This window comes from Microtus pennsylvanicus, chromosome X (genome assembly GCF_037038515.1).
Source record: "Microtus pennsylvanicus isolate mMicPen1 chromosome X, mMicPen1.hap1, whole genome shotgun sequence".
Lineage (NCBI taxonomy): Eukaryota > Metazoa > Chordata > Mammalia > Rodentia > Cricetidae > Microtus > Microtus pennsylvanicus.
In genome coordinates, this window is record NC_134601.1 from 84,117,569 (window position 1) to 84,261,747 (window position 144,179).

At 46.1% G+C, this 144,179-nt stretch overlaps 2 protein-coding genes and 2 pseudogenes across 2 annotated transcripts; 2 read left to right on the forward strand and 2 right to left on the reverse strand.

Moving 5' to 3' along the window:
* Window positions 1–13,411: 13,411 nt before the first annotated feature.
* Window positions 13,412–14,027, reverse strand: LOC142840693 (large ribosomal subunit protein eL18 pseudogene; annotated as a pseudogene).
* Window positions 14,028–59,446: 45,419 nt separating this feature from the next.
* On the forward strand, window positions 59,447–59,755 carry LOC142840392 (diphthamide biosynthesis protein 3-like). Its single transcript, XM_075956933.1, has one exon. It carries the CDS (start codon window positions 59,447–59,449, stop codon window positions 59,753–59,755), a length of 309 nt encoding a protein of 102 aa, XP_075813048.1.
* Window positions 59,756–63,139: 3,384 nt separating this feature from the next.
* Window positions 63,140–82,654, forward strand: LOC142841678 (serine protease 55-like). The gene is made up of 6 exons (XM_075958573.1): window positions 63,140–63,197; window positions 63,876–64,044; window positions 77,832–78,079; window positions 79,155–79,294; window positions 81,985–82,131; window positions 82,610–82,654. The coding sequence occupies exons 1-6, from the start codon at window positions 63,140–63,142 to the stop codon at window positions 82,652–82,654; spliced, it is 807 nt and encodes a 268-aa protein (XP_075814688.1).
* A 7,647-nt stretch (window positions 82,655–90,301) lies between these two features.
* Window positions 90,302–90,883, reverse strand: LOC142840703 (TLE family member 5 pseudogene; annotated as a pseudogene).
* Between the last annotated feature and the right edge of the window lie 53,296 nt (window positions 90,884–144,179).

Sequence of the window (144,179 nt, forward strand, 5' to 3'; positions counted from 1 at the left end):
AACATTCTCTTGAGGTTATTTTTTAGATCATTTTCTTCTGGTTCATCCATATTTGGTTGTTCCGGTCTTGCTGTTGTAGGGCCTTTAGGTTTTACTGGTATTGTGTTGCTCTTTGTAGTGTAGCATATGATCTTACCTTTTCTACTCATCTCTTCCTCTAATAGGTGTGGTTGGGGCTGTCTGAGATTCTGTTGAATCATCTTCTAGATGCCAGTGAATTCAAAGCTCAGATGGTTGTTCCTCATGGTACAATCAGTGTCACAATTCTAGTTACCCCATTGGTTATTCCGTGTTCCTGGAGATAGCTCAGTGTTCCTGTGCTTTGGTCTGCTCTCTTGGAGTTTTCTGTCTCAGCCCTACTTTGGCCTAGGTTGCTGGTTTTGATCTGTTTCTGTAAATCTTGGTTTGGATCCCCTCCTGCAGAAGTCCCTGACTTAGAGTTGGACCTGTTCTGGTAGAGATCACTGGCTCTGGATCTGGTCGCTAGCTCAATCCTGATCCACCAGTGTTTTGGGACTGGGTTGGCTTCCAGGATTGGATTTGCTCCTGGCTTCTGCTCCTGGTGGAGCTTGTTTTCTCAGGTCCTCTCTATCCTAGGTGGCTTGTTCAGTCCCACTCCTGTGACATTTGTTGCCCAAGGTGGAGTTCCTTGCCTCAGGGCAACTTTGGCCTAGGTTACTGGCTTTGACCTGTATCTGTAAATCCTAGTCTGAATTCCCTCCTGCAGAAGACCCTGGTTTGGAGTTGGACCTGGAATGGTTTCTGGTTCAGGTCTATTACCTTGGAGGTCCCAGGCTCAGGTATGCCTGGACCCGCAGAGGACCTGATTATTTCCTCAGAGGTCCCAGACTCATGCTCGGACTGCAAAGGTTCCAGGTTCCTGCCTATTCCCTTTGATGTCCCAGACCAATGCTTGAACCCACAGAGGTCCTGGCTCAGGCCTACTCTCTCTGAGGTCCCAGACTCACACCTGGTCCTGCTGACATCTCTGGTTCCTCCCTATTTCCTCAGACGGTCTTGGTACACTAATGCCCAGACTGGCTGAGGTCCTGGCTCAGGCCTAGTTCCTGGGAGGTCCTAGATTCTTGCCCAGACCCACCAGCATGTTGGCTTAGGTCTACTCCTTTAAAGGTTCTGGATTCATGTCTGGACCCTCAGCAGTCTCTGGCTCTGGCTCACTCACTCAGCGGTTGCTCCTCTGTACCTGTTCCAGTGGAGATAGTTGACTCTGGATCTGGTCGCTGGCGTAATCTTGATCCGCCCATGTCCTGGAACTGGATTTGCTTTTGGCTTCTGCTCCTGGTGGAGCTTGTTCTCTCTGTGTCTTAGGTAGCTGGTTCAGTCCAACTCCAGTTCTGGTGGAGATCACAGACTCTGAGTCAAGTCGTTGGCTCAATCCTGGTCTGCCAGTGTCCCAGGTTTGGCTCCCAGGACTGGATTTGCTCCTGGCTTCTGCTCCCAGTGGAGCTTGTTTCCTTCGGCCCTCTCTGTCCTAGGTGATCCACATGTTTCTTAGGTCCATTTGATTGGTAAATCTCTTCCCAACCCTTTACTCTGAGATAATGTCTGTTTTTGAAGTTGATATATGATATATACAGCAGAAGGATGGGTCCGACTTTCATATCTGTTCTCTTAGCCTATGTCTTTTTTAAAGTGAATTGAGTCCATTGATATTAAGAGATATTAATTCCTGTTACTTTTTCCATGGTAGTGTTTGTATGCTTCTATTCTTGAGGTTTGCTGGTATCAGGTTATCTGTTGTCTGTGTTTTCATGGCTGCAGATAATTTCCTTGGGTTTGAATTTTTCTTCTAGTAGTTTCTATAGGGCTGGATTCATGGATAGGTGTTATTTAAATCTGGTTTTGTTATGGAATATCTTGTTTTCTCCATCTATGGTGATTGAAAGTTTTGCTGGGTATAGTAGTCTGAGCTTGTATCTGTGGTCTCTTCGTGTCTCTAAAACGTCTTTCCAAATGGTCTTGAGCATTTCCATTGAGAATTCGGGCATAATTCTGATAGATCTGCCTTTATATGTTACTCAGTGTTATTTCTTTGCAGCTCTTAATATTTTTCTTTATTCTGCATGGTTAGTATTGTGACTATTATATGGTTAATAGATTTTTTTTTTGGTCCAGTCTATTTGGTGTTCTGTAAGCATCTTGTTCCTTCATGGGGTTATCTTTCTTTAGGTTGGGAAAGTTCTCATCTATGATTTTGTTGAATATATTTTCTTTGCCTTTGAGCTGGAGTTCTTCTCCTTTTATTCCTATTATTCTTAGGTTTGGTCTTTTCATGGTGTCCCAGATTTCCTGGATGTTTTGTGTTAAGAATTAGATTTAACATTTTCTTTGATTGGTGAATCTATTTCCTCTATCACATCTTCGATGCCTGAGATCCTCTCTTCCTTCTCTTGCATTTTGTTGGTTATGCTTGCATTAATAGTTTCTGTTCATTTACCCAAGTTTTCCATTTCCAGAATTCCACCAGTTTGTGTCTTCTTTCTCACCTCTATTTCAGTTTTCAAGTCTTAAACTGTTTGAACTGTTTGCTTCACCTGTTTGATTGTTTTTTTCATTGTTTTTTAGTTTTCTTTAAGGAATTTTTTGATTTATTCCATTTTTTGTTTGTTTTTTCCTCTATTTCTTTTTTCTTTGAATATTTTTTCTGCTGTCAATTCTTTTTTATTTTATTTCATTTTATTACTTTAAAAAATACCAATCCAAATTTTCACTTCTTTTCCTCCTCCCACTTCTCTCCCACTCCCTTCCCCTACTGCCCCCCCCCCACCCCTCTCCACTCTTAAGAGAGGGCCAAGCACCCTGTCCTGTGGGAAGTCCAAGGCCCTCCTTCATACATCCAGGCTTAGGAAGGTATGCCTCCAAAGAGAATAGGATCCCCAAAAGCCAGTACATGCAGTAGAGACCGATCCCAGTGCCATTGTCATTGGCTCCTCAGTCTGTCCCAACTGTCAACCACACTCAGAGGGACCAGTTTGATCCCATGCTTGTTCATTCCCAATCCAGCTGGAATTGGTGAGCTCCCATTAGCTCAGGCACATTGTATCAGTGAATGAACCCCTATCCTCTATTTCTTTAAGGGAGTTTTTCATTTCCTTTTTAAGTGTCTCTATCATCTTCATAAAGCTATGTTTAAGGTTGTTTTCTTCTGCTTCTTCTGGGTTAGGATGTTCAGATTTTCCTGTTGTATGACCCCTGACTTCTGGTGTTGCCATGTGGCTTTTTAGGTTGTTGAATGTATTTCTGCATTGGTGCCTTCCTTTCCTCCATTTGGTGTGGGCAAGGTCATTGCTTCTTGCTCAATTTCTTGCAGTCGGTGTCTGTGTCTCAGGGAACCTCTCTTGGATTGATCATTGCAGTCGCTGTCTGTGTCTTAGGGAGCTTCTCTTGGTCTGCTTTATGTAGTTGCTGTCTGTGTCTCAGGGAGCCACTGAGATCTCCCGGAATGGGTGTGTTTGGAGGTAGAGTGGGACTTGTAGATTACAAGTGTCTGGTGAATGATGGCGTGTTGGAGCAACCTGTCTGCAGGTGGCTTGTCTGCTGGCTGGCTAGTGAAACTGAGGCAGGTGGGGGAGGGGCATGGGGTTTTGCTTTGAGGCATGGGCCCAGATACTGGGCTGTGAAGATGGAAGCTGATTACTCATCTCTTGGTCTGCTCTGTGCAGATGCAGTCTGTGTCTTAGAGAGCTGCTCAGGTCTCTGGGAATGGGTGGGTTTGTGGACAGAGTGGGACTTGTAGGTTACAGGGTCCAGTCGATGGGGGTTGGTTGGAGCAGCCTACCTGCAGGAAGCTAGCCTGATGACTGGCTAGTGAAGCTAAGGCAAGTGGGGGAGGGGCCAGGGTTTATTGCCCTCTCCCCTGGGCCTAGGGCCAAGACACTGGGCTGTCCAGCCAGGGAACTGGCCACTCACCTCCTGGCTCACTCTGTCTGGAATGAGAGTCTTAATGAAGAATCATCTTGATGAGGATCAGTTTGTGGGCATGGCATGGGCATGTCTATGTGGGATTGTCTTAATTGTTAATTTATATAGAAGACCCAGCCCAGTGTGAGCAGCAATGGGTAATGAGTGGCAAAAGGTAGCTGAGAGCAAGTAAGGTTGCATGCATTTTTTCTCTCTGGTCTTGACTGTAGATATGATGTAACCAGTCACTTCCCATTGTGACTTCTCTGCTATGACAGGCTGTAACCTAAAATTGTAAGCTAAAACAAACTGCTTTTTCCCATAAACTGCTTTTTGTTCCAAGTATTTAGTTATAATAACAGAATAAAACTAGAACAATATAGTATTTCTTTCTGTATATGGGTATTTATAGGCAAAAGTTTCTGTCCCTCCCAGTTCCACAGCCATTCAGTCTCAAATACACATACAGGGGCTTATATATTGTTTTAATATTTATTTATTTATTATGTATACAATATTCTGTCTGTGTGTATGTCTGCAGGCCAAAAGAGGGCACCAGACCTCATTACAGATGGTTGTGAGCCTCCATGTGGTTGCTGGGAATTGAACTCAGGTCCTCTAGAAGAACAGTCAATGCTCTTAACCACTGAGCCATCTCTCCAGCCCTTCTTATCTACTTTTAGTCTTGTGGCTTGCTACCTTTTCATCTTGCTTCCTCTGTGTCTGGCTGGTGATTGTGTCTCTGCCTTTCTTCTTCCCAGAATTCTCCTAGTCTGGTTGCCCCACCTATACTTCCTGCCTGGCTACCAGCTAATAAGCATTTTATTAAGCCAATATAAGTGACTAACCTTTGCAGTGTGCAAGAGCATTATCCCACTGCAGGTGATCTCACTTAGCATAATGTCTTTTAGATTTATCCATGACAGATTTCTTTGTTTTAAAATTTATATTATTTATTATTAGTGTGTATGAACGTACTATGGCTTGTGTGTTGAGGTCCGAGGATGACTTTGTGTAGTTTGTTTCTTCTTCCACATTTCCATGAGTTATGAAGACCTAATTTAGGCCATCAAGCTTTCATGGCAAGGACATTTAAACTCTGAGTCATCGTCCCAGCTCCAATTAAAAAAATGTCCCCTTAACTCCTCTTAGATCCATCCTTGCCTCCCTACCTTGCAACTTCATATCCTTTAAAAAAAATAATACATTGACTCCAATTTGTGCAGCCAATATATTCCAGGGTGTAGGGCCCATCCACTGGAGAAAATAGTATGGGGGTTCCTTCAAAAATATAAATAAAACTACTATATAATCCAGATTTTCTACTTCTTCTTATACAGCTAAAGGATGTAAAATCCGTGTTTCCAAACAATGCCCGCATACTCATACATACGTATTAGTATTTAGTCACTATAGTCAGCGTATGGAATAAATTCTACAAGGAGCTGCTCTTTTAGAGAAAACTAACTCTCCTCCCATAAGTCACCAACTGTCCATAGCGTCTCAGGGGTGAAACCTTGTGAAAACCTCCCCTTTATATTCTAGAATGTTGACTGACATGATCTTGAGCAGACAACCATGGCTCCATTAGCTGCTGCCAACTTCAGAAAGAAGCTTCTGTGACCAGAGTTTAGAGCTGCTCTAATTTGTGGAGTGCATTGCTGGCAGAGCTGTGCTGGGCTGAAAGGTAATGTTCTCAGATCACACTGGCTCTAGCAGGCTCCACATGATACTGTGTGCAGGAGAGATGAATGGGAGCCACTCCTCTGTGCAGTGTCTGGTTTTGGCATTTTGGGGCTCAGAAATCTCCTCCAAACCCATTCAGGCTGTTGGAGGAACATAATGCCCATGGATGCAGAACTTCTGAAGGCTACATATCCATATAAAATCCATATACATTTTCATCCACTTACTTAGAAATGGACACTTAGGTTTATTCCATATGTTGACTATAGTGACTAAATACTAACACATATGTACGAGTGTGCAGACATTGTTCGGAAGCATAGATTTCACATCCTTTAGCTGTATAAGAAGTAGAAATCTGGATTATATAGTAGTTTTATTTATATTTTAAAGGAACCCCCATACTGTTTTACACAATGGCTATATTTTCTTGAACATTTGTTTGTGTGTTTTGATTCAAGGTCTTACTATGCAGTCCTGGCTAGTTTGGAACTCACTATGTAGACCAGGCTGGCCTTAAACTCACAGAGCTCCACCTATCTCTGCCTCTGAGTGCTGGGATTAAACACGTGCACCACCACACCCAATTCATAATTGCTATTTTTAAAAAATTAAATTATTTCATAGTTCATAATCTCTTGAGTGAATTTTAGTCATTTTTACCTCGTATTAGCCTTTCTTATGCCCTTTTCTTCTTCCCAACAAGTCTTTCTACTCTCATGTCTTTTCTCTCTGTGTGTGACTGACCCACAGAGCTTAGTTAGGGTTGTATACACACAATGACTGTTTTAACTTATTCTCCCTTCAACAATGGGTAAAGGTTGTCTTTTCTCCAAATCCTCTGCAATACTTATCCTTTATGTTTTTGGTAACAGCCACCCTAACATGTTTCTGAATTTTCACTTGTACTGCTCTTATGTGTGTTAAGAGAAAGATTTATTAGTGTTCTTTATTTACTTTTATAAAAATTATTCAGGGCAGTTATAAGGGCGTTATATCATACAATTATCAATACATGTAAAATGCATTGCATGTAGGTGAAATATAGTAGTATACAAAAAGGCATTTAAATGCTTGTTATTTTATTTCTATAAATCGTTTAGGCAATATAATACTTTGATATGTATATACAATGTGTAGTGATCAAACCATGGTTATTAATGTATTAGTTTCCTCACTATTATTTTTGTTTGTAGTCTGTGAGCTCCTAACATCTAGTTATTCATAAAATGTATAATGTGTTATTGTGTGTTTTTTTTTCTTTTTTTTTGTTTTTTTTTTTTTGTTTTTTGAGACAGGGTTTCTCTGTGGTTTTGGAGCCTGTCCTGGAAGCTCTTGTAGACCAGGCTGGTCTCGAACTCACAGAGATCCACCTGCCTCTGCCTCCCAAGTGCTGGGATTAAAGGCGTGCGCCACCACCGCCCTAAATATTTATTTATTTATTATGTATACAATATTCTATCTGGCATGTACGCCTGCAGGCCAGAAGAGGGCACCAGACCTCATTACAGATGGTTGTGAGCCACCATGTGGCTGCTGGGAATTGAACTCAGAACCTTTGAAAGAGCAGGCAATGCTCTTAACCGCTGAGCCACCTCTCCAGCCCCGTTATTGTGTGTTTTGTAGAGTTCTGGAAGCCTAGAATATATTAAATTTATCTTACTGTCTTTGGGTATCCACTATGCAAGCCCCCATAACCTCACTAGTCTCTCCCTCCTTGGTCTCTAATAGTAACAAGTCCACATTTCAATTAACTCTAAAATGTTTGTACAAGAGACCATGTAGCATGTGTCATTCTGCTTCTGATTTATTTCACTTAATGTAATGTCTTCTGGTTGCATGCACTTAGCCACAAATGATAGAATATCACTTTTATGATTCATTTACGTTCTATTATATAGGTGTGTGCCTCATTTTCTTTATCTGTTCATTTGTTCATGAGCATCTGGGTATTTTTATATCTTATCTTTGTGAATAGTGCTATAACAAATGGGCATGTAAGTGTGTTCTGATATGACAATATTTATTTTGGATGTATTCTTGTCTTAGTTAGGTTTTTATTCCTGTGAAGAGACACTATGACCATGGCAACTCCTAAAAAGAAAACATTTAATTGAGGGGACTTGGGCAGTTCCAGAGTTTCAGTCCATTATCATCATGGTGGGGAACATGACAGCATGCAGGCAGACATGGACTGTGGGAGTTGAGAGTGTTACATCTTGCAGGCAACAGGAAATCAACTTTCACACCGGGTGATATCCAGAGTATATGAAACCTCAAAGCCCGCTCCCACAGTGACACACTTCCTCCAACAAAGTCATACCCACTCCAACAAAGCCACACTTCCTAATAGTGTCATTCTCTATGAGATTATGGGATTATGGGGGCCAATTACATTCAAACTACCACAATACTCAAAATGATATAGCTAGTGTTAGTATTCAGACATCTGTACTGGCCTGCCCTTAGGATTCGGATAGGTTATGTCCTGTGCACATTCGCTATGTTCCCTTTTAAAAGGGCCCTACCAACCTCCCATCTCTCTGTCTCTGTCTCTGTTTCTCTCTCTCTCTCTCTCTCTCTCTCTCTCTCTCTCTCTCTGCCTCACTCTTCTCTTCTGCTGCTCCTGTCCCTAGAGGCCTGTCTCCCCTCCCCTTTTCTCTTTTTACATTCCTTTTCCCTTAATAAAAACCCCTCCACATAAACTCTGTTGCATGGCATCTTTCTCATGCTTGCCATTTTTTCTAAACCACAACAGTTAGGTCATATGATATATCTATTTTAGTTTCTTTAGGAAAATTTAAGATAAAATTTTCTGTACTGGGCATATTAGTTTACATTTCTGTCAGAAATGCATGAAAGTTTTCTTGCTAGCATCTATTGTTTTCATGAAAATATGTTTGATTGTACACCTGTAATCCCAGCAATAGGGAATCTGAGCCAGGAGGATTGTAAATTTGAAGCCAATCTGGGAAATTTTATAAATTCCGTCCAACTTGGGTTATATGACAAGAGCCTGATTTGAAAAACAAATGAATAAACACCTTCCTCTAAACTCCACAAAGAGTAACAGTACAAAGTTGAGGTCAGAGGCATGGATCTATAATTCCAGTACTTGGGAGGTATTGAGGTAGGAGAATTAGAAGCTCTAACTTATCCTTGGTCACATAGCAATTTCAAGACCAACCTGAACTACCTACCTGAGAACCTGTCTCAAAAACAATTTAAGAAAAATTAATAATTGCTATTTTAACTGTGGTAAGATGGAACCTCATTATAGCTTTGGGTCACTTCTACAAATTTTCACGTGTTTATTGGTTACTTGTATCTCTTCTTTTGATGATTTGTCCAATGTAAATTTTATTGCTTGATTTGTTTTAGTCCATCAAAAATAATCTTCATATGCTTTGCATATTAATTCTCTGCCTGTTGTATAGCGTGCATAGACTTTCTCCATTTTGACAGTAGTCTCTTCATAAGATCTTATTTGCAATTTTTTTTTGCTCTGTGTTCTATGCTTTGGAGTCCCATTCAGGAGGCCATTCCATTGCATATGCCAAAGATTTTGACCCTCCATGGTTTCCTCTGGTAGTTTCAGATCTTACATTAAGATATCCTATTCATTTATTTTGATTTCAGTATGGAGAGAAGGGGTCAGGTTTTGGTCTACTGCATGTGGATTGACGCCACGTTGAAACTTTAGCTAAGAATCAGTTGATTATAAATGCAGAGGCTCATTATTCTATTCCATTGACCTGTGCATCTATTTATATACCAATGGTGTGCTTTTTGGCTACTATCATTTTAAAAATACAAACACGATACTTTATCTTTAAGATGACTTTGACAACTCTTCACTAGCTGCAGCACTGGGGAGAGCAGTCTCTGTACCTCACCTGGGCAACACAATAGAGCCAACCCTGTTGGTGGAGGTGTGGGTGAGCCAGTCCCAATATTGTGAACACGGGAGAACTGTGCCCATTACTCTTCTATCTTGTAGTAGCTTGGGTGGGGAAAAGATGCCCTCCCCCAAGAACAGGAGACCCGTCCTGGCCCTCAGGCTCTGCTTCTCTGATCTTCCAGCATTAACCCCTACATCTGACTCTGAGCTTTCATTATTAATACCAATTAGAATTTGTGCTATACGTTCTTTTAGCACTGAGATTAGTAAAGTCCAGAAAAACCAGAACCAACTCTGAAAACAGCACCAAAATCAGTAACAGAATTCTGAAGCTATTACTAGAGTCCACAGGAACAATTTTTTCTCTTCAGAGAAACCTCAAATTTTCCTTTAAGGCTGGCTATACACACACACACACACACACACACACACACACACACACGAAAAGCAATCCCCGAATCTACAAAATAATGTTTAAATCAATCTAAATTACATACATAAGTAAACAGAATAGTAACATGTATCCATGGATCGAAAGAGCTCTTTATGTCAGTACTGGCCCGTGTGCTGTCCTCTGCCTTATAATTGATTGATTTCAGGCTTGGTGGCAGCGCTCTAGTTCCTGTTACTGAGTCCCCTGCTCTCCCCCCGCCCCCTCAGGTGAGGTTGTCAGGGCAACCAATGCGGAGCACTGCGGACAGGCTATAATGTCTGCTTGTCTGCTGGCTGCAGTGCTTGCTGCAGTGCTCACAGCTTTCAACCAGCACCTCTGGGCGAGCCCTGCACATCCATCAACTTCGCTTTCCCCATGAAAACCTGGTAACTATGACGTACGTATGGTAGCAGCTGGAGTGTTGTCTCCTAACAAAGACAGTATACTTCGAAATGTGGCAAGAAACATTTGGCTGAAACATATGAAGTCAACATCTGCTTGTGAAATTCTCAATAGGTGCTGGCGTCTGTGGAGGGCCTGAGGGAGGGAGACAGAGAGGGGCTATGCTTCTGCAGATTATTTAGCTTCGAGAGTCCAGTTTCACATAACCAAAATGAGGCATTCTGTCTTTCTGTAGACGTTTCATTAGGGTTCTCTGCATTTGCCAGTGTGAGCTTCTCTTCTCAAGTTCTCAAGCTTGATTACCAGTCATTGTTTGCTTTAGTCTTCCAAGATGGGGCCTGCAGGTACCAGTTGTGACATACACTGGCTTGCACTTTTTTTTTATTATTAGAAGCTTCAAGGGTACAACACGTGTGTGCAAGAGCCAGCACCTCCACGGTCTCCTGTCAAGCAATCTTCACAAAATGTCAGTGAATGATTGTGGGGAGTTCTCAGAGTCATTACAACTCACAAAGGTGCAGTGCTTTATGAATTCTGGAAAGTGTGGAAAGAATTGCAGGTAGTTTTATCTACATTATTCAGGAAGGCAATGCTTTGTTATGAAAACCTCCATTTTTGGTTGTAGAGACGTGCAGATTACATAGGGAGATATTATAGAGGAAATTAGGGTCCTCTCTTGGGGTTATTAGTCTCCACTTAGAAAAGTATTTGAAGAATAGACTCAAATGGAAGCCCAAGGACTACTTCATTACAGTTTAAAGGGAAAAAAAATCCCCAGGCGATCAAGCTGTAAACCCTCCCCCACAGCTGCTCGAGAAGGAAGATGGAGGAGAAAAGCTGTGTGGATTAAGTAGGTATGGAGGTCAGACACATGCTGGGCAGGGGAGCTTTCGAGAAAGAATGAGGAGGCACAAGGTGTCAGAAAAGGCATACTCATGTTTTTGCCAGCATCTCACCCCCCCCCCAACAAAAAAAAAAAGGAAAAAGAAAAAGAAAAACAGAGATGATTGTACCTAAAGGTTGCAGGACCCAGTGGAATGTCATGGTGGCCCATAGGGGTTATTACTCTGAGGGAATGGGATGGAAATTCTGGGAAGAAAAAGTACAGTATTTCATTAAAAGGAAAATTATTTAGCCTGTTTCTTTAGCATGCCTTAAGGTAAGCCTGTCTTTCTAGGAGTGTCCCCTTGGCTAGGAGGGATTTTACAACTCCACCGAGAGCAGAGGTTTTCTCTTACTGGGCATTTATGACTGTTCTAACAATCTGTCAGCATCATGCCTTAGTGAAGGAGAGAGGCCTCTTCAATGGTATTGCTTTTGTGGATGTTGACACTGAAATGCTCCTGCAGAATTATGGAGCTTCTGTAGATGGATTGTGGAAGTCGCCAGCTTCTGTTTGTTGCTGAAGACAGATGAGGTCTGTCACTTGGACTTAGAAGTTGTTTTCAATAGAATTCACCAAAGAATGGGCCTAATTTGCAATGGGGGAAATGTCTTGTTGAGTTGGGCAGTGGACAGAACTGGAAAGTGACTAGAACAGGAGTAGCTCAGACTGGCTTACCCTCTAGGAGGTCCAGAGCACGTGACTTTTAGGGCTTTTGTCTGCTGACTGGCTGGCAATTCAGAGAGGTTAAAGACCTATGAAGATAAAGATGTATAGGACAGTCTTAATGTCCTAAAAATATATCAGGGTAGTCTCATGACTGTATGAAAAGACTCAGGAGACAGGGACACTTTCATTCCCGGAGTGCTTGCCCCAGGAGCTAAGCAAACTGTGGTAATGGGAGGAACTGTGTGGTAATTCTTATCAGTGTGGAGAAAAAGAAACAAATCTAAGCAGAACTGTTTAAAGATGAGGGCAAGCTTGTTGGCAATCTCTACAGAAATCCAAAGAAAGCCGAGGTTTGGCAGTAGAATGATATGTGGACTTTCAAGAGCCTGCTCGGTGGTAATTTTAGCTGCAGCCTGTGTGGTATTTCGTGATGTTTGCACAAATCCTTCCTAAAAACAACTGATACTGTAGTATAAACATTTTTTGTATATTAGAAGATAGTTTAAAAATAGCAGATTATTTCATAAAAAGAAAAATATCCCCCTAGGTCCTGATCCTAGAAATTGCAATGGCAATTAGCAATTTATCATTATCATTTTTCTGAAAATGGCTTAATTAAAAAATCTGGAATAGTAATCCAGTTTGAATCATTAAAAAAAGATTTATGGGCTGGAGAGATGGCTCGGAAGGGCTGGAGAGATGGCTCAGTGGTTAAGAGTGCTAACTCTTCTTCCAGAGGTCCTGAGTTCAATCCCCAGCAACCACATAGCGGCTCACAGTCATCCTGTAATCCAGTTTGAATCATTAAAAAAAGATTTATGGGCTGGAGAGATGGCTCAGTGGTTAAGAGTGCTAATTCTTCCTGTAATAGGATCTGGTGCCCTCTTCTGGTGTGCTGGCAGAACACTGTATACTTTTTGCTTTATGTGTTTAAGTTTTTTGCCTGCATATATGTATGTGTACAACATATGTGCCTGGTGCCTAAGGAGGTCAGAAGAGGGCATTAATTATCCTGGGACTAGAGTTACAGGAAGCTGTGGACTATGTGCATGCTGGGAACCAAATCCCAGCATTCTGCAAAAGCAACAAGAGCTGACTCTTCAGTATGGTTTGTTTGCATCTTACCTGACTTATCAAATTACTTTTCATAACTTAATTATAAAAATTACAGACCAAGGCCGGGCGGTGGTGGCGCACGCCTTTAATCCCAGCACTCGGGAGGCAGAGGCAGGCGGATCTCTGTGAGTTCGAGACCAGCCTGGTCTACAAGAGCTAGTTCCAGGACAGGCTCCAAAACCACAGAGAAACCCTGCCTCGAAAAACAAAAAACAAAAAACAAAAAAAAAAATTACAGACCAAAAAGAGCTCACAAAATGCCATATGATCACTACCTGAATGCTTGCCATTGACGTCAAAGTTTGGGGTTCTGGAAATAATGTCAGACTATAGATATTTGGATGAAGTGGAACTTGACCTTGAAAAGGAACCAATTATGATCCTCAATTTTGGACTACAGTTTTTTTTCAACATCCAAAGCTTTTTAATAACAGTAAGATCCAGGGTTAGTTTTTGTAGCCGCGGCTGGCCCTTCTGCCTCTGGCACGTTCAAACTTCCGGCCCTTGGAGCGGACATAGGGTTTGGTATGGCTGTGTGGGGTTCCTGGGGCCTTGCCAAAATGCCAGTACACCTCTCGGCCCTTCCGAGGTCCAGACAGGAGCACAGTGCCACGGCCCTTGGGAGGCTCCAAGGCCAGCTGGTCAAAGGTGAGGATCTTACCCCCAGCCTTGAGGATGCGACTTCAGGCCCGGCAGTGCACACACCTTCAATTTGGGCACATCGGGAATCCTCACGTCATCTGTGACCATCCCTACAACCACAGCCGTCTTGTTTTCTCGGCCAGGAAGCTTCATCTTTCGGATCATCCGGGATAGGGACAGAGGTGGCCGGTTGGTGCGACTCATGAATAACCTTTTCAGCACAACCTGATTGAAGGTGGAGTTGGTTCGCCTGGCCAGAAACCTGTACAGCTTGACCAGCAGCCATAGGTAGATGTCCTGGCTCTTGTGCTCCTTGCGCCAAACCTTTTGGTCCTTGTTGTGGCGGATGTCAACACCCATGATGGTGCCTCCTGCACGGCCTGGTCCGGAAAGCTGGACTACGGTTTTTAAAGACTTTAAGTAGGAGAGTACTAGCTGGGTTTTTTTTTCACCATTTAACAAACAAATAGTTGTGAGAATGAACAAAAGTGAACACTTGGTTGGGACTTTATTACCACAGGGAAAGAAGGTTCTGAGTCGTTGACACATGGAAGAAATGAATTCTGCTTTCCTCCTATGTTTACCTAGTAGAATAACTTGAATCACAGCTGGCAATCTTCTGTAGAAGATATGTTCTCAGCTGGGTGGTGATGGTGCATGCCTTTAACCCCAGCATTCTGGAGGTCGAGGAAGAGTGGATCTCTGTGAGTTAGAGTACAGCCTGGTCTACACAGTGAGTTCCAGGACAGCCAGCCCTGTTACACAGAGAAATCCTGTCTTGAAAAAACAAACAAACAAACAAACAAACAAACAAGCAAAAGGCTGGAGTGATGGTTCAGTGGTTAAGAGCACTGGGTGCTCTTCTAGGGGACCTAGGTTCAATTTCCAGCATCCACATGGCAGCTCACAACCATTTATAGCACCAGTTTCTGATGCCTTCATACAGACATACATGCAGGCAAAACACCAATGCACATAAAATAAAAGTGAACAAATTTAAAAAAGAAAAACAAAAAAGATATGCCCACATGTGTGCTCTGTTGTGTTGTGTGGGTGTGTGTGCAAAAACATAAAGCTATAACTGGAGGGAAAGCATGTGTTTATTTTTATGTACTCTAAGAGTCATATATATATATAGTACATCTGAGAAGACAGAAGACAGTGCATGTGTTACACATGTAAAGGACTTGTCTACACAGATAGAATCATGTTAGTAAGCTTTAGAAAGGACTAATCATGTTAGTAAGCTTTAGAAATACCAGCGTCAACAGGGAATTCTATTAACAACTAACCCAGTAAAACTAGGCAGATGTTAACTATGTGCAGATTTTATTAGGCTACCTAGCTTATATTTACTATTTAAATCTTTATATGATGAAATATAATGATGAGTTGTAAGAACAAATACATGAAGGGAGCTGGAGAGAGGGTTATGGGTTTAGGAGCACTTCCTGGTCAATCATGAGGACTGGAGTTTGTGTAACAAGTCTGACATTCTGTAAACACCTACAAAGCCAGGTCCAACGCCCTCTTATAATCTCTGCCCATGCATAGGCATACACACCCGCACACATGTGAGCATACATTCACACGGGCACATCATACCCGTACATAAATGAATCTTTTTTCCAATTAATTATGCATGCACACATCACTCACACAGCACACAGTCAGCACAAACACAGAGACATTCATACACAGACACATTCACACAGTACAGACTTAACCTGGGACTCGAACCAGCAACCTTGGGCTCTGCAGGCAGAGCTCCCATCCTCTCAGCCAGCGCTCCGACCATTCAATAAAATGAATCTTAAGACAAAGATCGGGACTGGAGAGATGACTTAGTGTTTAAGAGCACTGGCTGATGTTGTAGAGGACTTGGAGTTCAATTCCCTGCACCTGCATGTCAGTTCACAAGGCTTTGTAACTCTAGTTTCGTGGGATCTGGTGCCCTCTTCTGGCCTCTACAGGTATCAGACAGATCTATTGCACAAAAATGTACATGTAGGCAAAATACCCAAACACATAAAAGAAAAGAAAATATTAAAGAAAAAGAAATACAAAGACCAGAAGAGCAAAACCTTCATTGTTGCTATTAATATCCAAGCCTAGAAATGGCCTTTTCCCGGCTAAATGTACATCCCCTCTTAATATAAAAGAAAAGTAAAATCCCACTTACTGGGAAGTAGAATCGTTTCAATAAATTTTACCAGTAGCTGTTACCATCACGTTAATAGGCAATCTTCACTTTCCATGGACTAAAACTATAATGACTCTAGTGCATTTTCTGTTTCAATTTCTCTGCCTAGCATCTAAAATCAGAAAAATTTTGAGGCTGGGTCATTAAGACAGGTCTGAAAAAAACGGTTATTTGTGTTGCTCCCTTTCCCCAGAAGAATGCTTTTCTATTTTTAAAGCAAACACACATAATAAAAATTAATTTTACAAGCCGGGCAGTGGTGGTCCATGCCTTTAATCCCAGCATTTGGAAGGCAGAGACAGGAAGATCTATGTAAATTTGAAACCAGCCTGGGCTACAATGTGAGTTCCAGGACAGCTAGGGCTACCCAGAGAAACCCTGTCTAGAAAATAAAAAAAAAGAGAGAAAATTTTGTTATGGCATTATTATACATATGTTATTATACTTTGCTCTTATTTACCCCCCATACCTACCACACCCCCGCCTCTCCTTAGTCTCTAACCTCGCTCTAAATGGTTGCCACATCTGCTTTCATGTCACATATATTCCATTACTCTCTTTTTTGTGTTTCTGCACATAGTTTATTTTGCCTACACAATGATTTGATTCATTTTCCTGATAATGTCATGATTTCATTTTTTCCAATGCTGATTAAATTCCATTTTAAACCACCTTTTTTCATCCATTTATGTTTTGATGGGCATCTAGGTTGATTCCATTTCCTAGCTCCTGCAAATGGAGCAGCAATGAATACTGATGTGTAAATTTCTCTACGGTGGATATAGATTTATTTAAGTATATTCCCGGGAGTATTATAGCTTACTCATGTGATAGTTTTATCTTTAGTTTTTCCTCAGGAAATTCCACACTGTCACAGCAGTCATATCAGTTTATATTTCTTTTTTTTTTAATTTATTTATTTATTAAGGATTTCTGCCTCCTCCCCGCCACCGCCTCCCATTTCCCTCCCCCTCCCCTAATCAAGTCCCTGTCCCTCGTCAGCCCAAAGAGCAATCAGGGTTCCCTGCCCTGTGGGAAGTCCAAGGACCACCCACCTCCATCCAGGTCTAGTAAGGTGAGCATCCAAACTGCCTAGGCTCCCACAAAGCCAGTACGTGCAGTAGGATCAAAAACCCATTGCCATTGTTCTTAAGTTCTCAGTCAGTTTATATTTCTACTGACAGTGTGTAAGGAATCCTTTCCCCCCACGTCTGACATTTTTGTTGTCATTTCTTTTCTTCTTCCTCCTTCTTCACCTTCCTTTTAGGTAGAGAAACTTCCTTATATTAGAAAGCCTTTAGGAATAAAGCAGTTAAGAGTGAAAGACGGGGCTGGAGAGATGGCTCAGAGGTTAAGAGCACTGGCTGCTCTTCCAGAAGTCCTGAGTTCAGTTCCAGCACCGGCATGGTGGCTCACAAGCATCTGTAATGAGATCTGGCGCCCTCTTCTGGTATGCAGGCAGAACACTTTATACATAGTAAATTAATAAATCAAAAGAAAAGAGAGCGGAAGACAAAGGACCAGGTAGGAGAAGCTTCTGTTTTCTTTCTGTCTGTCTGTCTGTCTGCCTGCCTGCCTGCCTGCCTGCCTGCCTGCCTGCCTGCCTGCCTGCCTGCCTGCCTGCCTGCCTGCCTGCCTGCCTGCCTGCCTGCCTATCTATCTATCTATCTATCTATCTATCTATCTATCTATCTATCTATCTTTGCAATACCAAGGATTGTACTGAGGATCTCACACATGCTAGGCAAATCTTTTGCCAGCAGGGCACACCCTCAGGCCATGCCATTTGTTTTCTTGACTGTAGTCTGATGGCATCTCAAAGCAGCTTTAATTTACAATTTCCTGATGACCAAGGATGTTGAACAGTTTTCAAATATTTATTAGCTAATTGTTTTTCTTCTTTTGAGAATTATCTAGCAGCAGGTTCATTTTAAGGTCAAATAAATACATTTTCCCCATTCATACTCACCAACACACATACACGCACACACACACACACACACACACACACACACACACACACACTTCTCCTTGTTTTGTTTATCTGTGTTTCTAACATCTATTTGTCTATCATCTTTGTTTTAATCTTTTATTCCCTTTGTCTTGAAACATAAGAGGTATTGACTAACCGGGCAGTGGTGTAGCACAAACCCAGCTCTCAGGAGGCAGAGACAGGTGAATCTCTGAGTTCGAGTTCAGCCTGGTTTACAAAGAGAACTCCAGGACGACCAGGGTTATACAGAGAAATCTTGTCTTGAGCAACCCCAAAACAGTATTGGCTCTTTATCTTTGAATTTAAGTGTGTTAACATATATTACTTCATTGCGAAGTATGCAGCCGCCCTCCATTGTGGAGCTCTGGCTGGAATTCATCTTTGATTTCAAAGATGTGCAGCGGCTTCCAAGATCACCTGCAGCTTGGGAAGGAAGCAACTTGCTGAATGTGTCAATAGCTCCTTTACCATTACCATAGCATCTTGTTTATACTCAGAGGAAAAAACACTATCCATCCGTACAAAAAGTTAGAATGTTATTCTGAGTATTTTTCCTTCTGTAGCATGGATTGAATTCATCCATTCAGTTGAAGGCTTAAATTGATGGAAAGCCTGGCAAGGAGAAAATTGTTTCTGACAGGTTCAAACTAGAGTATTGATTATTTTTCCAGCATTCGTCAAAGCTTACTGCATGACCTAGGAAATAGTCAAAGTTCTCACTATTTAAGGAAGGCTAGCTAGAGCTTTGTAGTGAATGTTCTTTATCACAAATACATCACCAGGTAGTGATGGCACATGCCCTTAACTCAAGCACTCAGGAGGCACAGGTAGGGGCATCTCTGTGAGTTCAAGGCCAGCCTGGTCTACAGACATAGTGAGTTCCATGGTAGCCAGAGTTGTTTGTTACACAAAGAAACCCTGTCTTGAACCCTCCCCCCCCAAAAAAACCCCAAACAAACAAATAAAAAACCAAAAGAAAACCAAACCAAATATATCTGTAAGGCTGGAGAAATGGCTCAGTGGTTAAGAGCACTTTCTGCTCTTAGAGAGAGTGGACTTGGGTTTGGTTCCTCACCCCCATATTGGGCAGTGGCGACTTTCTGACTTCCTGTAATTCCCTCTCCAGGGATCCAACATCTCCATCGATACCTGCAGTCACACATACATACCCATACACACACATATACATCATTTTCTTTTTTTTTTAATTTTTTTCTTTTTGTTTTTTTCGAGACAGGGTTTCTCTGTGGCTTTGGAGCCTGTCCTGGAACTAGCTCTGTAGACCAGGCTGGCCTCAAACTCACAGAGATCCGCCTGCCTCTGCCTCCCGAGTGCTGGGATTAAAGGCGTGCGCCACCACCGCCTGGCCATACACATCATTTTCAAAAATTAATTCTTAAAAAGAGTGTGTACTGTCCAAGTTAAGTTCCCAGTATCTGTGTTAGAAGGTTTACAACTGTTTTTAACTCCAGCATCCACACTCATGTGGCACATGCTCACACAGACATGCACACAACAACAACAATAACTTTTTTAAAGAAAGGAATGCTCAATAGCATTAGTACTGAGGAAATTTAAATTAAAACTACAATTAGAGAACATGCTGCCCAGTTAAAAGTGTAAGGATGACTCAGGAGTTAAGAGCACTGGTTACTCTTCTAGAGGACCTGGGGTTCAATTCCCAGCCCCCACATGATAGGTAGCTTACAATTGTCCATGACTCCAGTTTCAGGGGATCTGACACCCTAAGACATGTATGCAGGTAAAACACCAATATATATATATATATATCTTGAAAGGAAAAAATTAAAAAGAACGAAGTATAAGCAAAAGTTAAGTAGGGTACCTTTGGCGGACTCCGCCAAGGTGTGCCCCAAGGAGAACATGTGACTTGCAAGAGTTTATGCAAGGGCTTACTGGGGGAGGAGGAGAGTGAAAGAGCTAAGGTCATCTTGGAGTGGGGATATGAGAAAGACAGACAGGAAAACAAGAGGAACAAGAGCAAGTCAGAATTGTGCCGGTGGGGCACTTTTTTTAAAAAATATTTATTTATTTATTTCTTATGTATACATTATTCTGTGTGTATGCCTGCAGGCCAGAAGAGGGCACCAGACCTCATTACAGATGGTTGTGAGCCACCATGTGGTTGCTGGGAATTGAACTCAGGACCTTTGGAAGAGCAGGCAGTGCTCTTAACCTCTGAGCCATCTCTCCAGCCCCTCCAGTGGGGCACTTTTAAGGGTTGCACATGTCGCATAACTGATGGTGGAAAGGCACCTGGTGGCAGGTGAAGATATTACTGCCTCTGCCAAGGTTGGTTGGCTGCTGTGGCAAGAACTAACAATGAAAAACAAAGCAACAAAACACACTGAAGATATAAAAAAAGAATTTATACACTTTTCGTAGGAACACAAATTATAGTTATTATAGAAACTATTACCGAAGTTCCTCTAAAATTCAAAAATATCTATGATGTGATCCAGCTATCCCATCTCTGGATACCTATGCAAAAGCAATGAAATCAGTATGTCAAAATGATAGGTACATTCAAGTTTATTGCAATTCGTAATAGCTAATTCAACTTGTGTGTTCTTCAGTGAATTAATGAATAAAATGTATTATATATATTTATGTGATTATTATTCAGCCATAATCAAAGTTGGAATCCTTGATTTTTTGCAGAAAAATGTTTAGAATAAGTGGCACTTCATCATCTGAAATGTGATTATCATAGACAGACAAGTATCATATGTTTTCTCTCATATGTGAAAGCCAAAATGTCAGCCCAAATGTAGATTAGTGCTCTTCGATGTTGGAAAATATGAAGAGAAGAAGTTGAGGAAAGAATGGCTGGGTTTGATCACAGCAGATTATGTTTCTGTGTTGAAATATCACACTGAAAGTTACAAATATGCAACCTTGATATGTATTGAGTAGTTACATATAAAAGAAAAAATTTTAGGTATACATAGGAATGCAAGTGTTTCTTTAACATACTGATTTTGTGTCCTTTGAATATGGTAGTTTTGTTTTATTTTTTGTGGAAGGAACTTCAATAGTGTTTTCATAATGGTTGCGCTTACATTCACATGAACAGTATGTAAAGGTTCTCTTTTTTCTTCATTCTTGGCTTATTTGTTCTCTTTTGTCTTTTTGATAGTAGGCCTCCTACCAGAAGTGAGGTCATATTTCATTGTGGTTATCACTTTTATCTTCCTCATGAAAAACGATGTAAAGTACTTCTCATATAGTTGTTATTCATTTATGTGTCTTTTTAAAAATGTTTTTCAAGCTAGAGTTTCTCTGATTAGTCCTGGCATGTAGCCCTGGCTGTCCTGGAACTCACGACATAGACCAGGATGGCCTTGAACTTACAGAGCTCTGCCATCCTCTGCTGGGGTTAAAGGCATACTCCACTCTGCCTGGCTTGTGTGTCATTGGTTCTTTTACCACTTACAAAACCACAGTTTTTTCTGTTGAATTGTTTCTGTTCTTTATATAATGACTTTATGCCCAGGCATTCTCTTCATTCTGTTGATTGCTTGTTTTTTATGTACAAATCACACTCTCCCAAATCAATACAAAGCAATACTAATAAACTCCAAGGTTTATTAGCAGCAACCACAGTTTAGCTTTCAAGATGGAGTGATTTTAAGGCATTGCCTAATTCCAAGAGTCTGTGAGATCCTTCCTCAGTTCCGAGAAGATTTGGGACAATATTGAGCTGGGGGGTGTCTTGGAAGATTGAGCCCTCCAGTGCGGGTTTCCCAGAGACAGGACTCAGGTCTGTTGTTTCAGATTTAGGAGAACCTGGCGTTTTAAATTTTTTACTGTCCAGCAGCAGGTCACCTCTATTAAGTACTTCAACTTCATGATCTGCAAAATGGTGTTCTCCATTGCATTTTGCAGGAGTTGATGTAAGAAGACTTGTTGATCATCATGTGGCCCTCCTGGTGGGAGAAGGTACGCTCTCCACTGGGATGTCACTTCATTACCCTGCCCCTCTTATTTCCTCATATAATCAATCTGAAGGTGACACTCTTACCCATGTCCACGAAAGAGATCCAAGAGAGCAGCCCAAGACTAACTGTTTTGAAGGCTGATGCCTTTCTTTCTGTCTAGGAATTTTGAGGTCTAAGAAAAGAGCTTCCTACTTTGTCTAGGGTTTGGAGGTCTTATCTGTCATATTGGAGCAGCAGACCCTTTTAACAATTCACAGGGCTTTGATATGCAGCAGGGTTCCTCCCCAGCCCTCCTTTCTTCAAGGGTTATATTGCAAGGAAAGGTGAGGATTTTCACAGCAAATAAAAGGGTTATCCTAGTCTTTATTGTTTTTAGGGGGGGAACTTTTAGAAGGGAGGTGTTTATGACCCATTGGTTACACTGGAATAAATCTTACCAGTTCCTTTCTCCCATCAAGTTGAGTCTGGCCTCCGGTTATATATAATTGAGGAAGGTCTCATAATCTTTCCAGGAGAAGAGGATTCTCTTTTTATCTGACAAAAACTGAAAGGATGGAGGATGGGTTGCTGGGCTTCTTAGATCAGTGAGAAAAAGAGCTGGGATACAAAACAGCAATGCTGTTATCTGTTGTTGGCCAGACTCCTCACAATTCCCTGGCTGTGCTTTACTGAGGAGAGACTTGAAATTGATCAAGTACGCCTGTGTAAGTGGATTTTAAAATTTTCCCCGAGTAGTTTCCTTGCTTTAAAATGTGTGCAAATAGCATTAAAATTGAGAGAGAACATTAGATTTCAAGCGAAACTTCAGGATTTCTTATTAAAAGCAAAGCAAACCCATAAAGACTATTCACCTCCCAAGATCAAAAAGCTTAGAGAAAAGGAACCAAAGAAGAAATACAATAACCCCAGTGACCATATGCTAGCTAAACAGTTCTAAATGGTAACATAAAACTTCATGCTGCACATTTCTTGCCTTGTTTCGTTAGTAATCAGAGACTCACCTATCAGTTGCTTGCGGTGGGAAGGAGAAGGAAGTGATAGTCTAATGCAGAATTCGGTTTATTTTTTTCCTCACCTTTATTACTTTGAGCATCCTTTTAAAAAGTGTGTATGCGTGTGTAGGTGTGCGTGCGTGTGCGTGCGTGTGCGTGTGTGTATTTAAATTTTATTATGAAAATATTGCAAATAAAAAGCTACACACTGAAATGAGCCAGATCCCAGAACTCCACAAACATCTGTACAGTTAGAGCAACCATTTCAAGCAGAAGTTGTGAAGCTTCATATTGCATTTTATACTTTCACTGTTAAATATATTTTATACACATATTCACCACCAAAACAAAAAAAACCCATGGCGGATTTAGAACTAGCAAAACAATAAGCTCTATGTCCCCTTCATAACTCTTGTCTATTACCTGCATCCCGTCTCTCCTCATTTCATAATATTTAGCCTTTCTTGTTTTTTCTTTATAAGGTACTCATATGCACTTTTGTTATATATATTATTGGATAGATTCTGAATTTGAGGAAGAGCATGAGAGTTTTCTTTTCTGAGATTTTGTGACTTCACTTAACATAAATTCTAAGTTCATTTTTTTCCTACAAATTTTGTGAGCACATCTTTATTTTTAATCACCCACTATCCTTAATTCTACATTAACAACACTGCTCAGTCCTTCATACTTCCCACTAGTACCTCAAGAAAGGTGCAGCCTAAGTATTACCACTGGGATGAAATTAGTTTCCTTACATATAAAACACGGTTGTTGAACCTCAAGGGACATTGGATGAATCTGTGACTCTGAGTTAGGTGTTCTCTAAGTGAAGAAAATGAAAAATCAGGATAAATCAAGTGGAATATGCTAGAAATGCAAATATGACTATTCTTTCAAATATGTAGTTGAGATGAGATACCAAAGGTTATAGCCAGAGAAAGGATGTTTTAAAAACATTGTATTACTAAGCCAACAATTACTTTCTTTGAAATACTTTTTTTGAACTACTTTTGAGAAATAGGGGGATTAAAACATTACTTGCTGTCAGAGAATTAGTGGATGATTAATGCAGGAGATGGGAGTTAATAGCAGCCTTTAAATATGTAGAGATTTATCAAAATAGCATTGGCAAAGATTGAAGTATAGTGCAGAGTCTTTCAAAGAAACATCTAATAAGGACTGGAAAAATATTTTCCCCATTATTTCTTGCTATGTGTGCTATTAAATGCACTTGTTCCTTTTTCAAATACATAAAGAAAGAAGCCTTACTTCGCTGGGTAATTTAGCTTTCGTTTGTTTTCCGGACAGGGTCTATGTAGCTTTGGGTGTCCTGGAACCCACTATGTAGACCAGAGTGGCCTCAAACTCACAGAGATCCACCTGCCTATGTCTCCTGAGTGCTGGAACTAAAGGTGTGCACCACTATTCCCAGCTCAGACTGGGTAATTTATATGTGATGAGAGAGGGGGCACTGATGGGGGTGAATCCAGGGCTTGGCACATAGTTGGTAAATAATCACTTAGCAACATCCTCAACTCCTGTACTACACTGTAGGATAAGTAGGTGCTCCTAAACTCCATAGTACACTGGAGGAATTTTGAAAGCCTACCTTCTGGGGCACTACAGTAGACCCATGAATCAGAATCTCTGGCATTAAAAGACGAAAACTAACAAAACAATCTAGGGCTTGCTATGCTTATGTCCCTGAAGTCTTTCTGTCACATAGGGTATAACCCTCAGATCGGGAAGTTATGTCTCCTATTTCTGTGCTGGTGAAGGTATAGTTTTGGAAATGTTGCTTGTGAAAATCTCACCTTTAACTAGCAATCATATATTTCATCTGAACAAACCTATTTCATCCACAACAATAGCAGGAAAAAAGTTCCCTAAATTATTTACTGCACCAGCAACCCTAGGGACCAATATTCATGGTTTTAACTTCCAGGCATTATGCTGGCCCGCCCCTTATCACCTGGAAAGATGCACCTGTCAGTTCAGGTAAATACCTAGCCAGCCCCAGAATTTTACAGCCACGCATGAGCTTGTGGGTATTTAGGCAAATACTTAGTCAGCCCAAGACCCTACAGCCGTACTTAATATGTAGGGCTCTGTATTGAATGTGCAAAGGGTCCCTTTTAAGCAAGCTCTACCTGACCCTTGCTTTCTCTTCACTACTTCCCCTTTCTTGGTCAACCATCATGACCCCACACCACCACCAATAAAGTTGCACATGGTTTCAGACTTCAGTTTCTGGAAATGCCCCAGAACCACTACTTTCAAGAACAGTATCTAGGGGCTGGAGAGATGGCTCAGAGGTTAAGAGCATTGCCTGCTCTTCCAAAGGTCCTGAGTTCAATTCCCAGCAACCACATGGTGGCTCACAACCATCTGTAATGGGGTCTGGTGCCCTCTTCTGGCCTGCAGGCATACACACAGAAGGAATATTGTATACATAATAAATAAATAAAAAAAGGAAGTCTGTCTTAAAAAAAAAAAAAGAACAGTATCTCATGGTCAAAATTCCAAGACAGGTTCTTAAGAATAAGGTTTCAGCAGGGTGTGGTGGTGCATGCCTTGAGTCCCAGCCCCTGGGAATCAGGGGCAGGAAGATCTCTGTGAGTTCAAGGCCAGCCTGGTCTACAGAGTGAGTTACAGGACAGTCAGGGCTGTTACACAGAGAAACCCTGTCTCAAAAAAAAAGAAAGAAAAGAAGTAAGGAAGGAAAGGAAGAAAGAGAGAAAGAAAGAAAGAAAGAAAGAAAGAAAGAAAGAAAGAAAGAAAAAGTTTTTTTAGGAAAATGTTTGCTAATTATATTCCCCAGGAAAAATATCCAAAAACAGCTGTAATGTTTGCAGTTGCATCCTGAAAGCTAGGCTAGTGACACATTGTATCTGAAATATTTCAGTTGGAAAGAGATGAACATTCTGTGCTCATATTTTTCCAATTTGGTATACCTGAATGCAGACTGAGTACTACATTTTCTTAGAAAGGATGTTTCTAATTTCTTCCTTATCCCCACACCTTCTCTTAGTACATAGAGTTTTAAATCAAGATATAAAATTAAATAAAGTTCATAAATCTTAATTATTTATTTGTGTGTGCACCAAGTATAACAACTATGGCTTCTACACACACTTATTACTTATCCTGGAGATTAATTAAATAATCATAGGTAAAGTTTGCCATTACTGTTATGTTGAGAATGCAATCATGCAGTAAATAAAATTTGAGTATTCTTCATTTTGTTCAGCATAACATCTCTGAGATACATTTGTCTTGTTGAATAATCATTGATTCCTATTTATTGATGTGCTTTATTTCATTATATTAATATACAAAATGAGGTTATTAATTCTCCTTTTGATGAATTTTCTTCAGATTTCAGCTATTAATAACAAAGCTTCTATAAAATTCTTATAAATATTTTGTGGTGGATTTATTTCTTTTGAGACTATATACAGCACTGGAATTGTAGAGTAATTGAGTATTTATGTTGAATATTTCTAGATAGCAAATCAGATCTCCAAAGGCAACCTATTTGTGTTTCTGTCACCAATATTCAAGTTCCATGTACTTGCCAAAATTTATGATTCTCATATTTCTAACTTTAAATAATCATGTGCATGAATATACTGAGGTTTAGTTATGGATTTTTCCATATCTAAAGGTGATTAATGTATTTTGATATGTTTATTGATCACTTGTAGATTCTTCTTCTGAAGGGTCTGTTACAATATTTTTTGCCCATTTTAATTGAGTTACTGTCTCTGTCCTTCTTCACAGGGTGCCCTTCATTCCCCTATTTCTAGTAATAGTCTTTTCAGATGACCTAGGCATAATTGAATATGATATTCTCTTCCCATAGCATCCCTACTTCCATGTTTACAGTAGCAGAATCATTAACATTTGAATTTCAATCAGCGGTGTATTTAAGGCAGTACAGACTTTATTTTTTATTACCCCACCGGTGTGGTTGACAGTGGGGCCAAGCAGTGATCAGGACTTTCATTCTCACTCAGCAACAATAAAGAAGATGGGCAGTGAGGGGCAGGGCCAGCCAGTACATTGCTATCCCTACCGTTTTCAGTGGGAACCAATTAGGAACTGAGTGTATCCCCATGAAACAGCCATGAGATGCAACTAGCCAGTGTCCCAATTTCTCAACATCTGGTGTTAGTAAGGCCCAGTGAAATGTGCAGCTGCCACCTCCTCCTAAGTAACCAGTGATATGAGTTAGAACTCTGCAACTACAGAGATGGTATAAGTGCATTTTGGCAAGAAATTGAACTTACATCTCACCAACAAAAAGAAGATAGCATTAAGTAGTAAGGTGCTGCCCCCACCTGGTTTCAATTGGACACATCAAGAAGCTCCCTTCTGAAACAACCGGTGGAGCAAAGTAGAGCTCAGTAGCACTTCACTTCCCCTTCAATGGGGCAGCAGAGCATATATCCTGGCCCAGTGGTAAAGAAGTGTCAAAGAGGCAACAATGGGGCATAGCAGAAGGGGTAGCATCCCCAATAGAGTTCCCAACTTCTGTCCTCACCTAGCAACAATGTGGTTAAGGAGGTGGTGTTACTTGCTCTTGCACAGACCTAAGGTCAACAAAACCAGGTGGAAGATGAGGTTCACCATAATCACCCCACAAAGAGGCAGCCCAAGACATGCAGAACAGTGTAGGTCAGCTTTCTGGGTCTCTCTCCTGCTCTGATATCAATGGAAACACAAGGATGTTAATCTTGTGTGTTTACATGGACTCATCGAGGCAGAAGGAAGTTTGAGGTGCTGCTATCAGGTACTGTTGTCCACATCTTCCATGCCAGTAATGACAGTAAAGCCAAACAAGAAAATAAACGTCCTCCATCCCCAGCCCAGTAAGCAACAATGGAAGCAAGCAAGCCAGTGAAAAGCAGCGGTGATCTACATTCTGCTTGTGCAAATGGAGTCAGTGTTGTCCATTGGAGGACAAAGCCTTCACTTCCAGGAAAGAGTGCCAGGCAGAGAAATTTTGTTGCCAAGATGCAGGGGTCACACCTGGAACTGGAAATTCCCAGAAATCTATTCAGTCTTAGGTCAACAGATAGCCTGAAGCCCATCATCCCTATTTGTGTTCCAGCTGTAGCCATCACGGAGGATGGCAAAAGTGACAAGTTATGCCAAGCCTTATTTAAATTTAGATAGATAAATTTTTAAAAAGTTTATATCTTGGGCTGGAGAGATGGCTCAGAGGTTGAGAGCACTGACTTTTCCAAAGGTCCTGAGTTCAATTCCCAGCAACCACATGGTGGCTCCCAATCATCTGTAATGAGATCTGGTGCCCTCTTCTGGCCTGCAGGCATACTTGCAGACAGAACACTGTATACTTAATAAATAAATACATAAATAAAAAGCTTATATCTTTTGGGTAACTTTTTGTCTTAAGGTATGGTTTTAGAGTTTTATACTTTATCATTATTCTTCAGTTTTTCTGCGTTTAGAAGCAAACTTTGGTTTTTAAATACCCTCTAGTGCCACATTACATATTTGTAGTTCAACCAATCACAGTTGCTGCATATCATCTCTTTTTTCTTTTAGTTTTGAGATTATAATATACATCCAACATTTCTCCTTTTCTTCCCTTCAAACCCTCCCGCATAAAATTTCATGCTCTCCTTCAAATCCATGGCCCTTTCCCTACTAATTGTTATTGCATGCATACATGTATTGCCTTGTGCTTTTTAATGTTTAAGTAAAGGTTATTTTTGCAATGTGTTTTAGTACATCCTGAGTCAATGGTGTAAATACATCAAGACTTTTTAAGTTTTAAATCTATATATAACCCTTTTCCTTTAGATCTGTTACCAAGAGAGACTGATTAAAATTCAGAATTGTACCCAACTATTGCATTTTTTTTATTACTAGATTTGTGTGAGTCATGATTTCCTAAAGTTAATATGGTGTGCGTGTGTGTGTTCCTGTGCATATATATATGTGTGGAGGCTAGAGGACAACCTCAGGTATCCTAAGGTCTTGTCCATCTCTTTTTGGAGACAGGGTCTCTTACTTGACCAGAACTTGGCAAATAGGCTAGGCTGACTGGCCAGTGAGCCCCAGGGATCTCTACGTCTGCCTTCCAGTGTTGAAATTATATATGTGCATGATCATGCCTGGCTTTTAAAATTTTTTTAATGTGAGGTCTGGTGATTGAATTTCTGTCCTCATGCTTGCAAAACAAGCATTGTGTTGACTGAGAGATTGTCCCAGACTCTGCAATATTTTATTATGGGTGTATTTATGCATATTTGTATTTATTTGCAGTTTTGGGGATTATATGTTCTGCTGCTGTGCTACATGCCTGGCTCTTTATTTTCATTTTCAGATAGCATTTCACTAAGTTGCCCAGTCCGGCCTTGCACCGCTCTGATTTCAAACTTGAGATCTTTTCGCAGTGTCCTGAGCAGCTGCACCGAGACTTATTATGCCTGTTACTAAAGACAAAGTTCAAATATTTGTCTGGAAATCAGTAGCTCCAGTTGATTTTCAGAGACCTCAGTGTCTCTCAGGTGGTGTCTTCTAACAGATGGCATTCACAGGGGCTTCCCTCCTGTCAGTGTCCCTAAGCAGGAGCCCTTCCTGTGGAAGAAAATGTATGTTTTTTGTACAGAGTCCGTGAAGGCTGCTGTGGGTCAGATACATGTATGTTGGAAAAGGGTGTGTGTTTCTATTCTGTTGGCTTGGAAATTGCCTGTGCTTGTTCTATTAAACTCATCCTTAAACAAAGGTTGAAGGATGAATTTAGATCCATAATGAAATAAATCGGAATCCACGTATTTTGTGGCACCTGAATTCTGAGTGGAAGTGAGCTGGGGTGATCCTTGCACTGCACTTGTTCCCAAGCCAGAATCTTCCCCATACCTCCTGCCTAAAGTATGTATCTCTTATCATATACTTCCTCTAACTTCCATATCTTGAAGCCAAAAAGGCTTGGCATTTTCAATTTTGAGTATAACTATTCTATATGACTGATGATGTGACAGTTTTTCAATATTGGTGATAGAAGTCTCCCTTTACTTAAAATATAAAAAAGCAGCTGGATGTTGGTTACACGTCTTTAATCCCAGCACTCAGGAGGCAGAAGCAGGTGGGTCTCTCTTGAGTTCAAGGCCAGCCTGGTCTACTGTATTGAGTTCCAGGGCAGCCAGAGCTACAGGGGCTACACAGAGAAACTCTGTCTCCAAAAACAAACAAACAAAACTCCCAACAATTAGTTATTTGTTCTTTTAGTTTGACTTGCATTAAATCTAGCGAAACATTGTTTTCTTTTACTAATTAGAACCAAGGGTAGACAACAGTTTTGGTTTTACTTTTAAAATAGAAAAGCTGTGCTTAGTAAAAAAAAAAAAGCTTAGCCTAGTCAAGAGATGAAGGCAGCTTTGGATGGACCGCACTGACTGTGGTGGCCCCAGCACCAGTAAACTTTACTGCTGTGTCAAAGTTTCAGGAGACAAAAACTGGTCTGGAACTGGAGTTAGGCTGCCTGAGGAAGGGAGTGGCTACAGGAGAGCTGCTTAGATCTGGCCTCTGTTTTCATCAGGAGGGAGGCAGAAATAGGCCTGATTAGATCCCTGAACGGGAGTGGGTTAGAACTGGAGAAATGAGCCCTGCCTGGGAAGTTTGCAGGTTTCAGTCTCCTAACAGATTGTACAAAGTTGCCACCTGGTGGCCTGAAGTGGTCCTAACAGAGCTGGAATTAGCTTAAAGGGAAACTTTGAAAAATCTTGGAAGACTGAAGTGTGGAGAGTGATATGAATTGTGGTGGGCAGCCCAAGAGGTTCCAGAAGGGAAAAATACCAGCAATTAATTAAGCAAGAATCATTCTTGGGATATTTTCTTAAAGAATATGGATGCTTCTTGCTCTAGTCCTAAAAATTTGCGTGAGGCAAAACTGAAAACAATGGATTAATTCCTTTGGAAGAGGGGATTTAGAGGCAGACTAATATTGACTCTGTTACACTGTTGCTAGGAATTGCGCTTATGCAGGTCTATAGTGAAAGAGGTGTGTGAAGAGACACAAAATGTACAGTTTGAAGAGAAAACGAGCACCAGAAGATTGTTACTGCTGAGTCTTGTGCTGAAAGAGATCATGGCGTTAAGGTGATGTCAGTTCTGCACTAGAATAAAGGCACTAGTACTGTCTTGGCCACTGTTCTATTGCTGTGAAAAGACATCATGACCGAGGCAACTATTACAAAAGAAAACATTTAATTAGAGGCTTGCTTATAGTTTCAGAGGGTTAGTCCATAATCATCATGGTGGGAAGCAGATAGGCATGGTGCTGGAGCCTTAGCTGAGAACTCCACTTCCTGATCTGCAGGCAACAGGCAGAAAGCAAGACTCTAGGCTTGGCATGGGCTTTTGAAACCTCAAATCCCACTCCCAGTGACACACCTCCTCCAACAAGGCCATATCTTCTAATTCTTCCCTAACAGTTCCACTAACTGGAAATCAAATATTCAAATATATGTGCTTATGTGGGCCATTTTCATTCAAACCACCACATTGTAACCTCAGGGTAAGACCCACCTAGCAAAGCTTCAAACTTACGAAAGGAAGAGGCCCAAGTAATTTCTTCTCCTCAAAAGTAACAAAAAAGATTCTAGTAACAAAGGAGGTTAAGGATCATCCCAAGCTGGCATCCGAACCTGGCTGTGTCATCCACATGGTTCTGGCTTTAGAATCATGAATGATACATGTGTAAAGAGGAAATCTTCCTTTACAGTTTCTGAGGCTAGGTATGTGGAAGGGGAAGTCCTCTGCATAAAGACTTTGAAAAGCTGTTTCTTGAAGCCATGTAAATAAAATCTGGGTTCCTTGGGAGACTCCCAAGATTTTGGAGATGCCAGGATCATGGGATATTTCCCAAGGAGAGTTGCACAGGGGAGTAAAACTAGCCCAAGAGAGAAACAGGCAGCAAAGCTAGTTGCAGTAGAGACATCTAAGCCCTTTAACATTAGATAAGGGGCCACAGGATTTGGAGTTTGCTCTGCTGGATTTTGATCTCATTTTGATCCATCCAGCTTTTCCTCACTGTCCAGATTCCTCACCTTGAAATGGCAATATATATTCTGTGGCATTATATGTTGAAACGATGTAATTTGGTTTTTGATTTTACAGGTGTTTATAGGTAGCGATTGCTTTGAGACTCAGAAGAGACTTTGATCTTTTAAACAGTTTTGAGACTGAAAGACGATAGAGAATTTTGAGGTCAGGCTAAATGAGTTTTACGTTTTGATGTGGGATTCCTCTCTGTATGCTATAATTACCATTGATTAATAAAGAAACTGCTTTGGGCCTATAGCAGGGCAGAACAGAGCTAGGCAGGGAAAACTAAACTGAATTCTGGGAGAAAGAAGGTAGAGTCAGTGAGAAGCCATGTAGCTCCTCCAGAGACAGATACTGGATGGAACCTTGCTGGTAAGTCACAGCCACGTGGCAATACACAGATGACTAGAAATGGGTTAAATTAAGATGTAAGAGCTAACCAATAAGAAGCTAGACCTAATAGGCCAAGCAGTGATTTAATTAATACAGTTTCTGTGTGGTTATTTTGGGGCTGAACAGCTAGGAATGAAGAAGCAGCCTCTTACTACACAATATGATATGGCCATGAGATTATGGGGACCAAAAAGTGGAATGTGGTGGTTTGAATGAGATGTCACCCATGTTCTTGGGTATTTGAATACTTGGTATCCAGTTTATGGTCCAGTTGGGTAGGCTTGGTAGGTGTGGTCTTTGTGGAGAACATGTCACTGAGGGTCAGATTCTGTTTATTTAGTTTTTCTCCTTTTATTGAAAATAGATTGTTTTCTCACATAGTATATCCTGATTATAGTTTCTACCCTTTCCATGCCTCCTAGATCCTCCCTACCTTCTCTGATACCTGCATCCATCCTTTCTCTGTCTCTCATTAGAAAACAAACAGGCTTCTAAGGGATAATAATAAAACAAAACAAAAACTAACACATTGGAATAGGACAAAACAAGCAAAAAGAAAGAAAAAAGCCCCCCCCCCCTGCAAAGGCACAAGAAATAGATATAGACACAGAGATCTACTCATTTGTACATTCAGGAATCCAATAAAAACACTAAACTGGAAGCTACAATATACATGCAAAGGAAACTCTTTCTGCTTCCTCTTCTACAGGGTTCTCATTTAGGTCTGAGTGTTCCAAGATCTTTCACTCTCTGCATGTTGTCTGCCTGTGGGTCTGTATTAAAACTGTATTTTAACTGTTGTTAAGAGCTTCTCTGATGATGACTGATCTATGAGTATAGCGGAATGCCATTCAGAATCATTTAATTGCTGCATTCTTTTAGCAGAACAGTTGTATTTGCTTTTATCTATGCTAAGTGTCTGGCTATCTAGTATCAGGTTCTTGGTCTCCTAAACAGTGTCAGGTGTGGGTTCCAAATCAGATATTGATTAGTTATTCCCATAATGCTTGTGCTACCATTGCCCTAGAATATCTTGCAAGCACGACACCACTGTAGATCAAAGGGCTTGTGGCTGGGTTGGTGTTTCTCTTTTAGTAGTGTGAAGAATACCGTCCTGTACCAAAGATAACAGAATGTAGAGGTCAAGGCTCTATGTAGGCACCAGCTCAACTTCTCCATGTTTAATAAGTTGTGTAGGTGTTGTCTTCAGCAATAGGACCTTGCTGTCAGTTTGTGTCAAACAACCTATATTCTTGGCAATATCCTGGGTAGTTTAGGGATTCTCATGGGACCCCTTTGGCCAATATCTCAATTAGATGTAACTTATTCCTGGTACTGGAAGCTTCTTTTGGTGACAAGAGATAGCCAGCTGGGTTCTGTCTCCCCATTATTTGGTGATTTTATTTAGATTTCCTTCATATATGTATGATGTAGGATTCCTCTCTGTATGCTGTGAATACCATTGGCTAATGAATAAAGCTTCTTTGTTCTACAGCAGAACAGAATTGAGTAAGGAGGGAATTCCAAGGAGGTAGAAGAGGAAAGAACATGGAGTCAGGAAGATGCCATGTAGTTGCTGGAGGAGAAAGACACTTGCTCACCATATTGGTAAATCATGAGCCTCATGGTAAGATATAAAATAATAAAAATGGGTTAATTTAAGATGTAAGAGCTAGCTAGAAATATGCTTAAGCTATTAGCCAAACAGTATTTCAATTAATATAGTTTCTGTGTGATTATTTCTGGTCTGGGTAGCCAGGAAATGAAGGAGCAGCTTCTGCCTACCTATGTATTTATTTTAGGAAGCTTCTACTGTAATAGGTTACCATGCTACCCCTTAAATGACCCTTAATTTTAGTTGTCTGTCCTCATATTCCCTCCTTCATCTCCCTTTCTTCTCCTCACTTAATCCTCTCATCCCAACCCCACTCCCACTCATCTGTAACTTTCTATTCTATTCTCTTTTCCTAGGGAGATCCTTCCCTCTACCCTAGTCTCTTACTCTATATCTACCTTCTGTAGTTCTATGGGTTGTAGTTTGATTATCATTGACTTAACAGATAATATCTACATATAATCAAATTCTTACCATATTTGTCTTTCTTAGACCGGATTACCTCACACATAATGATTTTTTCTAGTTCCATTTACCTGTGAATTTCATGATTTCATTTGTTTAATGGCTGACTAGTATTCTATTGTGCAAATGGATCATGTTTCCTTTATCTATCCATCTGTTGAGCGACATCTGGGTTGTTTGCAGGATATTATGAATAAATCAGCAATGAACATGGTTGAGCAAGTATCTCCATAGTAGGATGAAGCATCTATTGGGTATATGCCCAAGAGTGGTATAGCTGGATCCTGAGGTAGATTAATTCCCAGCTTTCTAAGGAATTGTCTATTGATTTTCATAATGGCTGTATAAGTTTGAATTCAATCAGCAATGAAGGGGTGTTCTCCTTATTCTACATCCTCTCCAGCATAAGCTGTCACTTGATCTTAACCATTCTGACAGGTGTAAGATGAAATCTCAAGTAATTTTGATTTGCATTTCCCTGATGACTAAGGTTGTTGAACAGTCACTTCGGTTTCCTCTGTTCAAAATTCTCTGCTTAGATCTGTATTACATTTTTAATAAGGTCTGTATCCCATTTAATTGGGTTATTTGTTTTCTCAATATCTCTTTTTTGAATTCTTTATTTAATTTATTTATTTTGGAAATTACCCTCTGTCAGATGTAGAGTTGGTGAAGAGCTTTTCTCATTTGTGTAGGTGGTATTCTTTGCTTTTCTGAGCTTTTCAGTTTCATGAGATACCATTTATTGACTGGCGTTTTTAGTGCCTATGCTATTAATGTTCTGTTCAGAAAGTCATTTCCTGTGTCAATGTGTTCAAGGCTATTCCCTTGTTTCTATTCTATCAGATTCAGTGTATCTGGATTCCTTTTGAGGTCTTTCATCCACTTGGACTTGAGTTTTGTTCAAGGTGATAAATATGGATATATTTGCATTCTTCTACATGCTGATATCCAGTTTGACCAGCACTATTTGTTAAAGACACTGTATTTTTCTTCCAGTGTGTTTTCTGGCTTCTTTATAAAAAATCAGGTGCCCACAGGTGTGTGGATTTATATCTGGGCTTCTATTTGATTCCATTGATTGATATGCCTGTTTATGTGAAAGTATCATGCTGTTTATTACTACAACTTTGTGGTATAACTTCATGTTGGGGATGGTGGTACCTTTAGCAATGTGGTATTTGAAAGAAAATGGTCCCCAAAGGAAGTGGCAGTATTAGAAGGTGTGGCTTTGTTGGAGTAGGTGTAATCTTGTTGGAGGAAGTATGTCACTGTGGAAATGGGCTTTGAGGTCTCATATATGCTCAAGCCACACCCACTGGGACAGTTTGCTTTGTGTTGTCTGCAAGATGTAGAACTCATAGCTTCTTCTCTAGCACCATGTCTGCCTGTGTGCCACCATGTCCCACTATGATGATAATGGACTAAACCTCTGAAACTGTAAGCCACCTCAATTAAATTCTCCTTTTATAAGAGTTCCCATGGCCATGGTGTCTCTTTACAGCAATAGAAACTGTAACTAATACAAACAGTTTTTTCTTTCCCTTTCTTTCTTTTTTTTTTCTTTTGGTTTTTCGAGACAGGGTTTCTCTGTGGTTTTGGAGCCTGTCTTGGAACTAGCTCTTGTAGACCAGGCTGGTCTCGAACTCACAGAGATCTGCCTGCCTCTGCCTCCCGAGTGCTGGGATTAAAGGCGTGCGCCACCAAATTTTGGCGCCTTTCTTTTTTATTCTTCTCTCATACCATACATCCTGATCACAGCTTCCCTTCCCTCCACAACTCCTAGTCCTTTCCAAACTCCCTCTCTCCCAGATCCAGTCCTCTGTTTTCCTACAGAAAAGAGCAGGCTTCCCAGAGATATCAACAGACCACGACATAATAATATACAATAAGATTAGGCACATACCATCATATCAAGGCTGGACAAGGCAACCCAGTAGGAGAAAGAGTGTCCCAAGAGCAGGTAAAAAAATCTTCCAGACTTCCACTGATAGGAATTCCACAGAAAAAAAACCAAGCTAACAACCATAACACACAATATGCAGAGGGCCTAGTATAGACCCATGCAGGCTCTGTGATTGCCCTTTCAGTCTCTGTGAGCCTCTATGAGCCCCGCTTAGTTGATTGGGTGGCCTGTGCTCTAGTAACTTTGATCTCTCTGACTCCTACAGTCCTTCTTTGTCCTCTTCTGTTGGGTTTTTGAGCTCCAAGGGAAGGGACCCTGGTAGAGATTACCAATTTGGGCTCTCTTCCCACCTAATGTCTGGCTATGAGTCTGATGTGGGAGTCCCCTCTGTGTGTTGCTTGTATTGGTTAATGAATGAAGAAACTGACTTGGCCTGATAGGGCAGAACTTTGGCAGGTGGAGAAGACAGAACTGAATTCTGGGAGAAAGAAAACAGAGTTGGGGGGACGTCATGAATCTGCTGGAGATAGATGCTGGGAATTTTACCCGGTAAGCCACTGCCACGTGGTGATACACAGATTAATAGAAATGGGTTAAATCAAGATGTGAGAGCTAGCAAATAAGAGGCTAGAGCTAATGGGCCAAGCAGTGATTTAATTAATACAGTTTCAGTGTGGTTATTTTGAGGCTAAGCTAGCCAGGTGGCTGGGACGAACAAGTGCCCTCCCTTGTAACACGGGCCTCTGCTTCTGCTCCCATCAACTGCTGGAGAAAGTCTATCTGACAACAATTTGACCAGGCACTGATCTATGAATATAGTAGAATATCATTAGGAAATTTTTATTGATTTTTTTTAATCCTAGGTCTCTGAGCTATCTAGTTCTGACTTCCTGGTCATCTAGGCCATGTTGGCCATGGGCTCTCTCTTGTGGTTTGGGCCTGAAACTAGGCCAGTGATTGGCTACTCCCAAAAGTTCTATGCCTCCATTGCCTCATCTTGCAGGCAAGATAGATTGTAGGTTAAAAGTTTTGTGACTGGATTGGTGACTCAGTCCAATACTAGAACCCTGCCTGGTTATAGAAGATGGTTAGTTCAGGCTCCATTTTTACTATTGCTAGGAGTCCTTGCTAGGGTCACTCTTATAGAATTCTTGGAGTGACTATTGCCCCAAGTTTCCACATTACCCCAAATGTCCCCTAATTCTAGTCCTTTGCATTAATATTTAATATCCCCTTATGAATGAGTACATACTGTACATACTGTGTCTGTTTTTCTTTGTCTGGGTTACCTCACTCAGAATGATTTTTCCCATTAGTCTGCAAATTTCCTTATGTCATTGTTTTTTACTGCTGGATAATACTCCTTAGAGTAAATGTACCACATTTTCTTTATCCATTCTTCAGTCGAGGGGCATCTAGATTGTTTCAAGATTCTGGCTATTATGAATAATGCTTCTATGAACATAGTTGAGCTGGTGTCCTTGTCATATAATTGAGCATCATTTGGGTATGTGCCCATGAGTGGTATTTCTGGGCCTTGAGGTAGATTGATTGCCAGTTAAGAAATAAAGTCTCAATATGGCTCATCAAGCCCCTGTCTAATTTTAGAAAGTTTCAATGTCTTTCTTTCAGAGTCTGGTAACTTAAACCATGCTTTACAGGGCCAAAACATTTGTTAGTTCTTAAGCCTCAGGAGGATATGTAATCTGTCCTTGAGCATCATTATATATGCCTTCTCCTGCTAGCATTTCAAAATTGATGGATACATTATTTTGCTAATTTCTTTAAAAAATTTATTCTTTTCTCATATATTATATCCCAACTGCAATTTTCCTCCTCTCCTCTTCTTCCAGTCCCTCCCTCTACTTCCCCACTCCCAGATCTAGTCCTCCTCCATTTTCCTTCAGAAAAGGGCAAGCCAAAAGATTCAGAGACAGCCACTGCTTCTACTGTTAGGTGTCCCACAAGAACACTTTGTCCTGATATTTTTCTGAATAATTAATCCTTCATAGTAAATATTCATCCCCAGTGAGAAAAGCTTTTGAGAATAACTCTGTCAGAGGGAAGTAAAATATCTCTAGATCAAGGAGAGACAATGTAAAAGGAACAGTTGGTTCATATTGACTATAAGCCTGCATAAGACTGAAGAGTTGGGACTGGAGAGATGGTTCAGAGATTAAGACCACTGACTGCTCTTGGTCCCACCACCCAAGGCCTCTGTAGGTCCCAGGCAGGTGAGGAAACCATGGTGGGTGACAGAGCTCCGTGGGTCATTGGTGGGGCAGCTAGTCCCACGAGGAGCCATGACATGTGGGAGGCAGAGACTGATAGACATGCCATGTGGAGAGAGGGCTTGGGTATAGCTTATTTAGTGGGTTATGGGAGGAAAGGGAAGGGGGTAGAGAGAGAGAGGCAGAGAGACAGAGAGACAGAGAGATGGGGGAGGAGAGTAGCCACAGCAGTAGCCACCTTTTCCGAAGAGAGACAGGGCAGAAAGAGCTCACAGGCTGGAAGTGGAAGGAAGAGCCACTTGCCTTGGCAGAAGGGGAGTGGGAGTGGGTGGGGCTTGTCTCTTAAAGGGACAGGACAGACCATTATGTTCCCATCTCCTATAATAAAAAGATGGGAGGTTAGGCACAATAGGTTAAAGAAATTTGGATGGCAGATTCTCAAGACTGCTTCCTTCTTAGGGGAGAATCTAAGAAAGCTGGGTGCTGGTTGTATCCTGGGGTAGTTGGTCTCTTTGCTCCTCTCTGGTGTTTGTGGTATGGAAATGTCTGGTGTCTCTTACACTTGTTTAAGGTATTGGCAGAACAGAGGACAAAGTTAAGTTTAGGAAAAATATTTTTTAGGACCAGGGAATTGAGAGGGGTATATCTGACTTGTTTAAGGTGGATCCTTCAATTCAGCTCCCTGGAACTCACAAGAATTTTTTTGGTTTGTGAAAACATAAGTTTTAAACAGCAGCAGAAAGATTGTGGCAGATGTTTTTGCACAATGAAAAATATTTTTAAGATTATGGAAGGCAACATTAGAGAGATTTGATAACTTGTACTTGTTGAAATTTGTTTGGTGAGGCTGTCCTTTTAAATGACAAAACCCCTCAACTGTCAAACTGCATCAGAGATCTTTGAGAAAGATAATATTTTACTTGAGTTATTGATTAAAAAATGACAGAGAACTTACTTGGTTGGCACCTAGAGTTACTCCTCAGGTTCCTCCATAATTGCTGAGGGTCGTATTTGCCTTTTGTTGTTTAGCACAGGGCCTGCTAGGCTCCAGAAGATCCTGTGGGTTAGGAAATCTGTAGGAAGACAAGCCTACCTTGACCCGAGCAGCTAGGCTGTCGATTCCAGTGATTCTGTCCATGGTCTGGTGACCTTCAGTTTAGATGAAAGGCAGTTTTTCCAAGTGGTCAGCACATGGCAGTTGAAGCAAATTGAGGATGGATGTTATTCTGTGCCTATTTGTCTTCTTTGGAGGAAGTAGAGTGCTGCTGCTAGAAGCCAACCTGTCTCTTTTTGTTATAAAAAGTCTTTTAATAGTTAAATATTTAAATGCCATATTTCCCAGATCTCTGAGCAGTTGAGGGCTGTTTACTGGGTATAGATGAGTTATAACTACAGTATAGTATAGAATCTGCCTGGAGAGCTGGGTCTGAGCTTGACTGTACTGGCTCTCAACTTAACAGGTAAAGCAGGGTTGGATTAAGATACTTAAAAGTACATACTAATTTAAAACATGAAACTTATTGTTTTTGTAGTCTGAAATGAGATATAATGAACAAGCAGGGTATTAATGAAGCCAACTGGCCCCAGTCTGTGTGACTCAGAAACCAGAGGCTAGAGGCCATCCTGAATGATCTTTTACAATGGGGACCAATTATGAGTTGTCCAAAAGAAAAGAAAAAGAAAAGAGGAAAAATATCCGAAGGACCCCAGGCTCCAAAGTAAATGCAGTTCTCAGTGTGTGCAGTACTAGCACAAGAGGAATACCCTGGGTTGTCTGATCATGTTTTTAGCTATGGGAAACAATCAGAGATAAATGTCAGTGAAGGGCTCAACCGTATCCATAAAGACTGTGGTTGGGGGTAATCCCCCTGTTTCTAGAAACACCATAGGATTGCTGGAAGCTCAATGGTCATTTCCTTAGGTTTGGAGAAATGGTTAAGCTGGCTGGAAGGGGAAAACTCACCCGCAAAGCCACTGGTGTCAGTAGAGGTACGTGCTCAGGCAGATACCTGGTTCCGGAGGCCAGGGTTCCATGTATCCTTAGCCAGCCCTCCTGCAGGTGGGAGAGAGTGTGGAGAGAACCTGACCAAGTCACAAGCACTAATGTAATGGTAAAATGCTGCAGCGCATTTCCCCAAGGGGCACAGTGGGCCACAAGGGGCAGCTGGTCCCACCACCTGAGGCCTCTATGGGTCTGGGGTGGGTGGGAGGCAGTGAGTGAGAGACCAGTCCTACGAGGAGCCACAGTGGGTGAGAGATAGAGACAGACAGGCACGCCATACAGAGAAAGTGGGTATTTATTTAGTGGGTTATAGAGGGGAAAGGGAAATGGGGGGAAGGGAAGAGCAGAGAAATAGGCAGAGAGAGAGAGAGAGAAAGAGAAACACATACACAGAGGAGGGGGGAGAGGAGGGGGGAGAGGAGGGGAAAAGCTACCTCTTCAGGAGAAAGACAGAAAGGAGAGAGCTCAGGCTGGAAGTGGATGAGGGAGGGAGTGGGCAGGGCTTATCTCTTAAAGGGACAGGACAGACAATTACAGTACCTCCAGTGGATTAACCTCCTGCTTTATTATACTTGTGAGCATACCAATACCTAGGAATTCCTCACCTTAATTTTTTCCTTTTTTTCTCTTAAATTCACATATTTTATATCCTCATTTGGATATCACTTGTTAGTGCCAGTGCATACTTAACTAGAGTCACCTTATTATGGTTGATGGGAATATCATCAGGTATGTATTGGAGGGGTCACAGCAAGACTGAGGCTGTGACAAATTTATTGCAAGTAATCAGACTTTTTATGCCTTTATCAGAAACAGAATATAATGGAGGTTGTCAGGATCAACACAATTGTAGGTTTCAGGATCAGTGACAAAGTTTGCAAGCTATACAGGGTATGTAAGATTAATGTCTAAGAACAATTGTTTTGACATATATACATACATACTTTGGTGACTTCTAGGGAACACAGAGAAACATAAACAGCCTGAATGCATCATTGCCCAAGGAAGTCTCTCAGTTTCTCAGGAATTGAAAGGCACACAGTGCTTCAGAATCCATGGACCCTAACCTATAAAACCTATGGTGCATACTTCTCAAGGCAGCTAGATCAAGACAACTCCATGATTCCCTGCAGATAATGTTATCGACAGGAAGGAAAGTCAGTGGATAACTAAGAATAGGGTTTGTAGAGGTTTTTCTCTTCCAACAAGTGTTATAGTTTACAAAAATTCCTCTTTCTCAAGTTGCTGGACACCTTCACTACCTTTGTTGTGGGAGCCCACCAGAGATGACCATCTTGCCAGCTGGGACTACACTTAGGTATTTGTTACTGAAGTGTAGCACCAAGTGTTTAGGATAAGGGGTTTTTGAAGGCAAAAACCACATTCAGATATCTTGGCACCTACAGGAGTAGGTTTATGCAAGCAAGAAGTTTAACAGAAGACAAGGTAAGTAGGTAGCTGAATGTGGAGGTCTCCATAAACAAGCAAATAAGCAATCAAGCAAGCAGTTTAACAGAAACTAAGAAAAACAGTTATCTGGAGGAGGAGGTCTTCACAAGCAGGCAGTTTAACAGAATCTAAGATAAGCTAAATGGGGTATCTTGACCTCATGTTACTAGAATAGGGTTGAGTAATTTTCCAGAAAACTTTCCATCAAGGAGATCAAATTCTAGTCAAATCTAAAATGGCCTCTGCAAGGATACAAGATGGAGAAATCTCTGTAATGTCACAGTTAGACAAAAAAACAAAATAAGAAGCAGATTGGTTTTCTGTGGTGGTTTGAAAAAGAATGGCCCCCATAAGCTCATGTATTTGAATACTTAGTCATTTGAGAGTGGCCATACTTGTGAAGGATTAAGAGTAGGTGTGGTCTTGTTGGAGGAAGTTTGTCACTGAGTATGGGCTTTGAAGTTTCAAATGCTCAAGTCAGGCCCAATGTAACTCTATATTCTTACTGCCTGTCAAACCAGATGCAGAATTATCAGTTCATTTTCCAGCACCATGTCTGCCTGCATGCTGTTATGCTCCCTTCCATGATGATAATGGAGTGAAATTTAAGCAAGCACAAATTAAATTCTTTCTTTTATAAGCATTTCTGTGATCATGGTGTAACTTCATAGCAATGGAATCCTAAGACACTTTCAGGGACCTTCGTAATCTTGGTACCATTACTGTGGATGGGTTTAACTCTGGCAGTTGCTGAATAAGTCTCAGAGTGCTCAGGCCCTAATCCTAAGAGACAGTGTGACCTAGGTTCTCCTTCCTTAGGAGGCTTCAGCGGCAAAGATGTCCTCCTGCTTTTGTTGAGGTCATAGAAGGAAAAGTAGTAGCAGTGTTTGCTTAGACCCTCAAAATTCCCATTTGACTTTCTCACTCTGCTATGGTAACTATGGTAGTGGCCAGTGCAAGCTTGCAGACTGTGGTAAAACATATAGTCAGGGAAATGCTTTAATTAAAGGAGACATTTCAGATATTTACACTTTACCATGTCTGCTGTTGGTTGCTTTTTACTTTTTTGCTCTTCTGGGGGCCCACCACCTGGCTCTGAAATAAATCACACAAGGAGGCTTATTCTTACTTATAAATGACTGGCCTTAGATTAAATGATTTCATCTACCTTTTGTCTCTGGGCTACATTCTTCTATGTGCTACAGCTTCAACAGCAGCATCTGTTAGATGGTTACACAAGACTATCGGATCATCTTCCATCAGGTGCCTTCAGCAGTGAATGATTGCAATATCTTGGGGAAGCAGGACTGCATCTAGTAAGTCCAAGATCTCCTTGGAGTGTTTGATAGGTGTCTCCAAGGTGGTCAGTAACTTGGTCTCCTTCCAGATGGCTGCATGATCATGCAGCATCCAGTATGCATATTTAGAATTTGTGTATTTTCTCATATTTCTTTTCTAAGGGTCAAAACTCCCTTTAGGATGATAAAGTCTGCCAGTTGAGCACTGGCGTTAACTTGGAGATGGTTAGGCTTGAGAGTCTCAAATTTGCTTACCAGTGCATATCAGCTTTTTGAGTTCCATTCTGTACAAATGAAAAGTCATCAGTAAAAACTTGGAGGTTGGTAATTTTTAAGGTTTGTTTTCTAAGAGCAGGTCTAGCACCATAGGTTTCTAGCAAGACCTTGTAACATGAGTGTTCAAGATTTCCCCCATTAGTAAGTTGAGGAGAGTACTTAAGTTCAAGATTTTCCTCATCAGTAAGTAGCAGGAATGGATTCTTTCTTTCTTTCTTTCTTTCTTTCTTTCTTTCTTTCTTTCTTTCTTTCTTTCTTTCTTCCTTCCTTCCTTCCTCCCTCCCTCCCTCCCTCCCTCCTTCCCTCCCTCCCTCCCTCCCTATTTCTTCCTTCCTTCCTTCCTTCCTTCCTTCCTTCCTTCCTTCCTTCCTTCCTTTCTTCCTTTCTGCTGTGCCAGCGCAGCTAGAGCCAAGTCCAAGCAAAGGACGTCAGGATTAATAAAATACGCACTTTGGATGTTGCAGAATCAGATGCCTTTATTGTACATAACCAAGGGGGTTTATGCCTAACCCAGACAGGTGGGCCAACAGGATGGAGACCTCATCGCTGGATCCTCGGGTTAGGGCCAAGGCAATGCATACCCAGGAAGCAGGGTTGGTAAACAACTCTGAGAGCATGGAACTTGCAAGTTTCTCAGAAACCCAGTACAACAAGGGCAACATCTCCCCCTAATTATTTTAAAAAGGAAGATCCTCCTGTTTTAGGTCATATCAGGAGAGCAGTCCCTTACCCATCCTTGGAAGGCCTCTTTCCTGTCTTAGGCGGGCCCTTCCCTGTAGAAGTTGCCCATCTATGGAGGTATCCTCAGCATTTCTGCATTTGTAGCCAGACTTGCTGCACATCTGGATTTCCAGATGACAGACATAAAAGATCCCGCTGAGTGACCATGTTTTGTGATCTCATGGATTACACAGAATCCAGAGACAAATGCCCATGGCTATGAAACTCAGAATAGCCAGCAAGAGAGTCCCTGAGCACTGTTGGACCCAGCCTCCCAACTGGGCCATAGCATTCCACCATGTTGATTGCCTCGGCGGGTTACTTAGTCTAGGGTTAGTAACCCACCTAGCAGTTCAGTTATTCCAGGGTCACGGAGAGGCACTACCTGGAAGATAAATGGGCTAGGAAAGAGGAAGAAGGCCATGCAAAGTTTGTCAGAGCCTTCGTTTATTAGAGATGGGTTACAGCTTTTATAGGGTAAAGAGTTGGGGGATGGGCACAGGGGCCTGGGCTCTTGCCGCATGGTTCACGTTGGTCACATGGTCTGAGTTGGTCACGTAGGCAGGAGGTTATCTTCAGTCAGGTCACTGTAGGCCTGGAAGTTGACACACCTAGCTCCCTAGATAGTTTGGAATGTGGGGTGGGTTCCGCTAACAGATAGCTCTCATTAACAGCCAATTTGGGTGTGGGGTAGGCTCTGTCAATAGAACCATTCTTAATACAATTAGGGGTGTGGGGTTCTCTGCAGACTCCCCAGGGTGATGGTTCCTGTAATGATTTTAGGAGGAAATTGGCTCCTGACACCACCACCCTTTGGCTGGAACAGTGGGAACTCGAGTATTATTTAAAATTAAGGGAAGTAGAATTTTACAATTTCAGAAGCATTAGTCACAACAGAGGGTGTAACACAAACCGTATCAAGACATTTGTTGAATTATCCATAATGAGTCGACCTGTTCTTGCAATAAGGCAGTTTGCTGATTTAAATTTAAAAGTTCAAATTTGATGTGAGAATTCAAGGCATTTTGCCTTTAAAGGACCTCACTAACTTGTCCTGCCAATCTATCCATAGTGTCTGCCACAAGAGACGTTTGGGCCACTGCCAGTCCAGCAACTGTTGCAGCAGTAGCAGAGACGGTAATGACCGCAACCATAGCAACTATTATTCCGAAATCACATTTTTCTTGATACAAGGTCACTTCTGCACAAATGGCCTTCTCTCGGACTGGCAAAGGAATGATTGCTGGTACACGAACTAACAGGGCAGCCGAGGAGCTTCCATCCCAGCAACTGCTCAGGCTGCAGTCTCTGGAAGAACAATCAAGAACAACATCTCCCTCCCCAAAAGTACTATTCTAAAGTCAGCAGGCCTATGGCCGTACCACCACATGTTAATAATACCTCTTAGGTCCATGATCATGTGTCACAGTACTTTTTAAATCCTCCTTGGTATTGGTATTCATGGAATACCAAACATGTCTTAGTCCCACAACTTTGCTAGATGTAGCAGTTGGATTAAAATCAACCATGGAAGCATTACTGAGTATTAACAGTGATGCAAGAATGAAGAATTTTAAGAGTGTTTCTTACCTTAACAAAACATAATGTATCCTGAAGAGAAAAAGTGGCATTAACAGGAGCTTGTTCTAACAATTGGTGGAATAAAAAAATGGATATAAGATCTTCCTGGGGAGATCTTCCAAGCTCCATTGCAGAAAAAGATCAAACTCTTTTAAGAGTTTGGAGGAGGAAAGATAGAGAAGCCTCAGATGGAGGTGGCCCTTCTCCACTCATGTTCTCTAGCCTGGAGGACCAACTCCAGTGTACAATGGGAATCAGTTAAAGTTGTCTAGTCTGTCCCAGGAGATGCTGGACTGAGTATTGAGACTTCAACACCTACCCATGGCTCAACTAACATTTCCCCATTTCCCCTCCCCTTCTCTCATGAGGCTCCTTGCTTGCGGGATCCTAGGCCTACACTATCCCTCACATCAAAATATTTGCCACCTGGAAGAAAAGGCTCCAAGGGAAAACAATAAAATAAGCTTCCTCTGGCTCCTGGAATATCCATTTTAGAAAGGAAATCCCAGGGATGTCAAATATAATGCCCCCCAGCCATGACAGTGAATAGCTGCCAGAATGCAATAGCTACTATAATCCTCCCTGCATTAGAATCCTGATGCAGTTTGTGATGGCTCAAGGAAAAACAGAGTTAGGAAGAGAAGAGACTAGTAATGGAGAGGCAGAATCAAGAGAAAAAGAGGCTGTGGAAAGGACAGTTGGGTTTGTCTGGGTGGGGTATTAGAAGATGTTGAATGAAGAAGTGTTCATCATTCATAGATTTTGCTCCAGTTTCCATAAATAGTCTTCCAAACATTGTGGAAAGCAAGATATTGACTGAACCTGTTAGGGGCAAGATAAAGCTCTCCTACCTGGGGCGTGTGGCCTTCCTTTGGGGTTGGCAGACAATACTTCTTAACTGTGAGACGTAACACAGGGGGATTTTGAGAATGTGGTTCTCATTTAGTCTAGTTTAGTTGAAGCCATGAACAAATAAATATACCATCTGTAAAACTCAAGAAGGCCAAGTTATACCAGCTCTACCTTTTATAATCCAAGCCTCTCTGGATAAACAGAAGCTTCAAAAATTAGACCAGAGACCCCATAGTTCTTGTCCCACTTTATGAAGGTTATTTTCAATAACATGTCAATTTCGCTATGAATGAAACTCCAGGAATCCTATAGTGCCATCTAGTGGCCATTTGGTCCAGTCTAAAGGAACCAACCCAGCTTCAGAATGTTTCCTGCTACTGTGCTCAGTCAGGACATTTCATTGAGAGTGTCTAAAGCGCCTAGGTGATAAGCTTCACCCAGGGCCATCTGAAAAGTGAAACACCATTGGAAGAGAGAATGCCCCTCTCTCCTCTGTGAGGGAATATTAGTCTCCACCCCAAAGACTTTACTCTTTGGTTAAACATAAAAAAGGAAAAATGGCCGGGCAGTGGTGGCACATGCCTTTAATTTTAGCACCCGGGAAGCAGAGGCAGGAGGATCTCTGTGAATTCAAGGCCAACCTGGTCTACAAGAGCTAGTTCCAGGACAGGATCCAAAGTTACAGAGAAACCCTGTCTCCATTAACCAAAAAAAGGGAAAATACCCTTGACTTTGTTCCTGGACATCCTAGTGAAGCAATGAACCCCTTCTCCTTTTGAGGACTAGTGAGACCCCGAGGAGATGCTCCAATACTCTCTATTTCTGTGAACAAGCCTTTGGTAACCCTTAGTGTGGCTGGGATGAAAAGTATATTCATTATTGACATAGGAGAGACTGTTTCTTCCCTGACAACCTTTTCTCCCTAGGCCTTCTTACTATTACTTTACATCCTGGCCCACAGGCAGCCAGTAGAGAAGGAGACAGAGAGACAGACGGGCTTTTGAAATCTCAAACACCTCGAATGACACACCTCTTCTAACAAGGCCACACTTAGTCCCATCAATTCCATGCTCCCATATCTACCCATATCTTTATCCCAACCATCCCATTCCCCCAAGTTCTTCCCATCCTCCCCTTCTCACTCTTCTCTCCCCATCTCTTTGCCCCATTCCACCCCACCCCCAGTTCCCAGTTTTTGCCCGGCAATCTTGTCTACTTACAATATCCAGGAGGATGAGTATATGTTTTTCTTTGGGTTCACCTTCTTATTTAGCTTCTCTAGGATCACAAATTATAGGCTCAATGTCCTTTATTTATGGCTAGAAACCAATTATGAGTGAGTACATCCCATGTTCCTCTTTTTGGGTCTGGCTTACCTCACTCAGAATAGTGTTTTCTATTTCCGTCCATTTGCATGAAAAATTCAAGAAGTCATTGTTTTTTACTGCTGAGTAGTACTCTAATGTGTGTATATTCCATACTTTCTTCATCCATTCTTCCAGTGAAGGACATCTAGGTTGTTTCCAGGTTCTGGCTATTACAAACAATGCTGTGATGAACATAGTTGAGCATATACTTTTGTTGTATGATAGGGCATCTCTTGGGTATATTCCCAAGAGTGGTATTGCTGGGTCCAGGGGTAAGTTGATCCCGGTCTTTCCGCTGTGTCTGCATGCCAGTCTCTCTGCTGTGTCTCTATAATATCTTCTAATATTTTCCTCAGAAACATAAGTTTTGGGGGCTGCAGGAAGGTTAATTTGGGTATTCCATTGCTGCAATAAGTCACGACCCCACAAATTCACTACAATATTGGCTATATATGGCCTTAGTCTTCCTATTTGCCCTTCAGGCCCTATGTAGTCAACCCATCTCATGCTTTGTTTTACCTGATATAGGGTTTCAATTCCCAGAAACTGAACATCTACCTCTTGAAGAGGCCAATTCATATGCCAAGATTCTGGAGTAATGATACTTATACCCCCACCCATGTCTAATAAGCCTTCAATAAAAATACCATTTATACAAACTCTTAGCTTTGGTCTTTGATCATTTATGGAAATCTGCCAAAATATACGTTTCCTTTGTCCTACTAGAGTTTTTGATATTTAATCCTTTATTCAGACCAGTATTGCTTTTTACAGCAGGCTTTGGATTTTTAATTTTTTTGGTGAGACATGTTTTCTACTGTAACTGGGAATGACTGGATCACATTTGTCATGGGAGCCTGCAAGAGGCCCCCCACAGCATTTCCTGATGGTATCAGGTTGCCTTGTGTAGCTTTTGTTGACCTGCATTCATTTGTCCAATGTTGGCCTTTCCACACCTCCTACATACACCTGAACCCTGAGTCTTCCTATTTCTGCAATTCCCAGAGGAGGTATTATTCCTAGGAATCCATTGTCTACAATCCCTTCTCATATGTACCATTCTACCATCGTTAAAACATTTGGTATTTTGATGTATTCTCTTACCATTGGAAATTGCTTTTCCTACCCACCGTTCAGCACCATAATCAAGTGTCTCAACATTCATTGTATTTAAAACCCATTCATCCATGGGTACTGATCTGATCTGTAAAGGCCCAAGGATCCATTTGCACTCAATGTTGGCATTCTCATAAGCCATAAATTCAATTATTATATGCCTAGCGTCTGGGTCAGTTACCCCTATTTGTACAGTCCTAGTTAGTCTTTGCAAAAAGTCACAAAAAGGTTCTCTCTGACCCTGTTTAACTCTAAGATGTGATTCAACTCTCTTTCCTAGTTCCTGAATACTGTACCAAGCCTTTAAAGCTGCTGTACAACATAGCAGTTAGGTCTGCCATCTGATTTCCTTTAGCTACAGCATCTTGATCTTATTGGTGTCCTGGACAATATATGATGGCTACCTTCCTTGGCAAATGTATGGCTTTGAGGAGGCTCAAAATTTCTTCTTTATTTTTTATGTCTTTTCCTGCAGATGTCAACAGTCCTCTTTGTCTGTATATTGCTCTGTGTATATGGGCAGTGGCAAAACCATACCAGCTGTAGGTGAGATGTTGATAGACTTCCCCTTGCCATCCATAGAGCTTGTATCAAAGCCACATGTTTGACTTTCTGGGCTGATATCCCTTCAGGGAGGCTACTGGCCCAGATCACTTGCTTTCCATCCACCACTGCTGCCCCTGCCTTCCACTCACTTTCAACCATGAAACTGCTGCCATCCATATACCAGTTTGGACTCCCAGACCAAGGCTGATCCTTCAGATCATTTCAGGTACCAGCTTCTTCTGCCAGAATGTCAGCGCAGTGATGGGTAGGTGAGGAGTCATCAGTCTTGGGCAGTAGGGTAGTGGGATTGAGGACAGCAGGGGGAGTGAAGGTCACTCATTCAGTCAACAAGAGGCTTTGATAATGTGTCATATGAGCGTTGGTCATCCATCGGTCAGGGGGCTGTCAGATAATGCTTTCTAGAGCATGGGGTGCCACTACAGTTGTCTGTTGTCCCAGAGTGAGCTTATCAGCATCTTTGATGAGCAGAGCTATGGCAGGAATAGCTTTCAGGCAAGAAGGCCATACACTGGTAACAGGGTCTAATTTTTTGGATAGGTAAGCTACTGGCCTCTTCCAAAGTCCCAAAGTCTGAGTAAGGACTCCTCTGGCAACCCCTGCTCTCTCATCTACATAGAGAGTAAAAGGTTTAGTTAGGTCAGGCAAGGCTAAGGCTGGGGCCATCAGTAGGGCCCTTTTAATCTCTTCAAAGGATTTCTGGTGATTCGGGGTCCATGCAAACACCCCCTTCTTTGGTTAGGGGGAACAATGGGGCAACTAAGGCCACAAACCCGGGTATCCATAGCCTGCAGAATCCAGCAGTGCCCAAGAATTCTCTTACTTGCCTTGGTGTAGTGGGGTGGGGATCTGAGTTACAGTCTTTTCCTGGCTTCCATTAGCTATCGTTTCCCATCTTAGAGGGCATATCCCAAATAAGTAACCTCTGTCTGACACAGCTGAGCCTTTTTAGCTGAGGCTTGGTACCCCAACTCACCTAATTCCATTAGTAATTTTTCAGTTCCTTGTCTGCGCTCAAGTTCAGTAGTTGCTGCCAAAAGTAAATCGTCAACATACTGAAGCAAGGTTACCTGTGGGTTTTCATCTCTGAAGGTGGCCAGGTCCCAGTGGAGGGCCTCATCAAAAGAGTGGGAGAATTTTTGAACCTTTGGGGTAGTCTGGTCCAGGTCAATTGACCCTACCAGTCTGGTGTCCGGGTCTCTCCATTCAAAGGCAAAAACAGGTTGGCTGGAATGATGTAACCTCAGCTAAAAGAAAGCATCTTTTAGATCTAGAACAGTGTACCACTTCCTGTCTGGTGGGAGTGAGCTGAGAAGGTTGTATGGGTTGGGGACAGCTTGGTGTATGTCCTGGACCCTCTTGTTAACTTCCCTTAGGTCTTGTGCTGGTCTGTAGTAGTTAGTGCCAGGCTTTTTGATGGGCAACAAGGAAGTATTCCAGGAAGACTGGCAAGGCACCAAAATACCTTGTTGTATAAGCCTCTGGATATGAGGTCTAATTCTTTCTCTGGCCTCTTGGCTCATCAGGTACTGACATACTCCTATGGGGGAGGTATCAGTCTTTAGTCCCACTACTACTGGGGGAACTCTCATTGCCATTCCCACACCCCCAGTCTCTGCCCAAGCCTTAGGAAATGTCACTAACCATTCCTTAATGTCAGGGGTCTTTGCCTGACTCAGGAGCTCATGTAGTCTATACTATCCTTTGAGTCTCAGGGACAATATCATGGAGGTAGGAGTCTCCCATATTACCTCCAACCCGGTTCGAGTAAACCTGATCTGGGCCTTCAACTTTGTTAACAAGTTTCTTCCTAATAAAGGCATGGGACACTCAGGGATAACCAGGAAGGAATGAGTCACTTGTCCTCTCTCCAAATCTATAGATTATAAGGTAGTCCACGGATATTGTTTCTGTCCAGTTGCTCCAATTACTATATTCTTTGTATTCTTTAGCTTCTCCAATGGTTGTTTCAGCATAGAGTGCTCAGCCCCTGTGTCCACTAGAAAATCCATAGGGGTCCCCTCCACAGTCAGGGTTACCCTAGGCTTGGGGAGGGGGTCTGAACCTCGTCCCCTCTAATCATCTTCTTCTAGAGCCAGTACCTTAGAGGCCCTTCCTTTCTTCTTTGGGCATTCTCTTGCCCAATGTCCTTTTCCTTTGCAATAAGCACATTGGTCTTTGTCCAAGGGGTGCTTCTGTCCGTCTTCACTCATCTTTGGTCTTCTGTTGCCCAGGTTCCCTATCTGTCTAGGTCCTGTCTTTCCTTTCTCTCCTACCACTGTGGCCAAAATTCTAGTCAAATTTCTCTCTTGTCTATGATCCCTCCAGTCCTCTCTTTCCTCTGCCTCCCACCTCTCTCTCTCTCTCTCTCTCTCTCTCTCTCTCTCTCTCTCTCTCTCTCTCTCACACACACACACACACACACACACACACACACACACACACACTTCTCTTCCTCCATCTCTTGCTTATGAAACACTTTCTCTTCTTCCTTAACCAAATCCTGCAAGGTATAATCCTGCAACCCTTCTAACCGCTGTAACTTTTTCTTAATATCTGATGCTGACTGCCCTATGAAGGCCATAGCTACCACTGCTTGCTGACCCTCAGAGGTTGGGTCAAAGGCAGTATAATGCCTGTAAGCCTCCATTAAACATTCAAGAAACACAGATGGCAGTTCAACTGGCCCCTGAAGAACCTCCCTTACCTTGGCCAAATTAGTAGGGCATCTTGCAGCCCATCAGAGACCTGCCATGAGCACTTAGTGATAGACCGTCAGCCGCTCCCTACTTGCTGCCGTATTGAAGTCTCAATCAGGTCAGTTAAGGGGAAACCTGTCATCTATTTCATTCGGAAGATTGATTGGTGCCCCATTTGCTCTGGGGACATTTTTCTGGACCTTCAACAAGATCCTCTCTTTCTCTTCAGTAGTGAAGAGGACCTGTAAAAGCTGCTGACAGTCATCCCAGGTGGGTTGGTGGGAAGACATCAAAGATGCCACCACTTCTGTCAGGCTGGTGGGATTCTCTGAAAAGGAAGGGTGATTAGCTTTCCAGTTGTAAAGATGAGCAGAGGAAAATGGCCAATACTGGAGTGGTTGGAGATGGGGTGGGTCCACTGGAGGGCCATGGATGCACAGTGGCAATGCCACTGTTGAATCTGGTCCTCTGGGACCCTGTGCAGGACTCTGAGCACACCGACTTCACGTGCCTGTCGCAGATCCCCCCCCCCAGTGCTGCCTCTAGCACCAGGATTAGGTATCTGGGGCAGTGGGTAAGGGGGTGGTGGAGGGCTTGGCCATTCAGGTGGCTCCTCAATCTTGGGATAGATTTTTTTTGGCTTATATATGTTTTTATTGGTTTTATCCTTATAACTTGGTAATTTACATTTTTAAGAAAAATTTAATTTATTCTTTGAGAATTTTACACCTGTAAATACATTCTAGTCACATTCACTCCAACCTCTCTATTCTCCTTCTACTTCTCCCAATAGATTTTGCTTCCAACTTCCAAATATTTTTCCTTTGTTTTTGTGTTGTGGCCTACTTGCTGCCCACATGAGCATTTGTGTGGAGCTGTTCACCAAAGTATAAATAGCTTTCTGGTGGCTACACCACTGAAGGCAACGACTCTCTCTCCACATTTACTAAAACTTTCAGTAGCTCCTCAAGAATGGACTGCACCCAGTGAGTGCCTTTTCCAGCCATAACTGAGTGTTGTGGGCCAAGTCTTGTCATGAACCTCTTTTCATTGCTTTGACCAAGGCTGAGAACATCTATGGGTATAAATACAGAGTAGGCCTTAGAATCAGAAGGCAGTTGGTTATAACCATAACTATCATGCCACTAAATGTACCAATGGGCATATCTTGCCTGACAAATTGGTACTAATAGCATCCATGATCCACATATGGGCAATTGTTTTAGTTAGGGTTTCTATTGCTGTGAAGAGACACTATGACCATTGCAACACTTGCAAAGAAAAACATTTAATTGGGGCTGGCTCACAGTTCAGAGGTTTAGTCCATTATCGTTACGTTAGGAAACATGGCAGTGTGCAGGCAGACATGGTGCTGGAGAAGTAGCTGAGAGTTCTACGTCTTGATCCACAGGCAGCAGAAGGAGATGGTGGGCCATACTGGATGTAACTTGAGAATATGAGTCCTCAAAGCCCATCCCTACAGTGACACACTTCCTTCAACAAGGCCACACCTACTCCAACAAGGCCATGTCTTCTAGTAGTGTTACTCCCTGTGGGCCCATGAGGGTCATTTTCTTTCAAACCACCACAGTAATGCCACTGATAAATTTTCTCCATATCTGCATAGCATAATTACCTACATAGCAGCTTTTGGCATTATGAGGGTTAGTCAACAAGGAGGAAACTTCTGGCTCAATTGTAGCATGATTTTCTTTGTAGTATAATTCAAGTGTGTGGTATCTTCAGCAATAGGGTCTCACCTGTAGTGATAGGAGCGGCGGGGCTGCATCCCCAGCACCTGGCCGCTCGCATGGCTAGCTTATGCCCCAAAATAATTACACAGAAACTGTATTCTTTTAAACATTGCCTGTCCCATTAGTTCCAGCCTCTCATTGGCTAGCTCTTACATATTGATCTAACCCATTTCTAATAATCTGTGTAGCCCACGAGCTGGTGGCTTATCAGGGAGGATCTTAACCTGTGTCTGTCTGGAGTGGGAGAATCATGGTGACTCACTGACTTGGCTTCTTTCACCCAACATTCTGTTCTGTCTACTCTGCCCACCTAAGGGTTGACCTATCAAATGGGCCAAGGCAGTTTCTTTATTAATTAACCAATGAAAGCAACAGATTAGAAAGAAATCATTCCCACATCATTTCCCCTTTTTCTGTTTAAGCAAAAAAGAAGGCTTTCATTTTAACATAGTAAAATTACATATAGCAAAACAGTTGTCAAGTAAGAATTACAGTTACAATATTTATATCTACTTTATCTTTTATCATAACTAAGGAAAACAATAACTATAACTAACCATTCTTCAACTCTATCAAAGACTCCAGAAGGATATAATATTGCCTAAGCAAAAGAAATCCAAAATTCTAGAAATGACATCTTGCTGCCTGGACAGTCATCCAAAGTTCCTCTGTACCGTTGGGGCATCCATCTTCAGCCTTCAGGCCCATAGTATCCAGCAGACATTTCCATAAAGCAGGAAATTTCAAAGACAGTTTAGTCATTTTCTGCTGTGTCCTGTAGAATGTGTCACAGACTCTTTCATGAATCAGGAACTCCGAAAGACCATCTCACCTTTAGGCAAGTTCAGCAGTCCTCTCTCTGCGGGTTCTTTGTGTCCAGTTTATGCATCAGTTCAGGCAAGAGCAGTTTCTTGCCCAAATGGCTATCAAACTCCATAAGGAGCCTCTTTGATGCCCATCTTGCTCTTGAAGTAGCTGGTGCTGCCAGGAGCAGATGTGTCTCATTGCCATGAAAAACCCTAAGTTATTAAAACATTAAATGCCATATTCTGTAGTCTTCGAAAGATATGAAGAATGCCTATCTAATTGAAATATATCTCTATATATCTAGAAAATCTAACTAACATAACTACAAATTTGACTATTATAGATGATTATCCATTAGCAACCTATATTTCCTAACTATACATTACATTTTAAATGAACTACACAATCACAATACCTTAATCAATATCAGAAATACATATACATGTGACAAAATTGACCTTAAAGTCCATACCAATGCAAATTATTCATACCTATATCATATCCCCCTTTAAGTGTAAAAGAACATTTATAAACAATATTTGGGAATATGGGCACAGTTATTTCTCCCCAAACTGCTTCCTGATGAATGGGGGCGTCGTTAATTAGGTCTTTCATGGTATAACCTGTGTGCCAGGGTCATCTCAGTTGGCAGTTGAGTGAAGTAATTTTTTGAGGGTGTTCACAGCAACCTTTCAGGAGGGTGTGGTCCATCATACCATATTGGGATAGAAGCAATCCACAGGGTATCATCCTCTGTGAAAATAAAAGAAGACCCTCTCCAAAGCATCATATCCTTAGACCCAAATTCTGAAATCATAATACCCTTATTTCCATTGGTTTAGCTTGGCAGCCCATATAATGAAATGTCTCTCTGTACTTAGCTCCTTCACAGTCAAAAATTTTAAAGAAAACACAATGTACATAATCCAGACTCTCTGTGAATTTTTCATTTTTATGTGGCTTATTTTCCTTTATTTGTTTTAATCTATAACTATCTGTACTCTGTCTCTTTAAAGACTTTACCCCCTTTTTTAAGGGCATTAACTTTATTCTTTATATTCTTTTACTTTTCTCTCCCAAGCCTACATACATTCATCCAACAGTGTGACTGATTTACAAATCTTTTATGTCTGAATCTGTTCTATTGTAAATCTGTAAGTTTTTTACTTTCCAGGAGCATTTCTTAAAATGTTAAGCACTTCTTAAAAACTTAAGTTGCGTCACATAGGGGTAATACGGTACCACCTGTTTCCTGAAGAGTCTAAACTTTAACTGTGCTGTTATTATGGTAATTACGGTAGTTCCTGCCTGAGGTCAGCACAGTTCAGCATGGCAGAGCTGAGCTGCTCCTGCCTCAGAGCCATTTGATGTCCCTGAGCCGCACACAGTTCCAGGCATACAGCAGTCCACATTGCCATCAAGCAAATCATAGCACTTTACTCCAAATGCTCCATTCAAAAGATCTGTCTCCCCTAGGAGCCAGACAGAGATCGCAATGGCGGCACAGCCCAGAAAGCTGGCATTTTAAAACAGCCAATTTTTTCCTGCTGCTGAGTCAGGAAAATTTCTTTGTGGCAAGCCACCCAGAAACAGCCAAAAGCTGTGTTAAACTCTCTCTCTCCCTTTTTTTTATAGCCCTCTCAGGTTTTTAAGTGGATTTAGTCCATCACGTTGGGCGCCACTCTGTATTGATAGGAGCGGCGGGGCTGCGTCCCCAGCACCCGGCCATCCGCATGGCTAGCTTATGCCCCGAAATAATTACACGGAAACTATTCTTTTAAACACTGCCTGGCCCATTAGTTCCAGCCTCTTATTGGCTAGCTCTTACATATTGATCTAACCCATTTCTAATAATCTGTGTAGCCCATGAGCTAGTGGCTTACTGTGGGCCCATATTTCGATATGGCACAAAAGCCATTATCCTGGTCCGAGCTGACCACGTAGCTCTGCAGACAAACTGTCTCTGCCCTTAACAAAGGCCAGGATGCCTGCTCCTAGCTTCTTTTGTTAAGATGTGGATTACCTGAGAAGAGATGTTTGACTGAAGCTGATGACTTAAGAGTTCAGATATTTGGTGCTTCTTTCCTTTTGTAATTTGGAAGGATGTCTTATAGAGATGCTAATTCAGGGCCTACCTGACTGCTAGATGCGGATGTGACTTGAGTCCAGGCACTTGGCTGCCTAGGTAATGGCATAATGTGTTTTCCCCCTTCCCCGCTCAATTTGGTGTGGGTATATAAAATGTTTGGACAATAAACGGCAGGCGGGCCATTTCCATGATGACGGTGTAAGCTGTGTCGGTTCTTTTCCTCGCGACTCTGTTCCAGCTGGTTTGAGGAATTAGGGAATTTATGTTGGACCCTCACGGGCCACGACAGCTTACCAGGGAGGATCTTAACCTGCGTCTGTCTGGAGTGGGAAAATCATGGCAACTCCCTGACTCAGCTTCTTTCTCCCAACATTCTGTTCTGTCTACTCCACCCACCTAAGGGTTGGCCTATCAAATGGGCCAAGGCAGTTTCTTTAGTAATTAACCAATGAAAGCAACAGATTAGAAAAAAATCATTCCCACATCACTCACCTCTGGTGGGCAACCAAGACAATGGCAATAACTTGCATTTCTTCTGGGGTCCTTTGGGACCTCCCTGACCAGCAACTCATAGAAAGGAATCACATACCTGACACTCTTCCAAGCATTTTATACTTTGCTGGGAGATTGAAAATATACATATGTTGTTAGTTATTAATGTCTGAGTATATCATTAGAAGGTCTGAACATTCTTTTAGTTTTCCTGTATAGATCCTCTCATTCAGCCAGGGAGCTTCCTTTGGGTCTTGGGGATATGTCCTCTTCTCTCCTTACCTCCCTGCATTTCTTCCTGGTCTTCTTTATCTAGAATGTGTTTTCTTATTACCATTTTGTACCAGCTGCAGTTGGTATCGGGATAGATTTTAGGAGGAGCCAAAAGTTGGTTCTCAGGCAAATTGTCAGGCCTTGGAGCTACAGGTTTCAGTTTGCACTCTGACTCTCTGAGAGCCAGGACTCAGGAGCCTAGCTTCCATCTACCCACCCAAGGCTTAACCCAAGGTGGGGGATTCTGGACCAAATCTTGCCATACAGTAATGTATGGTTGTTGATTGGGATGGGATCCTGGTCCTTCTTGAAAAACAATAGCTTTAATTTAAAAAATAATGATTAAATCAAAGGTGCCCTCTGGAGGCCAGGTGACACCAAGTGCCGGCCACTCTGAGGAGCAAAAAGTCTTCCATGGCCCTTTCTTAATCTCAATTGATAAATTATGTGCTCTAGCCTTAACATCAGTCCAATGATCCAGAGTCAAACTCAGAGGGGTCATCACAGTCTGTCCCATAATCAAAGTCACAAGTAATATGAAACAGAGACCAAAGACACACAAACAAAGGCTAACAAAACGTAGACAGACAAAACCACTCCAGAAATACAGGTGGCTGGGAGGGCGTATAGTTCCTCCAATCTAGGAGAACTTCTGTATCCTCACCAGCACCCAGATGGGAATCTCCCAGGCATCCCTGGGGTCCCTCCTCATCTCCCGGGATGTCTCCCAGGGTGGCAGTTGATGATCTCCTAGCACATCTGCTGATCACTCCCTCCGTCTCCTCCCGAGACCCAAGCGACTGCAAAACTGAAAGTACAGAACCTGAATTCAGTCGGCAAGGAAACACAAAGACACAGACAATGTCTCACCTCTAAGTGGGTCTTCGGAGATGAGGGTGGTTGTCAATCCCAGGACAAGCCCCCAATGAAAGACTCCTGGAGTTGGAAGACTCTCACTCAAGTCTCGGGATAACACAACCCTCCCCCCCAAGTATTCACAAGAGACTGTCCTTGCTGTAATCACATGAGGTTTATTGACAGAAACCAGTGTGCTAGGGCAGAGACTCATATCCCATGCAGGGGTAGAGGAGTTAGACCCCGAATAGCTGGGAGAAGGGGTATTTAAGGGAAGAAACCACAACCCAAAGCGGGTAGGGAGGGCATCATTGGAAGATTCTGAAAATACCAGTGATAATCACAAGGGGGTAACTCCCTGTTTCTCAAGATTGTTCTCAAGAATATAATCTAACTTTGTGGTCAGACAGTTCCTGGAACAAAGCCACTGAACCGGCCAACCTAGATTTTTGGCTCTACCCTTCCTGCTAGGGGAGGGGGGTCTGGATTTATCCTGGCCTTTCACAACCAACCAACCAACCAACCAACCAACCAACCAACCAACCAACCAACCAACCAACAAAAATCTGAAGATGAATACATAAATATTCCAAAGGTACAATGGTACCTATAGAATAACCACTCATTCTATAGAGCCAAGAACGTAGCTTCTCACAAGAGTTCTCTGATCTGATAAATCATTTAAAAAGCATTAAAAAAAACCCCCAGAGGCTCCCGGTACAGTTAGGGACACTGATGTGGTGGACTTGGTGACCATGGCGGTGTTTCATGATGAGGTGGAGATCGAGGACTTTCAATATGGCAAGGACTCAGAGACTTATTTCTACCCCTGTCCCTGTGGGGACTTCTCAATCACCAAGGAAGAGTTGGAGAGTGGAGAAGACGTGACAACGTGTCCTAGCTGCTCTCTCATTATAGAAGTGATTTATGATAACAGTAAGTTTATGTGTGGAGAAACAGTCCCAGCATCTTCAACCAACCAAGAGTTAAATGCTGAAGAAGCCCTCAGGAACCCAAATCCTGAGCAGCAGGAAATGAGCCCAGGTGGATGGATCAGGTGTTGAGTAAACCACCTCTCTACAAGACAGCTGTCTGTGGCTTGCTCTTCCATGGGCATGGATCATTATTAGCCGCTGGATTCATCACAAGAAATGAGCCTGTGACATGTCAGCCCTGGACTTTTTTTTATTTTTTTATTTTTGAGACAGGGCCAGCCCTGGATTTTATGCTTATACAGGATTGGAAGGATTCTTAATTGTTCATCTGAATTTAAAGGAAGGCGCTTTTTCTTTCTCCCAGGTGCATCATTTGAATATTATAAAACTAACTCATTTTTCTGAAAACATCATCATCCACTTTAATCCTGAGGCTTTTTATTTTATTTTTAAAGATTTACTATTTTATTTTTATTGTGTGTGTGTCCATTTGTGTGGGGGTATATGCATGTTGAGTACAGCTGCTCAGAAAGGCCAGAGGCATTGGGTTTCCTGGAACAGGAGTTGCAAATGGTTTTGAGCAACCCAACATGGGTTGCTGGAACCCAGATTTGGGTTCTTTGAAAACACGACACGTTCCCAACCTCTGAGCCATCTTTGCAGCCTGCAGGGTCTTTATTTTAAAAGCTAACATTTTGATGGAGTTGAGGAGCTGATTCAGATGAGGCCTTTTTTTGTCATTTGCTTTCCTGGAAACTTAAGGAAATCTGTGCCTTTCCTGGTTCTGCGCTCTGGCTCCTTTGGTAGCTAGTCACCTGACCTTGCTGGGACTGCATTTTTCCTGTTGGCAGTCATTCCTTTTGCTCTTCGTGCACAGAGTTCAGTCATGGTATTGACTGTGAGGCCACAGTTTCTCTACAACTTCCAGTTAGTGACTGAGGAGGGAAAAGCTAGACTGAAATGGTAGAAGAAACAGCTCCTGATACACGGTGCATCCCTTATGATAGGACAGGGGAAAAAGAAATACAGCCAATGGAAGAAAACTGGTGTCAGTGAGAGGTGTCATGTCTGCCAAATTGGAAAATGAAAGTACATGAATAATTTTGCTAGGTTGGAGCAAGTATTTCTGTATCCGGACCTTTATTTCTTGAAATGACAGAGGGGCCTACATTTCAGACAGAGGTTAGGTTGAGTCTTCATATAACAGCAATTGTAACATGTCACAGCCCGTGTGGCCACTAGTCCTAATAAGTGACACCTCCACAGCAGAGGGTGAGCTTGAAAATATGAGCTGGCTCTAAATGGACATGCCCATGAGGGCACACTAATAAGCGTACACATAATGGTGTCCAAATCAGACATTCAGTCCTGTTGAGCAGGACTAACCTTGAGAAAGAGAAAACTGTGGAGCTGAACTCTTCCCTCACTGAGGATTGAGAGTAGCAAGAAGTCAGACTCAGTTGTGCAGAAGTTTGAAAAGTTTCTGTAAACACAGCTTTGCTGTGAATACACAGACTTGAAAGTGCATTGGTATCCAGCAGATTGGGGGTGTGGCTCCTGCAACCAAAATATAGCCAGCAGGACTGGAGAGATGACTCATGGGTTAAGAGCACTTGCCCAAGACGATCTGTGTTTAATTCCCAGCACTCACATAGTTCACAACTGTCTGTAACTCCAGTTCCTGGTGTTCTCATGCCTTCTTCTGACCTTTGTGGATGCCAGGCATGCATGTGGGGCACAGACACAGATGCAGACAAAACACCCATACAACTAAATAAAACTCTTTTTAAAAAGAAAGAAAATAGCTAATAATTATGCTATACCCACCCACTCAAAAAATAAAACAAAAACAAAACAGAGTTTTGAGTCTCATTCTGAGGATTCCTGGAGGCAGGATCACCATTTTGGACTGAGGTAGAGGTAAGAACCAGTGACTGGTTGTTTCGCTTTTCTGACCTTCAAATTGAACTCCAATATCTGTCTTTCTGTTGTTACTAATAGTCCCACATTTTATTAAGAGTCAATGTCTGTCTGTTTTGTTTTTCTGACCTTCAGGTTGAACCCAAATATCTGTCTCTGACTTTTTATTAATCGTGCTACATCTAGTTCCTGGACTGTGCTCAGTCTCAGACCCACCCTCAGATGACTGAGGCAGGCAGAATGCTCTTAGCAGCACAGTGAAAAAGAAAGTATTTTCTACCCAAATAAAGAAAAACAGTTTTCCCTCAACTATACCAATACTACTGGCTACTAAATATGCCAGGGGCTTCACACCAAACAGGTCTCCAGGTCTCTGTACACACTAATGGGTATCCTACAATTCAGTTCAGCCCTCACACTGTCATGTGTCATGTGTATCTAACACACACAGGTTGAAACCTATTTAAACACAGAAAGGGCTCACAATGGCATTTATACAACCATATTATGAACTGGGCTCCCTTCACACTGCAGAGTAGCTAGTCATGGTGGGCTCAACACGTGCAATTCCAGCATGCAGGAGCCTGAAGCAGGATTGCTACAAGTTTGAAGCCAACTAGGGTTACCTATCCAGACCCCATCTCCAAAAATAAAAACAAACCAACCAGCTACAAGCAAATTTAGCAGAATGTTGCTGGGAGCAGATTGAATAGCATCCACGTCTACACAGTCAGGGGATGGGTGAGTATGTGAGTATGGCATGGGGACTTCATTAGACAAAGGTCCAGACACAATTTGGAATGAAGGTGATTAATTTGAAGCCTGAGAGGTTGATGGAAGGAATGCTGTGTTTATTGTGAAGGAAGTAAAGGAGTTGGGCAGGAAGGGGCAGGACTAAGAGAGTACAGGAAGGACAGCACCAGGTTACAGGCTTCTCAAGCCCCAGAGCGTGCTGGGGACTTGATTTGCCTGCCTGTTCTCCTTTCTTCACTCTGTTTCCTGATCTTCTTATGTGTCTGCATGGGACGAGGCCACTTGCATGGCCTCCGGAGGTAAACTATGAATGCATCTATTGGCTGGGCTCTTTGAGAAATGGCTGCATGCCCCAACAGAGAAAGGAGGCATTGGCTGGAGTTATTGAAAATATTGGTTCTCATCCCAATGTGGCTGGCAAGTGCCAGCCTCAACACCATGAAAGCACAGTGTTATCAGGGTCACCATACAGCCTGTTATCAGGGGAGCATGGAGCCTAGAGGTGAAAAGGGACAACCCTGGGACACCCATACCCAACTATTTCTGAAGCTAATATTATCCTTTGAGTTTTCAATTGCATGAGGTAATAAAGTTCCTATTTCATTTAAGCCAAAAAGCCCTGTAAGACCCAGAATTTAAAAATAAAATAATGCTTGATTTTAAACTGTTGCTATTTCCAGTTCCCTATCTTAAGGAGCACTAAGAAGGCTATAAGAGAAAGAATCTCACAGTAGGTATTATGATGTCAGACATTCTGTAACCTCTGAACTCTGCTTCATTCCGCTAGAGTTGCTCTTGCCTTAGGATCTCCACAACACAGCTCTTGCCAGTAGAGCCAAAATGAAGGCTCTACTCTGGTTTTACTGTGTTTTCTGTTTTGTTTCCTACTGCAGGGGTGGTAAGTCATAGATACCTGAATATCCTTATGTATTTTTCTTTCCCTTCTATGTCCAAAGACCATTCTCCTGTCTGTCTCATCCCTATTTCATTTCTTATCCTTTTCCGAACTAGTTTAGCCTCCTTCTTCGGTGCCTCCTCTCATTCTCTTATCCCTCATCTACATTTACACATTCACTTTATTCTTTTTACTCCCTTCTCTCTATCTCTACTTTCTGCCCCACCTTTTTTTTTTTTTTTTGGTTTTTCGAGACAGGGTTTCTCTGTAGCTTTGGTTCCTGTCCTGGAACTAGCTCTTGTAGACCAGGCTGGTCTCGAACTCACAGAGATCCACCTGCCTCTGCCTCCCGAGTGCTGGGATTAAAGGCGTGGGCCACCACTGCCCGGCTCTGCCCCACCTTTTAAATGGCACTGCATCAGATAGAACATCTTTGCCTACCTTTCCTTGTACAAACCTTGTTTTCATTTAGTTTAAATGCATAGAGAAGAGATGTAGTATCGAGTTATGGTCATGGTGGGGGATATCACACATCTACTCACACAGAAGAAACCACACATGTGAAGGAAGTTAGGCCAAACTGAATATGCAGCAGAAATTTTCCAGCTGAATTTGAGTAGATTAACTAAAAAAAAATAGAAAGTTCTTCATCATCCTCATTTCTATCATACCCCTTTTCAGTGCATCAAGTGCCGAAACAGAGTCTGAGTTCAAGCTCGTTGATTGGAAATCTGCTACCAGTGGAACCCCACATTGACATACCATGGCTGGTATCTATACCTGGAAATTGTCAGGGTATTGTCCTGACTCCATGGCTGATTCTCTCTACAGCTAACTGTCTGAAAAAAACGTGAGTAGGGGGAGAAAGAATGTTCTTGGGTCTTGGATCTGTTAAATGAGTTTTTCTTTTTAGGACTCCTGCTGAGATTCCAGAGAAACTCAATGAAGAAGATGCTGATAAGAATCACTTTCTTGTACTGAAATCACATAACCGGTTTGTTACAATTACCTAGCCAATCTCTTTTCTGTTTTCTCTCACTTTATTTTTCATTTCTTTTTCTCTCACCGATTAATTAAATATTCATTGTTGTCATGCTCAAAACTAAGTTCTGAGGAGTCATAGATGAAAGATATAATATCTAGGGGAGGAGAGATGGTTCAGTGGTTACAACTTGCCTGTCACAAAGCCTGATGACCTGAGCTTGATTCCTGCAAGTTGTCCTCTAGTGCCATGTACTTGCTGTAGTATGTGCATACACAGGCATACATAAAAATAAACAGATTAATAACATGAAATGATTTTTTTTGTTGATATTTATTGAGCTCTACATTTTTCTCTGCTCCCCTCCCTGCCTCTCTCCTCCCCTCTTCAATCCTCCCCCAAGGTTCCCATGTTCCCAATTTACTCGGGAGATCTTGTCTTTTTTTTTACTTTCTACTTCCCATGTAGATTAGATCTATGTAAGTCTCTCTTAGTGTCCGCATTGTTGCCTAAGTTCTCTGGGATTGTGGTTTGTAGGCTGGCTTTCTTTGCTTTATGTTTAAAAAACACTTATGATTGAGTACATGTGATAATTGTCTTTCTGTGTCTGGGTTACCTCACTCAAAATAATGTTTTCTAGTTCCGTCCATTTTCCTGCAAAATTCAAGCTGCCGTTATTTTTTTCTGCTGTGTAGTACGCCATTGTGTAAATGTACCACATTTTTTCTTATCCATTCTTCAGTTGAGAGGCATTTAGGTTGTTTTCAGGTTCTGGCTATGACAAGCAAAGCTGCTATGAACATAGTTGAGCACATGTCCTTGTGGCACAATTGAGCATCCTTTGAATATATACACAAAAGTGGTTGGTGTGGGATTATTTGTCAATTATATTTTAAATAAATGTTGACAGGCCAGTAGCCAGACAGGAAGTATAGGCAGGACAACCAGACAGGAAGTAGAGATGGGTCAAGGAGAACAGGAAAATTTTGGGAAGAGAATGCAGTCCTGTCCCAGACACAGAAAAAGCAAGATGTGACTGCCTCTCTAAAAAAGGTACCAAGCCATGTGACTAACATAGACAAGAATAGTGGGCTAATATAAGTTATAGGAGTTAATAAGAAGCCTGAGCTAATGGTCCAATCAGTTTACAGTTAAAATAAAACTCTGTGTGATTTTTAAAGATTGCAGGAACCAGGTAGGATAAAAACATCGACAACAAATGGCACCCAATGGACAACTGCATCCACATAAAGCCTGTGATCTTGGGAAGTAATTCTAGACAAAAATAATAGAGTTAAAAATGGCTTACTGATAGCAGCATTTTCTCAGGTGGGCTCTATTTGCTAGAGGCAAATGTGCATCATTTAAGAGAGTTCCTGACTCAGCTTTAGCTGTAAAACCTTGCAGCTCTTTTAAGAGGTCCTTCCACTAAAAAGGTACCAAGACATGTGGCTAACATAGACAAGAATAATGGGTTAATATAAGTTAGAAGAGTTAATAAGAAGCCTGAGCTAATGGGCCAATCGGTTTATAGTTAATGTAAAACTGTGTGATTTGGGACTTAACGATTGCGCGACTGGGCAGGACAAAAAACCCCAACAACAAGTGGTATTACTGTGTCTCGAGGAAGGTTGTTTCCTAATTTTCTGAGAAATCGCCACACTGACATCCAAAGGGGCTATACCAGCTTGCATTTCCACCAACAATGCAGAAGTGTTCCCTTTACCCCACAACCTCTCCAGCATAAGTTGTCATCAGTGTTTTTGATCTTGGCCATTCTTACAGATGTAAGATGGAATCTCAGAGTTGTTTTGATTTGCATTTCTCTGATGACTAAGGATGTTGAACATTTCCTTAAGTGTCTTTCAGCCATTTTAGATTCCTCTATTGAGAGTTCTCTGTTTAGGTCTGTGCTCCATTTTTTTGTTGGATTATGTGATCTTTTGGTGTCCAATTTCTTGAGTTCTTTGTATCTTTTAGAGATCAGACCTTTGTCTGATGTGGGGTTAGTGAAGATCTTTTCCCATTCTATAGGCTGTTGTTTTGTCTTGTTGACCATATCCTTTGCTTTACAGAAGCTTTTCAGTTTCAGGAGGTCCCATTTATTGATTGTTTCTCTTAGTGTCTGTGCTTCTGGGGTTATATTTAGGAAGTGGTTCCCTGTGCCAATGCATTCGTGTGTACTTCCCACTTTCTCTTCTATAAGGTTCAGTGTGGCTGGCTTTATGTTGAGGTCTTTGATCCATTTGGACTTGAGTTTTGTGCATGGTAATAGATATGGGTCTTCATTCTTCTACATGTTGATATCCAGTTATGTTAGCACCACTTGTCAAATATGCTTTATTTTTTCCATTTGATATTTTTTGCTTCTTTATCAAAGATCAGGTGTTCAAAGATGTGTGGATTGATATCCGGGTCTTCTATTTGGTTCCATTGGTCCTTCTGTCTGTTTTTATGCCAATACCAGGCTGTTTTCAGTACTGTAGCTCTGTAGTAGAGTTTGAAGTCAGGGATTGTGATGCCTCCAGAAATTCTTTTATTGTACAGGATTGTTTTGGCTATCCTGAGGTTTTTTTTTTTTTTTGCTTTTACATATGAAGTTGAGTACCATTCTTTCAAGGTCTTTGAAGAATTTTGCTGGGATTTTGATGGGCATTGCATTGATTCTGTAGATTGCTTTTGGCAGGATTGCCATTTTTACTATGTTAATTCTGCCTACCCAAGAGCATGGGATATCTTTCTACTTTCTGGTGGCTTCTTCAATTTTTTCTTCAGAGATTTAAAGTTCTTGTCATACAAGTCTTCCACTTGTTTGGTTAGACTTACTCCAAGATATTTTATGCTATTTGTGGCTATTGTGAAGGATGTTGATTCTGTGATTTCTTCCCCAGCCATTTTATCATCTGTGTACAGGAGGGCTACTGATTTTTTTGAGTTAATCTTGTATCCTGCTACATTTCTGAAAGTGTTTATGAGTTTTAGAAGTTCCTTGGTAGAATTTTTGGGATCACTTATGTAAACTATCACATCATCAGCAAACAGTGAGAGCTTGACTTCTTTTCCAGTTTGTATTCCCTTGATCTCCCTTTGGTGTCTTATTGCTCTAGCTACGTAAGACCTCAAGAACTATATTGAATAGATATGGAGAGAGTGGACAACCTTGTCTTGTTAAGTTTCTCTTCATTTAGTTTGATATTGGCTGTTGGATTGCTCTATATCGCCTTAATTATGTTTAGGTATATTCCTTGTATCCCTGCTCTCTCCAAGACCTTTATCATGAAGGGATGTTATATTTTGTCGAAAGCTTTTTTGGCATCTAATGAGATGATAATGTGGTTTTTATTTTTCACTTGTTTATATAGTGGATTACGTTGACAGATTTTTTGTATGTTGAACATACAATCCCCTTTATCTGTGGGATTGTAGTGGGAGCGGTGGGCTGTGTTCCTGCCACCCAGCTCCCAGCCACCTGGCTAGGTTATGCCCCAAAATAACAACACACAAACTGTATTCATATAAACACTGCTTGGCCCATTTCTATTAATGTGTGTAGCACCATGAGGTGCGCTTACCAGGAAGATTCTAGCCTACGTCCATCCTGGGTCGGAGCTTCATCGTGTCTGCCCTGGAGAGCAGTGGCATGGCAGCATGTCGTCTGAGCTCACTTCCTCTTCCTCCCAGTATTCTGTTCTGTTTACTCCACCCACCTACATTCTAACCTATCAGGCCAAGCAGTTTCTTTATTAACTAACCAATGACCTTTCTCCATCATGGGATGAAGCTGACTTGATCATGGTGGATGATGGTTCTGATGTGTTCTTGGATTTGATTTGCCAGTATTTTATTTAGTATTTTTGCATCAATGTTCATAAGTGAGATTGGTCCGTAATTCTTTTCCTTAGTAATGTCTTTCTGTGGTTTGGGTATCAGGGTAATTGTATTCTCATAAAAAGAGTTTGGCAATGTTCCTTCTGTTCCTATTATGTGGAATAATTTGAGGAGTATTGGTATTAGTTCTTCTTTGAAAGTCTTCTAGAATTCTGAGCTGAAACCATCTGGTTCTGGGCTGCTTTTGGTTGGGAGACTTTTGATGACTGTTTCTATTTCTTCAGCAGTTATAGGTCTGTTTAATTTGCTTATCTGGTCTTGATTTACTTTTGGTAAGTGATATTTATCCAGAAAGTTGTCCATTTCCTTTAAGTTTTCCAATTTTGTGGAGTACAGGTTTTCAAAATATGACCTGATGATCCTCTGTATTTCATCCGTTTCTGTTTTTATGTCCCCCTTTTCATTTCTGATTTTGTTATTTTGGATATTCTCTCTCTGCATTTTGGTTAGTTTGGATAAAGGTTTGTCTATTTTGTTGATTTTCTCGAAGAACCAACTCTTTGTTTCATTGATTCTTTATTGTTTTCTTTGTTTCTATTTTGTTGATTTCAGTTCTCAATTTGATTATTTCCTGCCATCTAGTTCTCTTAGGTGAGCTTGCTTCTTTTTGTTCTAAAGTTTTCAAATGTTCTGTTAATTCACTAGTGTGGGATTTTTCCAGCTTCTTTACATAGGCGTTTAGTGCTATGAACTTTCTTATTAACACTGCTTTCATTGTGTCCCATAAATTTGGGTATGTAGTGTGGTCATTTTCATTGAATTTTAGGAAGTCTTTAATTTCCCCCTTTATTTCTTTTTTGATCCATTGATGATTCAGGTGAACATTGTTTAATTTCCATGTGTTTGTGCGTTTTCTGGAATTAGTATTGCTGTTGAATTCTAGTTTTAAACCATGGTGATTGATAAGGTACATTGGGTTATTCCATTTTTTTTGTATTTGTTGAGGTTTGTTTTGTTACTGAGTATGTGGCCAATTTTTTAGAAGGTTCAATGAGGTGCTGAGATGAAGGTATATTCTTTTCTGTTTGGATGGAATATTCTATAGATGTCTGTTAAGTCCATTTGAGTCATAACATCTGTTAGTTCTCTTATTTCTCTGTTCATTTTTTTTGTCTGATTGACCTGTCCAGTGGTGAGAGGGGAATGTTGAAGTCTCCCACTATTAGTGTGTGGGGTTTAATGTATGATTTAAGCTTTAGAAGTGTTTCTTTGACATATGAGGGTGCCCTTGTTTTTGGGGCATAGATGTTTATTATTGAAATTTCCTCTTGATGGATTTTTCCTGTGACTAATATGAAATGACCTTTTTTTGTCTCTTTTGACTGATTATAGCTTGAAGTCTATTTTGTTAGATATTAGGCTTGTTTCTTAGGTCCATTTGATTGGTATATTTTTTTCCCAACCCTTTACTCGGAGACAATGTCTGTCTTTGAGGTTGAGATGTGTTTCTTGTATGCAGAAGAAGGATGGATTTTCATATCCAATCAGTTAGCCCATTTTTTTATAGGTGAGTTGACTCCATTTACATTAAGGGATATTAATGACCAGTGATTTCTATCTCCTGTTAATTTAGTCTTCATTGTTGGTGATGATAATTTGGGCATTTTTTTCTTCTTTGGGATTTGCTGTTATGAGATCATCAATTGTCTGTGTTTTTGTTGGTGTGGCCATCTTCCTTGGGTTGGAGTTTTCCTTCTAGTATTTTGTGTAGGGCTGGGTTTGTGGCTAGGGATTGGTGAAATCTAGATTTGTCATGGAATATCTTGTTTTGTCCTTCTATGGTGATGGACAGTTTTGCTGGGTATAGTAGTCTGGGCTGGCATCCATGTTCTCTTATTGCATAATGCATGACCATGACCTTCTGGCTTTCATTGTCTCCAACGAGAAGTCAGGTGAAATTCTGATAGGTCTACCTTTGTATGTTACTTGGCCTTTTCCCTTTGTAGCTCTTAATATTCTTTTTTTACTCTGTATGTTTATTGTTTTGATTATTATGTGGTGAGAGGACTTTTTTTTTTGATCCAGTCTATTTGGTGTTCTCTAAGGTTCTTGTATCTTCATAGTCAAATCTTTTTTTAGGTAGGGAAAGTTTTATTCTATGATTTTTGTTAAATAAATTTTCTGGGCCTTTGAGTTGAACTTCTTCTTCTTCTTCTTCAATACCTATTATTCTAAGATTTGGCCTTTTCATGATGTCCCATATTTCATGGATATTTAGTGTTAAGCCTTTCTTAGATTTTTTTTTTTTGGTTTTTCGAGACAGGGTTTCTCTGTGGCTTTGGAGCCTGTCCTGGAACTAGCTCTGTAGACCAGGCTGGTCTTGAACTCATAGAGATCTGCCTGCCTCTGCCTCCCGAGTGCTGGGATTAAAGGCGTGCACCACCATCGCCCGGCAACCTTTCTTAGATTTAATGTTTTCTTTAACTAATGAGTCTATTTCCTTTATTGTATCTTCAGCGCTTGAGATTCTCTGTTCCATTTCTTGTATTCTGCTGTTCATTCTTGCGTTTGTGGTTCTTGATCTTTTTCTCATGATTTCTGTTTCTATAATTCCTTTGGCTTGTGTTTTCTTTATTGTTTCTATTTCAGTTTTCAAGTCCTGGATAGTTTCTTTTATATGTTTGGTTTTTTTTCTTGGTTTTCTTTAAGTGATTTGCTGATATTTTCCAATTTTTTGTTTGTCTTTTCTTCAATTTCTTTAAGGGAATTTCTCATTTCATCTTTAAGAATTTCAAACATTCTCTTGAGGGTATTTTTTAGATTATTTTCTTTTGATTCATCCATATTTGGTTGTTCAGGCCTTGCTGTTGTAGGGTCTTTAGGTTTACTGGTATTGTGTTGTTCTTTGTGGTATAGCATGTGATCTTGCCTTTTCTATTCATCTTTTCCTCTAATAGGTGTGGTTGGGGCTGTCTGAGATTCTGTTGAATAATCTTCTAGGTGCCAATGAATCCAAAGCTCAGATGGTTGTTCCTCATGGTACAGTCAGTGTCACAGTTCTAGTTACCCCATTGGTTACATCTGTTTCTAAAAATGGCTCGGTGTTCCTGTGCTTTGCTCTGCTCCCTTGGAGCTTTCTGTTTCAGGCCTACTTTGGCCTAGGTTGCTGATCTGTTTCTGTAAATCCTGGTCTGGATTCCATCCTGCAAAAGTCCCTGCCTTGGAGTTGGACCTGTTCTGGTGGAGATCACTGACTCTGGATCAGGTTCCTGCCTTTTCCCTTGGAGGACCCAGGTTCACCCACACCCAGACTGGCAGAGGTTCTGGCTCAGGCCCAGTTCCTGGGAGGTCCTAGACTCATGCCCAGACCCACCAGGGTGTTAGCTTAGGTCTACTCCCTTGAAGGTCCCAGATTCATGTCCGGATCCTCAGCAGTCTCTGGCTCTGGCTCACTTGCTCAGCAGTTACTCCCCTGTACATATTCTGGTGGAGATCATTGACTCTGGATCTGGTAGCTGGCTCAATCCTGATGTGACCGTGTCCTGGGACTTTATTTGCTCTTGGCTTCTGCTCCTGGTGGTACTTGTTCTCTCTCTGTCCTAGGTAGCTGGTTCAGTCTCCCTCTGGTTCCAGTAGAGGTTGCAGACTCTGAGTCAGGTCATTGGCTCAATCTTGATTTGCCAGTGTCCCAGGACTGGGTTGGCTTCTAGGACTGGATTTGCTCCTGACTTCTGCTCCTGGTGGAGCTTGTTTCCTCAGGCCCTCTCTGTCATAGGTGGCTATTTCAGTCTCACTCCTGTGGAATTTTTTGCCCAGCGTAGAGTTCCTTGCCTCAGGACAACTTTGGCCTAGGTTATGACTTTGACCTGTGTCTGTAAATCCTGGTCTGAATTCCCTCCTGCAGAGTCCCTGGTTTGGAGTTGGACCTGGAAAGGTTTCTGGTTCTGATCTACTACCCCAGAGGACCCAGGCTCAGGTGCGCCCGAACCTGCTTAGGACCTGCAGAGGTTCCAGGTTCCTGCCTATTCCCTTTGATGTCCCAGACCAATGTCAAAATCCACAGAGGTCCTGGCTCAGGCCTACTTTATCTGAGGTCCCAGACTCATGCCTGGCCCTTCCGAGATATCTGGTTTTTGCCTATTCCCTCGGAGGACCCAAGTTCACCCACACCCAGGCTGGCAGAGGTCCTGGATCAGGCGTAGTTCCTGGGAGGTCCCAGTTCCTGGGTGTTGGCTTAGGTCTACTCCCTTGAAGGTCCAAGATTCATGTCCAGACCCTCAGCAGTCTCTGGCTCTGACTCATTCGCTCAGTGGTTGCTCCCCTGTACCTGTTCCGGTGGAGATCATTGACTCTGGATCTGCTCGTTGGCTCAATCCTGATGTGACTGTGTCCTGGGACTAGATTTGGTCCCGGCTTCTGCTCTTTGTGGAGCTTGTTCTCTCTCTGTCCTAGGTAGCTGGTTCAGTCCCACTCTGGTTCCAGTTCCAGTGGAGATTGCAGACTCTAAGTCAGATCATTGGCTTAATCCAGGTCTGCCAGTGTCCCAAAACTGGGTTGGCTCCCAGGACTAGATTTGCTCCTCAAATTTTTTAAAGGGCAGATATTATCTCTATTCTTGAAGACATGCTAGTTTTTCATCAAAGATAAAGATAGAAGTCTTTTGTGTCATCTGAAGAGATTGCATTTTTATCACAAATGCAGCAAGAAACAGAAATCATTAATATTACTAAGGTTATAAGCAGAATTTGTTCAAAATGATTTGCTCTGATATCAATTCAGTTGCCATGTCATTCAGACCTTTATCTTCATTCCCTATGGTCATTGTTTCAGTTCAGATATTCATGATGTTGATTCTGGAATATTTTAATGCTGTTCTTGACCCTATCCTCTATATTCTTTTTTAAATAATATTTTAGCTAATTTTTTGAAAATTTCATATACAATATTTCGACTATATCACCCTATCTACACCCAGGTCCACCCCTACCTCCCTACCCACCCCAATTTATGTGCGTTCTCTCTCTTTCTTTGTAAGGTTCATGTAGCCCAAATTGTATTGTTCAACTACTCCTGAGTATGGGGTCTCCCTCTGGATATGGTCATCCTACCATTTAAGAAAATTGACTCTTCTTCTAGCAATTATCAAATATCAATAGTTCTTGAGCTAGGTGTGAGACATCATAACAACCCTTTTTCCCCCTTTCATGCTAGGACTATTGTCTAGCTTGTTCTTGCAAATGCATGCTGTCACAATTGCTGTGAGTTTATATGCACAACTTCACTGGTACCAGGAAAACACTATTTCTTTGATGTTACCCACCACCTCTGTCTCTTATGATCTTTTTGCCTCCTCTTCTGTGAAGATCTCTGTCCTTTGGAATAGAGGTATGAAATAGATGTCACATTAGCAGCTGAACACTCTGCAGTCTCTCATACTCTACATGCTGACCAGTTGTGAGTCTCTGTTACATGCCATCTTCACAAGAAGAAGCTTCTCTGGATGAGAGCTGAGATATGCACTGATGTATGGGTATGGCAATAAGTGACTAGGAGTGGTTTTAATACTATGCCCATTTTAGAAGGAAAATAGTACTAGGTTCTTCCCTTGGGCCTATGACTTATCTAGCCACAGGTTCTTGGTCCTGTTAGTGGTATCAGTTATAAGTTCTATTGTTGAGGGAGCCGCGGGCCTGCTTTCCTGCCTCCCAGCTCCCGGCCCCCTGGCTGGCTTATGCCCCAAAATAACAGCACACAAACTGTATTCATATAAACACTGTTTGGCCCATTTCTATTAATGTGTGTAGCACCACAAGGTGCGCTTACCAGGAAGATTCTAGCCTATGTCCATCCTGGGTCGGAGCTTCATCACGTCTGCCCCAGAGAGGAGGAATGGCGTCTGTCTCAGGCTTCTTACCTCACTTCCTCTTCCTCCCAGCATTCTGTTCTGTTTACTCCACCCATCTAAGGGCTGGCCTATCAAATGGGCCAAGGCAGTTTCTTTATTAATTAACCAATGACCTTCCTCCATCATTGTGTCTTATGGAACAGGCTTTAAATATTATCAGAAAGTAGTTGGTTATCATCATAACATTGAGTCATGGGCATACCTGGCCAGAGTAGTCCTTCTTACCCCTTGGTGACACACTTCCTCCAACAAGGCCACTCCTACACCAACAAGGCCACACCTCCTAGTAGTGCCACTTCCTATAAGTTTATATGTTCAAACTACTACAATCCTGGTTTCTTTCTTGTTTTTCTTTTTGCCATTTGTATATAGAAAGGCTACTGATTTTTATGCATTAGTTTCATATTCTGCTACTTTGCGAAAATGTTTATCAGTTGTAGGAGTTTCCTGGTAGAATTTTTGAGGTCACTTACTATACTATCACATCATCTGCAAATAGCAATACTTTTACTTCTTCTTTTCCAATTTATCCCATAATCTCCTTCATTTGTCTTATTGCTTCAACTAAGACATCAAGTACTAAATTGAATAGTCACGGAGAGAGTGAAAAACCTTGTCTTGTTCCTGATTTTGGTGGAATTGTTTTGAGTTTCTCTCCATTTAATTTGATGTTGGGTATAGGCTTATTGTAATTTGCCTTTATTATGTTTATATATGTCCTTTGTATCCCTAAGCTCTCCAAGACTTTTATCATTAAAGGGTGTTGGATTTTGTCAAAGATATTTTATGCCTTTAGTGAGATGAGATGATCATGTGGTTTTTATATTTCAGCCTGCTTATATGGTAGATTACATTGATCGATTTATATATGTTGAACCATCTCTGCATATCTGGGACAAAGCTTACTTGATCATGGTGGATGATCTTCTTGATGTGTTCTTGGATTTGATTTGCCAGTATTTTATTGATTATTGTTGCATCTGTGTTCATGGGGGAAATTGGGCTGTAATTCTCTTTCTTTGTTGAGTCTTTATGCTGTTTGGATATCAGGATTATTATTCTCTCACAAGAAGAATTAGGCAATGTTCCTTATGCTTCTATTTTTCAGAATAATTTGAAGAGAATTGGCGTTAATTTTTTGAAAGTCTCTCAGAATCCTGTGCTGAATCCATTTGGCTATAGGAATTTCTTTGGTTGGGAAGCCTTTAATCACTGCTGCTGTTGCATTAGGGGTTTTGAATCAGTTTAAATTGATATCTGATCTTGATTTAACTTTTCTAGGTTGTATTTATAAAACTTATTCAGTTCTTTCAGGTTTTCTAGTTTGGGGGAGTACAGATTTTAAAGTGTGTTCTTATGAGTCTCTGAATTTTCTCACTGTTTTTTGTGATGTCCCCATTTTTGTCTCTAATTTTATGAATTTACATCTTCTTTCACCATCTTTTTATTAATTTTTCTAAGAGTTAACCATCAATATTATTGTTTTTTTCAAAGAACAAACTCCACATTTCATCCATTCTTTGATTTTTCTTTTTTGATTTGATTTTAACCCTCAGTTTTATTATTTCCTGCTATCTACTCCTCTTGGTGTGATTTTCTCTTTTTCTTCTAGACATTCAAGTGTGTAAGTTGTTAATATGAGATCTCTCTTAATTTTTTTTTATGTAGGCACTTAATACTATGAATTTGTCTCCTAGAACTGTCTTCATTGTATATACAGGTTTGGGTATGTTGTGTAGTCATTCTCCTTCAGTTATAAAAAGTCTTTAATTCTCTTCTTGTTATCTGTCTTGATCCATTTTTCAATTCAGCAGTGACTCAGTGACTTGTTCAGTTTCCATGAGTTTGTGTCCTTTCTTTTGTTTGTATTGCTGATATTCAGTTTTAATCCATGGTAATCAGAGAGAATGTAGGTTCCTATTTCAATTTTCTTAAATCTATTGAGACTTGTTTTGTGTCCAAATACATGATCAATTTTGAAGAAAGTTCTATTACCTACTAAGAAGAATGTATTTCCTTTTGTAGTTAGGTAAAATGTTCTGTAATATATATTAGGTCCATTTGGTTTAAAATGTCAGTTAGCTCCAGCATTCCTCCTTTTAGTTTTTGTCTGGATGATCTATTGATTAGTGAAAGTGGTGTGCTGAAGTCACCCACTATTCCTGTGGGAGGGTCAATATGTGATTTTAGCTGAAACTGCTTCTTTTATAAATTTTGTTGCCCTTGTGTTTGCTGCAGAGACACAGTCACCAGACAGACACAGAAGAAACAAAATGAGAATGCCTTACTGAGAGAAATACCAATCCATGTGGCTAAATATAGATAAGAATTATGGGTTAATTTAAGTTTCAAGAGCTAGTTAATAATAAGCCCGAGCAAATAGGCCAAACAGTCTATAATTAATATAAGCCTCTGTGTGTTTCTTTGGGAATGAATGGCTGTAGGACTGGGTGGGACAGAAACTTTCACCTTCAGTAGGACAGTCCTCTGTAACACTGGGGCATCCATGAGCAAGGAACTCAGGACCGCAAGGGGTGCACCCACACACTGAGACAATGGGGATGTTCTATCGTGAACTCACCAAGGCCAGCTGGCCTGGGGCTGAAAAAGCATGGGATAAAACCGGACTCTCTGAATATAGCGGACAATGAGGACTACTGAGAACTCAAGAACAATGGCAATGGGTTTCTGATCCTACTGCACGTACTGGCTTTGTGGGAGCCTAGGCAGTTTGGATGCTCAACTTACTAGACCTGGATGGAGGTGGGGGTTCCTTGGACTTCCCACAGGGCAGGGAACCCTGATTGCTCTTTGGGCTGATGGGGGGGACCTAATTGGGGGAGGGAAATGGGAGGCGGTGGGGGGGAAGAGACAGAAATCTTTAATAAATAAATTTAAAAAAATAATTAAATAAATAAAATAGAAACCAAGAAAACAGCAAAAAAAGAAAAAGAAAAAAACACTGGGGCATCCATCTTCAACCCATAGGACTAGAATATCTGACAGTCTTTTCTGTGAAGCAGGAATTTTGAAGGACTAGTTGATCAGGTAAAAGGCACCTGTTAACTTTATAAGTCCATTTGGACTGTAAAACAAAACTGTAATATAAATTTTTATTCATGTAATATGAAAGGATGACATGTAACAATAGTTATGGTGACTCCATAGCCTACAAGTTTATCACATCCCATCTTGTCTCTGGATTGTTCCCATGCAAGGGGATCAGCTTACAGATCACCTGTCCTGTAGTCTTTATTAGCTTCCTCACCTTGTCTGTAGCCAAGATACTTAGGAGGTCTCTCCCAGTCATGGCGCACTGGTGGCTCAAGCCTTCAGGCAGTGGCCAGGAGATGTGTCTTTGGTAGCCAGCATGTGAGACTGTGGGACTAGGAAGCTGTGTTTGGTCCCATTTTTGTGTGTTTGGAACCTTTTTGAAAGCTTTCTCAGGTCTCAGGAGAGGCACATACAAGCAGGGTGTTACAGGATTAGGGATGAGATTGGAGATATTGTAAGGACAGAAAGGAGAGTGGAAACTACCTACCTGAATCTCAGACTCTTGTGAACGCTGGGGATCCCCGGCAGAGAGTCTGTACTTATTTTTCAACTTAGAGAATGGTTAAATCTGAAATGGAGTTTGAATCTCCATTCTATGGAATTCACTAAGATCCCAGCATGCATAACAATTTTTTGAGAATCAGATAGTTGGTAGAGCTGTAGAAATGAGAAGAAACCAAAGACCAATAGAAGACCTTACATAACCACAGTATGACTTGGAATAAGATAATATCATATAAATGAAAAACTGAGTTATTTTATAACTTAATTTTATGTATGCTGCCAAACGATGTCTTTCATAAGAAATTATATGGATAATCATTTATTGTCATCAATTAGATTTTTGTACATCCTTCTCTTACCTTAGGAAACTATCACACCTGGACATTTCAGGAGTAAATAACCCAGAAAGCATTCCACATGGACAAAGAATTTGCCTCCATCCCAACTTTGATCCTCAAGATGAAAATGATCCAGTGAAAGCAGATATTGGCCTGTTCATTTTGGAAGAGCCTATCTACGGGGATGAAATTCCACTATCTCAGTCCCCAAATATAACCTTGAAAAGTTGTTCTAAGTGCCAATACAGAAGCTGTGATGTGTATGAATATCAGAGTAAGTTAAAGGACTCAAGTTAAACTATTTTGTGATTTTTGGTTGTGGTCATATGACTCATTTTCTAAAGAAATTCAGTCTTTGAAGTGGGAAGAATAATGTAGAAGAAATATTGGAGGTCATTAAGTCTCTATCACCTCAGTCCACTGGGAGATAAGCTGAAGCATAAGGAAGGAATGGGATATGTCTGGGTTTAAGTCGCAACTCTTGCTACAGAACTCTTTCTATACCCAGGTAGTTTAACTACTTTTCTTGTTGTCATGATGAAAGATCTAACAGAGAATATTTGAGACAGGATAGATTTATTTTGACTCATGGTTTCAGAAAGTTCCAAATATGGCTGCTTGTCCCGGTCTACTGGGTGGAACACTTGGACTTTGTGGTGGAGGCTGGTCTTCACTTCTTGGTGGTCAGGAAGTAGAAGAGAGGAGTATAGGAAGGCACAAAGAAAGGCATGCCTCCAGTTGACTACCTCTCCAACTAGGATGCACTTCATACCTTTAACCATAGCTCAATGCTGTTATCATATTCAAGTGATTATTTCATTGTTTTGTTAAGAGTGGTCATGAGCTAGATCTTTGAAAATGCTATAAGACATGCCCAGAGTTTTGCAAAGGTACTCCAAGGTGTTTCTTTCATTGTTACTTTTATGAGATAGGCGTTCTTGGAAAACAGATGTGTAATGTGCAACAGCCCTGGATGTCCTGGAACACATTTTGGAGACCAGGCTTGGTCTCTAACTCACAGAGATGTGCTTGCCTCTGCCTCCTGAGGGCTAAGATTAAAGGTTTGTGCCAGCACATCCTGCAGTCCAAGGTATTTCTTAATCCAATCAAGTTGATGGTCAATACTAAGCATCACAGTAGGTCAAGGAAGGTGTGACTGGTTCAGACAGTCCAAAATAAGAAGATGTCTAAAGAGAGGAGAGAAAGGAAAGGGGAAAGTAGGGGGAAGAAAAGGAAGGGAAAGAAGAATATCTTAGGACGATTATGTAATTGAATTGAGGGTGGTGACAAACTAAAGTCAGATATTGGGTGTTTTGGGTCTCAGCATCATCCATTATGTACACCTTCAGGTAGCAAGAAGCTTGGGACCACAAGAGTAAAGAAGATAGACGTGCAGCTGCTAGATTTCTCAACATGCTACCATCAACATTCCTATCTAGAGAAGACTGAGGGCTTGTGTATTCAGAGTCAACCACGAGAAGACTGCTGGGTAATCACACACCAAAGAAATATTAATAACAAGAAGGAAATATAAAAATGTAGATTCTATAAATATGCAAGCAAACAAATGTTAGATAACAGGACATGAAGAAGTTGGCGCCAGGCAAATATGAAAAATTGGAAAGTTCCATTGGATATTTGAGAGACATAGAGTTTACCACAAGGAATGTTTTAGATACAAATGAGAAATACATAAAATAATCAATAGACACAAAATACAATAATCTTTCTGCTTCTAATTTTATTATAGTTTCTCAGTAGGTACCATAATGAACACAATATGGCTTAAACTTAGCTGTGGAGAGATTTAAAAGGTACAGATGCAACCCAGTCCACCTATTCATGTAGTAAAGCTATAGAAAGCAAAGCCCCATGCAGGAAAAATTTTAGGTACCAACATATCTTGGACAACTTGAAATCACATACACAAATACTAGTGACTAGACTTCAAGGGAAGCATTGACTTGAGCTGTGGAGATCTGGACTGAGTTACTGAATTAGGTATGACCAGCCATGGATGCTAAATTTTGAGATATGACAAATAACTTAATTAAGCAAGAACAGATGGAACACTCTTCAAAACTGTTTCAGATTGAGATGAGGAAATAACACATGTAAAGTTATAGAGTTAGTAGCTAGGTTTTGTAGTGGATAATTGCAAGGAATGAGATTAATACCAGTACTATTTCTGGAAATATATATCAAGTATCAGGCCTTATGTTAGTTTCTAGAAACACATAGTTGCAAAAGAACTTCAAGTAAGCACTTAGGGGACTCTTGTGTATTTGGTGAGATAGAGAAGAAACAACTGAGATCAGTCCTTAGAATGTCGGCCTGATAGGGGAGATAGAGGAGCCAGAGTACTCACAAACATCAGATGGTTTACAGTAGTATGGAGGTGCTAGAAAAATCATCCTAGTTCCAGCACCCAGAGCTCACGTTCTTATACAGAAGACAGAGACTAGTAGCCCAGGAGGAAAAGTAAATACAATAGATAACAATAGTACAATAACAGTATAAAATTAGCACTGAAAGTAAAAAGGAAGGTTAATTTGAAGTGTGTTGAAGTTAATACTACAACCACAACTTAAAGATAAAAAGCCATTTACCAAATAGAATATTAAATATAAGATGAAGTGATGGCATTCAGGTCATAGGAGGCAGAATAAGACAAGTCTAGAAGATGTAAAAGCACATTGATTTTTGGGGAAAAGTAGAGTAGGAGGGAGGAGAGAAGTGAGAGACAAATAATTATGGGACAGATTATAAATATGTTATCACCTTATTATCATAAACAAACTGTATTATTAAAAGAATGGGGGGCCATGCAAAGATTTTAACAAGAGAAATGGCATGGCAAAGTTTATATTCTGAAGTTTACTTATAGTGGATGTGAAAATGCCCTAAAAGGGAAGACATTGAAGAAATGCAAAACAACAGTTTTATGAGAGACTATTTATGCATTCTTCATTCTTACATTAATAACCTTATCTGAACTAGGGTAATGTAGAGCTGTTCATGGTCTCATGACTTTATGTATTTTTGAAAGGTGATCAAGAATAAGTAAATAATACAAGTGCTATTTAAATATTTTGAGTAAAATACACCAGGACAAACATAAAACAGTGTTTATTATAACCTTGAATTCTGTATGCAGTCTGGAACAACTGGACTCTAAAGACAGTATTAACCTAAAATATTTGCAACACAAAATAGATGTAAGAGGTTTTGTTTATATAATTTTGTTCAATAGGATTAGGTAATCAGGAAAGACATGTGTAAAAAAAAGTGTATGGATGGAGTTGTGGAAGAAATTATGAAAGAAGTCATTTGGATATCAGAGCTCTGTTACAAGTATAGGGTAAAGGAAAAGCCAATACAAAGATTTTGATGTGGAAATATGTAACAGGTAGGAGAAGCCAGGTAGCTATAGTATCCTAGCCAAGCTAACAGCAGTAGGGGATATCAAGGTGGTAACAAGGGTTTCAAAGGTCTTATAAGCAATTATAAAAGTTAGCTTTTTGACATTGTTAAGACTTGGAAGCACTGAAAGGTTTTTAATCAGAAAGATGTAGCAGTCTTTCTTAGATTTTAAGTGGATAAATTTGGATGCTGTATTAAAATTAGAAGTAAGAAGGACAAAGTGTGCCTTTTCATAAGGACACCACAAGTTTTATCAATAATAGGAGCATTCCTAGATAAGAAAATCATTTAATTATTACTAAAATACTTTTTTGGAAATTATTTAAAGTGTCAGATCATTATTTGTTGGTAGACTGGTGATAGATGTGGAAGAAGGAGAGGTACTGAGAATGATTTCAAGGTTTTTAAATTTTAAAACTTGAACTTTTGAAAGGGTGTTGTGTTACTAGGAAAACAGAAAGAAGGGAAGATTTTTGTATGCAGAAGAGAGTTGGTCCTTTTCTGTTTTCACATTAAGTTTGGTATAAAGTTTAGAAATCCAAATTCAGTACTGATAAAGTGGTTGGTTGTAGGAGTCCAAAAATTTGTAGTTAGTAGCAACAGTTGTTATATTCTCTTATCATATACATTGGTAATTTCTGGAGGCTGCTTGATAATGATTATTATTTGAATTTCCCCCTCTTCCTCACATGGTATATGAATTTTGTGCACAGTAGACTGCATAAGTGACACATATTTCTTGGTTTCTTTATTCAGGTACAGAGAGCCAGTCCTGTTCTATGTCTCCTAAAGAACCGCTGGGAACTGGTGGGCCTCATACAGAAGACTTCAAGAATATGTCAAAATCCCACAGTCATCATTAGAACAGCTCCCTACTTTGCCTGGATGAAACAATTCATCAAGGCATCTAAAAAACTACTGAATCCTACTTCTTCCTTACACTGTAGGAAATTGCAGGAAAATGAGCATGTTCCCCAAATAAGACACAGCCATAATTATATCTCAACCCTGGGCTCACCTGATTCCACTTCAATGTTTTTGCAAGGAAACATAGACATTTCTCCACAAACCAAACATATCAAAGATGTCCCAACAATCTTTAATTTTAGTCATGGGAATTCTGTTACTGATGGTTATAAATTGTTACTTAAAAAAAGCCAGACCTCACAAGCTGCTAGTTTTCTACCCAAGCAAGTGAAGTCATTGCCTGTTGCCAGGCTTCCACAACATTCTGAACAGAATTTAGTTCAGTATCATCAGGTTACCCCTTCACCTAATGCAGGGAATTTGCATAAGAATCTATTATCCCATCTTTTTTCTGACACAGCCATGCCATACACCTCTCCGAAGGCTAATAGTGCTAAACCCTGGCATTTTGCAGCAGATACTTCCAATGAGTCTTTCGATAAAATCATGGCAGATATAATTCAACAATGGAGTCCATTTGTAGATGACAATGTGGAGCCTGCAAATTCCCTCAATGCTAATACAACTGATGACTCTTGGACAGATAATAGTACTAATTTAGAAGGGTACAAAAACCTTTTGAAAGCCATAACAAATGGATCTCAGAATCAATATACGACTCAGACCAACTTAGCACCAGAACTTTCTTTTTCTGGGGGACCCTGGGAATACTTTAATTCAGGCAGAGTTTTTACCAAAACAGGTCTGCCCCTGGAGCCTCCACCACCTCCCGTTGAAAGCATAAGGATTCCCCAGCCAAGTGGTACAGTTGAGCCCTGGGGTTCTTCCTCTGATTATAATGCAAGCTCTCAAGATCAATCAGTACTTGATTTACTAAGAGCTCAGAATCATCCTGAGTCTGATTCAGATAGACTACAGCCTGTGCCTATGGTCAACATAGGTACGCCTTCAACTTCTAAAGTGATTACCAGTACACCTTTACCTATTGATCTTGAGACTAAAAACCCTCCATATGAAATTCCATACAATACACCACCATCACAAGGAGGTCAGTTTTTACTTAAGGCCATAATACAGCCTACTGTTGAAGTTCAACCCTAATTGAAAGCTGACTCTGAGGGAGCTGGACTGCATCTGAAGTCTATACTGAATCTTATACGCTTAATGAGACAAGTTACCTTTACTCCCTTGGAAAAATTTGTGGCCTTTGAATGACACTTGAAATGTCAGTTGTACTAATAAAAAATTGTGTAACATTCATCACTTTTCAAAATGTTAAAATAAGAATAAAACAAAAGCAAATATCTTTCCTGTTAATTAAATCTTGTTTTGTGCTGGAGTAATTTTTAAGGATTAGTCTTTTTAACATGTGAATCAACTTGATGTTTTGAAGGCTTACATGTTGAAAAATTATTCCAAGATAACTGAATAGTCTCACTGTTTAAAAACACCGTAAAAAGAAGTTACTGGTGCTACATTTCTTCTAAATTGTAAGAATTTTGAAAAGCTATAGAACAACATCATAATAAGAATATTAGCATAGATACAATGAATCCACCTTAATGCCTAAGTTTTATGTTTTATTTATACTCAATTGTATTTGTTTGTTATGCAATTTCTGATGTATAATAGTTTCATGCATACATCTCCATGAGGTATAATAGTCCTATTACCATGGAGATTCCTCATGCTACCAATTTATAGTCATATCTACTGCCTTCTCACAAGAACCTTGCCACTAATCCTTAGTAGGCATTAATATGTTCTCTAGCACAAGAACTATCATTTTTGAGAATGTTATGATAGGAATCATATGCTACATAATCTTTTATAGCTGACTTTTTTATTCAACGTAACTTTCTTACTGTTTAAGTTAATGCTTGTACTAGTAATTATTTTAAATCATGTCATTATGTTTGAAAGTGTGGATGTATCACTGTTTCTCTATCCACTCATACACTGAAGGTATCTGAACTATTTTTGTTTTTTATTATTACAAATGTTTTCTATGGACATCAATATGTAGTATTTGTGTGAACATAAAACTTGTTTTTTCTAAGATCAAGGTTCCTGGCTAACTCATCTTAGTTTCTTTTCTTTTTTTTTTTTTTGGTTTTTTTTGAGACAGGGTTTCTCTGTGGCTTTGGAGCCTGTCCTGGAACTAGCTCTGTAGACCAGGCTGGTCTCGAACTCACAGAGATTCGCCTGCCTCTGCCTCCCGAGTGCTGGGATTAAAGGCGTGCGCCACCATCGCCCGGCTTAGTTTCTTTTTCTGTAGCTGTGATAAAAGAGATCCTGGATTGTAAACAATGGAGAAAAGGAGCTGAGCACCAGTATGCATTGTTCCTAATTGTGGATGTGATATGACCATATGACCACTTTCTTCAAGATCCTACAGCTCTGGCTCGTAGTTCAGATTCGAGTTCATTGTGGTAAAGTCAGAGCTTGAAGAAAGTGGTCATATGGTCATATCACATCCACAATTAGGAACAATGCATACTGGTGCTCAGCTCCTTTTCTCCATTGTTTACAATCCAGGATCTCTTGCCAGGGAATGGTCTCACCCCACAATTTAGATGGTTCTTCCCACAACAATTAATACAATCAAACTATTCTCCCACTGGCATGCCTAGATGCCCATTTCCCAGGTGATTTCAGATTCTGTCAAGTTGACAACTAACACTAACCACCACACCCAGTGATTACATATTGGAATTTCAATTTATCTAATAAGGTTTATATGCAATTATAAAAATAATAGAGATACCTTGAGCAGTTTCTTCACTTTCCCTCAATAGTAATACTTTGTAATATTATAACATAGATAACAACCAGGATATGGCTACAACCCTATGACGATTCTGTTAAGTAATATATCCGAAAAGAGGGTGTGGTGATTTGAATAAGAATATATAATTCATATATTTGAATGTTTAGTCACCAGGGAGTGGAATTCTTTGATAGGATTAGAAGGATTAGGAGGTGTGGCCTTGTTGGAGGAAGTGTGTCACTGGGGTCTCAAAATCTGATGCTAAATCCAATCTCTCTCCCTGCTGCCTGCAGGGAGATCGGGGTGTAGAACTTTCAGTTATTTCTCCTATACTGTGTTTGCTTGTGTACTTCCAAGCTCTCTGCCATAATGATAAAAGGTTTAAGCCTCTGAAACTTTAAGCAAGCCCCCAATTAAATGCTTTCTTTTATAAGAGTTGCCTTGATTGGCCATAGTATCTTGTCACAACAATAGAATAGTGGCTAAGACAGAGGGTTTTAAAACATTTTATTTTATAGTAATACATGGCATAGATATATACATATATATTATATATAGTGTGTTTAGTAAGTCAGTTGTTGAAGAGATAAAAAATTTATGCCAAGTTCTTGCTTGTATGTGCTTAACTGCTAAAAATTCATTCACAGGATTATGCGTAAATATAACTTTTTCCCCTGGGAAAATCCAAGACTGAAATTTGAGTCATATGGCAATAATAAAACAATGATAAATTTACTCTTGTAAGAAATTGCCTAACTGCTAAGGAAAAAATAACCCAAATTACATATGGAAAGAAATGTTAAGGTTAGTAAATTGGCAAGATAGGAAATATCTAGCACAACCGAGACAAAGCCTAAGAATGGCAAATTGTCAAAGTTCCTACTTGTTATGCATTACATTAAAATCAAGGAAATTATCTAGTTAAGAGGGAAAGACTGGAAGAACTTTAAAAAGAAAAGCACAACCACTGCACCTATAAGATAAACTTTAGTTTCAAAGATACAAATATGTTGAAAATGAAAAATGGTATACCACAAAAAAAACCCACAATAGAGCTAGAATATGTTTTGTAACATCACACAAAGAAGATTTAAAGATCAAATACGGTTACTAGAAATGTATTTTTCAATTTTAATTTTTTTGAGATTATAATATAATTTAATTTCTCTTTTTTCCTTTCTATACTTCAAATCCTCTCATACATCCTTCCACTCTCTCTGTCAAATTCATAGGCTCTTTTTTCACTAGCTCTTATTGCATGCATATATGTACAGATACATTTATTCCTATATAGAGCCTACTTAATCTTATAATATTACTTGTATGTATGTTTTCAGGACTGACCATTTGGGATTGGATAACCCCTTGGTGTGCTCGTCCCCGGGGAAGACGATTTCTCTTACTTCCAGCATTCCTTAGTTGCTTGTAGTTCTTTGTTTAGGGTTGAGGCCTTTTAGGCTTTTCCTTATCCAGAGGCATGTCTACTGGTGTTATCTTTGTTTAGCTCATGTTCAGGAGAGCCTGTTGGATGGAGAATTATCAAAAAGCAAATAGAAATCTACCAAAAGGCAGCTATATTGCTCCTGATTTCCATAGTTTCTGACCAAGTTTGCAATCTACCAACGAGTGAGGTTTCTCTTTTTCCTACATCCTCTCCAGCATTTGTGGTCAGTTGTTCCACTGATCTTAGCCATTCCGACTCTGGTTAGATGAAATCTCAGTTACTTTGACTTTCATTTCCCTAGTTGCAATCCATGATGTGTTTTTTTTTTTAAGGATATTTCTTAGCCAATTTGTTTTGCTTTGTCTTTTTTTTTTTAAACTTTCTTTGTTTTGTTTTTGAGAACTTTCTATTCAGGCTCCAGGTCCATTTTTGAAAGGGGTCACTCTTTTGGCCCTTTAATTTTTAAATTCTTTGTATATTTTGAATATTAAACCTTTATCAAGTGTATAGCCAGCAAAGATTCTCTCCCATTCTGTGGGCTTTCCCTTCCTCTAGGTCATTGTTCTTTTCTTTTAGCTGCGAAGATTTTTTTTTTTTAGTTTCATTAAGTCCTACTTGACAATTGTTGGCCTTAATTCTTGGGTCAATGGAGTCCTATTCAGGAAGTTTCTTCCTACACCTTAATCATACAGGGCACTGCCTCTGCTGTCTTTTAGCAGTTTCAGTATTTGAGGATTTAGGCTTAAGTCATTGATAGATTTTGAGTCAGTTTTTGTGCAAGGTGATATATACAGCTCTAATGCCATTCTCTTGCATGTAGGCATCCAGTTTTCCTAGCAACATTTGTTGGAGATTCTTTCCTTCCTCCAGCATAGGTTCTGGGCATTGTTGTCAAATATTAAGTGACTGGAATTACGTTTGTTTGGGTCTTTGATTTTGTTCATTTAGTAATGAATTGTTTAATCTCCTTGAGTTTGTGTATTTACTAGAGACTTGGTTGGTGTCAATTTTAATTTTTAATTATGGTTAACTAGGATATAAAAATGATCCCAATATTTTTGAATTTGTAAAGATTCTTTTTATGTGTGTTCCAAGATGTTTATTTTAGAAAAGCATTTGTGTGTTGCTGAGTAGTATGTGTGTTCTTTGGTATTTTGTGGAACATTTTGTAGATATCTGTTAAGTCCATTTGATCTATAATGTCATTTTTTTGCCTTTAAAAATAGTTTTGACTTTTATTTTTCTCAAATATTGTATCCTGAATATAGTTTCCTCTTCCTCCTTTTTTCCCAGTCACCCATCCAGATCCACCCTTCCTCTGTTTCCCTTAAGAAAAGAGTACACCTTCCAGGGATATCAACCAAACATGACATAACAAGTTACAATAAGACCAGACATATCCCTTCATATTAAGGCAGGATGAGGCAATCTAGCAGGAGAAAAAGGGTCCCAAGGGCAGGCAAAAGAGTCAGAGACATTCCCAACTCCCACTTTTCGAAGTCTAATGAGAAGACCAAGTTACATAACTGTAATATAAATGCAGAGGACCTAGGTCAGATCCATACAGGTTCCCTGATTGTCACTTCAGTCTCTGTGAACCCCTATGAACCTAGGTTAGTTGATTTTGTGGGCCGGTTCTTGTAGTGTCCTTGAACTTCTGGCTCATAAATCCTTCCTCTCCCCTTTCCAGAGGATTCTCTGAGCTCTGCCTAATATTTAGCTGTGGATTTCTACATTTGTTTCTATCAGCTGCTGGATGAAACCTCTCTAATGACAATTGTGCTAGGTGCTAGTCTACAAGTACAGAGAAGTATTGGTAGGAATCATTTCATTGACTTTTTTTTTTTTGCCAGTCATGTTTTTTTTTTCTTCTATTCTGGGTCTATGGGCTATCCAGCTTCTGGTTCCTGGCACACTAGGCAGTGCCAGGTATGGACTTCCTCTTGCTGTATGGGTCTCAAGTTAGACCAGCTATGATGTCAACAGGGTCCAATACAATTTCCCACCCCTATTGACCATTGATCTCCTGCTGTCCACCTCAGAGGGGTGCTGACAGGAAGGGTATGGAGTGCCGCTTTTGCCTCAGCAGAGAGAAGTGAACTGCATGGAGGCATGGGAGATGAGGACCCGAAGGCCTGTGTTGGTCAGGCCTGAAGGGTGTGAGTTGTGACTGGTGTGAGCTTCCTGCTTGACTGAGGTCTCAGGGTGCTGACCCAGCCTCGGGTGAAGGTGAAACTCTGAGGTGTGGGCTCAGAGGAAAAAGGCTTCCCTAGCCTGGTGTAAAACTAGGCCTCAGTGAAGGCTATGGGCCCCTCACGGACCTCCACTGGGCTGTGTACCTGTCATCTAAGCTTCATCATTTGCGTCTGTCCTTCCAGGTGGTCGCGATAGGTCTGCTGTCCTGTGCAACTGACACCGCAGACCTTGCAGTAGTGCATGGAGGGTGGCCTGTGGTCCGCCTTGGTATTCGACAGCCTGTCCAGGAACTGCAGAGTGTCGCTGGTAAAGCTGGGATTCTATGTCTGGCGGCCTGGCCTGCCCAAGTTGTCCAAGTCCGCCAGAGCCTTCGGACGCCTGCTGCTTCTGCGGCACCTGCTGGGACTTTGGTGGGTGGTCCAAGCAGTGGGAGCTTGGGCCTGCCCTGCAGAGTGAGGGTGTTAACTGGTCGCTCTGGTGTGTCCTCACAGCTCCTGATTCCCTTTGAATCTTAGCAGCTGGTGTGTGGATGAAGCAGTGACCACAGCTTCATGTTGCTGCTGTCAGTGTATGCCTTTGGCTACCTGGACTGATCTTCAGTTGGGTGCTGCTGGCGCTTGGGCTTCTTGCCTGGTGCTGCTTGAGCCGTGGCTTTGAGGCTAGCTGCCTGTGTCATGTGCTGGTGTTGTTTGAGGACAAGGGGCGAGCTGTGCACCTGGGGGTACACGCCTGTAATCTGCCTGCTTGGGTTCATTTTCCAGACACCGAAAAGGTAGAATGGCTAAATAAGATGGTAAGGCACATGTGGCCCTTTATTTGTCAATTTATAGAAAAACTCGTTCAAGAAACCATAGAACTGGCTGTGTGCTGAACAAACGCCCACCTCAGCATTTTCATTTTCTCAAAAGTAAATGTGGGTCAGCAACCCCTTAGAGTCAATGATGTTAAGGTTTATACTGAAAATGTAAACAAAAAAATTATTCTGGCCCTTCAGATTAGTTTTTTTAACCTTTTCATGTTTTTATTTTAAAGGCACAGCTAGACCCCACCCTCAGTACAGCAATCCTCCTTCATGGGGAGACCAAGAGGACACACCAAAGCTAACTATATACACAGACACGCGCGGTGCTTCGGTCTTTTAACTTTCCTCTTTTTCTTTCTTTAAATCCCCTTTCTTAGAAGACAAGCTATAGAATACTAGGGCAAAAAAAAAAAAAATAAACAAACCAAATTCAGAACCCTCATGTTTATTTGGGGAAGGGGAGGAAGGGAGGTTTGTGGGTGCCCACCCCAGCTGCAGTCCCTAGCCTTCTTGTCACTTCCTCTGTCCCCTCCTTGGTGGGCGAGGGAACTGGACTGGGTGAGTTGGGGTGGTCTGGACCTAGAAAGTGTACAGTGTGGGGAAGCAGAGCCGGGGCACGGGGAGGACTCAGGGCGCATAGGGCGGAAAGGGGCAGCTAGAGTTGCATTGTGTACATTCTGGGCCACGACTGGTGGCGGTGACCCGGATAAATGTCGCAGGTGGGGGATTTCTTGCTGCCCTCTGTAACCTGGGGTGTCCCTCTGAGGTCTCCTAGGTCCAGGGTGCAGGGCAAGACGGCTGGAACCTGGACTGGGGGTGGAAGCTTGGGCAGTGGCTGAGCTCTGTGTTGTGTGGCCCTAGGAACACTGCTCCCTCTCTGTGCCTGTCTCCCCTGTGTCCCCCCTCCCCCCTCCTCCTCCCTCCTCCCCAGGAGCTAATCCTCCTGGTGGGTGTCCCCATCATGTCCATTCTTGTCCTCCTTAGAGAGGTGTGCCTGAGAGCCCAGAGCCGAAAGAGACAGCAGGCCGGTGCCCGCGCTGACTGCTGGAGCCCCACGAGCAGCGGTGTCAGGGGCAGGGCCAGCGCCAGCAGCTGGGACAGCTGGTGAGCCTGGAGCTGCTGTCGGATGATGGAGTTCAAGCTCAGGAACCGTGACCTGCTTGGCTCTCTCGATGGCTCCCAGAACCTGTTGCTGATGCTCCTGTGACAAATAGGGCAGAACCTGGGCGCAAATCCCATTCAGCCTCTTCACGATTTCAGCCTGTTTATGCATCTCCTTGTTCAATCCATAGGACATCTCATAGTACATGACGTAATGCCGCTGCTGCATCTCTGATTTCTCGCTGGCCAGCTTGTCACACTCCAGCTTGAGGCTGTGGTACTGTGCTTGCAGCAACTGGAACTCATCTTTGATGCGGTCGCAGGAGTCGGAGGTGGCGAACTTGAGCTGCTGGGGGAGGTGGTAGGAGCCTGAGTGCCGGCTTTGAGGAAACATCACGTCAGTTGCGGTGGGGGGGTGGGGGCAGACTGCGCCCCGGCTCCGGCGGCTGCGGGGGGGGGGGGGGCGGCGCCAGGCGGCCGTACTTTGTCCCGCAGCTCCGGGGCCCCTTCAGATTAGTTTTGCAGAAATTTGTGAGATTGATTTGGAGATCAATTTTTTTTTGTGGAGCTGGTATGAAAAGATTTCAGATTCGTGGGACGATGTGAACGATCCTGGAGCCCTTGAATGATGACATGCCTTTAGCTGGAACATTGTACATCTTCTTCCTTAGAAAACCACTTTTAGGGATTAACTGGACAGGACTGAATTATCTCCTGGACATCCCTGGACTGAAAGGCTTATCAAATACTATAATTTGGATACAACTGTCAATCACTTGCCTAAAAAACAAGATCCTAGCTGGGCTCCCTACGCTTCCAATAAAGATATAGCCCCATGCAGTCCCCGCCTACACTCCATCCCTAGATACATCCCCATGAAGTCCCCTCCTCCACTCCATCCCTAGATACAGCCCCATGCAGTCGCGGCCTCCAGTCCATCCCTAGATATAGCCTCATGTAGTCCCCTCCTCCACTCCATCCCTAGATACAGCCCCATGTAGTCTCCTCCTCCACTCCATCCCTAGATACAGCCCCATGCAGTCCCTGCCTCCACTCCATCCCTAGATACAGCCCCATGCAGTCCCTGCCTCCACTCCATCCCTAGATACAGCCCCATGCAGTCTCCTAATACACTCCATCCCTAGATACAGCCCCATGCAGTCTCCTCCTCCACTCCATCCCTAGATACAGCCCCATGCAGTCTCCTCCTCGACTCCATCCCTAGATACAGCCCCATGCAGTCTCCTAATACACTCCATCCCTAGATACAGCCCCATGCAGTCCTAGCCTCCACTCCATCCCTAGATACAGCCCCATGCAGTCCCGGACTCCACTCCATCCCTAGATACAGCCCCATGCAGTCTCCTCCTCCACTCCATTACTAGATACAACCGCATGCAGTCCCCTTCTCCACTCCATCCCTAGATACAGCCCCATGCAGTCCTGGCCTCCACTCCATCCCTAGATACAGCCACATGCAGTCCTGTCCTCCACTACATCCCTAGATACAGCCCCATGCAGTCCTGGCCTCCACTCCATCCCTAGATACAGCCCCATGCAGTCCTGGCCTCCACTCCATCCCTAGATACAGCCCCATGCAGTCCTGGCCTCCACTCCATCCCTAGATACAGCCGCATGCAGTCCTGGCCTCCGCTCCATCCCTAGATACAGCCCCATCAAGTCCTGGCATCCTCTCCATCCCTAGATACAGCCCCAAGCAGTCCCTGCCTACACTCCATCTCTAGATACAGGCCCATGGAGTCTCCTCCTCCACTCCATCCCTAGATACAGCCACATGCAGTCCCCTCTTCCACTCCATCCCTAGATACAGCCCCATGCAGTCCTGGCCTCCACTCCATCCATAGATACAGCCCCATGTAGTCCCCTCATCCACTCCATCGCTAGATACAGCCCCATGCAGTCCTGGCCTCCACTCCATCCCTAGATACAGCCCGCTGGAGTCCCCTCCTCCACTCCATCCCTAGATACAGCCCCATGCAGTCTCCTCCTCCACTCCATCCCTAGATACAGCCCAATGCAGTCCCTGCTTCCACTCCATCCCTAGATACAGCCCCATGCAGTCCCCTCCACCACTCGATCCCTAGATACAGCCGCATGCAGTCCCTGCATCCACTCCATCCCTAGATACAGCCCCATGCAGTCCCCTCCTCTACTCCATCCCTAGATACAGCCCTATGCAGTCTCCTCCTCCACTCCATCCCTAGATACAGCCCCATGCAGTCCCTGCCTCGACTCCATCCCTAGATACAGCCCCATGCAGTCCTGGCCTCCACTCCATCCCTAGACACAGCCCCATACAGTCCCGGCCTCCACTCCATTCCTAGATACAGCCCCATGCAGTCCCTGCCTCTACGCCATCCCTGGATACAGCCCCATGCAGTCTCCTCCTCCACAACATCCCTAGATACAGCCAATGCAGTCCCCTCCTCCACTCCATCCCTAGATACAGCCCCATGCAGTCTCCTCCTCCACTCCATCCCTAGATACAGCCCCATACAGTCCCTGCCTCCACTCCATCCCTAGATACAGCCCCATGCAGTCCCCGTCTCCACTCCATCCCTAGATACAGCCTTATGCAGTCCTGTCCTCCACTCCAGCACTAGATACAGCCCCATGCAGTCTCCTCCTCCACTACATCCCTAGATACAGCCCCATACAGTCCCTGCCTCCACTCCATCCCTAGATACAGCCCCATGCAGTCTCCTCCTCCACAACATCCCTAGATACAGCCAATGCAGTCCCCTCCTCCACTCCATCCCTAGATACAGCCCCATGCAGTCTCCTCCTCCACTCCATCCCGAGATACAGCCCCATACAGTCCCTGCCTCCACTCCATCCCTAGATACAGCCCCATGCAGTCCCCGTCTCCACTCCATCCCTAGATACAGCCTTATGCAGTCCTGTCCTCCACTCCAGCACTAGATACAGCCCCATGCAGTCCCCGTCTCCACTCCATCCCTAGACACAGCCCCATGCAGTCCTGGCCTCCACTCCAGCCCTAGATACAGCCCCGTGTAGTCCCCTCTTCCACTCCATTCCTAGATACAGCCCCATGCAGTCTCCTCCTCCACTCCATTCCTAGATACAGCCCCATGCAGTCCCCTCCTCCACTCCATCCCTAGATACAGCCCCATGCAGTCCTGGCATCCACTCCATCCCTAGATACAGCCCCATGCAGTGTCCTCCTCCACTCCATCCCTAGATACAGCCCCATGCAGTCCCCTCCTCCACTCCATCCCTAGATACAGCCCTTGTAGTCCCTGCCTCCACTCTATCCCTAGATACAGCCCCATGCTTACCTGGCCTCCACTCCATCACTAGATACAGCCCCAGGCAGTCCTGGCCTCCACTCCATCCCGAGATAAAGCCCCATGCAGTCCCCTTCTCCACTCCATCCCTAGATACAGCCGGATGCAGTCCCTGCATCCACCCCATCCCTAGATATAACCCCATGCAGTCCTGGCCTCCACACAATCCCTAGATACAGCCCCATGTAGTCCTAGCCTCCACTCCATCCATAGATACAGCCCCATGCAGTCCCCTCTTCCACTCCATCCCTAGATACAGCCCCATGCTGTCTCCTCCTCCACTCCACCCTAGGTAAAGCCACATGCAGTCCCTGCCTCCACTCCATCCCTAGATACAGCCCCATGCAGTCCTGGCCTCCACTCCATCCCTAGATACAGCCCCATGCAGTCCCCGTCTCCACTCCATCCCTAGATACAGCCCCATGCAGTCCTGTCCTCCACTCAATCCCTAGATACAGGCATATGCAGTCCCCTCCTCCACTGCATTCCTACATACAGCACCATGCAGTCTCCTCCTCCACTCCATTCCTAGATAAAGCCCCATGCAGTCCCCTCCTCCACTCCATCACTAGATACAGCCCCATGCAGTCCTGGCCTCCACTCCATCCCTAGATACAGCTCCATGCAGTCCTGGCCTCCACTCCATTCCTAGAAACAGCCCCATGCAGTCCCCTCCTCCACTCCATCCCTAGATACAGCCATTGTAGTCCCTGCCTCCACTCTATCCCTAGATACAGCCCCATGCAGTCCTGGCCTCCACTCCATCCCTAGATACAGCCCCATGCAGTCCTGGCCTCCACTCCATCCCTAGATACAGCCCAATGCAGTCCCCTCCTCCACTCCATACCTAGATACAGCCGCATGCAGTCCCTGCCTCCACTCCATCCCTAGATACAGCCCCATGCAGTCCCGGCCTCCACTCCATCCCTAGATACAGCCCCATGCAGTCCCCTCCTCCACTCCATCCATAGATACAGCCCCATTTAGTCCCCTCCTCCACTCCATCCCTAGATACAGCCCCATGCAGTCTCCTCCTCCACTCCATCCCTAGATACAGCCCCATGCAGTCAACTCCTCCACTCCACACTAGATAAAGCCACATGCAGTCCCTGCCTCCACTCCATCCCTAGATACAGCCCCATGCAGTCCTGGCCTCCACTCTATCCCTAGATACAGCCCCATGCAGTCCTGGCCTCCACTCCATCCATAGATACAGCCCCATGCAGTCCTGGCCTCCACTCTATCCCTAGATACAGCTCCATGCAGTCCTGGCCTCCCTTCCATCCCTAGATACAGCCCCATGTAGTCCTGGCCTCCTCTCCATCCCTAGATACAGCCCCATGCAGTCTCCACCTCCACTCCATCCCTAGATACAGCCCCATGTAGTCCTGGCCTCCTCTCCATCCTTAGATATAGCCTCATGCAGTCCCCTCCTCCACTCCATTCCTAGATACAGCCCCATGCAGTCCCTGCCTCCAATAGATCCCAGGATACAGCCCCATGCAGTCCCGTCCTCCACTCCATCTCTAGATACAGCCCTATGCGGTCTCCTCCTCCACTCCATCCCTAGATACAGCCCCATGCAGTCCCCTCCTCCACTCCATCCCTAGATACAGCCCAATGCAGTCCCTGCTTCCACTCCATCCCTAGATACAGCCCCATGCAGTCCCCTCCACCACTCGATCCCTAGATACAGCCGCATGCAGTCCCTGCATCCACTCCATCCCTAGATACAGCCCCATGCAGTCCCCTCCTCTACTCCATCCCTAGATACAGCCCTATGCAGTCTCCTCCTCCACTCCATCCCTAGATATAGCCCCATGCAGTCCCCGCCTCGACTCCATCCCTAGATACAGCCCCATGCAGTCCTGGCCTCCACTCCATCCCTAGATACAGCCCCATACAGTCCCGGCCTCCACTCCATTCCTAGATACAGCCCCATGCAGTCCCTGCCTCTATGCCATCCCTGGATACAGCCCCATGCAGTCTCCTCCTCCACAACATCCCTAGATACAGCCAATGCAGTCCCTCCTCCACTCCATCCCTAGATACAGCCCCATGCAGTCTCCTCCTCCACTCCATCCCTAGTACAGCCCCATACAGTCCCTGCCTCCACTCCATCCCTAGATACAGCCCCATGCAGTCCCCGTCTCCACTCCATCCCTAGATACAGCCTTATGCAGTCCTGTCCTCCACTCCAGCCCTAGATACAGCCCCATGCAGTCCCCGTCTCCACTCCATCCCTAGACACAGCCCCATGCAGTCCTGGCCTCCACTCCAGCCCTAGATACAGCCCCATGCAGTCTCCTCCTCCACTCCATCCCTAGATACAGCCCCATGCAGTCTCCTCCTCCACTCCATCCCTAGATACAGCCCCATGCAGTCTCCTAATACACTCCATCCCTAGATACAGCCCCATGCAGTCCTAGCCTCCACTCCATCCCTAGATACAGCCCCATGCAGTCCCGGACTCCACTCCATCCCTAGATACAGCCCCATGCAGTCTCCTCCTCCACTCCATTACTAGATACAACCGCATGCAGTCCCCTTCTCCACTCTATCCCTAGATACAGCCACATGCAGTCCTGTCCTCCACTACATCCCTAGATACAGCCCCATGCAGTCCTGGCCTCCACTCCATCCCTAGATACAGCCCCATGCAGTCCTGGCCTCCACTCCATCCCTAGATACAGCCCCATGCAGTCCTGGCCTCCACTCCATCCCTAGATACAGCCCCATGCAGTCCTGGCCTCCGCTCCATCCCTAGATACAGCCCCATCAAGTCCTGGCATCCTCTCCATCCCTAGATACAGCCCCAAGCAGTCCCTGCCTACACTCCATCTCTAGATACAGGCCCATGGAGTCTCCTCCTCCACTCCATCCCTAGATACAGCCACATGCAGTCCCCTCTTCCACTCCATCCCTAGATACAGCCCCATGCAGTCCTGGCCTCCACTCCATCCATAGATACAGCCCCATGTAGTCCCCTCATCCACTCCATCGCTAGATACAGCCCCATGCAGTCCTGGCCTCCACTCCATCCCTAGATACAGCCCGCTGGAGTCCCCTCCTCCACTCCATCCCTAGATACAGCCCCATGCAGTCTCCTCCTCCACTCCATCCCTAGATACAGCCCAATGCAGTCCCTGCTTCCACTCCATCCCTAGATACAGCCCCATGCAGTCCCCTCCACCACTCGATCCCTAGATACAGCCGCATGCAGTCCCTGCATCCACTCCATCCCTAGATACAGCCCCATGCAGTCCCCTCCTCTACTCCATCCCTAGATACAGCCCTATGCAGTCTCCTCCTCCACTCCATCCCTAGATACAGCCCCATGCAGTCCCTGCCTCGACTCCATCCCTAGATACAGCCCCATGCAGTCCTGGCCTCCACTCCATCCCTAGACACAGCCCCATACAGTCCCGGCCTCCACTCCATTCCTAGATACAGCCCCATGCAGTCCCTGCCTCTACGCCATCCCTGGATACAGCCCCATGCAGTCTCCTCCTCCACAACATCCCTAGATACAGCCAATGCAGTCCCCTCCTCCACTCCATCCCTAGATACAGCCCCATGCAGTCTCCTCCTCCACTCCATCCCTAGATACAGCCCCATACAGTCCCTGCCTCCACTCCATCCCTAGATACAGCCCCATGCAGTCCCCGTCTCCACTCCATCCCTAGATACAGCCTTATGCAGTCCTGTCCTCCACTCCAGCACTAGATACAGCCCCATGCAGTCTCCTCCTCCACTACATCCCTAGATACAGCCCCATACAGTCCCTGCCTCCACTCCATCCCTAGATACAGCCCCATGCAGTCTCCTCCTCCACAACATCACTAGATACAGCCAATGCAGTCCCCTCCTCCACTCCATCCCTAGATACAGCCCCATGCAGTCTCCTCCTCCACTCCATCCCGAGATACAGCCCCATACAGTCCCTGCCTCCACTCCATCCCTAGATACAGCCCCATGCAGTCCCCGTCTCCACTCCATCCCTAGATACAGCCTTATGCAGTCCTGTCCTCCACTCCAGCACTAGATACAGCCCCATGCAGTCCCCGTCTCCACTCCATCCCTAGACACAGCCCCATGCAGTCCTGGCCTCCACTCCAGCCCTAGATACAGCCCCGTGTAGTCCCCTCTTCCACTCCATTCCTAGATACAGCCCCATGCAGTCTCCTCCTCCACTCCATTCCTAGATACAGCCCCATGCAGTCCCCTCCTCCACTCCATCCCTAGATACAGCCCCATGCAGTCCTGGCATCCACTCCATCCCTAGATACAGCCCCATGCAGTGTCCTCCTCCACTCCATCCCTAGATACAGCCCCATGCAGTCCCCTCCTCCACTCCATCCCTAGATACAGCCCTTGTAGTCCCTGCCTCCACTCTATCCCTAGATACAGCCCCATGCTTTCCTGGCCTCCACTCCATCACTAGATACAGCCCCAGGCAGTCCTGGCCTCCACTCCATCCCGAGATAAAGCCCCATGCAGTCCCCTCCTCCACTCCATCCCTAGATACAGCCGGATGCAGTCCCTGCATCCACCCCATCCCTAGATATAACCCCATGCAGTCCTGGCCTCCACTCCATCCCTAGATACAGCCCCATGTAGTCCTAGCCTCCACTCCATCCATAGATACAGCCCCATGTAGTCCCCTCTTCCACTCCATCCCTAGATACAGCCCCATGCAGTCTCCTCCTCCACTCTATCCCTAGATACAGCCCCATGCAGTCCCCTCCTCCACTCCACCCTAGGTAAAGCCACATGCAGTCCCTGCCTCCACTCCATCCCTAGATACAGCCCCATGCAGTCCTGGCCTCCACTCCATCCCTAGATACAGCCCCATGCAGTCCCCGTCTCCACTCCATCCCTAGATACAGCCCCATGCAGTCCTGTCCTCCACTCAATCCCTAGATACAGGCATATGCAGTCCCCTCCTCCACTGCATTCCTACATACAGCACCATGCAGTCTCCTCCTCCACTCCATTCCTAGATAAAGCCCCATGCAGTCCCCTCCTCCACTCCATCACTAGATACAGCCCCATGCAGTCCTGGCCTCCACTCCATCCCTAGATACAGCTCCATGCAGTCCTGGCCTCCACTCCATTCCTAGAAACAGCCCCATGCAGTCCCCTCCTCCACTCCATCCCTAGATACAGCCATTGTAGTCCCTGCCTCCACTCTATCCCTAGATACAGCCCCATGCAGTCCTGGCCTCCACTCCATCCCTAGATACAGCCCCATGCAGTCCTGGCCTCCACTCCATCCCTAGATACAGCCCAATGCAGTCCCCTCCTCCACTCCATACCTAGATACAGCCGCATGCAGTCCCTGCCTCCACTCCATCCCTAGATACAGCCCCATGCAGTCCCGGCCTCCACTCCATCCCTAGATACAGCCCCATGCAGTCCCCTCCTCCACTCCATCCATAGATACAGCCCCATGTAGTCCCCTCCTCCACTCCATCCCTAGATACAGCCCCATGCAGTCTCCTCCTCCACTCCATCCCTAGATACAGCCCCATGCAGTCAACTCCTCCACTCCACACTAGATAAAGCCACATGCAGTCCCTGCCTCCACTCCATCCCTAGATACAGCCCCATGCAGTCCTGGCCTCCACTCTATCCCTAGATACAGCCCCATGCAGTCCTGGCCTCCACTCCATCCATAGATACAGCCCCATGCAGTCCTGGCCTCCACTCTATCCCTAGATACAGCTCCATGCAGTCCTGGCCTCCCTTCCATCCCTAGATACAGCCCCATGTAGTCCTGGCCTCCTCTCCATCCCTAGATACAGCCCCATGCAGTCTCCACCTCCACTCCATCCCTAGATACAGCCCCATGTAGTCCTGGCCTCCTCTCCATCCTTAGATATAGCCTCATGCAGTCCCCTCCTCCACTCCATCCCTAGATACAGCCCCATGCAGTCCCTGCCTCCAATAGATCCCAGGATACAGCCCCATGCAGTCCCGTCCTCCACTCCATCTCTAGATACAGCCCTATGCAGTCTCCTCCTCCACTCCATCCCTAGATATAGCCCCATGCAGTCCCCTCCTCCATTCCATCCCTAGATACAGCCCAATGCAGTCCCTGCTTCCACTCCATCCCTAGATACAGCCCCATGCAGTCCCCTCCACCACTCGATCCCTAGATACAGCCGCATGCAGTCCCTGCATCCACTCCATCCCTAGATACAGCCCCATGCAGTCCCCTCCTCTACTCCATCCCTAGATACAGCCCTATGCAGTCTCCTCCTCCACTCCATCCCTAGATATAGCCCCATGCAGTCCCCGCCTCGACTCCATCCCTAGATACAGCCCCATGCAGTCCTGGCCTCCACTCCATCCCTAGATACAGCCCCATACAGTCCCGGCCTCCACTCCATTCCTAGATACAGCCCCATGCAGTCCCTGCCTCTATGCCATCCCTGGATACAGCCCCATGCAGTCTCCTCCTCCACAACATCCCTAGATACACCCAATTCAGTCCCTCCTCCACTCCATCCCTAGATACAGCCCCATGCAGTCTCCTCCTCCACTCCATCCCTAGTACAGCCCCATACAGTCCCTGCCTCCACTCCATCCCTAGATACAGCCCCATGCAGTCCCGGTCTCCACTCCATCCCTAGATACAGCCTTATGCAGTCCTGTCCTCCACTCCAGCCCTAGATACAGCCCCATGCAGTCCCCGTCTCCACTCCATCCCTAGACACAGCCCCATGCAGTCCTGGCCTCCACTCCAGCCCTAGATACAGCCCCATGTAGTCCCCTCCTCCACTCCATTCCTAGATACAGCCCCATGCAGTCTCCTCCTCCACTCCATTCCTAGATACAGCCCCATGCAGTCCCCTCCTCTACTCCATCCCTAGATACAGCCCCATGCAGTCCTGGCATCCACTCCATCCCTAGATACAGCCCCATGCAGTGTCCTCCTCCACTCCATCCCTAGATACAGCCCCATGCAGTCCCCTCCTCGACTCCATCCCTAGATACAGCCCTTGTAGTCCCTGCCTCCACTCTATCCCTAGATACAGCCCCATGCAGTCCTGGCCTCCACTCCATCACTAGATACAGCCCCAGGCAGTCCTGGCCTCCACTCCATCCCGAAATACAGCCCCATGCAGTCCCCTCCTCCACTCCATCCCTAGATACAGCCCCATGCAGTCCCTGCCTCGACTCCATCCCTAGATACAGCCCCATGCAGTCCTGGCCTCCACTCCATCCCTAGATACAGCCCCATACAGTCCCGGCCTCCACTCCATTCCTAGATACAGCCCCATGCAGTCCCCGCCTCGACTCCATCCCTAGATACAGCCCCATGCAGTCCTGGCCTCCACTCCATCCCTAGATACAGCCCCATGCAGTCCCCGCCTCGACTCCATCCCTAGATACAGCCCCATGCAGTCCTGGCCTCCACTCCATCCCTAGATACAGCCCCATACAGTCCCGGCCTCCACTCCATTCCTAGATACAGCCCCATGCAGTCCCTGCCTCTATGCCATCCCTGGATACAGCCCCATGCAGTCTCCTCCTCCACAACATCCCTAGATACAGCCAATGCAGTCCCCTCCTCCACTCCATCCCTAGATACAGCCCCATGCAGTCTCCTCCTCCACTCCATCCCTAGTACAGCCCCATACAGTCCCTGCCTCCACTCCATCCCTAGATACAGCCCCATGCAGTCCCCGTCTCCACTCCATCCCTAGATACAGCCTTATGCAGTCCTGTCCTCCACTCCAGCACTAGATACAGCCCCATGCAGTCCCCGTCTCCACTCCATCCCTAGACACAGCCCCATGCAGTCCTGGCCTCCACTCCAGCCCTAGATACAGCCCCATGTAGTCCCCTCCTCCACTCCATTCCTAGATACAGCCCCATGCAGTCTCCTCCTCCACTCCATTCCTAGATACAGCCCCATGCAGTCCCCTCCTCCACTCCATCCCTAGATACAGCCCCATGCAGTCCTGGCATCCACTCCATCCCTAGATACAGCCCCATGCAGTGTCCTCCTCCACTCCATCCCTAGATACAGCCCCATGCAGTCCCCTCCTCGACTCCATCCCTAGATACAGCCCTTGTAGTCCCTGCCTCCACTCTATCCCTAGATACAGCCCCATGCAGTCCTGGCCTCCACTCCATCACTAGATACAGCCCCAGGCAGTCCTGGCCTCCACTCCATCCCGAGATACAGCCCCATGCAGTCCCCTCCTCCACTCCATCCCTAGATACAGCCGCATGCAGTCACTGCATCCACCCCATCCCTAGATATAACCCCATGCAGTCCTGGCCTCCACTCCATCCCTAGATACAGCCCCATGTAGTCCTAGTCTCCACTCCATCCATAGATACAGCCCCATGCAGTCTCCTCCTCCACTCTATCCCTAGATACAGCCCCATGCAGTCCCCTCCTCCACTCCACCCTAGGTAAAGCCACATGCAGTCCCTGCCTCCACTCCATCCCTAGATACAGCCCCATGCAGTCCTGGCCTCCACTCCATCCCTAGATACAGCTCCATGCAGTCCTGGCCTCCACTCCATTCCTAGAAACAGCCCCATGCAGTCCCCTCCTCCACTCCATCCCTAGATACAGCCCTTGTAGTCCCTGCCTCCACTCTATCCCTAGATACAGCCCCATGCAGTCCTGGCCTCCACTCCATCCCTAGATACAGCCCCATGCAGTCCTGGCCTCCACTCCATCCCTAGATACAGCCCAATGCAGTCCCCTCCTCCACTCCATCCCTAGATACAGCCGCATGCAGTCCCTGCCTCCACTCCATCCCTAGATACAGCCCCATGCAGTCCCGGCCTCCACTCCATCCCTAGATACAGCCCCATGCAGTCCTGGCCTCCACTCTATCCCTAGATACAGCCCCATGAAGTCCTGGCTTCCACTTCATCCCTAGATACAGCCGCATGCAGTCCCCTCCTCCACTCCATCCATAGATACAGCCCCATGTAGTCCTGGCCTCCTCTCCATCCCTAGATACAGCCCCATGCAGTCTCCTCCTACACTCCTACCCTAGATACAGCCCAATGTAGTCCTGGCCTCCTCTCCATTCCTAGATACAGCCCCATGCAGTCTCCTCGTACACTCCATCCCTAGATACAGCCCAATGAAGTCCTGGCCTCCAATCCATCCCTAGATACAGCCCCATGTAGTCCTGGCCTCTTCTCCATCCCTAGATACAGCCCCATGAAGTCCTGCCCTCCACTCCATCCCTAGATACAGCCCCATGCAGTCCTGGCCTCCACTCCATCCCTAGATACAGCCGCATGCAGTCCCCTCCTCCACTCCATTCCTAGATATAGCCCCATGCAGTCCTTGCCTCCACTCCAGCCATAGATACAGCCCCATGTAGTCCCCTCCTCCACTCCATTCCTAGATACAGCCCCATGCAGTTCCCTCCTCCACTCCATTCCTAGATACAGCCCCATGCAGTCCCCTCCTCCACTCCTTCCCTAGATACAGCCCCATGCAGTCTCCTCCTCCACTACATCCCTAGAAACATCCCCATGCAGTCCCGGCCTCCACTCCATCCCTAGATACAGCCCCATGTAGTCCCTGCCTCCACTCCATCCCTAGATACAGTCCCATGCAGTCCCCTCTTCCACTCCATCCCTAGATACAGCCGCATGCAGTCCCTGTCTCCACTCCATCACTAGATACAGACCCATGCAGTCCCCTCCTCCACTCCATCCATAGATACAGCCCTATGCAGTCTCCTCATCCACTCCATCCTTAGATACAGCACCATCCAGTCTCCTCCTCCACTCCATCCCTAGATACAGCCCCATGCAGTCCCTGCCTCCACTCCCTCCCTAGATACAGCCCCATGCAGTCCCCTCCTCCACTCCATCCCTAGATACAGCCCCATGCAGTCCCCTCCGCCACTCCATCCCTAGATACAGCCCCATGCAGTCCCTGCTTCCACTCCATCCCTAGATACAGCCCCATGCAGTCCCCTCCTCCACTCCATCCCTAGATACAGCCCTATGCAGTCTCCTCCTCCACTCCATTCTTAGATACAGCCCCATGCAGTCTCCTCCTCCACTCCATCCCTAGATACAGCCGAATGCAGTCACTGCCTCCACTCCATCCCTAGAAACAGCCCTTGCAGTCCCCTCCTCCACTCCATCCCTTGATACAGCCCCATGCAGTCCCCTCCGCCACTCCATCCCTAGATACAGCCCCATGCAGTCTCCTCCTCCACTCCATTCCTAGATACAGCCCCATGTAGTCCTGCCCTCCACTCCATCCCTAGATACAGCCCCATGCAGTCCTGGCCTCCACTCCATCCCTAGATACAGCCCCATGCAGTCCTGGCCTCCACTCCATCCCTAGATACAGCCCCATGCAGTCCTGGCCTCCACTCTATCCCTAGATACAGCCCCATGTAGTCCTGGCCTCCTCTCGATCCCTAGATATAGCCCCATGCAGTCCCCTCCTCAACTCCATCCCTAGATACAGTCCCATGCAGTCTCCTCCTCCACTCCATCCCTAGGTACAGCCCCATGCAGTCCTGGCCTCCACTCCATCCCTAGATACAGCCCCATGTAGTCCCCTTCACCACTCCATCCCTAGATACACCCCAGGCAGTCCTGGCCTCCACTCCATCCCTAGATACAGCCCCATGCAGTCCTGGCCTCCACTCTATCCCTAGATATAGCCCCATGCAGTCCTCTCCTCCACTCCATCCCTAGATACAGCCCCATGCAGTCCTGGCCTCCACTCCATCCCTAGATACAGCCCCATGTAGTCCCCTTTTCCACTCCATCCCTAGATACAGCCCCATGCAGTCCTCGCCTCCACTCCAGCCATAGATACATCCCCATGTAGTCTCCTCCTCCACTCCATTCCTAGATACAGCCCCATGCAGTTCCCTCCTCCACTCCATTCCTAGATACAGCCCCATGCAGTCCCCTCCTCCACTCCTTCCCTAGATACATCCCCATGCAGTCCCTGCCTCTACTCCATCCCTAGGTACAGCCCCATGCAATCCTGGCCTCCACTCTATCCCTAGATACAGCCCCATGCAGTCCCCTCCTCCACTCCATCCCTAGATACAGCCCTTGCAGTCCCTGCCTCCACTCCATCCCTAGATACAGCCCAATGCAGTCCTGGCCTCCACTCCATCCCTAGATACAGCCCCAAGCAGTCCTGGCCTCCACTCCATCCCTAGATACAGCCCAATGCAGTCCTGGCCTAAACTCCATTCCTAGATACAGCCCCATGCAGTCCCCTCCTCCACTCCATCCCTTGATACAGCCCCATGCAGTCCCCTCCTCCACTCCACACCTAGATACAGCCGCATGCAGTCCCTGCTTCCACTCCATCCCAAGATACAGCCCCAAGCAGTCCTGGCCTCCACTCCATCCCTAGATACAGCGGCATGCAGCCCCTCCTCCACTCCATCCATAGATACAGACCCATGTAGTCCCCTCCTCCACTTCATCCCTAGATACAGCCCAATCCAGCCTCCTCCTCCACTCCATCCCTAGATACAGCCCCATGCAGTCCCCTCCTCCACTCCATCCCTAGATACAGCCCCATGCAGTCCCCTCCTCCACTCCATCCCTAGATACAGCCCCATGTAGTCCCCCCCTCTACTCCATCCCTAGATAGAGCCACATGCAGACCCTGCCTCCACTCCATCCCTAGATAGAGCCCCATGCAGTCCTGGCCTCCACTCCATCCCTAGATACAGCCCCATGCATTCCTGGCCTCCACTCCATCCGTAGATAGAGCCCCATGCAGTCCTGGCCTCCACACTATCACTAGATACAGCCCCATGCAGTCCTGTCCTCCACTCCATCCCTAGATACAGCCCCATGCAGTCCCTGCATCCACTATATCCCTAGATACATCCCCATGCAGTCCCGGCCTCCACTCCGTCCTTAGATACAGCCCCATGCAGTCCCTGCCTCCACTCCATCCCTAGATACAGTCCCATGCAGTCCCCTCTTCCACTCCATCCCTAGATACAGCCGCATGCAGTCCATGCCTCCACTCCATCCCTAGATACAGACCAATGCAGTCCCCTCCTCCACTCCATCCCTAGATACAGCCCCATGCAGTCCCCTCCTCAACTCCATCCCTAGATAGAGCCACATGCAGACCCTGCCTCCAGTCCATCCCTAGATACAGCCCCATGCAGTCCTGGCCTCCACTCCATCCCTAGATAGAGCCCCATGCAGTCCTGGCCTCCACTCTATCCCTAGATACAGCCCCATGTAGTCCTGGCCTCCACTCCATCCCTAGATACAGACCCATGCAGTCCACTCCTCCACTCCTTCCCTAGATACAGCCCCATGCAGTCCTGGCCTCCACTCCATCCCTAGATACAGCCCCATGCAGTCCTGGCCTTCACTCCATCCCTAGATACAGCCCCATGCAGTCCCTGCATCCACTTCATCCCTAGATACATCCCCATGCAGTCCCGGCCTCCACTCCATCCTTAGATACAGCCCCATGCAGTCCCTGCCTCCACTCCATCCCTAGATACAGTCCCATGCAGTCCCCTCTTCCACTCCATCCCTAGATACAGCCCCATGCAGTCCTGGCCTCCACTCCATCCCTAGATAGAGCCCCATGCAGTCCTGGCCTCCACTCTATCCCTAGATACAGCCCCATGTAGTCCTGGCCTCCACTCCATCCCTAGATACAGACCCATGCAGTCCACTCCTCCACTCCTTCCCTAGATACAGCCCCATGCAGTCCTGGCCTCCACTCCATCCCTAGATACAGCCCCATGCAGTCCTGGCCTTCACTCCATCCCTAGATACAGCCCCATGCAGTCCCTGCATCCACTTCATCCCTAGATACATCCCCATGCAGTCCCGGCCTCCACTCCATCCTTAGATACAGCCCCATGCAGTCCCTGCCTCCACTCCATCCCTAGATACAGCCCCATGCAGTCCCCTCCTCCACTCCATTCCTAGATAGAGCCCCATGCAGTCCCTGCTTCCACTCCATCCCTAGATACAGCCCCATGCAGTCCCCTCCTCCACTCCATCCCTAGATACAGCCCTATGCAGTCTCCTCCTCCACTCCATTCTTAGATACAGCCCCATGCAGTCTCCTCCTCCACTCCATCCCTAGATACAGCCAAATGCAGTCCCTGCCTCCACTCCATCCCTAGAAACAGCCCTTGCAGTCCCCTCCTCCACTCCATCCCTTGATACAGCCCCATGCAGTCCCCTCCGCCACTCCATCCCTAGATACAGCCCCATGCAGTCTCCTCCTCCACTCCATTCCTAGATACAGCCCCATGTAGTCCTGCCCTCCACTCCATCACTAGATACAGCCCCATGCAATCCTGGCCTCCACTCCATCCCTAGATACAGCCCCATGCAGTCCTGGCCTTCACTCCATCCCTAGATACAGCTCCATGCAGTCCTGGCCTCCACTCTATACCTAGATACAGCCCCATGTAGTCCTGGCCTCCTCTCGATCCCTAGATATAGCCCCATGCAGTCCCCTCCTCAACTCCATCCCTAGATACAGTCCCATGCAGTCTCCTCCTCCACTCCATCCCTAGATACAGCCCCATGCAGTCCCCTTCCTCCACTCCATCCGTAGATACAGCCCCATGCAGTCCCCTCCTCCACTCCATCCCTAGATACAGCCACATGCAGTCCCTGCCTCCACTCCATCCCTAGATACAGCCCAATGTAGTCCCCTTCTTCACTCCATCCCTAGATATAGCCCCAGGCAGTCCTGGCCTCCACTCCATCCCTAGATACAGCCCCATGCAGTCCTGGCCTCCACTCCATCCCTAGATATAGCCGCATGCAGTCCCCTCCTCCACTCCATTCCTAGATATAGCCCCATGCAGTCCTCGCCTCCACTCCAGCCATAGATACAGCCCCATGTAGTCTCCTCCTCCACTCCATTCCTAGATACAGCCCCATGCAGTTCCCTCCTCCACTCCATTCCTAGATACAGCCCCATGCAGTCCCCTCCTCCACTCCTTCCCTAGATACATACCCATGCAGTCCCTGCCTCTACTCCATCCCTAGATACAGCCCCATGCAGTCCTGGCCTCCACTCTATCCCTAGATACAGCCCAATGCAGTCCCCTCCTCCACTCCATCCCTAGATATAGCCCCATGCAGTCCCCTCCTCAACTCCATCCCTAGATAGAGCCACATGCAGACCCTGCCTCCAGTCCATCCCTAGATACAGCCCCATGCAGTCCTGGCCTCCACTCCATCCCTAGATACAGCCCCATGCAGTCCTGGCCTCCACTCTATCCCTAGATACAGCCCCATGTAGTCCTGGCCTCCTCTCGATCCCTAGATATAGCCCCATGCAGTCCCCTCCTCAACTCCATCCCTAGATACAGTCCCATGCAGTCTCCTCCTCCACTCCATCCCTAGATACAGCCCCATGCAGTCCCCTCCTCCACTACATCCCTAGATACAGCCCTTGCAGTCCCTGCTTCCACTCCATCCCTAGATACAGCCCAGTGCAGTCCTGGCCTCCACTCCATCCCTAGATACAGCGGCATGCAGCCCCTCCTCCACTCCATCCATAGATACAGCCCCGTGTAGTCCCCTCCTCCACTTCATCCCTAGATACAGCCCAATCCAGCCTCCTCCTCCACTCCATCCCTAGATACAGCCCCATGCAGTCCCCTCCTCCACTCCATCCCTAGATACAGCCCCATGCAGTCCCCTCTTCAACTCCATCCCTAGATAGAGCCACATGCAGACCCTGCCTCCACTCCATCCCTAGATAGAGCCCCATGCAGTCCTGGCCTCCACTCCGTCCCTAGATACAGCCCCATGCATTCCTGGCCTCCACTCCATCCCTAGATAGAGCCCCATGCAGTCCTGGCCTCCACTCTATCACTAGATACAGCCCCATGAAGTCCTGGCCTCCACTCCATCCCTAGATACAGCCCCATGTAGTCCTGGCCTCCACTCCATCCCTAGATACAGACCCATGCAGTCCCCTCCTCCACTCCTTCCCTAGATACAGCCCCAGGGAGTCCTGGCCTCCACTCCATCCCTAGAAACAGCCCCATGCAGTCCTGGCCTCCACTCCATCCCTAGAAACAGCCCCATGCCGTCCCCTCCTCCACTCCATCCATAGATACAGCACTATGCAGTCTCTTCATCCACTCCATCCTTAGATACAGCACCATGCAGTCTCTTCCTCCACTCCATCCCTAGAAACAGCCCCATGCAGTCCTCGCCTCCACTCCAGCCATAGATACAGCCCCATGTAGTCTCCTCCTCCACTCCATTCCTAGATACAGCCCCATGCAGTTCCCTCCTCCACTCCATTCCTAGATACAGCCCCATGCAGTCCCCTCCTCCACTCCTTCCCTAGATACATCCCCATGCAGTCCCTGCCTCTACTCCATCCCTAGATACAGCCCCATGCAGTCCTGGCCTCCACTCTATCCCTAGATACAGCCCCATGCAGTCCCCTCCTCCACTCCATCCCTAGATACAGCCCTTGCAGTCCCTGCCTCCACTCCATCCCTAGATACAGCCCAATGCAGTCCTGGCCTCCACTCCATCCCTAGATACAGCCCCAAGCAGTCCTGGCCTCCACTCCATCCCTAGATACAGCCCAATGCAGTCCTGGCCTAAACTCCATTCCTAGATACAGCCCCATGCAGTCCCCTCCTCCACTCCATCCCTTGATACAGACCCATGCAGTCCCCTCCTCCACTCCATACCTAGATACAGCCGCATGCAGTCCCTGCTTCCACTCCATCCCAAGAGACAGCCCCAAGCAGTCCTGGCCTCCACTCCATTCCTAGATACAGCGGCATGCAGCCCCTCCTCCACTCCATCCATAGATACAGCCCCATGTAGTCCCCTCCTCCACTTCATCCCTAGATACAGCCCAATCCAGCCTCCTCCTCCACTCCATTCCTAGATACAGCCCCATGCAGTCCCCTCCTCCACTCCATCCCTAGATACAGCCCCATGCAGTCCCCCCCTCTACTCCATCCCTAGATAGAGCCACATGCAGACCCTGCCTCCACTCCATCCCTAGATAGAGCCCCATGCAGTCCTGGCCTCCACTCCATCCCTAGATACAGCCCCATGCATTCCTGGCCTCCACTCCATCCCTAGATAGAGCCCCATGCAGTCCTGGCCTCCACACTATCACTAGATACAGCCCCATGCAGTCCTGTCCTCCACTCCATCCCTAGATACAGCCCCATGCAGTCCCTGCATCCACTATATCCCTAGATACATCCCCATGCAGTCCCGGCCTCCACTCAGTCCTTAGATACAGCCCCATGCAGTCCCTGCCTCCACTCCATCCCTAGATACAGTCCCATGCAGTCCCCTCTTCCACTCCATCCCTAGATACAGCCGCATGCAGTCCATGCCTCCACTCCATCCCTAGATACAGCCCAATGCAGTCCCCTCCTCCACTCCATCCCTAGATACAGCCCCATGCAGTCCCCTCCTCAACTCCATCCCTAGATAGAGCCACATGCAGACCCTGCCTCCAGTCCATCCCTAGATACAGCCCCATGCAGTCCTGGCCTCCACTTCATCCCTAGATACAGCCCCATGCAGTCCTGGCCTCCACTCCATCCCTAGATAGAGCCCCATGCAGTCCTGGCCTCCACTCTATCCCTAGATACAGCCCCATGTAGTCCTGGCCTCCACTCCATCCCTAGATACAGACCCATGCAGTCCACTCCTCCACTCCTTCCCTAGATACAGCCCCATGCAGTCCTGGCCTCCACTCCATCCCTAGATACAGCCCCATGCAGTCCTGGCCTTCACTCCATCCCTAGATACAGCCCCATGCAGTCCCTGCATCCACTTCATTCCTAGATACATCCCCATGCAGTCCCGGCCTCCACTCCATCCTTAGATACAGCCCCATGCAGTCCCTGCCTCCACTCCATCCCTAGATACAGTCCCATGCAGTCCCCTCTTCCACTCCATCCCTAGATACAGCCGCATGTAGTCCCTGCCTCCACTCCATCCCTAGATACAGCCCCATGCAGTCCCCTCCTCAACTCCATCCATAGATACAGCCCTATGCAGTCTCCTCATCCACTCCATCCCTAGATACAGCCCCATGCAGTCCCCTCCTCCACTCCATCCCTAGATACAGCCCCATGCAGTCCCTGCTTCCACTCCATCCCTAGATACAGCCCCATGCAGTCCCCTCCCCCACTCCATCCCTAGATACAGCCCTATGCAGTCTCCTCCTCCACTCCATTCTTAGATACAGCCCCATGCAGTCTCCTCCTCCACTCCATCCCTAGATACAGCCAAGTGCAGTCCCTGCCTCCACTCCATCCCTAGAAACAGCCCTTGCAGTCCCCTCCTCCACTCCCTCCCTTGATACAGCCCCATGCAGTCCCCTCCGCCACTCCATCCCTAGATACAGCCCCATGCAGTCTCCTCCTCCACTCCATTCCTAGATACAGCCCCATGTAGTCCTGCCCTCCACTCCATCACTAGATACAGCCCCATGCAATCCTGGCCTCCACTCCATCCCTAGATACAGCCCCATGAAGTCCTGGCCTTCACTGCATCCCTAGATACAGCTCCATGCAGTCCTGGCCTCCACTCTATCCCTAGATACAGCCCCATGTAGTCCTGGCCTCCTCTCGATCCCTAGATATAGCCCCATGCAGTCCCCTCCTCCACTCCATCCCTAGATACAGCCCCATGCAGTCCCTGCTTCCACTCCATCCCTAGATACAGCCCCATGCAGTCCGCTCCTCCACTCCATCCCTAGATACAGCCCTATGCAGTCTCCTCCTCCACTCCATTCTTAGATACAGCCCCATGCAGTCTCCTCCTCCACTCCATCCCTAGATACAGCCAAATGCAGTCCCTGCCTCCACTCCATCCCTAGAAACAGCCCTTGCAGTCCCCTCCTCCACTCCATCCCTTGATACAGCCCAATGCAGTCCCCTCCGCCACTCCATCCCTAGATACAGCCCCATGCAGTCTCCTCCTCCACTCAATTCCTAGATACAGCCCCATGTAGTCCTGCCCTCCACTCCATCACTAGATACAGCCCCATGCAATCCTGGCCTCCACTCCATCCCTAGATACAGCCCCATGCAGTCCTGGCCTTCACTCCATCCCTAGATACAGCTCCATGCAGTCCTGGCCTCCACTCTATCCCTAGATACAGCCCCATGTAGTCCTGGCCTCCTCTCGATCCCTAGATATAGCCACATGCAGTCCCCTCCTCAACTCCATCCCTAGATACAGTCCCATGCAGTCTCCTCCTCAACTCCATCCCTAGATACAGCCCCATGCAGTCCTGGCCTCCACTCCATCCCTAGATACAGCCCCATGTAGTCCCCTTCTTCACTCCATCCCTAGATACAGCCCCAGGCAGTCCTGGCCTCCACTCCATCCCTAGATACAGCCCCATGCAGTCCTGGCCTCCACTCCATCCCTAGATACAGCCGCATGCAGTCCCCTCCTCCACTCGATTCCTAGATATAGCCCCATGCAGTCCTCGCCTCCACTCCAGCCATAGATACAGCCCCATGTATTCTCCTCCTCCACTCCATTCCTAGATACAGACCCATGCAGTTCCCTCCTCCACTCCATTCCTAGATACAGCCCCATGCAGTCCCCTCCTCCACTCCTTCCCTAGATACATCCCCATGCAGTCCCTGCCTCTACTCCATCCCTAGATACAGCCCCATGCAGTCCTGGCCTCCACTCTATCCCTAGATACAGCCCCATGCAGTCCCCTCCTCCACTCCATACCTAGATACAGCCGCATGCAATCCCTGCTTCCACTCCATCCCAAGATACAGCCCCAAGCAGTCCTGGCCTCCACTCCATCCCTAGATACAGCGGCATGCAGCCCCTCCTCCACTCCATTCATAGATACAGCCCCGTGTAGTCCCCTCCTCCACTTCATCCCTAGATACAGCCCAATCCAGCCTCCTCCTCCACTCCATCCCTAGATACAGCCCCATGCAGTCCCCTCCTCCACTCCATCCCTAGATACAGCCCCATGCAGTCCCCTCATCAACTCCATCCCTAGATAGAGCCACATGCAGACCCTGCCTCCACTCCATCCCTAGATAGAGCCCCATGCAGTCCTGGCCTCCACTCCGTCCCTAGATACAGCCCCATGCATTCCTGGCCTCCACTCCATCCCTAGATAGAGCCCCATGCAGTCCTGGCCTCCACTCTATCACTAGATACAGCCCCATGAAGTCCTGGCCTCCACTCCATCCCTAGATACAGCCCCATGTAGTCCTGGCCTCCACTCCATCCCTAGATACAGACCCATGCAGTCCCCTCCTCCACTCCTTCCCTAGATACAGCCCCATGGAGTCCTGGCCTCCACTCCATCCCTAGAAACAGCCCCATGCAGTCCTGGCCTCCACTCCATCCCTAGAAACAGCCCCATGCCGTCCCCTCCTCCACTCCATCCATAGATACAGCACTATGCAGTCTCTTCATCCACTCCATCCTTATATACAGTACCATGCAGTCTCCTCCTCCACTCCATCCCTAGATACAGCCCCATGCAGTCCCTGCCTCCACTCCATCCCTAGATACAGCCCCATGCAGTCCCTGCTTCCACTGTATCCCTAGATACAGCCCCATGCAGTCTCCTCCTCCACTCCATCCCTAGATACAGCCCCATGCAGTCTCCTCCTCCACTCCATCTCTAGACACAGCCGAATGCAGTCCCTGCCTCTACTCCATCTCTAGAAACAGCCCTTGCAGTCCCCTCCTCCACTCCATCCCTAGATACAGCCCCATGCAGTCCCTGCTTCCACTCCATCCCTAGATACAGCCCCATGCAGTCCCCTCCTCCACTCCATCCCTAGATACAGCCCTATGCAGTCTCCTCCTCCACTCCATTCTTAGATACAGCCCCATGCAGTCTCCTCCTCCACTCCATTTCTAGATACAGCCCCATGTAGTCCCCTCCTGCACTCCATCCCTAGATACAACCATAGTAGTCCCTGCCTCTACTCCATCCCTAGATACATCCCCATGCAGTCCTGGCCTCCACTCCATCCCTAGATACAGCCCCATGCAGTCCTGGCCTCCACTCTATCCCTAGATACAGCCCCATGTATTCCTGGCCTCCTCTCCATCCCTAGATACATCCCCATGCAGTCTCCTAATCCACTCCATCCCTAGATACAGCCCCATGTAGTCCTGGCCTCCTCTCCATCCCTAGATATAGCCCCATGCAGTCCCCTCCTCAACTCCATCCCTAGATACAGTCCCATGCAGTCTCCTCCTCCACTCCATCCCTAGATACAGCCCCATGCAGTCCTGGCCTCCACTCCATCCCTAGATACAGCCCCATGTAGTCCATTTCTCCACTCCATCCCTAGATACAGCCCCAGGCAGTCCTGGCCTCCACTCCATCCCTAGATACAGCCCCATGCAGTCCTGGCCTCCACTCCATACCTAGATACAGCCGCATGCAGTCCCCTCCTCCACTCCATTCCTAGATATAGCCCCATGCAGTCCTCGCCTCCACTCCATCCCTAGATACAGCCCCATGTAGTCTCCTCCTCCACTCCATTCCTAGATACAGCCCCATGCAGTTCCCTCATCCACTCCATTCCTAGATACAGCCCCATGCAGTCCCCTCCTCCTCTCCATCCCTAGATACAGCCCCATGCAGTCTCCTCCTCCACTCCTTCCCTAGATACAGCCCCATGCAGTCCCTGCCTCTACTCCATCCCTAGATACCGCCCCATGCAGTCCTGGCCTCCACTCCATCCCTAGATACAGCCCCATGCAGTCCCCTCCTCCACTCCATCCCTAGATACAGCCCTTGCAGTCCCTGCCTCCACTCCATCCCTAGATACAGCCCAATGCAGTTCTGGCCTAAACTCCATCCCTAGATACAGCCCCATGCAGTCCCCTCCTCCACTCCATCCCTAGATACAGCCCCATGCAGTCCCCTCCTCCACTCCATACCTAGATACAGCTGCATGCAGTCCCTGCTTACACTCCATCCCTAGATACAGCCCCAAGCAGTCCTGGCCTCCACTCCATCCCTAGATACAGCGGCATTCAGCCCCTCCTCCACTCCATCCATAGATACAGCCCCATGTAGTCCCCTCCTCCACTTCATCCCTAGATACAGCCCAATCCAGCCTCCTCCTCCACTCCATCCCTAGATACAGCCCCATGCAGTCCCCTCCTCCACTCCATCCCTAGATACAGCCCCATGCAGTCCCGTCCTCAACTCCATCCCTAGATAGAGCCACATGCAGACCCTGCCTCCACTCCATCCCTAGATACAGCCCCATGCAGTCCTGGCCTCCACTCCATCCCTAGATACAGCCCCATGCAGTCCTGGCCTCCACTCCATCCCTAGATAGAGCCCCATGCAGTCCTGGCCTCCACTCTATCCCTAGATACAGCCCCATGAAGTCCTGGCCTGTTACGGGAGGTCCTCCCACTCCTCCAGCCTATCGCCGCTGAGATACCAGCCCCTTGGGGCGTGGTCTCTCTCCCTTTAAAAAAGCGGCCACTTCCCTCTCCTCTCTCTCTTCACTTCCTGCTCCGCCGGTGACTTGACTTCCTTCCTGGTTACGCAGAGGGCTGAAAGTGATCTGTAAGTTTTTTCCCCTTTAAATAAATATCACCCTATTAATCATAATCCCAAATTGGCATTGTTTGTGACTTACGCCTTCATTTGGCGCCCAACGTTTGGTTTTAGAACCTCTCCCGGCTCGCAGCCGTGAGTGCGGCTTGGCGGCCGGAAGTTCGGCTTGGCGGCCGCAAGTTCGGCTTGGCGGGCGCTTGTTCAGCTTGGCGGGAGCCCTTGCTTCCTCAGCCGCTGCCTGTGGATTTAAACTCCACAGGCCCACGTAGTCTCTGCCCGCCTGGTTTGCTCTTTTCTGAGTCGTTTTTAAATCCCCCTTGCAAGCACAGCTCTTAAGTGGCACGAACCAGAGCACGCGGTTGCTGAAAGCTGCAACCCCTCAGGGTGACTCTGTCACGTGGAGGCATAAGCGGCTTCCAGGTTGCTCTTCTCTACCCCTGGATTCTGGTTTCTGGTTCCATCTCTGGAATTGATTTAATTACATTTACTTTGTTGAGCAACTTACATTTTCCAGTTTTTAACAAATACTAGGCGGACTCTGAAACAGGACCGTGTTTTCGTCGAGACTTGGCAACAGCGCCACCTGCTGGATAATAGGTAATATGGCAGTTCCCGTTTCCAACGCGAATTTTACTGTTCTGGTTACCAATACAATGGGTTATATCATGCAAGGTTTATATGACTATGGGGATAACTTAATTTACTGGTTACTAGGTTTTAGTATTCTTTTGCATATTCTATCATTTAGGAAGATCATGGCACTCCTAAGAACCATACAATCTTTACTAGAAACTCATGCAGGTCAGGAGATTAAGGATTCAAAAGAGACAATAATAAAAAGACTTGAAATGATTGAAGAAATGATTGGAGCTGGTGAACAGAGTAATAAGGCACAAGGACAGGATACAATGCCAACACCAGCTATTAGAACTGGCTTACCAAAGGTTTTAGCAGCATACCCTATACTTAATTCTGACAAAGCGTCAACTTCTAAAGGCTCAAAGGGAGTCAGAGAAGCTAGATGGACGCCAATAGCAATGAATGATCTAAAAGAAATTAAGCAAGCTATTGTTAATTTTGGCTTGCACTCTGCATACGTAAAGGAAATGATAAGGACTTGGGCTTCTAATGCTAGAGCTACCCCCCATGATTTCCATCAGTTAGTGTCTGCAGTTTTAGATAATGGACCTTCCTTGATGTTTGGAATTTATTTTAGAGAAGAATCCAAACATATGGAACAGCAAGGAAGAGCAAAAGGTATTGAGGTTTCCCAAGACCAAATTCTTGGTGCAGGAGAATATGCTGATCCACAGGTCCAAGCTCTTTATGATGATGAAGTACTGTGTCTATGTCACCAAGCAGCTTTAAATGCTTGGAATAGGATACAAGATCCAGCAAAAAGGGTTGAATCATATACCAGAATTAGGCAGGGACAGAGAGAACCCTTTATTGACTTTTTGCAAAGATTAATTAAGGCTCTGGACATAGGGGTAACAGACCCAGAAGCTAGACGAATACTTCTTGAATCTCTAGCTTTTGAGAATGCAAACATAGAATGCAAAAAGATAATTGGGCCTTTAAAGTCTAGATCAGCACCTATGGATGAATGGATTCAGCATACGATGAATGTTGAGATGTTTAGCTATAACGATGAATCTTGGGTAGGAGAAGCGATTTCCACAGCAATGAGGAGACATCAAACTGCCAGGTGTTTTAATTGTGGTAAATTAGGACATCTGAAAAGGGATTGCAGGCACAGAATTTCTAGGAATATTATCTCCTCTGGGAATGACAAAGATAGGAGACCTAGGCCTTCAGGTATATGTAGGAGATGCGGTAAAGGCCGACATTGGTCCAATGAATGCAGGTCAACAACAGACAAACAAGGCAACCCGATACCGTCGGGAAACTCCTTGAGGGGCCTCTCGCAGGCCCCCAAGCCAACAGTGGCCCAGTCATTCCCAGTCACAGTGGAGAACGTGCCTCACCAAGAAAATTAAAAGCTCCAATTTCTGCTGTAAAAAGTAATACTGGTCTAAATGATGAAATCCATGTGGAGGATGAGTCAAAAAACCCAGTTGGACAGAGTAAACGTATATTTTGGCAGACTTCTATTAATGATCAAAGACCAAAGCTAAGAGTCTGTATAAATGGCACTTTTATTGAAGGCTTATTAGACACAGGTGCGGATGTAAGTATCATTACCCCAGAATCTTGGCATCCGAATTGGCCTCTTCAAGAGGTAGATGTTCAGTTCCTGGGAATTGGAACCCTATCTCGTGTAAAACAAAGCACAAGATGGGTTGAATGCATAGGGCCCGAAGGGCAAATAGGAAGACTAAGGCCATATATAGCCAATATTGCCATAAATTTATGGGGCCGTGACCTGCTACAGCAATGGAATACCCAGATTAACATTCCTGTAGTTCCAGGAACTCATAATTCTGGGAAGTATATGATGAGGTATTATGGAAAAAGGTCACTAGCCATTCAGGCTGTACAAGAACATACAGCAAATACCAAACCTTTAGAGGTACCAACAGCCCTACCTTTAAAATGGCTAACTGAGAAGCCAATATGGATCAAACAGTGGCCTCTAGCTGAAGATAAACTACAGGCATTGGAACAGCTGGTGCAGGAGCAACTAGATGCTCACCACATTGAAGAATCAACCAGCCCTTGGAATTCTCCTGTGTTTGTTGTAAAAAAGAAATCTGGTAAATGGAGAATGGTGACAGATCTAAGAGCTGTCAACAAAGTAATTCAACCTATGGGCTCACTACAATCTGGAATTCCTTTGCCTTCTCTGTTACCAAAAGGATGGCCTCTTATAGTTATTGATTTGAAAGATTGTTTTTTCACTATACCGTTACAAGAAAAGGATAGAGAAAAATTTGCCTTTACAGTGCCTACTTATAATAATTCTCAGCCCAATAGGAGATATCAATGGACTGTCCTCCCACAGGGTATGCTCAATAGTCCTACACTGTGCCAATATTTTGTAAGTAAGCCATTGGAAATAATTCGTAAACAATTCCCCAAGTCCATTATTTATCATTACATGGATGACATCTTGTTATCTGATTCAAATAAAGATACTTTAGAAAGGATGTTTGAAGAAGTAAAGAAAGTCTTGCCTAGGTGGGGATTACAAATTGCCCCTGAAAAGATTCAAAGAGGAAACTCTATTAATTACCTAGGTTACAGAATAGGGTTAGAGAAAATTAAAACGCAAAAGGCACAAATTAGGAGAGACCGCTTAAAGACTCTTAATGACTTCCAAAGATTGTTAGGAGACATTTCCAGTCTACGACCAGCTGTTGGGATAACACCTGATCTAATAGTTCATTTAAACAAAACCTTAGATGGTGATAAAGATTTGAATAGTCCAAGAGAACTGACAGCTGAAGCAGAAAAGGAACTGACAATGATTGAGGAAAAATTACAGGAGGCACATGTGGATAGGGTGAACCCAAATCTTAGCTGCATCCTAGTCATATTGCCTTCCAGAATTTCTCCTACAGGGATTCTAATGCAGAGGGAAGATATTATTTTAGAGTGGATATTTATACCTAATAAACCAAGTAAAAAATTAAAAACTTATGTGGAAAAAGTCTCTGAATTAATTATAAAAGGTAAGCTGAGACTTCGTCAACTAGCAGGTATAGACCCAGCAGAAATTATAGTGCCTTTTACTACTGAAGAAATAAAAAAGTTATGGGAAGACAATGAACCGTGGCAAAGAGCTTGTGCTAATTTTTTGGGAGAAATTAATAGCAACTATCCCAAAAGTGGTAGACTTAACCTCATAAAAAGAACTTCTTGGATTCTTCCTAGAATTGTACGTGATGCTCCAATAACTGGAGCCCGTACGTTCTATACTGATGCAAATAAATCAGGGAAAGCAGGTTACAAGTCAGATGAATTGAGTAAGGTGGAACAAAGCCCTTATAATTCTGTCCAGAAGGCAGAATTATATGCCATTCTTATGGTGCTAAGGGATTTTAAAGAACCTCTTAATATAGTTACAGATTCACAATATGCAGAAAGAGTTATCTTGCATATTGAAACCGCTGAATTTATACCAGATGGCACAGAGTTGACTTCATTGTTTATCCAGGTACAAGACATAATCAGGAACAGGCTTTGTCCGATGTACATAACACACATCCGTTCCCATACAGGTCTGCCTGGTCCTCTAGGCCAAGGCAATGCTGAGATTGATCAATTATTGATTGGAAGTGTGTTGCAGGCCTCAGAATTTCATAAGAAGCATCATGTCAATAGTAAAGGCCTAAAGAAAGAATTTTCCATTACTTGGCAACAAGCTAAGGACATTATAAAGAGATGTCCTACTTGTTCTTTCTATAATCAAACACCGTTGCCTGCAGGGAGTAACCCAAAAGGCACTAAGAGAAATGAAATCTGGCAGATGGATGTGTTCCACTTTATGGAATTTGGTAAATTAAAATATGTACACCACACCATAGACACGTATTCAGGTTTTCAATGGGCTACTGCCCTGAGCTCAGAAAAGGCTGATTCAGTAATCACACATTTATTGGAAGTTATGGCCATCATGGGTATACCTGCACAAATAAAGACAGACAATGGTCCAGCATATGTATCTAAGAAAATGAAACGCTTTTTTGATTATTATAATATAAAACACATTACAGGTATACCAAATAATCCTACAGGTCAGGCAGTTATAGAAAGATCAAATCGTACTATAAAGGATATGCTGAACAAACAGAAAGGGACCGAAAATACCCCCAGAAATAGATTACATAATGCTTTATTAACCTTGAATTTTCTTAACGCTAATGAGAAAGGAACGACAGCAGCAGAAAGACATTGGATAATGGAAAAGTCTGCTGAACTAAATCAACCGATTTATTTCAAAGATGTGCTGACCTCTCAGTGGAAGCCAGGAGATGTGCTACGTTGGGGAAGGGGTTTTGCTCTTGTTTCCACAGGAGAAGAAAAATTGTGGATACCATCAAAATTAATAAAGTTTCGATTTGAAGAGGAGAAACCTCTTGGAAAGGAGAAATGACAACTTATCCACAATGATGATATTCATACAGGTGGTAAGAAAAACATATAGAATGGGGGCAGGGTTCTGTTCTTATCTCCACAGGAAAACACTCATCTTTGAGAAATTCAAGGGACCCTGGATGTTTGGATACTGACAGATGGAAAAATACCTGCCCGATAGGAAATATCAAGAAAACTGAATGGGTTGTGTAAGTAATATTAAACCATATTTCTAAATTTATAAAGCTGGTTTTGAAGTTGGACTCTGGCTCAGTCCCTCTCCAATTCCAAGCCTGTTAGTAAGAGAAAAACCCAGAGTTTCTGGAGTTTCTGTCTCATGTCAAGAGCCATGATGTGGGACAGAAAGAAATATGAGTTTAGAAAACATCTTTGCTTTTCTTCATATCTATCATACTTTTCATTGAATATATCTATCATGTCTTTCATTGAATATATATATATGTCTATATGATTAATGCTTAAGTTTTTCATAATGAACAATGAGTTTTTCCTGAAGTGACATTTGAAGTTTCCAGGAAGAAGATGGGGCCCCATAACAACAACTCCACCTGGTTGATATGACGTCATGATACTGATAGCGCTACAACAAGACCTGCTTTGGGTACCAGCTGCACAAGACAGTTCCAACTTGGTTAGCTGAAATGGTGCACATCTTATACAACATTTTGGCCAGACCTGCACAAAATACTCAGAGACTATTGGCAATTTTAAAAGACATTGATCTTGAAATTTAACCATCATTTTACTTTCACAGGATCCCCCAGAAAGAACATCGCCCCCATGACAGCTGGAAGTAATTCTAGAGGACGACGTCCCCTCTCCCAGTAAAGTTTGCCCTTGGGTTTAGGGACATCATTTAGGGGTTGATTATAATTAGTATACGATTGAGGGTTGGGGGAGGAATTTTATAAGCTCAGGGATCATTTTGAAAAAAAAAAAAAAAGAGGGATGATGGGATAATAGATTTGTAATTGTGAGTTACTGTTGTTAGACAAATATATTGATATAGATTCTTGTATATTGATACAAAGTTAAATTGTATTGACTATTGTATGCATTCATGTTTCTACCTCTGTTTAAAACATTTTTTATGTATTGACATATATTGTATTGATATATATATATTGTATATATTTACCATATTGCAGTGTACATTTCTACCTCTGATTAAGATACTTATATAATGTTTGTGTATTGATATATATTTACCTACTGCAATGTATATTTGTACATTGTTTATATTTGGAGGTCATTGTCCTCATTTGTTTCACAGTCGTTTATTGTCTTAGTCTTTAAGTTAGATAGATATTGAGAATTATATAGACTAATAGTCATCTAAGTTTGTCATTTATAATTAGACTAATCAGGTTCTTTAGATATATAGAGATTATACTCAGTATAGATAGATAATCTTCAACTTCTTCAAAGAGCTGTAGAAAATGGCCTTTAATCTAACTCAGAGTTTTGTGGTAGTGAGACACAATTGCTCCTGGCAACACCACTCTATTCCCGAGAGAATGTTGGGCACCAAAGACACTCCACCTGGAGCCTTTCCTTTTGGCAGAACTGGCCTTGGGGCAAAGAAATGCCCATACCTCAACCACTGACAAAGATACAGAGCATGCATCAATAGATAAAACAGGACTGTCTTATCCTGCCAAGACAGGGTAAGATAGTTTTGAAAAGTTGCTTGCCTTTGAAAATGGTGTGTCAGTTATGTTAGGCCTTAGCCAAAGTTGGTTGCTTCAACACTGCTAATGTGACTTTGGGTGATTGCCTAGGTAGCTAGTTGTCTCTGTGATTTGTTGCATGTTTTGGAAGTTGTTTTACTGAACTTCCTAATTAACCAGGTAACATTATTTCCCTTCTCAGATCTTCGATGGGGTTGAAGACTATATAGATGTAGTTACTTTTCTCTCATGACTTGGCCAAGTTATTTATTATACAAGACCTAAGCTAGTTAGAATAGGATATTTGTACTTATTGTATATAATTTCATAGTAGGTTTAGAACTCTCTTATTTAAACAAAAGGGGGAGGTGTTACGGGAGGTCCTCCCACTCCTCCAGCCTATCGCCGCTGAGATACCAGCCCCTTGGGGCGTGGTCTCTCTCCCTTTAAAAAAGCGGCCACTTCCCTCTCCTCTCTCTCTTCACTTCCTGCTCCGCCGGTGACTTGACTTCCTTCCTGGTTACGCAGAGGGCTGAAAGTGATCTGTAAGTTTTTTCCCCTTTAAATAAATATCACCCTATTAATCATAATCCCAAATTGGCATTGTTTGTGACTTACGCCTTCACTGGCCTCCACTCCATCCCTAGATACAGCCCCATGTAGTCCTGGACTCCACTCCATCCCTAGATACAGACCCATGCAGTCCCCTCCTCCACTCCTTCCCTAGATACAGCCCCATGCCGTCCTGGCCTCCACTCCATCCCTAGATACAGCCCCATGCAATCCTGGCCTCCACTCCATCCCTAGATAAAGCCCCATGCAGTCCCTGCATCCACTACATCCCTAGATACATCCCCATGCAGTCCCAGCCTCCACTACATCCTTAGATACAGCCCCATGCAGTCCCTGCCTCCATTCCATCCCTAGATACAGTCCCATGCAGTCCCCTCTTCCACTCCATCACTAGATACAGCCGCATGCAGTCCTGGCCTCCACTCCATCCCTAGATACAGCCCCATGCAGTCCCCTCCTCCACTCCATCCATAAATACAGCCCTATGCAGTCTCCTCATCCACTCCATCCTTAGATACAGCACCATGCAGTCTCCTACTCCACTCCATCCCTAGATACAGCCCTTGCAGTCCCTGCCTCCACTCCATCCCTAGATACAGCCCTATGCAGTCTCCTCCTCCACTCCATCCTTAGATACAGCCCCATGCAGTCTCCTCCTCCACTCCTTCCCTAGATACAGCCGCATGCATTCCCTGCCTCCACTCCATCCCTAGAAACAGCCCTTGCAGTCCCCTCCTCCACTCCATCCCTTGATACAGCCCCATGCAGTCCCCTCCGCCACTCCATCCCTAGATACAGCCCCATGCAGTCTCCTCCTCCACTGCTTTCCTAGATACAGTCCTATGCAGTCTCCTCCTCCACTCCATCCTTAGATACAGCCCCATGCAGTCTCCTCCTCCACTCCATCCCTAGATACAGCCGAATGCAGTGTCCTTGTCCACTCCATTCCAAGATATAGCCCCATGCAGTCCTCGCCTCCACTCCAGCCATAGATACAGCCCCATGTAGTCTCCTCCTCCACTCCATTCCTAGATACAGCCCCATGCAGTTCCCTCCTCCACTCCATTCCTAGATACAGCCCCATGCAGTCCCCTCCTCCACTCCTTCCCTAGATACATCCCCATGCAGACATTGCCCCTACTCAATCCCTAGATACAGCCCCATGCAGTCCTGGCCTCCACTCCATCCCTAGATAGAGCCCCATGCAGTCCCCTCCTCCACTCCATCCCGAGATACAGCCCTTGCAGTCCCTGCCTCCACTCCATCCCTAGATACAGCCCAATGCAGTCCTGGCCTAAACTCCATCTCTAGATACAGCCCCATGCAGTCCCCTCCTCCACTCCATCCCTAGATAAAGCCCCATGCAGTGCCCTCCTCCACTCCATACCTAGATACAGCCGCATGCAGCCCCTGCCTCCACTCCATCCCTAGATAGAGCCCCATGCAGTCCTGGCCTCCACTCTATCCTTAGATACAGCCCCATGAAGTCCTGGCCTCCACTCCATCCGTAGATACAGCCCCATGTAGTCCTGGCCTCCACTCCAGCCATAGATACAGCCCCAAGTAGTCTCCTCTTCCACTCCATTCCTAGATACAGCCCCATGCAGTTCCCTCCTCCACTCCATTCCTGGATACAGCCCCATGCAGTCCCCTCTTCCACTCCTTCCCTAGATACATCCCCATGCAGACCCTGCCCCTACTCAATCCCTAGATACAGCCCCATGCAGTCCTGGCCTCCACTCCATCCCTAGATAGAGCCCCATGCAGTCCCCTCCTCCACTCCATCCCTAGATACAGCCCTTGCAGTCCCTGCCACCACTCCATCCCTAGATACAGCCCAATGCAGTCCTGGCCTAAACTCCATCCCTAGATACAGCCCCATGCAGTCCCCTCCTCCACTCCATCCCTAGATACAGCCCCATGCAGTGCCCTCCTCCACTCCATACCTAGATACAGCCGCATGCAGCCCCTGCCTCCACTCCATCCCTAGATAGAGCCCCATGCAGTCCTGGCCTCCACTCTATCCCTAGATACAGCCCCATGAAGTCCTGGCCTCCACTCCATCCGTAGATACAGCCCCATGTAGTCCTGGCCTCCACTCCATCCCTAGATACAGACCCATGCAGTCCCCTCCTCCACTCCTTCCCTAGATACAGCCCCATGTAGTCCTGGCCTCCACTCCATCCCTAGATACAGACCCATGCAGTCCCCTCCTCAACTCCTTCCCTAGATACAGACCCATGCAGTCCTGGCCTCCACTCCTTCCCTAGATACAGCCCCATGCAGTCCCTGCATCCACTACATCCCTAGATACATCCCCATGCAGTACCGGCCTCCACTCCATCCTTAGATACAGCCCCATGCAGTCCCTGCCTCCACTCCATCCCTAGATACAGCCACATGCACTCCCTGCATCCACTCCATCCCTAGATACAGCCCCATGCAGTCCCCTCCTCCACTCCATCCCTAGATACAGTCCTATGCAGTCTCCTCCTCCACTCCATCCTTAGATACAGCCCCATGCAGTCTCCTCCTCCACTCCATCCCTAGATACAGCCGAATGCAGTCCCTGCCTCCACTCCATCCCTAGATACAGCCCCATGCAGTCCCTGCCTCCACTCCAGCCCTAGATACAGCCCCATGCAGTCCCTGCCTCCACTCCATCCCTAGACACAGCCCCATGCAGTCCCTGCCTCCACTCCATCCCTAGATACAGCCACATGCACTCCCTGCATCCACTCCATCCCTAGATACAGCCCCATGCAATCCCGTCCTCCACTCCATCCCTAGATACAGTCCAATGCAGTCTCCTCCTCCACTCCATCCCTAGATACAGCTCCATGCATTCTCCTCCTCCACTCCATCCCTAGATACAGCCCCATACAGTCCTGGCCTGCACTCCATCCCTAGATACAGCCCTATGCAGTCTCCTCCTCTACTCCATCCCTAGATACAGCCCCATGGAGTCTCCTCCTCCACTCCATCCCTAGATACAGCCCCATGCAGTCCTGGCCTACACTCCATCCCTAGATACAGCCTTATGTAGTCCCCTCCTCCACTCCATCCCTAGATTCAGCCCCGTGCAGTCTCCTCCACCACTCCATCCCTAGATACAGACCCGTGTAGTCCTGGCATCCTCTCCATCCCTAGATACAGCCCCATGCAGTCCCCTCCTCCACTCCATCACGAGATACAGCCCCATGCAGTCTCCTCCTCCTCTCCATCCCTAGATACATCCCCATGCAGTCCCGGCCTCAATCCATCACTAGATACAGCCCCATGCAGTCCCCTTCTCCACTCCAACCCTAGATACAGCTGCATGCAGTCCCTGCCTCCACTACATTCCTAGATACAGCCCCATGCAGTCCCATCCTCCACTCCATCCCTAGATACAGCCCTATTCAGTCTCCTCCTCCAATCCATCCTTTGACAGCCCCATGCAGGCTCCTCCTCCACTCCATCCCTAGATACAGCCCCATGCAGTCCCCTCCTCCACTCCATCCCTAGATACAGCCACATGCAGTCCCTGCCTCCACTACAACCTTAGATACAGCCCCATGCAGTCTCCTCTTCCACTCCATCCCTAGATACTGCCCCATTCAGTCCCTGCCTCCACTCCATACCTAGATATAGCCCCATGTAGTCCTGGCCTCCTCTCCATCCCTAGATACAGCCCCATGCAGTCTCCTCCTCCACTCCATCCCTAGATACAGCCCCATGCAGTCCCCTCCTCCACTCCATCCATAGATACAGCCCCATGCAGTCTCCTCCTCCTCTCCATCCCTAGATACAGCCCCATGCATTCCTGGCCTCCACTCCATCCCTAGATACAGCCCCATGCAGTCCTGGCCTCCACTCCATCCCTAGATACAGCCCCATGCAGTCCCCGTTTCCACTCCTTCCCTAGATACAGCCCAATGCACTCCTGGCCACTACTCCATCCCTAGATATAGCCCCATGCAGTCCCCTTCTCCACACCATCCCTAGATACAGCCCCATGCAGTCTCCTCCTCCACTCCATCCCTAGATACATCCCCATGCAGTCCCGGCCTCCACTCCATCCCTAGATACAGCCCCATGCAGTCCCTGCCTCCAATCCATCCCTAGATAAAGCCCCAAGCATTCCCCTCCTTCACTCCATCCCTAGATACAGCCCCATGTAGTCCCCTCCTCCACTTCTTCCCTAGATACAGCCCCATGCAGTCCCTGCCTCCACTCCATCCCTAGATACAGCTCCATGCAGTCCCCTCCTCCACTCTATCCATAGATACAGCCCTATGCAGTCTCCTCCTCCACTCCATCCTTAGATACAGCCCCATGCAGTCTCCTCCTCCACTCCATCCCTAGATACTGCCCCATGCAGTCCCTGCCTCCACTCCATCCCTAGATACAGCCCCATGCAGTCTCCTCCTCCACTCCATCGCTAGATACAACCCCATGCAGTCCCTGCCTCCACTCCATCCCTAGAAACAGCCCCATGCAGTCCCCTCCTCCACTCCATCCCTAGATACAGCCGCATGCAGTCCCTGCATCCACTCCATCCCTAGATACAGCCCCATGCAATCCCGTCCTCCACTCCATCCCTAGATACAGCCCAATGCAGTCTCCTCCTCCACTCCATCCCTAGATACAGCCCCATTCATTCTCCTCCTCCACTCCATTCCCTAGATACAGCCCCATGCAGTCCTGGCCTCCACTCCATCCCTAGATACAGCCCCATGCAGTCTCCTCCTTCACTCCATCCCTAGATACAGCCCCATGCAGTCTCCTCCTCCACTCCATCCCAAGATACAGCCCCATGCAGTCCTGGCCTACACTCCATCCCTAGATACAGCCCCATGTAGTCCCCTCCTCCACTCCATCCCTAGATTCAGCCCCATGCAGTCTCCTCCACCACTCCATCCCTAGATACAGACCCGTGTAGTCCTGGCATCCTCTCCATCCCTAGATACAGCCCCATGCAGTCCCCTCCTCCACTCCATCCCGAGATACAGCCCCATGCAGTCTCCTCATCCACTCCATCCCTAGATACATCCCCATGCAGTCCCGTCATCAACTCCATCCCTAGATACAGCCCCATGCAGTCCTGCCTCCACTCCATCCCTAGATACAGCCCTATGCAGTCTCCTCCTCCACTCCATCGTTTGACAGCCGCATGCAGGCTCCTCCTCCACTCCATCCCTAGATACAGCCCCATGCAGTCCCCTCCTCCACTCCATCCCTAGATACAGCCCTATGCAGTCTCCTCTTCCACTCCAACTTTAGGTACTGCCCCATGCAGTCTCCTCCTCCACTCCATCCCTAGATACAGCCCCATGCAGTCCCTGCCTCCACTCCATCCTTAGATACAGCAGCATGCAGTCCCCTCCTCCACTCCATCCCTAGATACAGCTGCATGCAGTCCCCTCCTCCACTCCATCCCTAGATACAGCCCCATGTATTCCCCTCCTAGACTCCATCCCTAGATACAGCCGCATGAAGTCCCTGCCTCCACTCCATCCCTAGATACAGCCCCATGCAGTCCCCTCGTCCACTCCATCCCTAGATACAGCCCGATACAGTCTCCTTCTCCACTCAATCCATAGATAGAGCCCCATGCAGTCCTGGCCTCCACTCCATCCCTAGATACAGCCCCATGCATTCCTGGCCTCCACTCCATCCCTCGATACAGCCCCATGCAGTCTCCTCCTCCAATCCATCCCTAGATACAGCCGCATGCAGTCCCCGCCTCCAGTCCATCCCTAGATACAGCCCCATGTAGTCTTCTGCTCCACGCCATCACTAGATACAGCCCCATGCAGTCCCTGCCTCCACTCCATCCCTAGATACAGCCCCATGCAGTCCTGGCCTCCAGTCCATCCCTAGATACAGCCCCATGCAATCTCCGCCTGCAGTCCATCCCTAGACACAGCCCCATGCAGTCCTGGCCGCCACTCCATCCGTAGATACAGCCCCATGCAGTCCTGGCCTCCACTCCATCCCTAGATACAGCCCTTGCAGACCCTGCCTCCACTCCATCGCTAGATACAGCCCCATGCAGTCCTGGCCTCCACTCCATCCCTAGATACAGCCCAATGCAGTCCTGGCCTCCAGTCCATCCCTAGATACAGCCCCATGCAGTCCCTGCCTCCACTCCATCCCTAGATACAGCCCCACACAGTCCTGGCCCCATTCCATCCCTAGATACAGCCCCATGCAGTCCCTACCTCCACTCCATCCCTAGATACAGCCCCATGCAGTCTCCTCCTCCACTCCATCCCTAGATACAGCCCGATGCAGTCCCCTCCTCCACTCCCTCCCTAGATACAGCCCCATGCAGTCTGCTCCTCCACTCCAGACATTGATACAGCCACATGCAGTACTGGCCACCACTCCATTCCTAGATACAGCCCCATGCAGTCCTGGCCTCCACTCCATCCCTAGATACAGCCCCATGCAGTCCTAGCCTCCACTCCATCCCTCGATACAGCCCCATGCAGTCTCCTCCTCCACTCCATCCCTAGATACAGCCCCATGCAGGCCCTGCCTCCACTCCATCCCTAGATACAGCCCCCTGCAGTCCTGGACTCCAGTCCATCCCTAGATACAGCCCAATGCAGTCCTGACCTCCACTCAATCCCTAGATACAGCTTCATGCAGTCCTGGCCTCCACTCCATCCCTAGATACAGCCCTTGCAGTCCCTGCCTCCACTCCATCCCTAGATACAGCCGCATGCAGTCCTGGCCTCCACTCCATCCCTAGATACAGCCCCATGCAGTCCTGGCCCCCACTCCATCCCTAGATACAGCCCCATGCAGTCCCCTCCTCCACTCCATCCCGAAATACAGCCCCATGCAGTCCCTGCCTTCACTCCATCCCTAGATACAGCCACAGGCATTCCTGGCCTCCACTCTATCCCTAGATACAGCCGCATGCAGTCTTCTCCTCTAATCCATCCCGCGATACAGCCCCATGCAGTCCCCTCTTCCACTCCATCCCTAGTTACAGCCCAATGCAGTCCCCTCCTCCACTCCATCCCTAGATACAGCCCTATGCTGTCTCCTTCTCCTCTCCATCCTTAGATACAGCCCCATGCAGTCTCCTCCTCCACTCCATCACAAGATACAGCCCCATGCAGTGCCTGCATCCACTCCATCCCTAGATACAGCCCCATATAGTCCCTGCCTCCATTCCATCCCTAGATACAGCCCCATGCAGTCTTGGCTTCCACTCCATCCCTAGATACAGCCCCATGCAATCCTGGCCTCCACTCTATCCCTAGATACAGCCCCATGCAGTCCTGGCCTCCACTCCATCCCTAGATACAGCCCCATGTAGTCCTGGCCTCCTTTCCATCCCTAGATACAGCCCCATGTAGTCTCCTCCTCCACTCCATCCCTAGATACAGCCCCATGCAGTCCAGTCCTCCACTCTATCCCTAGATACAGCCCCATGCAGTCTCCTCCTCCACTCCATTCCTAGATACAGCGCCATGCAGTCCCTGCCTCCAGTCCATCACTAGATACAGTCCCATGTAGTCCCCTCCTCCACTCCATACCTAGATACAGCTGCATGCAGTCCCCTCCTCCACTCCATCCCTAGATACAGCCCCATGTATTCCCCTCCTAGACTCCATCCCTAGATACAGCCGCATGCAGTCCCTGCCTCCACTCCATCCCTAGATACAGCCCCATGCAGTCCCCTCGTCCACTCCATCCCTAGATACAGCCCGATACAGTCTCCTTCTCCACTCGATCCATAGATAGAGCCCCATGCAGTCCCCTCCTCCACTCCATCCCGAGATACAGCCCCATGCATTCCTGGCCTCCACTCCATCCCTCCATACAGCCCCATGCAGTCTCCTCCTCCAATCCATCCCTAGATACAGCCCCATGCAGTCCCTACCTCCACTCCATACCTCGATACAGCCCCATGCAGTCTCCTCCTCCACTCCATCCCTAGATACAGCCACATGCAGTCCCTGCCTCCACTCCATCCCTAGATACAGCCCCATGCAGTCCTGGCCTCCAGTCCATCCCTAGATACAGCCCCATGCAATCTCCGCCTGCAGTCCATCCCTAGACACAGCCCCATGCAGTCCTGGCCGCCACTCCATCCGTAGATACAGCCCCATGCAGTCCTGGCCTCCACTCCATTCCTAGATACAGCCGCATGCATCCCCTCCTCCACTCCATCCATAGATACAGCCCCATGTAGTCCGCTCCTCCACTCCATCCCTAGATACAGCCCCATGCAGTCTCCTCCTCCATTCCATCCATAGATACAGCCCCATGCAGTCCCCGTCTCCACTCCATCCCTAGATACAGCACCATGGAGTCCTGGCCTCCACTTCATCACTAGATACAGGCCCATGCAGTCCCCTCCTCCTCTCCATGCCTAGATACAGCCGCATGCATTCCCCTCCTCCAGTCCATCCATAGATAGAGCACCATGTTTTCCCCTCCCCAAATCCATCCCTAGATACAGCCCCATGCACTCTCCTCCTGCACTCCATCCCTAATACAGCCCCATGCAGTCCCCTCCTCCACTCCATCCCTAGATAAAGCCACATGCAGTCCCTGCCTCCACTCCATCCCTAGATACAGCCCCATGTATTCTCCTCCTCCATTCCATCCCTAGATACATCCCCATGCAATCCCGGCCTCCACTCCATCCCTAGATACAGCCCCATGCAGTCCCCTCCTCCACTCCATCCCTAGATACAGCCTCATGCAGTCCCTACCTCCACTCCATCCCTAGATACAGCCCCATGCAGTCTCCTCCTCCACTCCATCCCTAGATACAGCCCGATGCAGTCCCCTCCTCCACTCCCTCCCTAGATACAGCCCCATGCAGTCTGCTCCTCCACTCCAGACATTGATACAGCCACATGCAGTACTGGCCACCACTCCATCCCTAGATACAGCCCCATGCAGTCCTGGCCTCCACTCCATCCCTAGATACAGCCCCATGCAGTCCTAGCCTCCACTCCATCCCTCGATACAGCCCCATGCAGTCTCCTCCTCCACTCCATCCCTAGGTACAGCCCCATGCAGGCCCTGCCTCCACTCCATCCCTAGATACAGCCCCCTGCAGTCCTGGACTCCAGTCCATCCCTAGATACAGCCCCATGCAGTCCTGGCCTCCACTCAATCCCTAGATACAGCTTCATGCAGTCCTGGCCTCCACTCCATCCCTAGATACAGCCCTTGCAGTCCCTGCCTCCACTCCATCCCTAGATACAGCCCCATGCAGTCCTGGCCTCCACTCCATCCCTAGATACAGCCCCATGCAGTCCTGGCCCCCACTCCATCCCTAGATACAGCCCCATGCAGTCCCCTCCTCCACTCCATCCCGAGATACAGCCCCATGCAGTCCCTGCCTTCACTCCATCCCTAGATACAGCCACAGGCATTCCTGGCCTCCACTCTATCCCTAGATACAGCCGCATGCAGTCCCTTCCTCCACTCCATCCATAGATACATCCCCATGTTGTCCCCTCCTCCACTCCATCCATAGATACATCCCCATGCAGTCCCCTCCTCCACTCCCTCCCTAGATACAGCCCCATGCAGTCTGCTCTTCCACTCCAGACATAGATACAGCCACATGCAGTCCTGGCCTCCACTCCATCCCTAGATACAGCCCCATGCAGTCCTGGCCTCCACTCCATCCCTCGATACAGCCCCATGCAGTCTCCTCCTCCACTCCATCCCTAGAAACAGCCCCAACAGTCCCTACCTCCCTCCATCCCTAGATACAGCCCCATTCAGTCCTGGCTTCCACTCCATCCCTAGATACAGCCGCATGCAGTCCCCTCCTACAGTCCATCCCTAGATACAGCCCCATGGAGTCTTCTCCTCTAATCCATCCCTCGATACAGCCCCATGCAGTCCCCTCTTCCACTCCATCCCTAGTTACAGCCCAATGCAGTCCCCTCCTCCACTCCATCCCTAGATACAGCCCTATGCTGTCTCCTTCTCCACTCCATCCTTAGATACAGCCCCATGCAGTCTCCTCCTCCACTCCATCACAAGATACAGCCCCATGCAGTGCCTGCCTCCACTCCATCGCTAGATACAGCCCCATATAGTCCCTGCCTCCATTCCATCCCTAGATACAGCCCCATGCAGTCCTGGCTTCCACTCCATCCCTAGATACAGCCCCATGCAGTCCTGGCCTCCACTCTATCCCTAGATACAGCCCCATGCAGTCCTGGCCTCCACTCCATCCCTAGATACAGCCCCATGTAGTCCTGGCCTCCTCTCCATCCCTAGATACAGCCCCATGTAGTCTCCTCCTCCACTCCATCCCTAGATACAGCCCCATGTAGTCCTGGCCTCCTCTCCATTACTAGATACAGCCCCATGCAGTCCAGTCCTCCACTCTATCCCTAGATACAGCCCCATGCAGTCTCCTCCTCCACTCCATTCCTAGATACAGCCCCATGCAGTCGTGGCCTCCAGTCCATCATTAGATACAGTCCCATGTAGTCCCCTCCTCCACTCCATACCTAGATACAGCCCCATGCAGTCCTGGCCTCCACTCCATCCCTAGATACAGCCCCATGCTGTCCTGGACTCCACTCTATCCCTAGATACAGCCCCATGCAGTCCTGGCCTCCATTCCATTCCTAGATACAGCCCCATGCAGTCTCCTACTCCACGCTATCCCTAGATAAAGCCCCATGTAGTCCTGGCCTCCTCTCAATCCCTAGATATAGCCCCATGCAGTCCCCTCTTCCACTCTATTCCTAGATACAGCCCCATGTAGTCCCCTCCTCCACTCCATCCCTAGATACAGCCCCATGCAGTCCCCTCCTCCACTCTATCCATAGATACAGCCCTATGCAGTCTCCTCCTCCACTCCATCCTTAGATACAGCACCATGCAGTCTCCTCCTCCACTCCATCCCTAGATACTGCCCCATGCAGTCCCTGCTTGCACTCCATCCCTAGATACAGCCCCATGCAGACTCCTCCTCCTCTCCATCCCTAGATACAGCCACATGCAGTCCCTGTCCCACTCCATCCCTAGATACAGCCCCATGCAGTCCCTGCCTCCACTCCATCCCTAGATACAGCCACATGCACTCCCTGCATCCACTCCATCCCTAGATACAGCCCCATGCAATCCCGTCCTCCACTCCAACCCTAGATACAGTCCAATGCAGTCTCCTCCTCCACTCCATCCCTAGATACAGCTCCATGCATTCTCCTCCTCCACTCCATCCCTAGATACAGCCCCATACAGTCCTGGCCTGCACTCCATCCCTAGATACAGCCCTATGCAGTCTCCTCCTCTACTCCATCCCTAGATACAGCCACATGGAGTCTCCTCCTCCACTCCATCCCTAGATACAGCCCCATGCAGTCCTGGCCTACACTCCATCCCTAGATACAGACTTATGTAGTCCCCTCCTCCACTCCATCCCTAGATTCAGCCCCATGCAGAGTCCTCCACCACTCCATCCCTAGATACAGACCCGTGTAGTCCTGGCATCCTCTCCATCCCTAGATACAGCCCCATGCAGTCCCCTCCTCCACTCCATCCCGAGATACAGCCCCATGCAGTCTCCTCCTCCTCTCCATCCCTAGATACATCCCCATGCAGTCCCGGCCTCAATCCATCACTAGATACAGCCCCATGCAGTCCCCTTCTCCACTCGAACCCTAGATACAGCTGCATGCAGTCCCTGCCTCCACTACATTCCTAGATACAGCCCCATGCAGTCCCATCCTACACTCCATCCCTAGATACAGCCCTATGCAGTCTCCTCCTCCATTCCATCCTTTGACAGCCCCATGCAGGCTCCTCCTTCACTCCATCCCTAGATACAGCCCCATGCAGTCCCCTCCTCCACTCCATCCCTAGATACAGCCACATGCAGTCCCTGCCTCCACTCCAACCTTAGATACAGCCCCATGCAGTCTCCTCCTTCACTCCATCCCTAGATACAGCCCCATGCAGTCTCCTCCTCCACTCCATCCCAAGATACAGCCCCATGCAGTCCTGGCCTACACTCCATCCCTAGATACAGCCCCATGTAGTCCCCTCCTCCACTCCATCCCTAGATTCAGCCCCATGCAGTCTCCTCCACCACTCCATCCCTAGATACAGACCCGTGTAGTCCTGGCATCCTCTCCATCCCTAGATACAGCCCCATGCAGTCCCCTCCTCCACTCCATCCCGAGATACAGCCCCATGCAGTCTCCTCATCCACTCCATCCCTAGATACATCCCCATGCAGTCCCGGCATCAACTCCATCCCTAGATACAGCCCCATGCAGTCCTGCTCCACTCCATCCCTAGATACAGCCCTATGCAGTCTCCTCCTCCACTCCATCGTTTGACAGCCCCATGCAGGCTCCTCCTCCACTCCATCCCTAGATACAGCCCCATGCAGTCCCCTCCTCCACTCCATCCCTAAATACAGCCCTATGCAGTCTCCTCTTCCACTCCAACTTTAGGTACTGCCCCATGCAGTCTCCTCCTCCACTCCATCCCTAGATACAGCCCCATGCAGTCCCTGCCTCCACTCCATCCTTAGATACAGCACCATGCAGTCCCCTCCTCCACTCCATCCCTAGATACAGCTGCATGCAGTCCCCTCCTCCACTCCATCCCTAGATACAGCCCCATGTATTCCCCTCCTAGACTCCATCCCTAGATACAGCCGCATGCAGTCCCTGCCTCTACTCCATCCCTAGATACAGCCCCATGCAGTCCTCTCGTCCACCCCATCCCTAGATACAGCCCGATACAGTCTCCTTCTCCACTCCATCCATAGATAGAGCCCCATGCAGTCCTGGCCTCCACTCCATCCCTAGATACAGCCCCATGCATTCCTGGCCTCCACTCCATCCCTCGATACAGCCCCATTCAGTCTCCTCCTCCAATCCATCCCCAGATACAGCCCCATGCAGTCCCTTCTTCCACTCCATACCTAGATACAGCCCCATGCAGTCTCCTTCTCCACTCCATCCCTAGATACAGCCGCATGCAGTCCCCTCCTCCAGTCCATCCCTAGATACAGCCCCATGTAGTCTTCTCCTCCACGCCATCACTAGATACAGCCCCATGCAGTCCCTGCCTCCACTCCATCCCTAGATACAGCCCCATGCAGTCCTGGCCTCCAGTCCATCCCTAGATACAGCCCCATGCAATCTCCGCCTGCAGTCCATCCCTAGACACAGCCCCATGCAGTCCTGGCCGCCACTCCATCCGTAGATACAGCCCCATGCAGTCCTGGCCTCCACTCCATCCCTAGATACAGCCCTTGCAGTCCCTGCCTCCACTCCATCCCTAGATACAGCCCCATGCAGTCCTGGCCTCCACTCCAACCCTAGATACAACCCCATGCAGTCCTGGCTTCCAGTCCATCCCTAGATAAAGCCCCATGCAGTCCCTGCCTCCACTCCATCCCTAGATACAGCCCCACACAGTCCTGGCATCCACTCCATCCCTAGATACAGCCGCATGCATCCCCTTCTCCACTCCATGCATAGATACAGCCCCATGTAGTCCGCTCCTCCACTCCATCCCTAGATACAGCCCCATGCAGTCTCCTCCTCCATTCCATCCCTTGATACAGCCCCATACAGTCCCTGCCTCCAATCCATCCCTAGATACAGCCCCATGCAGTCCCCGTCTCCACTCCATCCCTAGATACAGCCCCATGGAGTCCTGGCCTCCACTCCATCACTAGATACAGGCCCATGCAGTCCCCTCCTCCTCTCCATGCCTAGATACAGCCGCATGCAGTCCCCTCCTCCAGTCCATCCATAGATAGAGCCCCATGTTTTCCCCTCCCCCACTCCATCCCTAGATACAGCCCCATGCACTCTCCTCCTGCACTCCATCCCTAATACAGCCCCATGCAGTCCCCTCCTCCACTCCATCCCTAGATAAAGCCACATGCAGTCCCTGCCTCCACTCCATCCCTAGATACAGCCCCATGTATTCTCCTCCTCCATTCCATCCCTAGATACATCCCCATGCAATCCCGGCCTCCACTCCATCCCTAGATACAGCCCCATGCAGTCCCCTCCTCCACTCCATCCCTAGATACAGCCCCATGCAGTCCCTACCTCCACTCCATCCCTAGATACAGCCCCATGCAGTCTCCTCCTCCACTCCATCCCTAGATACAGCCCGATGCAGTCCCCTCCTCCACTCCCTCCCTAGATACAGCCCCATGCAGTCTGCTCCTCCACTCCAGACATTGATACAGCCACATGCAGTACTGGCCACCACTCCATCCCTAGATACAGCCCCATGCAGTCCTGGCCTCCACTCCATCCCTAGATACCGCCCCATGCAGTCCTAGACTCTACTCCATCCCTCGATACAGCCCCATGCAGTCTCCTCCTCCACTCCATCCCTAGATACAGCCCCATGCAGGCCCTGCCTCCACTCCATCCCTAGATACAGCTCCATGCAGTCCTGGACTCCAGTCCATCCCTAGATACAGCCCCATGCAGTCGTGGCCTCCACTCCATCCCTAGATACAGCTTCATGCAGTCCTGGCCTCCACTCCATCCCTAGATACAGCCCTTGCAGTCCCTGCCTCCACTCCATCCCTAGATACAGCCCCATGCAGTCCTGGCCTCCACTCCATCCCTAGATACAGCCCCATGCAGTCCTGGACTCCACTCCATCCCTAGATACAGCCCCATGCAGTCCCCTCCTCCACTCCATCCCGAGATACAGCCCCATGCAGTCCCTGCATTCACTCCATCCCTAGATACAGCCACAGGCATTCCTGGCCTCCACTCTATCCCTAGATACAGCCGCATGCAGTCCCTTCCTCCACTCCATCCATAGATACATCCCCATGTAGTCCCCTCCTCCACTCCATCCCTAGATACAGACCCATGCAGTCTCCTCCTCCACTCCATCCCTAGATACAGCCCCATGCAGTCCCCTCCTCCACTCCCTCCCTAGATACAGCCCCATGCAGTCTGCTCCTCCACTCCAGACATAGATACAGCCACATGCAGTCCTGGCCTCCACTCCATCCCTAGATACAGCCCCATGCAGTCCTGGCCTCCACTCCATCCCTCGATACAGCCCCATGCAGTCTCCTCCTCCACTCCATCCCTAGAAACAGCCCCAACAGTCCCTACCTCCCTCCATCCCTAGATACAGCCCCATTCAGTCCTGGCCTCCACTCCATCCCTAGATACAGCCCCATGCAGTCCCCTCCTCCAACCCATCCATAGATACAGCCCCATGCAGTCTCCTCCTCCTCTCCATCCCTAGATACAGCCCCATGCATTCCTGGCCTCCACTCCTTCCCTAGATACAGCCCAATGCACTCCTGGCCACTACTCCATCCCTAGATATAGCCCCATGCAGTCCCCTTCTCCACACAATCCCTAGATACAGCCCCATGCAGTCTCCTCCTCCACTCCATCCCTAGATACATCCCCATGCAGTCCCGGCCTCCACTCCATCCCTAGATACAGCCCCATGCAGTCCCTGCTTCCAATCCATACCTAGATACAGCCCCAAGCATTCCCCTCCTTCACTCCATCCCTAGATACAGCCCCATGTAGTCCCCTCCTCCACTCCTTCCCTAGATACAGCCCCATGCAGTCCCTGCCTCCACTCCATCCCTAGATACAGCTCCATGCAGTCCCCTCCTCCACTCTATCCATAGATACAGCCCTATGCAGTCTCCTCCTCCACTCCATCCTTAGATACAGCCCCATGCAGTCTCCTCCTCCACTCCATCCCTAGATACTGCCCCATGCAGTCCCTGCCTCCACTCCATCCCTAGATACAGCCCCATGCAGTCCCTGCCTCCACTCCATCCCTAGATACAGCCGCATGCAGTCCCTGCATCCACTCCATCCCTAGATACAGCCCCATGCAATCCCGTCCTCCACTCCATCCCTAGATACAGCCCAATGCAGTCTCCTCCTCCACTCCATCCCTAGATACAGCCCCATTCATTCTCCTCCTCCACTCCATTCCCTAGATACAGCCCCATGCAGTCCTGGCCTCCACTCCATCCCTAGATACAGCCCCATGCAGTCTCCTCCTTCACTCCATCCCTAGATACAGCCCCATGCAGTCTCCTCCTCCACTCCATCCCAAGATACTGCCCCATGCAGTCCTGGCCTACACTCCATCCCTAGATACAGCCCCATGTAGTCCCCTCCTCCACTCCATCCCTAGATTCAGCCCCATGCAGTCTCTTCCACCACTCCATCCCTAGATACAGACCCGTGTAGTCCTGGCATCCTCTCCATCCCGAGATACAGCCCATGCAGTCCCCTCCTCCACTCCATCCCAAGATACAGCCCCATGCAGTCTCCTCATCCACTCCATCCCTAGATACATCCCCATGCAGTCCTGGCATCAACTCCATCCCTAGATACAGCGCATACAGTCCTTCCTCCACTCCATCCCTAGATACAGCCCTATGCAGTCTCCTCCTCCACTCCATCGTTTGACAGCCCCATGCAGGCTCCTCCTCCACTCCATCCCTAGATACAGCCCCATGCAGTCCCCTCCTCCACTCCATCCCTAGATACAGCCCTATGCAGTCTCCTCTTCCACTCCAACTTTAGGTACTGCCCCATGCAGTCTCCTCCTCCACTCCATCCCTAGATACTGCCCCATGCAGTCCCTGCCTCCACTCCGTCCTTAGATACAGCACCATGCAGTCCCCTCCTCCACTCCATCCCTAGATACAGCTGCATGTAGTCCCCTCCTCCACTCCATCCCTAGATACAGCCCCATGTATTCCCCTCCTAGACTCCATCCCTAGATACAGCCGCATGCAGTCCCGGACTCCACTCCATCCCTAGATACAGCCCCATGCAGTCCCCTCGTCTACTCCATCCATAGATACAGCCCCATACAGTCTCCTTCTCCACTCCATCCATAGATAGAGCCCCATGCAGTCCTGGCCTCCACTCCATCCCTAGATACAGCCCCATGCATTCCTGGCCTCCACTCCATCCCTCGATACAGCCCCATGCAGTCTCCTCCTCCAATCCATCCCTAGATACAGCCCCATGCAGTTTCTACCTCCACTCCATACCTAGATACAGCCCCATGCAGTCTCCTCCTCCACTCCATCCCTAGATACAGCCGCATGCAGTCCCCTCCTCCAGTCCATCCCTAGATACAGCCCCATGTAGTCTTCTCCTCCACGCCATCACTAGATACAGCCCCATGCAGTCCCTGCCTCCACTCCATCCCTAGATACAGCCCCATGCAGTCCTGGCCTCCAGTCCATCCCTAGATACAGCCCCATGCAATCTCCGCCTGCAGTCCATCCCTAGACACAGCCCCATACAGTCCTGGCCGCCACTCCATTCGTAGATACAGCCCCATGCAGTCCTGGCCTCCACTCCATCCCTAGATACAGCCCTTGCAGTCCCTGCCTCCACTCCATCCCTAGATACAGCCCCATGCAGTCCTGGCCTCCACTCCATCCCTAGATACAGCCCTTGCAGTCCCTGCCTCCACTCCATCCCTAGATACAGCCCCATGCAGTCCTGGCCTCCACTCCATCCCTAGATACAGCCCCATGTAATCCGCTCCTCCACTCCATCCCTAGATACAGCCCCATGCAGTCTCCTCCTCCATTCCATCCCTTGATACAGCCCCATCCAGTCCCTGCCTCCAATCCATCCCTAGATACAGCCCCATGCAGTCCCCGTCTCCACTCCATCCCTAGATACAGCCCCATGGAGTCCTGGCCTCCACTCCATCACTAGATACAGGCCCATGCAGTCCCCTCCTCCTCTCCATGCCTAGATACAGCCGCATGCAGTCCCCTCCTCCAGTCCATCCATAGATAGAGCCCCATGTTTTCCCCTCCTCCACTCCATCCCTAGATAAAGCCACATGCAGTCCCTGCCTCCACTCCATCCCTAGATACAGCCCCATGTATTCTCCTCCTCCATTCCATCCCTAGATACATCCCCATGCAATCCCGGCCTCCACTCCATCCCTAGATACAGCCCCATGCAGTCCCCTCCTCCACTCCATCCCTAGATACAGCCCCATGCAGTCCCTACCTCCACTCCATCCCTAGATACAGCCCCATGCAGTCTCCTCCTCCACTCCGTCCCTAGATACTGCCCGATGCAGTCCCCTCCTCCACTCCCTCCCTAGATACAGCCACATGCAGTCCTGGCCTCCACTCCATCCCTAGATACAGCCCCATGCAGTCTTGGACTCCACTCCATCCCTAGATACAGCCCCATGCAGTCCCTGCCTTCACTCCATCCCTAGATACAGCCACAGGCATTCCTGGCCTCCACTCTATCCCTAGATACAGCCGCATGCAGTCCCTTCCTCCACTCCATCCATAGATACATCCCCATGTAGTCCCCTCCTCCACTCCATCCCTAGATACAGACCCATGCAGTCTCCTCCTCCACTCCATCCCTAGATACAGCCCCATGCAGTCCCCTCCTCCACTCCCTCCCTAGATACAGCCCCATGCAGTCTGCTCCTCCACTCCAGACATAGATACAGCCACATGCAGTCCTGGCCTCTACTCCATCCCTAGATACAGCCCCATGCAGTCTCCTCCTCCACTCCATCCCTAGATACAGCCCGATGCAGTCCCCTCCTCCACTCCCTCCCTAGATACAGCCCCATGCAGTCTGCTCCTCCACTCCAGACATTGATACAGCCACATGCAGTACTGGCCACCACTCCATCCCTAGATACAGCCCCATGCAGTCCTGGCCTCCACTCCATCCCTAGATACAGCCCCATGCAGTCCTAGCCTCCACTCCATCCCTCCATACAGCCCCATGCAGTCTCCTCCTCCACTCCATCCCTAGATACAGCCCCATGCAGGCCCTGCCTCCACTCCATCCCTAGATACAGCCCCATGCAGTCCTGGACTCCAGTCCATCCCTAGATACAGCCCCATGCAGTCCTGGCCTCCACTCCATCCCTAGATACAGCTTCATGCAGTCCTGGCCTCCACTCCATCCCTAGATACAGCCCTTGCAGTCCCTGCCTCCACTCCATCCCTAGATACAGCCCCATGCAGTCCTGGCCTCCACTCCATCCCTAGATACAGCCCCATGCAGTCCTGGCCTCCACTCCATCCCTAGATACAGCCCCATGCAATCCCCTCCTCCACTCCATCCCGAGATACAGCCCCATGCAGTCCCTGCCTTCACTCCATCCCTAGATACAGCCACAGGCATTCCTGGCCTCCACTCTATCCCTAGATACAGCCGCATGCAGTCCCTTCCTCCACTCCATCCATAGATACATCCCCATGTAGTCCCCTCCTCCACTCCATCCCTAGATACAGACCCATGCAGTCTCATCCTCCACTCCATCCCTAGATACAGCCCCATGCAGTCCCCTCTTCCACTCCCTCCCTAGATACAGCCCCATGCAGTCTGCTCCTCCACTCCAGACATAGATACAGCCACATGCAGTCCTGGCCTCCACTCCATCCCTAGATACAGCCCCATGCAGTCCTGGCCTCCACTCCATCCCTCGATACAGCCCCATGCAGTCTCCTCCTCCACTCCATCCCTAGAAACAGCCCCAACAGTCCCTACCTCCCTCCATCCCTAGATACAGCCCCATGCAGTCCTGGCCTCCACTCCATCCCTAGATACAGCCCCATGCAGTCCCCTCCTCCACTCCATCCATAGATACAGCCCCATGCAGTCTCCTCATCCTCTCCATCCCTAGATATAGCCACATGCATTCCTGGCCTCCACTCCATCCCTAGATACAGCCCCATGCAGTCCTGGCCTCCACTCCATCCCTAGATACAGCCCCATGCAGTCCCGTTTCCACTCCTTCCCTAGATACAGCCCAATGCACTCCTGGCCACTACTCCATCCCTAGATATAGCCCCATGCAGTCCCCTTCTCCACACCATCCCTAGATACAGCCCCATGCAGTCTCCTCCTCCACTCCATCCCTAGATACATCCCCATGCAGTCCCGGCCTCCACTCCATCCCTAGATACAGCCCCATGCAGTCCCTGCCTCCAATCCATCCCTAGATACAGCTGCATGCAGTCCCCTCCTCCACTCCATCCCTAGATACAGCCCCATGTATTCCCCTCCTAGACTCCATCCCTAGATACAGCCGCATGCAGTCCCTGCCTCCACTCCATCCCTAGATACAGCCCCATGCAGTCCCCTCGTCCACTCCATCCCTAGATACAGCCCAATACAGTCTCCTTCTCCACTCCATCCATAGATAGAGCCCCATGCAGTCCTGGCCTCCACTCCATCCCTAGATACAGCCCCATGCATTCCTGGCCTCCACTCCATCCCTCGATACAGCCCCATGCAGTCTCCTCCTCCAATCCATCCCTAGATACAGCCCCATGCAGTCCCTACCTCCACTCCATACCTAGATACAGCCCCATGCAGTCTCCTCCTCCACTCCATCCCTAGATACAGCCGCATGCAGTCCCCTCCTCCAGTCCATCCCTAGATACAGTCCCATGTAGTCTTCTCCTCCACGCCATCACTAGATACAGCCCAATGAAATCCCTGCCTCCACTCCATCCCTAGATACAGCCCCATGCAGTCCTGGCCTCCAGTCCATCCCTAGATACAGCCCCATGCAATCTCTGCCTGCAGTCCATCCCTAGACACAGCCCCATGCAGTCCTGGCCGCCACTCCATCCGTAGACACAGCCCCATGCAGTCCTGGCCTCCACTCCATCCCTAGATACAGCCCTTGCAGTCCCTGCCTCCACTCCATCCCTAGATACAGCCCCATGCAGTCCTGGCCTCCACTCCATCCCTAGATACAGCCCCATGCAGTCCTGGCCTCCAGTCCATCCCTAGATACAGCCCCATGCAGTCCCTGCCTCCACTCCATCCCTAGATACAGCCCCACACAGTCCTGGCCTCCACTCCATCCCTAGATACAGCCGCATGCATCCCCTCCTCCACTCCATCCATAGATACAGCCCCATGTAGTCCGCTCCTCCACTCCATCCCTAGATACAGCCCCATGCAGTCTCCTCCTCCATTCCATCCCTTGATACAGCCCCATACAGTCCCTGCCTCCAATACATCCCTAGATAGAGCCCCATGCAGTCCCCGTCTCCACTCCATCCCTAGATACAGCCCCATGGAGTCCTGGCCTCCACTCCATCACTAGTTACAGGCCCATGCAGTCCCCTCCTCCTCTCCATGCCTAGATACAGCAGCATGCAGTCCCCTCCTCCAGTCCATCCATAGATAGAGCCCCATGTTTTCCCCTCCCCCACTCCATCCCTAGATACAGCCCCATGCACTCTCCTCCTGCACTCCATCCCTAATACAGCCCCATGCAGTCCCCTCCTCCACTCCATCCCTAGATAAAGCCACATGCAGTCCCTGCCTCCACTCCATCCCTAGATACAGCCCCATGTATTCTCCTCCTCCATTCCATCCCTAGATACATCCCCATGCAATCCCGGCCTCCACTCCATTCCTAGATACATCCCCATGCAGTCCCGGCCTCCACTCCATCCCTAGATACAGCCCCATGCAGTCCCTGCCTCCAATCCATCCCTAG

Bases quoted from the DNA above. Each gene is read 5' to 3' on its own strand.
- LOC142840392 (XM_075956933.1), top strand. From the start codon at position 59,447: ATGGCGGTGTTTCATGATGAGGTGGAGATCGAGGACTTTCAATATGGC.
- LOC142841678 (XM_075958573.1), top strand. From the start codon at position 63,140: ATGAAGGCTCTACTCTGGTTTTACTGTGTTTTCTGTTTTGTTTCCTAC. The intron at 63,198-63,875 runs GTAAGTCATAGA...ACCCCTTTTCAG, and splicing joins TGTTTCCTACTGCAGGGGTG to TGCATCAAGTGCCGAAACAG. The intron at 79,295-81,984 runs GTAATCACACAC...TTCTTTATTCAG, and splicing joins AACCACGAGAAGACTGCTGG to GTACAGAGAGCCAGTCCTGT.